This window comes from Argopecten irradians, chromosome 7, assembly GCF_041381155.1.
Source record: "Argopecten irradians isolate NY chromosome 7, Ai_NY, whole genome shotgun sequence".
Taxonomy (NCBI): Eukaryota; Metazoa; Mollusca; class Bivalvia; order Pectinida; family Pectinidae; genus Argopecten; species Argopecten irradians.
This window is the reverse complement of record NC_091140.1, coordinates 33,626,971-33,740,570: the sequence shown is the minus strand read 5'-3', so window position 1 is coordinate 33,740,570 and position 113,600 is coordinate 33,626,971. Positions and strand designations below refer to the sequence as shown.

The 113,600-nt window shown below is 32.3% G+C and overlaps 6 protein-coding genes across 7 annotated transcripts; 4 read left to right on the top strand and 2 right to left on the bottom strand.

Annotated features, from left to right (window-relative positions):
- The first annotated feature begins 347 nt into the window (after window positions 1–347).
- LOC138328225 (uncharacterized) lies at window positions 348–10,464 on the top strand. Of its 2 annotated transcripts, XM_069274926.1 has the most exons (11): window positions 348–607; window positions 2,797–2,974; window positions 3,378–3,481; window positions 4,380–4,505; window positions 4,988–5,167; window positions 6,223–6,338; window positions 7,018–7,150; window positions 7,827–7,956; window positions 8,651–8,719; window positions 10,086–10,118; window positions 10,374–10,464. In XM_069274926.1, coding segments are annotated over exons 1-10 (1,089 nt in total). In that variant the 5' UTR covers window positions 348–555; the 3' UTR covers window positions 10,087–10,118; window positions 10,374–10,464. The 2 variants fall into 2 exon arrangements, with proteins under 2 accessions (XP_069131027.1, XP_069131028.1); XM_069274927.1 differs by lacking the exon at window positions 8,651–8,719 and having other exon boundaries at window positions 350–607.
- Window positions 10,465–27,230: 16,766 nt separating this feature from the next.
- On the top strand, window positions 27,231–45,024 carry LOC138326920 (uncharacterized). Its single transcript, XM_069272896.1, has 10 exons — window positions 27,231–27,455; window positions 29,929–30,100; window positions 30,837–30,937; window positions 31,466–31,597; window positions 33,302–33,466; window positions 35,532–35,647; window positions 38,304–38,421; window positions 41,370–41,773; window positions 43,784–43,852; window positions 44,417–45,024. Exons 1-10 carry the CDS (start codon window positions 27,398–27,400, stop codon window positions 44,660–44,662), a joined length of 1,581 nt encoding a protein of 526 aa, XP_069128997.1. The 5' UTR covers window positions 27,231–27,397; the 3' UTR covers window positions 44,663–45,024.
- Window positions 45,025–45,586: 562 nt separating this feature from the next.
- On the top strand, window positions 45,587–47,809 carry LOC138328224 (histamine H3 receptor-like). Its single transcript, XM_069274925.1, has 2 exons — window positions 45,587–45,833; window positions 46,220–47,809. Exon 2 carries the CDS (start codon window positions 46,289–46,291, stop codon window positions 47,291–47,293), a length of 1,005 nt encoding a protein of 334 aa, XP_069131026.1. The 5' UTR covers window positions 45,587–45,833; window positions 46,220–46,288; the 3' UTR covers window positions 47,294–47,809.
- A 12,124-nt stretch (window positions 47,810–59,933) lies between these two features.
- On the bottom strand, window positions 59,934–81,052 carry LOC138328223 (uncharacterized). Its single transcript, XM_069274924.1, has 16 exons — window positions 80,583–81,052; window positions 75,569–75,740; window positions 74,641–74,744; window positions 73,856–73,978; window positions 73,058–73,234; window positions 72,806–72,909; window positions 72,271–72,403; window positions 71,998–72,018; window positions 66,339–66,507; window positions 65,353–65,453; window positions 64,847–64,969; window positions 64,313–64,486; window positions 63,627–63,742; window positions 63,044–63,149; window positions 61,691–61,714; window positions 59,934–60,188 (listed from the first exon to the last, which is right to left on the bottom strand). Exons 1-16 carry the CDS (start codon window positions 80,632–80,634, stop codon window positions 59,986–59,988), a joined length of 1,902 nt encoding a protein of 633 aa, XP_069131025.1. The 5' UTR covers window positions 80,635–81,052; the 3' UTR covers window positions 59,934–59,985.
- Window positions 81,053–86,394: 5,342 nt separating this feature from the next.
- Window positions 86,395–101,643, top strand: LOC138328220 (organic cation transporter protein-like). Its single transcript, XM_069274919.1, has 10 exons — window positions 86,395–86,785; window positions 92,494–92,664; window positions 92,930–93,131; window positions 94,077–94,180; window positions 94,843–94,997; window positions 95,635–95,803; window positions 96,212–96,424; window positions 97,013–97,239; window positions 98,026–98,207; window positions 98,645–101,643. Exons 2-10 carry the CDS (start codon window positions 92,522–92,524, stop codon window positions 98,900–98,902), a joined length of 1,653 nt encoding a protein of 550 aa, XP_069131020.1. The 5' UTR covers window positions 86,395–86,785; window positions 92,494–92,521; the 3' UTR covers window positions 98,903–101,643.
- On the bottom strand, window positions 88,785–91,224 carry LOC138328222 (uncharacterized). The gene is made up of 4 exons (XM_069274923.1): window positions 91,030–91,224; window positions 90,443–90,580; window positions 89,832–89,863; window positions 88,785–88,874 (listed from the first exon to the last, which is right to left on the bottom strand). Exons 1-4 carry the CDS (start codon window positions 91,103–91,105, stop codon window positions 88,845–88,847), a joined length of 276 nt encoding a protein of 91 aa, XP_069131024.1. The 5' UTR covers window positions 91,106–91,224; the 3' UTR covers window positions 88,785–88,844.
- Window positions 101,644–113,600: the final 11,957 nt, after the last annotated feature.

The following is a 113,600-nucleotide window of genomic DNA, read 5'->3' as shown; positions in this document are numbered from 1 at the left end:
ACATGCATGCAGCTGTACTAGCGCACGACATTCCAGTGAGTTATGCATAAACTATTCAATCAGGTGTGGGCCCAAACAGGTTACTCTGGTCCAGGCTTAATGCACTATTTAAATCATACCTACCCACATTGTTTAATTCCATTAATCCTCCTATAGAGATTATCGTGATCAGACGTCAAACACCACGTCTTTAAGGCCAATGGAAATCCTTTAACTATATTTTCAACATTACTAACTACTCACTACAGTATATATATTAAGATTAATTAGGCTTGGCCTTTTTTATTCGGAAGGTTTTTTGACTAGGCTTCCCCTTTTGATATTCGGAACCTCTTCAATTCGCCATTTTGAAGTTTTTTTTTGTGAAATGCCATTCATAAAATGAAATTGTGTGAAAAGAGATTGTAGTAATTGGTTGGAGTGTTTGATGATGAAGGTTTTTCAACTGTAACCAGGGACATACTGTTCACGATGGATGATTATCATTAGCAGACTTTTTTTTATGTAAAACTAGATTTAGGCTTCCTTCCCAACTACGCCATTAGGATTTTCAAAATGTATTTTACTTTTGTCTTAGCCATATTTATATCCCTATTTAGATCCATTGGTAAGTATACATTTCTTCTGTTTTTCTTGTACTAATATGTGTACTACAAATGTAGTTTGAAGAAACATTTGTTTGATACTTTGATTTGAAAGTATATTCAATAATGAAACGATATTGATGACATTTGCTACAGTGTAAGATAGGCAATGTATTCATAAACAATTTTGATTGACGGTGTTATAGGTATATGTTTAATTTCAAAATATTTTATTTAGTCAAAAGATTAAATTTTGGATCGGGCAGCAGGCAAAGCCTTCATATGCCTTCTCCACATGATTACATGCATGTATTGTATATACAATTGAGAAACATGTTTTATAGCATATCTTTAAAAGCTTATTTGCACTGGACTGGATCTATAAAATAACATTTAATCATTTTTAGAATTAACACAAATCGTACATATTTCTGAAAAAACTTCTTAAAATTGCCCCAAAAATTACCAGTATCTTGAGGGGTTTTATAAATCATTATTGCTGATTTCATGTTCAGTCCCCTTTCATCTATTTCGAATTTCCAATAATAGCGCATTAACGCATATGAAAGAAAATATTAGGGTAAGCTCAAGAAATTCATAACTTACAATCATATTTTCTAGGTAAGAGATAAAGGAAATATAGGAAATGATTCAATCTTAGACATCAAAGTTTGGCTTTTTTAAACGGACACTGATACTTTTGAAATTTAGGAAACAAACAAAAGCTAATTTCATTTGAACTATTTAGAAGAGTCCTTATCCCAAAATAATGATGTTTGTGGTTTGTGTACCGAGATACAAGGTTTAATATGACACTAAGAGCCTAAGCGATTAAATACCTGTAGTTAATATCCTAGTCAGACGGATTAATGTACATAGAGGTAAATGTGAATGATTGAAAGTCGAGACCATATACTGGAAAATTTTATATATACCCTAAACTCATCTGAGATACAGGCTTGTCGTTATATTCACCTTTAGCATTTAAGGAGGAAGACACCTGATCAGTCAAACGCCTACTATTGAAGATCCAAACCCAATACAATGTAACATTATTCGATCAACGAGTTTCTTTTGATGCAAAATGTCTATCAAAAGACCACCAAATCATGTCAGATTCTACACTCTTGTTAACCCACACATAACCTTCATTTTTTCTCACGATATAGATTTATGTGGAATGATATAAAGATAATGGCATTTACCACTGGATATCCCGTTGTCTTTTGCGTGGCTTATTTAGCCAGTGGTGAAACAAAAAATGTCATGCACTCATCTCTGTGTTTGCTTTATATTTATCTTCGCTTCGATTAAATCAAGAGAAAAAGTAACTGCCTGACCCTGGCTGGAACCCAGGACCTCCGAACACTAGCTAAAGCAAAATGCTATCGATCATTGGGTGCCTGATCACCGATGATATGCTCACTTCCATCCCGCTGTAGATTATAAATTCATCATTACAGGCCCTTTATCGCTATTCTCTGTTTTGTTGTTTATACATATAATATGTAGCATTTAATAGTGCATAGTTGTTTAGGTAAGTAAAAGCTTAAAAATGAAGATCAGAATAATAATAACTTTAAAACTAAATTCGGAAATCTTATATTTCTTGATTTCATTTTCTTGACACCACCATTTGGTCTTGAGTTTCACATTACCCCTGTAAAGATGGTTATGTATTCCTTTCTTTGGTGAAGACACAACATAGTAAAAGTGGAAGCTTCGCGCTCAGTAAAAATGGTGTGGGACGACTGGTTCGTCAGTTGTCAATATAATGTGACAGGATAATGTGCGTTGTTTAGTTCTTTGGCCACATGCTGCATTAAGATAGCACTATAATACTAGAAAAGAGCAAGAACTCCACTATAACAAAAAGACACCACATCTTTCCACAACTTACAGAGATTCACACACTCAACATATTGTATACGGGGAAGAAGTTTCGTAAAACAATCAAACATTCACCATATAAAACATCGGGCGTGGTAAAAGGGTATTTCCTTGCTTTGATCAACTTTTCTATATAGCAGGGCATTCTATTGTTGCAATGTATAAAACAATGTTTTTCATTTTTTATCAGTTTGTTTAATACAAAGTATGTTTATGAAATTCAGTCTGTATATCGTTGTATATGCAAATCACTCGTTTTATTCGAGACGTAGGAAACAAAAACAATGTATAATAATTTAATGATTTTCCCATCCGATTCCAGATTCGACTTGCACATTACCGACTGAACTTACAGGGGACTGGATCAGTGCTCATAAGGGTGAACTCAATTTCTCGAATGATAGTACACTCGTATACAACTATCCTATGTATATGTCCGCCACAGTGAATGCACTGAATTTCAGCTGTGACCAACAATCTGGACGGAGGTATTTACTCAAGTAAGTGTACCAATGTCTGCTTCTTATAACGATGCCTTCTTTGTTTACACTGTATTAATTAAATTTTATTTAGACAATTTAATCCTGTGCGGTAATCTTAATTTTAATTTAATGTTGATTATAAACGAACAAATGTATCTAAGAAACAGCAAAAATCAGTATTATACTATCGGTATGTCCCTATCACATTAATCAAATAAAGCAATGTCTTAATTTACATATAAAAATATATCAAGCTTGATACTTTGATATGCCAGTGACCAGTTAAGCGATTGTCAACTAATGATTCAATAGTTTTGGGATGAGTGATCAATAACTATGTGAGTATGTGAGTATTAAGCAAACAATTACTGCCTTGAAAATAAACCAGGTTTTGTAATTATTTCACAACATTTTATTATAGGTCGACTGGTCCCGTCTCAGCGTTCAACTCGTACATAGATGCATACATCTGTATAGAGCTGTACAGAGTATCAGCCTACAAATATTATTACTACCTAGGAACAGGTAAAAAACTTGTACACTTACCTAGTAGCAGGTACAAAATTCAACTTTTACACTAACCTAGCCACAGGTAACACTTACCTTGTACAAATACCTAGAAACAGGTGAAACTTTACCAATACAGTTACCTAGTAAAGGTAAATTTTAATATTTACAATTACCCAAGAACAGGTAAAATGTAACTTCTACAATGACCCAGGAACAGCTGAAACCAAACTTCTACAATTAACCCATGGCAGGAAAAATTTCACTTGTACAATAACCTAGTAACAGGTAAAAAATAAATGCATCTTCTACTTTTATCGTCTGTCAATCTCCAGGTTTCCTACATCCAAAGGATTTCTGTCCTACCTACTTCATTTCAAATAGAAAGAAAATTTATATTTGTTTCTTTAAACAAAAGAGACCAATTGGCAATTTTCCACGTCCTTCGAATGGAATACTGAAATATAATGTATACAGATATAACTTTTTCAGCGATTTCATATTTATTTACTAAATTTACCAATAACATATTTATTTAAAATATTTATCTATACTTTGTTTACTTTATCAATTTACCTGTATCATATTTACTTGATCAATTTACCCAAATCATATTTACTTTATCAATTTACTCCTAGCATATTTTACTTTATCAATTTACCTGCTTCATTTTTACTTTATAATTTACTGTAATTTTACCTGTTATCATATTTACTTATCATTTATCATAATTTACCTGTATCATATTTTACTTTATCATATTACAAATACCACAATTTTACCATATCATATTTACTTTATCAATTTACCCATATCATATTTACTTTATCATTTTACCCATATCTATTTACTTTACATTATCAATTTACCCATATCATATTTACTTTATCAATTTACCTGTATCATATTTCGCCAGCGGAGAGTAACACCAACAATGACCATGTGTACGGGAGAGCTGCCGGGCTAGCAGTCAATATCACAGATGCCTGTAACAGAGTGGAACCATACGAGGACAGTACATTTATCGCCCTAGTCAAATCAGGTAAGTCTACTGTTGTTCTATCGTGTGATACATATTGTAAGCGTTTAAAATTCTTGCATCGAATGGAATAAGAAAGAAATTTGGTCACATTAATTTTAAATGATAATAATAGTAAGCCGTTTTGTTTATCAATACTGTAAAAGTGCCAATGTACTTCAAGGTGAAATTACGCAAAATGTTTCGAAAGTCTGGTTTTCTATAGTAAAATTTATTCCAAGCGTTCATTTGTAATATAGGGTGTATGTAAAACGTACATGTACATTATATCCAATGGAAAGAATCGAAGGTCATGTTACGGCTAAATTAGCACCGAATTATTATATTTTTGTTAATTTTGAATGAAAACATAAACGTGAAACTCAACTTGAAACATTCTTCAAATCAGTCATTTGCATCATGATATAGAGCTAACATATTTAAAAACATATATCAGAACAAAGAATAAACTCAGTTTTACATGTGACATAACTAATTCATTTTAGGTGCTGTTGAAAGCGGATTGGCTGATGCTACATGCCCATCGGACCTTTTGGCTACATACACAGACATTACGCTTACAAGCGGCGTTTCAGCTTGTTCCGGAAACTCGGAGGACGCATGCGCAAACAAAGTTCTTATGCAATATACTTATGAAAGTTGTGCATCTGGAATGGTATTTTCAGGTAGGCAAGTTGTCATTTGTAAATAAACAAAATAATCTTACCAACAGGAATTAAACTAAAACAGAAACCAACAAAATAATCTGATGAGTATATCTATGATACATTGGAGAACCAAATAATGTCTGATAAATACATGTGATTTGATAATTTTACCGTCCACAATTAGTTATATAAAGGTTGCATAACGCGTATTTGATGAGTATGTCATTTATTTCACGTTATTGAGTTAAAAAGGCATGTTCTTTAGAGAGTGTCTTTTTGTAACTTAAAAAATAACTGACCAGTGTGAAATAAATTCAGTATCCAGTAACACCGGTTTGTGTGACCTGTTTCTACAACAACAAAATGATGTATCGTAAGGTGAGATTAATATAAACGTTATTTGCTGACATATGCATGTCAGGTGTAGTGATGTCTTCATAAGCAAAAAGTAATCCATTGGTATTCAATAATCTCAATTACATAAATAATATATCGATAAAGAATTATTTTAATGATGAGTAACTCTGCGATATATTCACACTTACTAAACGTCGTTATGGTTCTATACTTAGATGTAGTTGCTTAAAATAAGCTGGTCATTGTCAAACCATAGGCGGACATGTTATATGCAAATTGTCTTAAACTTCAAGCCAAATTCCTGTAACTAAATTCTAGCTCTACTAAGGCGCGTTAAATCTACCAAAATCACCGAAAGGATCCTCGTTCAAAATCAAACAAACAAACAAAATCATAACATTGAATACAACAATATGACGTTATTCGAGTATTGGTTATGTTAAATATTTGTGACATAACACTATGAAAAAATGGACGGGTCAAAGTTTAATATCCTGGTCAATCAAAAGACCGGAAGTTCATTCTCAACCAGTGGAATATCAATATCAATTTTTATCCATCACCCAACACATTATAAATGGTCTGAGAGTGGAGTAACGCTATGCATATGTATGATAGAAACAGTAAATCTATATCGAACATAATGTATTTATATTCAAGTGAATGAAATGATATGAATAAAAGTAAATAGAAAATATTATTTTTCATAATTTCAGCGAACGGATCATTTCATTGTATCTTCTCGGTCGAAAGTGGATCAACCACCTATCTAGCCCTTTGGAATGATGACGTCACAGTGGATGATTCATCTACGTTTAGATTCACGTGCCTGGTAAACATCTTTAGAGGTCGTTCTATTATTTCTGAAAAAATACAAGTTGATGAATCGTACCAAGATCAATGTAATTAATAGTCATCTGAAATATTTACTATGTAACATTTCTTGATAGTAAACATCCCTAACTTGAATACACGATCACGTATCTATTAAAAAATGATTGAGATATATACCCCATAGAGCCAAATTACGCTAAAATTAGATATTCCTGATTTTAAATAAAAAAAAAACGCGCACATTTCAGACCCACGTAAGTAACAGGTTAATCGGTATTATGATGAACTTAAAAGCCGGACGGGATGTATGCCGGACGGGATGTATGACGTTTACGCTTATGATAGCTTGAGACAATTCTCTAAGACTGCTTTATATGCTATTGAACCTAATTGTCGCAAAAGGAGAAAAAAAATTCGTATTTTCTCATAAAGATTTTATTTCAAATTGGAATGTTTTAATACAATGTAATTAACGTTATCTATATTTTGCTGCAGGCAGTTCATATACCTTGAGACAAATCTTTGAAACTGATTTTGATGCTTTTGAACCTAATTGTCGTAAATGTGGAAACTATCACTTTGGTATTTTGTCATAACGAATTATTATTAACGATACTTTTTCAAAATTTGGAAAGTTTTAACAACAAATTAATTACATTTTCTTAATTTCGCTGCAGGCATTTCGGAAGACAGGAAATATTGTGTATGCTACTGAATATCCCGGGTATTGTAAGAACGCATCACAAGACAGTTTAACCGTGACATCTCCTGGGATCAACGTTATCTATTCGTCGCAGTCTGCTACCTGTGGTTAGTATATCACCGATATATTTTTTTACCTCGAGGTTAAGTCGGCAACGATTCGAGTAATCCAAGTATTTGAGCTGTAGTACAGTGTTAATACGGGGGTTTCGAGATATCGAAACAAGAAGACTAAAGTAAGTAAAGGTTAACATCCGGTAGAAATCACGCAAAGAATATCATAATCGCCGTCGTTGTAGTATCTCGACATTGACGTGCTAAACATATGTTTTTCTAGTAATACCTTGCATTACTCTTTTTCAAAAGGAAATTACTCAGTGACACAATCATTGTGGTATAACATAGTGTATCTGTTATAATTACATGTTCCGCTTCTTTAAAGTATAATATCATATTGTGAGGCATACATGGTTTGGTTTTTAATTCTGATAAAAAATCTCAATTCATGGTCAGGCGTCAGTTACGCATGCCATCACAATACTTATATGATATACCAAGGTGTATAATTTGCACAACATAGACAATAGGAATCCGTAAGCATTGCTGAAATAATTGCAGAGAAAGAAATTCATAAAAATGGGGAAATTCCACATATCCTCATGCATATTATAAAGTATTATTGAAATGAAATTCTATGATATCATGAATTGGATTATTTCACCTTTTATCAAGATTCGCATAAGCATGGTACCGGTGCCTTTAAGACATTCTCATTATTTTTCAGCCACGTCAGTGACCGCCATATCCAGCGGCTGGTGGATCGCGCTGATTGTATTACTGGTACTGGTGGTTGCGGGCGGTGTGGTTGTAGGTGTCATCCTAATAAAAAAGCACAAGAACAAAATCAACATGCTGTACGTATATTATACATATCCGGATGTTATAACGCTTTACATGCCGTCAAAATTCTAACGACCTCATACTTTCCTCATAAAGTCCAAATTTGAATGAAATTGTCCTCCTCTTTCCCTGTTTAAACCAATTATATTTTTCCGGAAGCATATACGGATATTCGTATCATTCCGCTTTTCCAAATAATTGTGCATCTCTTTTCAATTTTCCTTAAAATGTCTTGATGAGTGCTCATTAAGCTGTTTCTACCCATGCTTTTATTTTGCTTTCACGATTAGAAGTGATTAAATTATAGTTTTGTAAAAGTTTTCAGTTTGATATTGGTATGGAACACAACTGAATCCTTTTGGGCTGATCTATGTAAAGCAAATAGAAATCCTTTTATGATGTTTTCCTTTTCACCAGATGACATCCGTTTTTTAAATTAATTTATGTATACGGATGCCTGGAGTTAAATAGTTATGTTGTTTATTTTATCATATTGTATTTGTTTCTCATTTGAAAAAAAACAAAAACAAACAAAAACAAAAAAACCCTGAAAACCAATAGTCTAAGTTATTGACATTAATCACCTTTTTCTTACTCTTCCGCAAATCCATTTCTGATCATGAAAGCAATTAATTTCACATGTCAGTTTTATGAGATCATCCTCTTGTGCCGTTAGTTACAATAAGCTTTTGTTTCCCCTACATTTAGTGCTAGTTATCAATTTACATCCAACATGGAGATCAAACGCCAAGAACAGGAAACTCCCGACCCAAAATGGTGAGATTCCAATTGCTTATACATTACTGCATCAGAAATCGTTCCTCACAATAATCTATTCCTGTATTTTTTTCGACCTGATATAAACCTTTCGTATAGAAACTTGCCTGCCCTCACACATTATTCCCTTCTTTGTTCTCACCTAAAACAGTGATTGTTTACTTATAGGAAAACGGAAAATTACATCAAAAGCTTAAGGAGTAGACAATTATCTATATGTATGCCAACTATTGTTAGACTTAGCCCATAAATAAAAGCAGGTAAATTCAAATGAATATACACTGAATATGGTAAGATGTTTTATTCAGTATTGTAGTTTATCGTTCAATGCTAATTTATTTCGCTTAATTAACCAACTGTTAATGTAATTATTGCCTTGACATGTCTAGCCGTTAAGTCGCATGGGGCCGCGGTGGCCTAGTGGTTCAGATATACCGATGTATTACCACAAGTCTGGGTCGCGAGTTCGTATCCAATGTGGGGCAGTTGGCAGATACTGACTGCTTTTCGGTTGTTTTCCTCCGGGAACTCCGGCTTTCCTCAACAAACAAACCTGGCACGTCCTTAAATGACCCTGGTAGTTAAGCTATGTTTCATTTCTGTCTTTAATCAATATCAGATTATGAGTTAAAACAATACATTTATTTGAGAATTCTTATCTACAACTTAAATACAAATGACTAGTCTACGCACACGATTATGTACATACTCCATCGTCTAGTATTGAAAGAAAACGTATTTTGTAGTTATTGATGCCTTGCATGCACAAGCTATTCTATATCACAATGCTTTGTTTTAATCATATCCATTCTCAGTTTAGATATATAATTTGTTTGCTTTTGAATTAATAAAGGAAAAAAATAAACACAAGCAACCGAACTTAATATCAATGGATATTATTACCAAGTTAATGACAATTTGGAAGATAATGTAATCAAATACATTACACAACATATTTTTTTCTAAACCTCGGCCTTAACCGTATTTCTATTTGCAATGAATTTTTGCCGGACGATAAGAATTCCTCACGGAAAAGACTAGAAGTGCAATACAAGATTGTTAGTGTAAATCAGATGCAATTTAAAATCAAATATACTATTAAAATCATACATTAGAGTACGACGTAATTTATTCAATTGTTCACAAGTATTGCAAAATATTTAGCAAACGCCTTGTTCGTGAACGTTGCAATGCAACGAAAAGGTATTAATATCTTAATTAAACATCTCAGCTATATGTAGGAAATAATTATGTGCAGTTCTCTAAAGAGTGATGCTGATATTGTAATGTATGGTGGCTGATTTTCCAACCTAATTTTTGTATCACATATTGTTTAATGATAAATATCCTATCTTTCATATTCCAGAGAGCTCGTCCGGATCAGTTAGCCATATATATGGTATGTTTCATTATTATATTCAGTTAATGTTATATATCATGAAAAAAGCAAAGTATCTTATTTCACTATTGTCCAATGCAATTCAAATAAAATAACAAAATGTTTCATTGTTGTATAATCGTTGAATCCAATCTTTGAATCCCAACATACACCTATGCTATTTTATTTATCACCGGCAATGTAAAATAGCAAATTTTGAGTACACATATTGTCAAGTCTTTTCAAAGAGAAAATTTACAACGATGTTTGTTACAGTTCAAGAAACGAAACAGACCTAAAGGAAATTGATTACCCACCGATCTAGAGGTACTAGACGCTGAACTGAAGAATATGTTCCTGTTCATGATCCTGTTCAAAACAGAAAAAAATCGCAACCTTATTGTTTTTTGTGTGATATTTTTATTGACGTTTGATGCTAACGTCTATATTAATGACAATTTTTGTGCGACCATTACTTGTAAAATGGGAGACTTGTCGAATTGTCTTTATAGTGCTTTAGGTGATATGGGTTAAGGTAAAATTCGTATATGAATTCTTATCACGATGCGTATATTGTTTACATGAGCAATGTTTTCATTTTATGCAGTATGTTGTTTTAAAACTGGATAAACTTTGGAAAAACATCGATTTATTTGATAATTGCATTGCTAATAAACATACTGAAATAATGTTACAATTAATAACTGCTATCATAAAGCATGTACATAATTGAGTCTGGTGTAGAGGATATGTCATCTTGTACCAGAAATCTGTCATTAAATGTCATTAAGTATTAAATGTTGTGATATTCTAAAAACAAATAAGGCCGTAATTAGGCTGAAATTGACGGATCGCCAGTTGTCAATCAAATCGCACGTGACATTTTATTTTGTATTGCGTATGTTAAGGTGTCTGCTCCGTCATTGAATGGAAACACGTCCGTGTACGAGCACGAAGCGTGGCTTCATACTACCTGGCGATCAGTCAATTATTTGCACATGAACCTTTTCTTACCCCAAATTGACAGTTTTATAGTAGAATATCATTTTGGTGACTTTTATTTATCACTACTATGGTTTTTTTTTAATTTCAAACTATATTAAAATATAAGTAATATTTTAATTGCAAACTTTAAATTATAAATTTAAGTTTTATTTAATGGAATCTTTTCAATATAGTGGTCATCGGTTGATTTGTGTTGTCTTTTTATTTCAATAACAGCAGAATGTTGTGTGTAAATAAAATAAATTTAAATACTTAAACCAAATCTTATTCGAATGCGCTTATCTTTCGCGAATTTAGCAATTGAAATTTTTTCGCAAAAGCTTATCTTTGCGTATTCATATCAACCTCGCTTATAAATATCTTTTATTCAATTAAGAATAAATCTTCGCGAACTTTCTTTGCAATGAAAATTGTGACTTTTAATTGACGCGAAAGACAGAAATCACTTGTTTCGAAAATTGGCTTATTAGTGGGAAAGTATTGTAACTTTTCTGTCTCCTGGCATATAAAAAAATTACGAGTTGCATGTTTTAATTCAAATACAATTACAACATCTTTGTAAATGTCGCCAAACACACGTATGGAAAAGTACGGCACTAACTATGCAGGTCAAAAAATAGAACCAGTCACTAACATACAAAATGTATTTTTCTCCCACACCTGGCAAAGTTATTAAAGGGTTGCTAGGGAAAAGATAAATAAATAGATAAATCTTTTTATCACACTTAACATGGTTATCTCATTGCTTCTAGAGAAAGTTAACTATTTTCATAATATAGTCCTCTGTGAGACGGTTTCGTTTCGTATGTTGATAGGAAATATATAGGGATAGTCAAGCCGAAGATCACAGCATGTAGTAAAACTTGAGGAATCACATTATTTGTTATACATGTATGCGGCACGACGTTCCAATGAGGAAAGAGTTTATAAACAATTGAAATGACTATGTAATGGTTTGGGCCCCGAAATCCGTCAAGTGTCCAAACCTTTGGATTGTTAAATTTCAAATAATGAATACACCTCTGATAAACTAACAGTTGTGTTCATCATTGCTGCTGTATATACACTAATGGTATTGATAACTATCTTAAATATGCATATATTATGCAAATGTCTCCGTGTCAACTATAGTCGAAACTCAATATTGCGGAATTTCGTCACATTATATTTTGAAATATGCTATTATATTATTTTCAGTGCAGTGATATATAAATGTTAGATACGTCCAAACCAAACTTGGTAGTAAATACCAATATAATGCTAAAAAATCTTTCCGTTGACTTATTTGAGCTGACGCATATCAATGAATTTTTCGCTGTTTGATAAAATAAACTCATTTACAATGAAGGAGCTTCATCAACCATCATGTACAACCAAAATGTCAACATGCGATGCGTGCAATAGGTCTGAAAGCAGTTGATAACCACGAAGGAAACAAACAGAGTAACGATCTTAATTAGTCCTACCGACGGAATACGGTGGCTTAATTATGAATGTATGTATTTCAAAATCATAAGTTAAAATGAAATTTTGTATAAACATGGCCTTCATACATAAATTGGCATTGTTTGCAGCAAAATAAGCACACAGATAAGCAACTGTTTCAAGAGGATGAGTTTGGATCTTTGCAAAAATAGCCTTGACATTTGACATAGTAATTAATATCAGAAAAAATGATTTTGTAAATTTTTCTCGGGATAGGGAAAAAAAGATTTTTTCCGATTCTTTGTGATTTTTTGCTTTGTATCCGCGCTTTGACCCCACGCTACTTCCCCGCAATTGTGTCAGAAATGTGGGCGAGAAAACACTGATTAATTGATTTACACCATCTGTTTACAGAGAATTGTCAAGAGTTGATTATACAAAGTTACAACAATTTACCAATTTTTAAAACGGTAATTGCTAACTTTTGCTATTGAAAACATTTTAAAATATACATTTACCTTAAGGTGCATCTTGTAAAAACATTCTGAAATTGTCCTTACATAATTAAAGTAAATTGCTGCGAGTTTAGTAGTTATTGAAATTCGCAGCATCCAAAATAAAGGTGGTCAGGTTTAAAATATTATTTTTCATACACATCCGCTGTTTTCGTCACGTGTCCTACGAAGTAATAGTTCATAACCTTCAGATTTCAAAGGATTTATGTTAAAGAAAATGTCAAACTGTGAAAACGTTATTTATACGGTCATGGACCTCAATTGACCTTACCAACGCAGCCGCTCGTGCTTCTAGTGTGATTATGAAAAGGTCAGCAGAAATAGGCCGTACGTGGTAGCATTAACGTCAAATGAAATCACATCTGAGTATATATTTGCTTTGACATTTGTATAACAGGAAGGATGAATTAACACCATAATCCATCACACTGTGTGCCTTTTTGCATTCAAATTATAATTAACGACAAATACTTCTATACCTGTTGTAGGGTAAGGTCAAATAGACCATTTGCTGGTTTCCAATAGTTTAGCAATTAGAGTGATCTCCCTTGAAACACAAAAGAGTTCCACCAGACAAAAAGTCAGCCTTTACTCATACTCAAATAAGAAAGTGACCTCAGTTGAAATTCTGTGTTCGCTAAAATTAAATTGTTTTTGCTTCTATTTGGTTGCTCCACCTCTGCATCATACATTATAGCAAGCTGAGATTTATGTTTAATGGCTGTCAAAATATTAATTTAGCGATAAATCCAAATTTTATCGTTTGCACATGCAGCCTGGTCCGGGCATAGCGAAAGGTTTTATTTATCGGATTCAGCTTACATTTACAGTACTATATATATATTTTCATGTGTATTTTTAACTCATTTTGTGACTTTGTTTTTAAGCCTATTGTATAAGAAGTCATGCTTATTCTACTTTGATTTTTGTGCAACGGATGCGGAAAGCGGTGATACAACGAAAGTAAACTCTCTTTTAAAGTACACAACTGACTATATTATGCTCACCTATAAACTTTACTGTATATGTTTCCTCTGTTTGTATTGTAATCAAAATATTTCAAGCTCTCAAATAAATGCATAAATGCACTTTTTCTGGTTACTTATTTCAAAATATCGGTCGAATGATATAAGGGGCGATATACCTATTGATAAGTATATATGTCTATTTTCATTTTTGATAACACATCAAATCAAATTGACGCAGGCTTATTTATATACATGCAAGTTGTCCTTTATATCGACTTGGATTGATAATAAAAGTTTAACTTTAAGTAATTTACTTAACACTTCCGTACTACAAGATGCATAAAACGAATAAATATACAATAAAGACAATTTGTGAAATGTCGGAAGTATGATACTAATTATGATCGTCTTGGTTTAAATTTAACTTTGCTAGCAAAGGATATTCAGTTCTTCCTGTTTCAGAAAGACTATCGTGTATTCAGATAGATCGTGCATACCGCATAAGGACATTTTTCGAAAGCAAGTTTGCATGTGTACATGTACTTGATTCGTTTCATATCAGACATAATTCCAATCACTTTAAATCTCTATTTGCATGAAAAAAGGTTCATATTCATAATAAAAATGATAAAAAAACATGATAGTGAGTCAAAATCTAAATCTTCCTATCTTGTAGATATGCATGTGCGGCGACTGAAGCACTTGTGCTATACGAACCTGCAACTGAAGATCTTGGTTTTCATTTATTCACTGTCTCGAGCTCGCTGACATTGAAATACGGTACACTATCTAGACAACAATATTTTCTCGTTAGGTGAGACCACATCGGAAAACATTTTTAGAAATAGGATTGGCAATGTGATTTTTTTTTCAATGAAAAAGATCTTCCGTGGTAGAAGTCGATCCTCCGATATGCGCGTTATAATCGGGAAATTCACAAATCGCACAACTACATTTTGTAGTTGTATCTTTTTTGCGGTTATTCATTCCCGCGAATTCAACCAATAATGAAAAAATCCACGAAACAATATTAGTATTCGTATAGGTTGTAATTGCAAAATATCCCTATCCTTCACTATCCATATGTGCCCTATAATATTATGGAGATTCGCTGCATCGCAGTAATTAAGAACCATGGGACAAGATGTAATGTGGTACATTCGTCGAAAGCAAATAAACACCACTACTGCAGAATCATTAGAATGTAGATGCATCGTTCATTCAGTGAAATGTTAAGTCCATATAGCCAGGATATCCCTTTGTAATACTTTTTCATTAAAAAATAGATTATCTACCCAGTTTACCACTTTGTAATACTTACTTTTTCATTAAGATCTAAATTATCTATCCAGTATACCACTTTGTTAAACTTACTTTCTCATTAAGATCTAAATTATCTATCCAGTATACCACTTTGTTATACTTACTTTTTCATTAAGATCTAATTTATCTATCCAGTATACCACTTTGTTATACTTACTTTTTCATTAAGATCTAAATTATCTATCCAGTATACCACTTTGTTATACTTACTTTTTCATTAAGATCTAATTTATCTATCCAGTATACCACTTTGTTATACTTACTTTTTCATTAAGATCTAAATTATCTATCCAGTATACCACTTTGTTATACTTACTTTTTCATTAAGATCTAAATTATCTATCCAGTATACCACTTTGTTATACTTACTTTTTCATTAAGATCTAACTTATCTATCCAGTATACCACTTTGTAATACTTACTTTCTCATTAAGATCTAAATTATCTATCCAGTATACCACTTTGTTATACTTACTTTTCATTAAGATCTAATTTATCTATCCAGTATACCACTTTGTTATACTTACTTTTTCATTAAGATCTAATTTATCTATCCAGTATACCACTTTGTTATACTTACTTTTTCATTAAGATCTAATTTATCTATCCAGTATACCACTTTGTAATACTTACTTTTTCATTAAGTTCTAAATTATCTATCCAGTATACCACTTTGTTATACTTACTTTTTCATTAAGATCTAATTTATCTATCCAGTATACCACTTTGTTATACTTACTTTTTCATTAAGATCTAATTTATCTATCCAGTATACCACTTTGTTATTCTTACTTTTTCATTAAGATCTAATTTATCTATCCAGTATACCACTTTGTTATACTTACTTTTTCATTAAGATCTAATTTATCTATCCAGTATACCACTTTGTTATTCTTACTTTTTCATTAAGATCTAAATTATCTATCCAGTTTACCACTTTGTTATACTTACTTTTCATTAAGATCTAATTTATCTATCCAGTATACCACTTTGTTATACTTACTTTTTCATTAAGATCTAATCTATCTATCAAGGATACCACTTTGAAATACTTACTATTTCACTAAGTTCTTAAATAACATATTTATATATCCTTTTATAATGTACAGGTATAATGATGTATGTGCGGGAGGTTCTCCATTTAAGCTGGATAGTCGTCATCATTATTTATATGCTGGTATTATTCTACTAATATGTCAGGGCTTATTATACATGTAACATACGGTTAGGTGTATGAATATCATCTACCATTAATATTTACGAAAGATGATACGTGATTTTGTTTCTCAACGAATCCAATTATTACATATACCTGTAAATAAAATATGTTGAAATCGAAAAAGTGAAACTTTATAATTATTGTTAGAGTTCTATTTAAAGTTTGACTCTGCTTATTGATTTTTAACAAAAGACCTTGAGACCCGTTTTTAACAGCCAGCTGCATTATAGACTTCTAAAATAGTGACAAACACGTGTTTTATTAAAGCGTGTAGGTTTTTTTGTTTGTTTGTTGATATGGTAACTTTTCTCGAGATAGCGAAAAACATGATAATTAAGATCATTAAGATTTAAATAATCTATCCAGTATACTACTTTGTAATACGGACTTTTTCATTAAGATCTAATTTATCTATCCAGTATACCACTTTGTAATACTCACATTTCATTAAGATCTAGATAATCTATCCAGTATACCACTTTGTAATACTGACTTTTTCATTAAAAATTAAATTATCTATCCAGTTTACCAATTTTTGTTATACTTACTTTTCATTAAGATCTAAATAATCTATCCAGTATACCACTTTGTTATACTTACTTTTCATTAAGATCTAATTTATCTATCCAGTATACCACTTTGTAATACTGACTTTTTCATTAAGATCTAATTTATCTATCCAGTATACCACTTTGTTATACTTACTTTTTCATTAAAAATTAAATTATCTATCCAGTTTACCAATTTTTGTTATACTTACTTTACATTAAGATCTAAATAATCTATCCAGTATACCACTTTGTAATACTTACTTTTTCATTAAGATCTAAATTATCTATCCAGTTTACCACTTTGTAATACTTACTTTTTCATTAAGATCTAATTTATCTATCCAGTATACCACTTTGTAATACTCACTTTTTCATTAAGATCTAATTTATCTATCCAGTATACCACTTTGTAATACTGACTTTTTCATTAAGATCTAATTTATCTATCCAGTATACCACTTTGTAATACTGACTTTTTCATTAAGATCTAATTTATCTATCCAGTATACCACTTTGTAATACTGACTTTTTCATTAAGATCTAATTTATCTATCCAGTATACCACTTTGTTATACTTACTTTTTCATTAAGATCTAATTTATCTATCCAGTATACCACTTTGTTATACTTACTTTTTCATTAAGATCTAATTTATCTATCCAGTTACCACTTTGTTATACTTACTTTTTCATTAAGATCTAATTTATCTATCCAGTATACCACTTTGTAATACTGACTTTTTCATTAAGATCTAATTTATCTATCCAGTATACCACTTTGTAATACTGACTTTTTCATTAAGATCTAAATTATCTATCCAGTATACCACTTTGTTATACTTACTTTTTCATTAAGATCTAATTTATCTATCCAGTATACCACTTTGTTATACTTACTTTTTCATTAAGATCTAAATTATCTATCCAGTATACCACTTTGTTATACTTACTTTTTCATTAAGATCTAACTTATCTATCCAGTATACCACTTTGAAATACTATAGCATATTTTTATATCCTTTTATAATGTACAGGTATAATGATGTATGTGCGGGAGGTTCGCCATTTAAGCTGGATAGTCGTCATCATTATTTATATGCTGGTATCATTCTACTAATATGTCAGGGCTTATCATACATGTAACATACGGTTAGGTGTATGAATGTCATCTACCATTAATATTTACGAAAGATGATACGTGATTATGTTTCTCAACGAATCCAATTATTACATATACCTGTAAATAAAATATGTTGAAATCGAAAAAGTGAAACTTCATTGTTAGAGTTCTATTTAAAATTGCAATGTTCGAGTTTGACTCTTCATATTGATATTTTAACAAAAGACCTTGAGACCCGTTTTTAACAGCCAGCTGCATTATTGACTTCTAAAATAGTGTCAACCACGTGTTTTATTAAAGCGTGTTGTTTATTTTAATATGGTAATTTTTCTCGAGATGCGACAAACATGCTTTTTCGTTTCTTTGTGCTTTTTGCTTTGTGTTCACGCTTTATCTTTATCAATATATTCTTAACAGTTGCTCGTCCTAATTTATAATAATATATCAATTTAACTTTTGATACTGAAAAAAAATTAATATGCTTTCCGAGTCATCGTAAGTAATCACGGCCGCACACGTTTGTCTATCACGTTCTTCTGCGTTGTCTCACGTTGTCTCGCGGTCACCACGTTTTGTCCACGGTGGGCTGAAACGGGGTTGCGGTAGGCGCCGGAAACATAATGTAAACCTAGCATTAGAATTTTTATAATACATGTTGATGGAATGCGAAAATGTAAAAAGTCGTTAATACGTTCATAAACGCCGATTGACCTTACCAACCCAGCTGCTCGTTTGTCTATCGTGATTAAAATGGTTAGCAGAATGTGGTCGTACGTGGTAGGCTTAAAGTCAGATGACATGACATTGTAGTATATAATTGTACGTTGTCAAATTTTGAAGGCTGAATTAACACCTACTCACAATTTGAAAATCCATTGTATTGCACATCAGCTTTGTTGAATTATCATTTTGTATTTATGACATATCAAAACGACAAATACTCCTATACCTACAGTATGTAGGGTATAGCCTTTGAAAACTAAATTTTCGCATTTTCATGCCTATTGACATGTTCATTTCAAAATTAATTTTGCGATTCACATGGAAAATGCTCTACTGTACTTGTAGTTTTATCAGGTTTGCGATGTACATGTAAGCTGCTCTACTGTACGTGTAGTTGTACATGTATCTTGTTTGCAATTCACATGTAAAATGCTCTTGTAGTTGTTTCTTGTTTGCGATTCACAAGTAAGCTGTTCTACTTTACTTGTAGTTGTATCTTGTTTACTGTGATTTATTTCCGTGAGTTCTAATCAAGCAATTATTAAAATCGGGACGATTTTTCAGCAAATCTAAGTTGTTCATCATCATTATATCCGTCTAAGTTGACAGAGGCTATTTTCTGCCCATTATTTATAATATGCGGTCTAGTGTATGTAAGTCCTCTACAATTGGAGGTGATAACGTTTCTCAAAGAGCCCAGTTTTGTTACGTAACTGTAAATAAAATATGTTGTAATAAGAAAATGAAATTTTAATATACTTTAAAGTTATTTTAAATGGAAATGATAAACTTGACTTCCGCAGCCATTGACATTATGATTTCTACCGTAATTAATATTCCGAAAAAACCTTGCGACTCGAAAAAGCAGCTGCAGTATATGTCTGATTTCTGAAATGTTTATGAACACGTGTTTTATTAGAACGTGTAGTTTTGTTGTTGGTATGACAGCTACGATGTATGCAACGTGTAATTTTAGCTATAGGCGAAATGTTTACCTGGAATGACAGTTTACTACAAATAACAATCGAGTGTGATTAAACAATTTATGACACTAGTAATACAAGGTATCTACTATAGAAAACCCATGAAGTAAATCACGCAGAACATTGTGTTTTTTTTAATTCAATAGATATGTTTTATCTGATTTATATTTTATTGAAGGAGTTTCCTATGGTTATGTATTTTTTGTTTCATATTTGTCATTGCCTATTTACCTTGAATCTTAAAACCCTCTTTTCTTGATCTTTATTTTATGTTTTACCTTCATTTAAAGATGCTCCACCATCGACAGAACATATATGATTATCAACATTTGAACAATGATTGGTGTTTAATCGTGTATATATATGTCTAATAAACAGAACAATAATATAAAATAAGTGAATTTATTCTGCCTTTGGTGCATGCACAATCAGTACTAGTACTTCATTCCATAGAGGATATAGTGCCAAGGAATTTTTCGGAATGCAATTAAATATTTTTCATATTGTAACTGAAGAAAAATACTTAATCGTCTGCTACTCTTTTTGATAATGAAAAAATACCATTTGTCAGCGGTGGAGCATCTTTAACATTTTCAGTGTTTCTGACTTTGTTGAAATCATCTTTGTATACAATCCATAATTTCTTTATTGCTTTTTTCTTTATTCTGTTTTATTGGGGTTTTTTTTTTTGGTTGACATTCTTTATCATTTTTCATTTTTGTCTATTTATTACAAAATGTATTTTTTGATTTTCCGATTTCCATACAACTTGTTTAGTATCTGATTTTGATTTGTTCTTTTATTTCTTTCATTTTGTTCTTATTTTTGTTTGTTTTACATTTTGCAACCTTTGTCATTATACCAATGTTTTGGGCTTTGATTGCATACTTATACATTCCTTCTATGTTCATTTTGATGTATATTTTTACACACCACACGATTTGGCCTGAAATGTATATCTATAAACGTCTGGTAAACGTTTTAAATCGCTCTAAATACAACAATGGATAACATTTCATTATTACATAGTCAGATTTGTAAGTTTTTATTGAGCAATTCGACTGTTAATCTGTATATGATAGTTTTTGAAATACAGACATTTAAAAAAAGTTCCAGATGAAGAATTGAAACGATCAGCACAATATTAAACACTTACAATCGATTAGATATCGATCGAATAATAGATTGAAACGCTTATTAATCAATACTAATTGTTATATCGATAATTATACAAATAAGCGATAAGAGTAATCCCCCTTGTACTATTTTATACCTGAGGGAAGCATTTCGATTAAATTGAATTATCATTTTGTATTTATGGCATATCAAAACGACAAATACTCCTATACCTACAGTATGTAGGGTATAGCCTTTGAAAACTAAATTTTCGCATTTTCATGCCTATTGACATGTTCATTTCAAAATTAATTTTGCGATTCACATGGAAAATGCTCTACTGTACTTGTAGTTTTATCAGGTTTGCGATGTACATGTAAGCTGCTCTACTGTACGTGTAGTTGTACATGTATCTTGTTTGCAATTCACATGTAAAATGCTCTTGTAGTTGTTTCTTGTTTGCGATTCACAAGTAAGCTGTTCTACTTTACTTGTAGTTGTATCTTGTTTACTGTGATTTATTTCCGTGAGTTCTAATCAAGCAATTATTAAAATCGGGACGATTTTTCAGCAAATCTAAGTTGTTCATCATCATTATATCCGTCTAAGTTGACAGAGGCTATTTTCTGCCCATTATTTATAATATGCGGTCTAGTGTATGTAAGTCCTCTACAATTGGAGGTGATAACGTTTCTCAAAGAGCCCAGTTTTGTTACGTAACTGTAAATAAAATATGTTTTAATAAGAAAATGAAATGTTAGTATACTTTAAAGTTATTTTAAATGGAAATGATAAACTTGACTTCCGCAGCCATTGACATTATGATTTCTACCGTAATTAATATTCCGAAAAAACCTTGCGACTCGAAAAAGCAGCTGCAGTATATGTCTGATTTCTGAAATGTTTATGAACACGTGTTTTATTAGAACGTGTAGTTTTGTTGTTGGTATGACAGCTACGATGTATGCAACGTGTAATTTTAGCTATAGGCGAAATGTTTACCTGGAATGACAGTTTACTACAAATAACAATCGAGTGTGATTAAACAATTTATCACACTAGTAATACAAGGTATCTACTATAGAAATCCCCATGAATAAATTACGCAGAACATTGTGTTTTTTTAATTCAATAGATATGTTTTATCTGATTTATATTTTATATTTTATATTTTATAGGAGTTTCCTATGGTTATGTATTTTTGTTTCATATTTGTCATTGCCTATTTACCTTGAATCTTAAAACCCTCTTTTCTTGATCTTTATTTTATGTTTTACCTTCATTTAAAGATGCTCCACCATCGACAGAACATATATGATTATCAAAATTTGAACAATGATTGGTGTTTAATCGTGTATATATGTCTAATAAACAGAACAATAATATAAAATAAGTGAATTTATTTTGCATTTGGTACATGCACAATCAGTACTAGTACTTCATTCCATAGAGGATATAGTGCCAAGGAATTTTTCGGAATGCAATTAAATATTTTTCATATTGTAACTGAAGAAAAATACTTAATTGTCTGCTACTCTTTTTGATAATGAAAAAATACCATTTGTCAGCGGTGGAGCATCTTTAACATTTTCAGTGTTTCTGACTTTGTTGAAATCATCTTTGTATACAATCCATAATTTCTTTATTGCTTTTTTCTTTATTCTGTTTTATTGGGTTTTTTTTTGGTTGACATTCTTTATCATTTTTCATTTTTGTCTATTTATTACAAAATGTATTTTTTGATTTTCCGATTTCCATACAACTTGTTTAGTATCTGATTTTGATTTGTTCTTTTATTTCTTTCATTTTGTTCTTATTTTTGTTTGTTTTACATTTTGCAACCTTTGTCATTATACCAATGTTTTGGGCTTTGATTGCATACTTATACATTCCTTCTATGTTCATTTTGATGTATATTTTTACACACCACACGATTTGGCCTGAAATGTATATCTATAAACGTCTGGTAAACGTTTTAAATCGCTCTAAATACAACAATGGATAACATTTCATTATTACATAGTCAGATTTGTAAGTTTTTATTGAGCAATTCGACTGTTAATCTGTATATGATAGTTTTTGAAATACAGACATTTAAAAAAAGTTCCAGATGAAGAATTGAAACGATCAGCACAATATTAAACACTTACAATCGATTAGATATCGATCGAATAATAGATTGAAACGCTTATTAATCAATACTAATTGTTATATCGATAATTATACAAATAAGCGATAAGAGTAATCCCCCTTGTACTATTTTATACCTGAGGGAAGCATTTCGATTAAATTGAATTATCATTTTGTATTTATGGCATATCAAAACGACAAATACTCCTATACCTACAGTATGTAGGGTATAGCCTTTGAAAACTAAATTTTCGCATTTTCATGCCTATTGACATGTTCATTTCAAAATTAATTTTGCGATTCACATGGAAAATGCTCTACTGTACTTGTAGTTTTATCAGGTTTGCGATGTACATGTAAGCTGCTCTACTGTACGTGTAGTTGTACATGTATCTTGTTTGCAATTCACATGTAAAATGCTCTTGTAGTTGTTTCTTGTTTGCGATTCACAAGTAAGCTGTTCTACTTTACTTGTAGTTGTATCTTGTTTACTGTGATTTATTTCCGTGAGTTCTAATCAAGCAATTATTAAAATCGGGACGATTTTTCAGCAAATCTAAGTTGTTCATCATCATTATATCCGTCTAAGTTGACAGAGGCTATTTTCTGCCCATTATTTATAATATGCGGTCTAGTGTATGTAAGTCCTCTACAATTGGAGGTGATAACGTTTCTCAAAGAGCCCAGTTTTGTTACGTAACTGTAAATAAAATATGTTTTAATAAGAAAATGAAATGTTAGTATACTTTAAAGTTATTTTAAATGGAAATGATAAACTTGACTTCCGCAGCCATTGACATTATGATTTCTACCGTAATTAATATTCCGAAAAAACCTTGCGACTCGAAAAAGCAGCTGCAGTATATGTCTGATTTCTGAAATGTTTATGAACACGTGTTTTATTAGAACGTGTAGTTTTGTTGTTGGTATGACAGCTACGATGTATGCAACGTGTAATTTTAGCTATAGGCGAAATGTTTACCTGGAATGACAGTTTACTACAAATAACAATCGAGTGTGATTAAACAATTTATCACACTAGTAATACAAGGTATCTACTATAGAAATCCCCATGAATAAATTACGCAGAACATTGTGTTTTTTTAATTCAATAGATATGTTTTATCTGATTTATATTTTATATTTTATATTTTATAGGAGTTTCCTATGGTTATGTATTTTTGTTTCATATTTGTCATTGCCTATTTACCTTGAATCTTAAAACCCTCTTTTCTTGATCTTTATTTTATGTTTTACCTTCATTTAAAGATGCTCCACCATCGACAGAACATATATGATTATCAAAATTTGAACAATGATTGGTGTTTAATCGTGTATATATGTCTAATAAACAGAACAATAATATAAAATAAGTGAATTTATTTTGCATTTGGTACATGCACAATCAGTACTAGTACTTCATTCCATAGAGGATATAGTGCCAAGGAATTTTTCGGAATGCAATTAAATATTTTTCATATTGTAACTGAAGAAAAATACTTAATTGTCTGCTACTCTTTTTGATAATGAAAAAATACCATTTGTCAGCGGTGGAGCATCTTTAACATTTTCAGTGTTTCTGACTTTGTTGAAATCATCTTTGTATACAATCCATAATTTCTTTATTGCTTTTTTCTGTATTCTGTTTTATTGGGTTTTTTTGGTTGACATTCTTTACTATTTTTCATTTTTGTCTTTATTTATTACAAAATGTATGTTTTGATTCTCCGATTTCCATACAACTTGTTTATTATCTGATTTTGATTTGGTCTTTTATTTCTTTCATTTTGTTCTTATTTTTGTTTGTTTTACATTTTGCAACCTTTGTCATTAAACCAATGTTTTGGGTTTTGTTTGCATACTTATACATTCCTTCTATGTTCATTTTGTTGTATATTTTTACACACCACACGATTTGGCCTGAGATGTATATCTATAAACGTCTGGTTAACGTTTTAAATCGCTCTAAATACGATAATGGATAACATTTCATTATTACATAGTAAGATTTGTAGGTTTTTATTGAGCAATTCGACTGTTAATTTATATATGATAGTTTTTGAAATAGACATTTAAAAAAAGTTCCAGATGAAGAATTGAAACGATCAGCACAATATTAAACACTTACAATCGATTAGATATCGATCGAATAATAGATTGAAACGCTTATTAATCAATACTAATTGTTATATCGATAATTATACAAATAAACGATAAGAGTAATCCCCCTTGTACTATTTTATACCTGAGGGAAGCATTTCGATTAACATCGTTTTCCGCCAAAGGATGAGCAACATAAACAGAGTACAATTTATCTTCGATTAGTCACATCTTCCGGTGATTGTGACGTCATATCTTGACGTAAATATTGTGACGTCATAATCTTAGGAAAATTCGAATAATCGACGGTATATTCAAGGATTGAATCTTGCTTTGCTCGATTTCATGGGGTGATGAATTGAGTTCCTCTTGAAACAAATTGAATGAACTGCGAAGAAATAAAATAAAAAGTGCAAATATTACAATTTGTCATACATCTATTTAGAAAAAAAAAATTCTTATCAGTGTAATCCAGATGAAAAAAAACAAGAAAAACCCATTAATATAGATTTTAAAATGACTGCAAAAACCGACCGCCAAAGCTGCGGAAAAATAATGTCTAGACTATGTTACGGTTGTCTCCCGCTTCGATTCAAAATGGAGGGTCACCGTAACGTGATGGGACCGGCATTGTTCTAGTGGTTTATGTACCCTTTAGCCTTGATGCAAGTTGAACAACTGATTGAAGGTAAATCAGTACTCGTTGACTTTAATATAGCCTTTCTTATCGTCGTTTCGCCTCCATTACTTGCTTGTTACAGAGACGTTTTAAGTTTTGACACACGTCACACAGGGACATGGTACATTTTATTCTTCTTCGGCACCGCAATTTTGCTCGCCTCGACACGATAAATATGGGTCAGTAAAACCATCAAAGGACAGAAATTGATCCAATAGACCCAATCAAATCATAAATTAACCTTAAAATGTGTATAATATACCTAATGAGTAGGCCTACCCCACCCCCTCCCAATAAAAAATAAATAGAAAATTTTAAATTGTAGAAATCTGTAATTTTTGCATTTTTTACCGCTGTTTAAATTTGGCCCTAGTAGGAAACTATGCCTTCTTAGGCAAAAGCAGGTCCAGAAAATTTTCTTGTGCGAAAACCGCTGTTAAAAGACATCAAAGTTCATTAGCAAATGGAACTAGATTTTTTAAGTAGTTTCATTGAGTTCAACTTCACTGAGAATTGAAATATTTTGCTTTACTCACGACGTATAAGACTTGCTGTATATCTTTTATATAGTATTTAATGTGTTTGCATGAATTTCTCTTGCGTTTACCTGTTTGATATCACTTTTGCGTTAAAAATTGATTGCGCCAAAAGAAGAGTGTTCATATCATCTACGCAATTTAAAGAAATAGGGCTTAACCATTTAACTGCTAAAGGATTGGAGAATTCGAACTCATAAAACACAAATATATACATATATCGTAATTTTGTATGTTTTGATATCATGAGGTGTTAAAACATTCCACTCTTAGGTTATAACAGAAGGGGATAAAACGTAACCTTAGGGAACCACATCTTTGTATACTTTAGACATACAATATCATTTTACTTTGTAAATAACTTCATAACCTAAATCTGTGACGTTGGCATTGATTGTAATCAGAAACCCAAGCCAGAATAAGAAAACATGTGGCATGCAACTTGCCATCTAATGTTAGAATGACTGTTTAACCGTCTGCAGGTACTGTATAATGTTTAAGTGAAGTGAACAACCTATGAATGTTTGTTGTTAAGATAAATTAGAAACCAAGGATAGTAATCTACTAACAATCCGAGTCAGTGTTCTTCTAACACCTTAATACACCTACGCGTAACACAACCAAACTCGCTTATCCGATATGTTTTCTTACATTTGTTAATATATTCCATTACCAAAGACAATAATACCTGACTAATCTGTTAAGTTGCAATACGGGCAAACATCCAAGTGGTTCGAATGGTAATGTTCAGTGCTAAAAATCAAAATGAAATGGCTGGCGAAATAATTTCGAGACATTTGTAAAGTTATTACATTTATTCCGAAAAAATGGAATATTTATTAGTTTGTTACGCTGGAAGAGAAGAAAAGCCGTGTAAACGATATGCTGTTTCCTAGTGTTGTGTGATTATGGAGGTTGGGCGATGGATTATTTTGCTGATTTACGGGAGATATTTACTTTCTGCAGGTACATGTAACATATATTTTAAAAGTTAATGTGTTTGTTTGTTCTTTCTCAGTATTCACTTCCCTGAATGTTACCGTTTCTGTCAAATATAAATTTTGTTAATTTTACTTTCAACGCTTTTATCATATGTGTGGTTTGAGCGAGCTTTCATTATCACTAATTATTTTTCTTACAGCAAAAATCACGCTATTAAATATAAAAATGAAAAAATATAAACATTTCTATTTTCCTACGTGGCAAAATATTTACCCTTTGTTAACGTGTTTAAAGAATCGTGCTAGTGATACCTATATAAATCCAACACCCCTAGTGACCTTCATGTCATTCAAAAATTAACGTTGATAACACATTTGACGAATTGCAACATCACTCTTATAATCCCTACAATGAGGTATAGGCAGGGGAGCAGCAGCAGATAAAACACATAATTGCATGAGCTAGGTGTTTTCTTTAGGATAATTTGTTCAAAAGCTATCTTTGATCGAATCAGGAACTTTTGGATCGCGTAATTTCAAGTCAAACGGGTATAAACATACAGCGAAGCCTTAGTCGGTATAAACTGAAATGAAATTGGGTGATAACGACGAACCTAGAAGGTATATTGAAGAGTAGTTTAATTTTCTTTAATATTGTTGTGCCGACTTTTGAATACTTAATCACATTAGAATGAATTATTAAAAAAAACACCAAAAAACAACAAAAAACGGCTTTTGCAATTTTTATAGTTAAAACCTTATTATGACCCGATCAATGAATAATCAGCAATGCATTATAACGTATCAAGTGTACGAAACAGTGTATGGAACCTTATTTAACTCTATTGGCTAAATGGCTTTGTTATTTTATACGGGCTATATAGTTTAAATCCATGCTAAAGGCTATTCGATTTAAAGTTAGCACACTATGCAGACCTCTATATCATAAACGTTAATGCTATAATACAAAATGAATTTGACCAACATATCGTTGTTTATTAGGATTCATTTCTTTATCAAGACAAAACAGCTGAATATCCAACACAATTATTATTTCCATATCTTACTTAAAGGCAAACAATCTTTCATCAAATATAAAAAGAGCAAGAAATATTTCTAGTTCTAACTGAATATTTTCTCTCCAACATGTTATATGATTACAAATGAATATAACACTCAAGCAATAGGTTAAATCAATTTTACATCAAGGAGAAGTACCATTTGACGGTCATTTGTGCCTATCGTCAATGATATAAGCACTTCAGATGCCCCAAAGATTTCAAATGGTTATGTTTGATATGGAATTAAGATAAGTTCTTTGACCATTAAAAATGAAGTTTCAAAAGCCACATTTTTTTTTCAATTTTCACAAATAAAAGATTTATTTGTAAATTATCTTTGTTACATTATGCTACACCATTTCGATAATTTAAAAAATTCGAAAAAAAACTTGTCTCCTACATTATTGAGTGACATGTATTGTATGCAAACTATCCGGAAAAAGATGATTAAATGTTGAAAGACTTTCGCTTAAATAACGAGCTTAACTGACCGTTGATGCATAATCTATTTGCTTAAGATAATACCGGTGTAGCATGGTATTTTGAATCATTTTATTCTTGAGATATGTGTTTGATAATAGCATAAGCTTTAAAGGAGAGTATATCAAAACCAGAATGCGCATCTTTAAAACTAGATCACTATGACTTTTTTTACCTGAGATCAACCTGAGTTTTAATCTATTTCATTACTTACACTAGAATATTTATTAAATTCCGTTTAGTTTGACCATTCAAATACTCTTTCATAACTAGATATAACTTCATGAAATGACCTTTGCCAATGTCCATATGGTGTTAAATGCGAAACCCGAAGTAATTATATTATATTCTACCTGGGTGCTATAACACCATATGGACCGAAATTTTACCAGGGCTTTTTAACACCGTTCGAACCGAAACAAAGGTCCTTATTTTTTATATTAGATATGTAGTTTCTTTAAGAAATGTCAAAACATTCTGTAATGTGAATATTGATTAAAAAAAAAAAAAAAAAAAAAAAAAAAAAAAAAAAAAGCGTTGACCCAAGGAAGTTACCCTGAAAAATGCAGCATTTAGGCAATGAAAAACAGAAAGAAATATAGACTCTATTGTTTCTTAAAAGGAAAAAAAAGCGGCTCAATTTTCTATATATTATATATTCAACGTCACTTGACTATATATTAGCCAATGGTAATAGTGGGAAATCATAGTATATTTAACAGAGTAACTTATGCACCTACCCGACAAACTTGACAAATTATTAGTTCTTAATCTCCGAAGGGTTTTACATTATGTAGTTTTCTGTAGATATAAAATCCTATCAGAGTCAATTTGTATGTTATCATTACCATTCATACCAAATGGATATTGTGCGTACATGAACATATGGTGTTTCACCGTTTAACAAATTTTAATCTTTCAACGATACAATAATGATCTATTTATATTTTTATGCAGATGCTGTATGTACCTACCCTACAGACATGAGAGGGGACTGGTTTTCTACCTCCAATGGCATACTAACGATCGATAACACAACAATTTACGGTTTTACAAGCAGGACAACGCTATTAGGAACACAGAACTACACGTGTGATTTCGATGGAACGGGAGACAGATATATCAGCAAGTATGTCTCTGTTAACATTTAACCTCAAATTGTTGATTTTGTTTTGTTTTGGCATTATGTGATTTTAGAAATCACCATTGCTTGCCATTTTACGGTTGAATTGGCAGGCGAGCAATTTCGGCGACTACCAATGTTCTCACCAATGCATAATTGTATGTTAACGATCAAGAAAATCGCCATGGACTAATAAGAGACACTTCTATGCAGATTTGCACACAATTAACCAAAAATTCGCTTTTGTGAGAATTGGGACTTGGAGGGAATTGGCCAAAGCACATTACCGTTATTTAGTATCATTTGTATATATTTCATTGTGTTGTATTTGCGCTAATCTCGCTGTTTTGTCCTGATTTTCATTGCCAACTAAATTTACAGTTAACCGGTTTTAGAAAATAAAATTTTGCGCAAGAGACAAATTCAAGTGAGCAGTGATATTATTGATTTCTTCCTGATTTTGTTCAATAAACAATAAAAAAACAATAAAACATAGTTCGATTCATCTCGAAACACCAGAAGTTTTATTTCGCTTACGTTTAATATCATAAGCATATGCTTTATCTTTTTCTATCTTAGAATCTTGTGTATGTTTGTTTGCTAATAACCTCAGTAATAGTTTTATACCACATCAGGTTTTGCGAATAACCTCAGTAATAGTTTTATATCACATCAGGTTTTGAGAATAAAGACAAAAATGTGGACATATCTGCTGGTGAAACTTTCGATATTTATCTTTCAGGGCAACTGTTCAGTTTTTCACCACCGTCTCCGGTGATGTATATCTATGCATGAACATGGTAAAAGAATCTTCGTACAAGTTTATTGTCCAGTACGAGTCAGGTAGGTAATCTATTTAATATTTTAAAATCAGAATTATTCAAAAGACAAAAAAACAATATACGTGAAGTAGCAAAAAAAAAACTTAAAAGAAAACAAATAAAATACGCAGTTTTTTTTACTGGAATGGCAGGACTTTGTAGGCCGTTGCCAAGACGGAAAGACCTAGCCAAAATGTTCTTTTTAAAATGTTATCGCACGAATAACTGAAATCTGAAACATAAACGACATACTATTATGTGGGGCATCAAATTCAATTCCGTATTCCTGGGCATCCAAAGTAGAATAGATTTGAATATAAATTTAATCCATAATGTTATTGATTCACCTGGATAACTGCAAAATAATATAAGAAAATATATATGATTCATATTTTATATCTTGTTGAATATCGGTATTGACATGCTGCAAATTAGTTAATTTTCGCTTACGTTAATTTTCGCAAACGAAGGAGTTGAAAACGTGGAAAATGTCGGTGTGAAAGTAACTGTTTACTGTAAGATCCTCTTATTTACTTTTCTTTTTCTACAGAAATTGACTCTACCACAGATCAGAGAGAAGTGGTTATTTTTTCTGGGACCGGTAAGGTAGCTACAGAGAGTAATATATGTAACCTTGCTAGTACCTACCCAACAGGGACACACGAAGTATTTGTGCAAACAGGTTAGTGGTATGACTAAAAATCACAAGAATCACGTGCATCACCTGGGACTGTCTAACTTATTGTACTTTCTGTTTATAGAACTACTGGAAAAGTGCTATATTGAGCATGTGAGAGTGGGCATTAAAATCATTCCTAGGAGAAACACAAATGGTGTTACTAGACAATCAAAAGGGTGGGTTTTTGGACCTCTTGGGATCGCATCTATGTTTTGGTCCGAAATTCCTGTGCATGCTCGACATGCTCGGCAGAATGTAGTCCTGAGTGCTTCTAAGCTAAAAACAATTACTGGGCATAAAATGTCAAAAACCAAAGCAGGTATGAAATGGTTTATGACGTGCCTTTGTACAAATAAATTGTCATAGAATATTTATAGCGATATTGAAATTAATTGGTCAGAAACCTATGTGGCAAGTATAAATACATTCGGTTATAATTTTTTCTAGGTTGGGGGTCTAAATTTCTGTTAGAGTTGAAATACGTTGTAAGCTTTATACAGGAAATAAACGATATATACTAAACAGTCAATATCATTTCATGTATATTGTATAAAAAAACATAAATGGAATGTATACCTAAAACAATATTATAACATGATTAAGTATACGAACACAAAAAAATACAAACTGCCTTTTATGTAGAATATCCATATACAAACTGTATCAACCGTACTAGTCATGTTGCTTATAAATACAATAGAGTTGATTCATGGCTTCTCAGCTTCTCCGATATCTGAAGTAGGCCCCTACACCATATCCCTGCGATGTGTATCCGACACACTGTCAGGGATGGGGATGGGCTATAGCTCTAATGGGGAGATCTAGGAAGGGGACAGTCTGTTAGCTTGTAGGGAGTAAAGCTAATGTCACAGCCGAATTTAATAGAGATTTTAACACACGTAGTCCACGTTTTGTTCGATTAACACTAAAAGGGAAAATGAAACAGGCAGGTGCAGAAAATAGCACCTTGTAGTTGAAATAGTCCAAAATTGGAATATCAAACGAACCCACCATAGAACTGGTGGTGATAAAAGTAATATCCGCTATTCCTTCAGTTGAAGGACATAGTCATTGATACATGTACATCTAGTGCAATCAAAATCACTAATTTCAAGAATTGTAACATCTGTTCTATTTTAGTATTTCAGTTGCCATTATCCCTTATCTGTATGATGGGGTTAGTTTTGAATCGGTTGATGTGTAGTGTAAACATGTAAGAAATCAATGACAACAAATACAGTTTATTTTTAAAATTGGACATACTAGAGAATTCTAGGATTTGACACAAGGGCATCCATTTTGTAACTAAAGGACTATTCCCATAACAATTGGTTGCCACCAAAGACACAACCCGTCTTAAAGTGTCAGTTCATCGGCGCTGTGTGTTTTGGCGTCTTGAAGGATCAATAGTTCCATTCAATTCCTTAAAATACGACTAAAGACTTTAAATTTCAAAAAACAGATCATTTCCTTATGCGCAGTTAAAGGCGTAATTGAAGGTTTTTCCGGCGAAGACAATGTTTGAATTTTCAACATATTCTTACACCTATCACACCCGAGGTAATGTTTTACATCCGAGGAGTTCCGATTGATTACATTTCTCGTAAGTATTTTGACAGAAAGCCAAACAAATCTAACAAACACCCATCCTGACAAGGTCATACATATCATATAATATTGATGTCACCTTATATTGTTTATATTTAGACTCAGTGGAAGCCGCCGCCATATCATGTCCTATAGTCCTACACAGCACTTTCGACGTGGTAGTGTCCGATCAGTCATGTTCCGGGACTACCCTAGACGTACGGACAGACACAAGTCGGATGTCATTTATATATTCCAGTTGTGCTCAGGAAATCATGTTCTCATGTACGTACATAACAGTAAAACCTGGTTTTAGTTGCGTGTTATTTATGTTCGAGAATTTAAATAAGTTTATTTCCGCAAATAAATATCATTCTCGGTTATAGAAAGACATTTTCATTCAAACAAAATTCCTCAAAAAATAATCTTCGCCAAATCATTTTGAAATTGAAATCGAAAAATCACACAGCCGTGAAATAGTATTGATTTACAAGTTTATACATTTTGCTTATCTTTTCTGCTTGGATTTCTTCAAATGTTCATAATTCAACGTTATATCTTTGCGATTAGTAAAGTGACAACCGATTAATATTATTAAAACTAAGGTTGTATTTACAGATTTAAATTGTTCTCAACAATATCTATTATGAGTGGACTATTCATTTATTGCGCTTATCTGTTTACATCTAATATATTTCATATACAATGCAGTATATATTTTACCAATGTATCCCTGAGTGATTAAGATGCATACTATATAACAAAATTGTACCTCTATTATACTGATATACATAGCCTGGCCACCAGTCTCTAGAATATTGAAAGAATTACAAAGTTGCCTTGATAATTTCTGTCTCTACTACACTGATATACATATCTGATTATCTATAACTTGTCAAAAACAAGGGGAAATACTCTATTGAAGAACTATGTTGAAAAGTCTTATCAGTAACTCAGGATCTGGTGGCCATATCTGATTATCTATAACTTGTCAAAAACAAATGTCACTTGCATGGCCCAGCATATGTGGTGTAAATAGATTTTCGAATTGTAACGTCATTGTACCCAAATTGATACTGTACCCAAATTGATACCCTAATTGAAAAAAATACCTTAAACATTTGTGTTGTTAAAGTTTACCCCATTTCTCAGTGGTGATACCAAAGATGCATCATTTATTGATAATTACGCTTCGTTTTATGTAGCTATTTCTGTTATTTTCTCTGAAAAATAACTTTGAAATTGATAACTCTGTCTGAAACGTGTTAATCCCTAGAAATGTGGCCATGCGACAATTACTATTTGAACTATAACAGTGCTTTTTTAAAGCGTAAGGCCTCCTCAAAGAAAATTTTCTTAAATAATGAAATTTAAGATATCAACACTTAACAGAAATAGATAAAATATAGTTGCCACACATTATTTTTTTATTTAGTCACGTGCAAATTGCTCTTTGTATAGCGTTATTTCTCCATCTTAATTTTTACTTAAACTGACTAGATTCAAGTATTTTGTAACTTGATTGATTTATAATTATGTTTGTAGGTTTTTTACATTGAAATTTTTTACAATCATTAAAAATAATTGATAGTGGTCTTTTGACATATACACCACATTGGAACTATATAAGCTTAGGTGAATGCCACAGAAAACTGATTTTAAATCATTGAAATATCACACAAGTCATTATGTGGTGTGACGTTGTGAAAACACTTGTACAATTTTTACAGTAATATGTATAACTGAATTCAGTATAACTTGTTATAATAAACGCAACTACGTCCCCTTTATAAAGTAAAATCACAAAAATCTATATAAATTGATTTTTCTTAATTTTATACATTTTTTCTTGCTGGGTATCAATTTGGGTACACATCATGTGACAAAACTAGAAATTTCGAGACATGATATTAATCGTTCTAACAATAAAAATAAGCACTGTAATAAGAAAAACAAAGCATCAAAATAAAGTTTGTATGCTCTTTTTGAAAACAAACCAGAAAAAAGTGAAGCATACCAAACAACAAATGTCATATAGGAGAAATCTACGTGTACTGGTATCAGTTTGGGTACAATGACGTTACAGGTTTCAAGTATCATATATTTAAAAGGTATATCCGATTCGCTTAGATGAGAATAGACAGGAATCCGGATACACAAGGATCGGATTTGACAAGTTACATACTGTATATCTCTATAAAATCTTAATGGATCTTTGTTAAAATAAAAATTAAAGAAATTTAGAGGTTCGAGGTAAACACCTACTCGAAGAACAGATAACTCTGAAACATGGAAATACAGAATAGGTGAAAGATAAATATGTTAACACGTTTCATTTGTTTGTTTTCAGCTAACGGCCAGTTTATTTGTATGCACAGTCTTACGGAAGGACCATATACGTACCTAAATGTATTAAACAATGATTCCTCCATAAGTGAACCACAAACGTACCGGTTCTCCTGCTTCGTAAGTACCACTGGGTTATGCATACTATACCTCAATTATCATAGAACTTTTCCAGAAAACTTTACATGCAAGGATTATTCACCCTTTAGATAATGTATAATGTATAAGGTTAGGTTGGTCAACATACAACATTTAACATTCAACATTCACACCTTTCATTATTCTATGATTTGTACAATTCTCGGCATACAACATACGCATAATTAATATTGTACAAATCGATAAAATGACATTTGACATAAAACAATTATCACTAGCCAACAAGAACGGACATTGAAATATTGTGCAGCTCATCATACGACATTCACACTTTGAATGTATATAATAATGATTTAACTACAATGTATCTGAAATTCATAAACATGACTTTGGATAATAAATCAATCATGTGAATATAGTTTATACCGTTATTAACCAAAATGTACTGTTTGACCTTTTATTGAGTTTTCGGTTTTCCGATATAATATACAAGGGGCATTACATCCCAAGTTACATGTGTTTACCAACAATAATTAGCTTACGTCCCTGAGAATTCATGGCAAGAAACACTTCATTGATTTCCTGGTCTACTTGAACACCATATCGCGATGCTGCTTTTATCAGCGGTGACGTAAATGGTGCAGTATTTCAAACAAGAGCTGGATATGTACTAGTGTCCATATCATATAGCAGCACACATTGAGACATTTCTATAATGGACTTTGTACTTAAGAAAACAATAAAGTTATTAAATGCATAATAGACATTGTCTCAGGCAAACAATTGAGAAATATGATACATCAAACAATCCATTTTCCTTTCACACTCTTTCATCACTCATACCCACGTCTACCTAAGTTAAAGTAGTCAGCAGGGAAGATGCACAGTATAAAATATTTTATGCAAACCTTAGAGAACTGTGATGTTTAATCCCAAATAGGCAAGAATAAACATTTGTGAGTGATAATACGCAATGTAGAATATACGATGTTTCAGGCAAATATATACGATTGTACAGCAGATATGATCAACAAAAATACTTCAATATTTCAAATGATATCTTGGATGGCGTCACAAATATATGATCATGTCTTTTTTTTCTCTATTTGTACATCAATGTAATTTATGTGCCAGAAATATAACGATTTATTAATATATATGGTTGATGTGATTCTTGTTTATTTAGTTTTTTTAATTTAAGGTTTGATTTTTTTGTATGATATCGCAGCTTGATGTGATCTTTACTAAAATATAATGAATCATCTACTTCATGTGTTATAATTTCAGTTTTAAGTATCATTAGGTTAAGTTAATGCAGTAATGTCTAAAGTCAAATCTGCACTCGAAGACCTTGCAGATTGCCGTCGATTATAAACGTCTTGAGTGTTAATATTAAGTACTCTATTCAATTGGAGATTTAGGCAAGTCACGGGGTAAATCGAATATGTATTAATAAACGAACTTAGTGGTCGTATGCCTAATAGTTTACTTTAAAGGCAAGCCGATATAAAGTGCTCGTATAATCAATAGTTTAGTTAAGGCAAGATGATAATTTTTACTGAAATGACATGCCGTAATTTGGTCGAATACATGTACCTTATAGTTGAATTTAAGGCAAACTGATATATTTTTACTGTAATGATATACCGTAATTTGGTCGTATACATGTACCTTATAGTTGAATTTAAGGTAATCTGATATATTTTTACTGTAATGATATACCGTAATTTGGTCGTATACATGTACCTTATAGTTGAATTTAAGGTAAACTGATATATTTTTACTGTAATGATAAACTGATATATTTTTACTGTAATGATATACCGTAATTTGGTCGTATACATGTACCTTATAGTTGAATTTAAGGTAAACTGATATATTTTTACTGTAATGATATACCACAAAGTGGTCGTATACCAAATAGTTTAATTCAAGACAAGCTTATACATTTTTACTGATATGAAATGCCAAAAAGTCATATTTTTTTACTGTAATGACATGCCACAAAGTGGTCGTAAACCTAATAGTTTATGTTTGATGAAATTTATCGGAGGCCACTTTTTATCTGAACTACAAAGTGTACAGTTATATTTCTGGTGTATAAGGTGAATCGAAACCTTCAGAAATCGAAATTGCAATATCCTTAAACTTGTTAATTATGGTATTATTTGCTGTGATGGGAAGATACTGCGAATCTCTATCAATTGTTTTGAGTAAAACATATACTTTCTTCACTCTATATACAAATTAATATGTCAACTATAGTAAACAATATAAAGTTATCTCGGCAATGGTTATCCTAAAAAAATGAATTAAATTATAACCCTAAAGTTAAACTAACTTGTATAAAGCAAATAGTAACTAATGAAGATTATTGTTCATTCTTTGTTTTAAATAGAATGTGTGGGCATTCAAAAGATATGTGGTGACTTTGCAGCTAAACAGTCAATTAAAGTTAATTCTTATAATGCTATTATGTTTTTGATAATATCATAACTGCGATATTCGACTTGTTTTAATCCCTTATATTATTTTCCCATACACACAAATCGCCATACCAAACGATATAGGATTAGCTTGGGTCACAATCAGTTTGGTCTTATTGTACGAAAAAAAATCCTTTAAATGTAACTAAGATATGACAACAAATTAATGCAATCTACATTGTCAATTCTAGGTTCTTCAATCAGAAGGACGGATTGTGTACCTAACACTTTATCCAGGAATATGCCAAATTGGACAAACGCCATACAATGTGTCTTCGACAGGAAGGATTCTACTATTTGTTGATAACGGTAAGTAAGTATAGTTTTTTAGTATGACGTTAGGTTAAATGTCACTTTCAAATCTGTATTACATAGTGTTCAGGTGTTAATGTAAAACAAAGCCAGATGTTGTTTTAAAATAAAGTATATTAATTCATTGCTTATTATATTAATTTTGTTATCTTAGACAGAGTATTTGTATAAATGACTTTAATCTTATTTTATGCAAAATTGCATGCTAATTGACCTAAAATAAAGAACAACACTCTCTTTTAAATAAAATAAAACACGATTATATGGAAAACTTGAGTAGCAAAATGTATCAGCGAAAAATTGTAAACAGTTATACAAACAAGTAAAATGGAAAAAAATAAAATGTTTGCTATATTTCTTTTCTTTTTATGAAAATTTTAAATTAAAGATATTTTTTATTCATTTTATCAATCAAAAATGATCCACCACCGACGAAGCATAAAGAATGTTTATTATTTGGATAATAATCGACGTTTGGAAATATGTATGTACAAAAAACACATATGATAATTTGGAAATACACAGCTATTTTTTCATTTGATAGTTGTAGTGTAAATTAATTATAATATAGATATATGCAGAAAATTACGAATTCGTGTGATTCTGTTTATAATAGACATAAATTATCATTCGTCGGCGGTTGAGCACCTTAATTTACTGATATTAGCTTTAAACGTTGGGAGTCTGAGTGGGGCTTCGGGTGGGGCTCTTAAGCACGTAATCAATATAGCAGGGACACATAAGTGGTATTGTCTCTATTAAGTGGGTACATCAGGATGTTTGGTCAGCTAATGTTAGAAAAATAATTAGGGAAGTACATATACTGCATTTTCATTGGTGCTACGGTAAATTATTGAATATTTATTTTACATTCCTGCCACATAAAAAGCACATGATATGTTATGAGTATATTCGTCCAGTCGTTTGTTGTTTTAATAGAAATTAATAATCTGAAACACAATGTATTATATTTGTATGTTAATTTAGAAAAGAAATACTCGTAACTAAAACCATAACTAAATTCATACGTCCAATAAAACAGTAGAAACTTCATATAGGTTTAAATATTGCATTTTTTAAATTGTGTGGTGTTTAAATTTCACGTTTTCGAATCTGGGACTTATTCGCACGGTCTTTAACTTTGTGCTTCACCGGTTTTCGGTATACATTCGCTCAATATGTATAAATTTCCATTGATGTTGAGACAAATCGTGAATATAGTAAACTAAATACCCAGCGATATAATAATAAAAACACTTTACAGAAGCCTTCCGTAGACAGTAAGACCACTAGTATCTTTCTGTTTAGAGTTTATATCGTGTTTACACGTTATCACAGAAATCTCAAAACACCACTTTTTGTACTTTACACTTCCGGAAAAGTTCAACGACATGTTGTTTTAATTAGGTTACTGGCTTAACAAAGGAGTGTTTTTACACACTGTTTATGAGACATGATGGAGCGTTAGCTGGCCTTCGGATGTGACACATATAACGTACAATAGTGAAGAGGTTTGGACAACTGTGTCTGGCCTAAGAGTGTGTTCGCGTGTATGTCGTCATAATGCAAGGGAACGTCCTTCATCCGTTATAGATCATATTGAAATGTGTGTCTTCTATTAATAAAACTTCAAGCACCTTATTTTAATAAAATTTTATTACAATATTTTCATAAAAAGGAGGCATTCTAAAAAAATAAATAGTGTGGCTATAATCAATAGATTTATTTACAAACTTCTACTAAAACTTTAAATACAAGAGAGAAAACTATAAAACTATTCTTATTGCTTCAATCAGTTTGATGTTTAAATGCAGGTTAGACAAAAACTATACAACCCTGTTGAATTGACTTTAAGGATTGCATATAGACGGAAGGCTTTATGTTAAAGAAATAGTTCAAAACTCTCTTCCTGTTATGATACCGTCATTAAAGATATTGTCTGCTCACACTCATACATGTACCGTATACTGTATGTGAGTCTACATATATACAAAATACATATAGAACAGCATTGACTAGTATCAGATTAGGGATTTACGCAGTAATCCGATTTAAGTACGATGGCCCGACATTAAATCTAGACAATGGAACGATTATTATTCAATACACATACACTTTATATATATAATACAGTATATACATTAACACGATACAAAAGAAACATCAGATTTACCAACACGTCGGTTTGCTAAAATATACAGTTGTTTATGTTAGAGACAAAGATGTCATAGGTCACTAGATGTTGGCATGTCTTCTGAATATCTTTTCAAAAAACGTTTTCCATTCATCTTAACACTGTTATCACTAAACTGAATTTGATTAATCCTGTGTGAGATTTGAATAAAAAACAAATATCTAAGATAATTGTGTGGAAGAACGTTTTCGTTTAAATATAGTATCTAAAAATTTGTTACGCAGGAAATCTTAAAACTTTAGCAGGTCAAGTTATTTAATGAAGAGTTCCTTGAAGTCAATAATATTTTGAATTAATTTTTCTATCAATAATTAATTAATCGAATTCAGGATATGTCAACTCATGGTCGGTCATGTTACAGTTACTGTGCACTACTTTATGTTAGCATTCAAAATTTATTTTCAACATATTCTCTTGCGAATACAAATATTCACGATCAAGGAGTCGTAAATTCATATATACATTATATAAAATACAAAACATTTTAATTTGTAATCGAACTATACGTGAAAATAGTGTTTGGTGCTTGCGAAAATAGAATAATTCACAGTAGCCAAATGCCTTCCGTTGGTACTACATGGATTCCTTGGTGTCACATGAATGTTTTGCATTTAATAAATTTATCGGATGAATTGTGAAGAATACACTATTACACGTTTTGATGTAATCTACTTATTGTTGCGTTACGAACAAAGTTAATCGGTCTATTTTGTTCATTGTGTATTACTATTATACTGTTATATACCCACAGACCCCGACGTGAACATGAGTGGTCAGATAGCCGTTGGGGTCATTGTTGCCTTAGTTATCATCCTAGTCCTGGTGTTCGGTGTCTTGTCCTTCCTACGGTGGTACCTGTACGCAAGCAAGAAACGAGTCAAACCTGTACAAGAGGAGGCAGAAGCACTGCAGGACACAGCAAGATATTACTGGCAGTTCCTAAGAAAGAGGTTTGCTGAAAAAGCAGAACCTTTCGAAAGTATTCCGAAGATCATGAAAATCAGGAAGAAAAGGATGGAACGAAAGGCCCAATTGGCAAGGAAAGAATCATTTATGGTGGAGTTAGAAGTGCACGAGGAAATCAACGAGGAGCAGGACTTCAGTGATATTGAGATGTCTGTGCCTAAATCAGCTTTAAGACGACTGCCTTCAATGGTGAGTTGATTTCACTATAATACAGGTTTATATTCTACATCTTTATCAATCTGACTTTAGGACACGACTACAGCTTAAATTTTAAATATATTATATGAATTACAACAGAGTATTGAAATCCAGTTGCTGTCATTTTTATTAAATGATAAGGAAGATGAAAGAGGGGATAACAACAATGTCTGCCATGCTGCATAAATATATATAGAAGATAAATGATATCTCGATACTTGTATAACCAAAAAGGTGGTGCATCAAAACAAACTAAAACATTAACATTGATTTGGATAAGAACACTTATTATCTATCATACACATACCGACATCATATCGCCATAAGTGACAAATGTTTTGTTTCTAGCGTCCCAGACACTGTATGATTTATTTATGCAATTATAAATAACTTTTGATTATAGTGCATAGCAAATACACTTGCTTGCGCTTGAAAATACTGATCAAAGACATGAAATATGAATACCTGTCTGTAACGTACGTAAACACAGTTGAAAATGTGAGCAGATATTTATTTAAATTTCTAAATAAGACACCGACAGTATATTTATTTGACATTTATTATTTAAAATGTTTAGTAGATATGACACCGACAGTTTACTGTAAGTATCTATAAGTAGTATCAAGTGTAATTACTACGTTAGATGTATCCTGTTTCATAGGAAAATTAATAAGGAAGTAAAATCCATCTTCATTTAATGTCATCTCTTCCTGTTAGACTTAACGTAAATTCTGCTGAATTACCACATCACAAGCATTATTTACCAACTAGTTTTTTTCTGTCCTAAATATATGTTCAGTAAAGATTTGTTTTTATTAAGATATACATATGTCGGTCAGTTTAGCGTATTACACATGATTGTTAAAACTAGTTTTCAGAAAAAAGAGGTTAACATAAATAAAAAAACAACAGCTGACGGTATATAATATACATATATAAATACCAAAAGCGTATGGTCTTATTAGTAATTGTTCATAGTTGATAATAAAAACAAAGAAAACAGAACAAAGATAATAAAAACAAAGAAAAATCGCCCATTCTACTAATGCTGATCTTCCGCATAGAGGTCAAGAGGTCAGGAGTTGCGTGAAACATTTGTTTGGTTGTTGCCTTGTGACTGATTTCCCCTCAAAACTTCTAGCTACTGACCATCCTTTATCATTGAACCCTTTCAAGTCCTTAAATTCCTTAAATAACTTTTTAAATAGCAACAGAAATAGAGCGAAAGAGAGATACTGTAAATCAACAGTCTTTCGCGGCAATTACTTTTCGTGTTTTTTTGTTTTTTTTCATTTCAAACCTAATGTGCGAAGATTTACGCTCGCGAAATAAACACAATGAAATATATATAGGATCAGCCAATGAAAATCGCTCAATGTCATATTGCACTAGTGACATATGCAAAAAAATCACACGGGCGAAATAACTGGATGTCAGGAGGATGATAAATTACAATATATTGAAGGATATATTAGTTCGAGGTATATTAATTTTAATTTTTAAATTCACAAATAGGACACTTATGTTTGAAGTATAGGGTAACTTTTAAGCAACTTATTTGTGTGTGCGATTTAATTTCGCTAACTTCGAGACTGAATAGAAATCGTGAAAATTGTTTCAAACATACATTATGTATGTACAGTAGAATCGCATGCCTCTGAATCGCGCGTAGAATTGCCATCAATCTTCAAAATATTTAAAGCGTCATTATTTGACTTCAAAATGTTTTTTTAAGACATATCTGATTGCCTAAGTTTTAAACCAAGGGAATAATTTAGTATTAGACATATATTGAGGAAATCTACAACATAGGGTCTGTTTTTTCTGTCTAAATCGCGACATTATATGGCCTAGAAAATATTTTGACATACATTGGTTTACTGACCTGGCGGTACTTTAAGGACCACCGCTTTTAATGGCTGATAGATAAAGAAGGATTTGGAATTACGGATAATTTGTTGTGCGATGTCAGATTAAACTTGTGATCATACTTTATTTTAGGATCGTAAGAAAATGGTGCAATGGATAGATCATAGAAACACTGCTGTAACGGACTTTCGGGCGACACCAGTAAGTACATATTTAATTTTAAACCAAAACAATCATAAACATATAATAAGAACATAAAACAAAAAAGAAAACAAAATAATAATCATTTCATAATTTTACAATCTGAACACTGCATGTCGCACCATCTCGATGTTGTTGTTATGTCTTTTTAAACATATATATCACGTTATGTTTAATGTGATTTATTTGTTAAAATCGTTGTTCAGCGTATTCCTGGAATAATACACCATTTGTCTCATTTATTCGCATAATATCTAATTACTATGGATCCTAAATGGTTTTCAGAATGATATCGGTTATGACACCGATGAAATATTAATAATTATCTTCAAACATATAATGTTTTTCATACGTTGTTGCTACTGCATTATTACTATACGTGTTAAAAGCTGCCTGTAATAGCGCATTTACCAGGTAACCAATTTTACTATGTGCAAGTTGGAAAGTCCTTAATCGATTTAATTTACCTTAGAAAATTTATTCCTTATATTAGCTTAATGCTGCATCGAAAAACTGTAATAAAAAAAATCTTAATATAATGTTTGTGTAACGTTTCGTTCATAGATTTGGCAGAAAGACTGGGAATCCTATCGAGATCCATTTAATATGCAGAGTATAAATAGATGTGGTACCCCAAGCACCAGCGCTTTTAGTGTTCGGACGGTAGCATCAGTAGTAGATTCTGGGGAAATATCGTGGTACGAACCAGAGCAAGAAGAAAAGGGTATTCTAAACACAATGTGGCGGAAATTCTTTAAGTTGTTGCCGATGTTAGCAAGAAAAAAAGACCCGGATTACTTTGAAAGTTAATAGATACTGTTTCATGAATAATTGTGTGTGGTCAATAAATGTAGGGCCGACTATAGATACTGTTGCATCAATAATTACTTGTGGTCAATAATATAGAGCCGATAAAAATAAAAGTGAAAGTGAAAGTAACCACAGAGGGACACGATTTTTGAATCGCCATTTCCAAAACCTATCCATGGTATCATTGATTCATGTTATATGTTTTACATCATATCAAATTCCTGTTACCTTGTCTTTTTTTAAATATTAGCTTTAATGAGTTATGTATTCAAAAGATATCAGATATTTATGATTAAGTTGAATATATTTTATGTTACGATTGTCATATGTTTGTACATAATATAGTAAAATAAATATGTGAGATTTAAAAAAATCGTATTATTGTATTTTATACATGTTTACTGGGAATTATAATTAATATCTTTAATAACTTGCTGATTTATCAAAACAACTTATTTTACTTTTATTACTGCAAAACAACTTATTTTCAAGTGTACTTTAATTTTGCCAAAAGGTTTCAAATACGGGCATAGACAATACCTTTACTTGCCCTCTCCCCAATTAAAACATTGTATATAGCGATAATTCTTATTTAAATGTTAGAACAATTGACTAGGAAATAAAATTTAACTTTTATATTACATTTTTTGGATTTTAAAGATATGTATTTTCGAAAGATCAAAGACCATAACGATCATTTTAGTTTCAATATACGTCCATTATCGACATAGTCATGACCTTTGTTTTAGAAGCAGATGACACTTACAAACAGTCAATCATCTATTGTGATTTTCAATACAATGACTAGACATCAGGTAGAAGTCGCCAGTAGCCAATGAGAAATCGGCTTCAGCTATTGATATCATTTAAATACGAACACTTTTGACGTGTATAGCACATTTTCATGGCGACCTAATAAGTGTCTTCCGGTGTAACACGACATAAGGAAATATAGGTCTAGGAGTCCAGGAAAACCGCATACAGTGTGCTGCGAGACTCAGATAACAGTCGACGTAAATAATAAGCGTATAAGACTTGGTAGATCACTGACACCGAAGAAGGATAATCTGTATTGCGCTTAAAAGGAAACACTGCGATTCTACAGCTTTTTAAAATATGGATGAGATCAAACGGTGTGTTTGTCGCCACAAAGATATTTTTAATGAGTCAGGTAAATATAATGTTTTCGTTTATGTAATTTCATAAACAACGTTCTCACAAAATATATTTAATTAATTTTGTTTACAATTATTTTTTATATATGTAAAAGTGTATCGTATATTCTCGTGTAAATTGGAATTCAAACACTTGCATTAATAATAAATCAATATCGTTTCTACGCTATGCATACAACGTTTGTGAATGTTGAAATTACGCTTCCAGCCAAATATAATGGTTGTTTCAGACACTAGATGTCTGAACATTTGAAAACTTTAATGCTCTAGCCATATCAAAAGATTTGTATATTCTAGTGAGACGTAAAGAATATATGTTAAGCAAGGATCATAGTTAATAATTTTAATAAATTTTAAGAAATTTAAATGTTTTCTTTTACAGATTAAGACCGTCGATGTAAGAATATTTCCAGCGTTGTGAAAACCTCGACAGAATTTCTAAACACCCAAAATGACAATGATCTACTCCGAGTTTCCCACATACGCGCTTGTGTTCGCTGGGTTAGTCATCACCTGCATTGTGGTCGGTGCCATACTTGGCAATTCCTTCGTCATTTTAGCCTTTATTAGAGATGAAAAGTTAAGGACAGTGTACAATATGTATCTGTTCAACTTGGCCTTGACTGACTTACTGCTAGGCTGCATTAGTATGCCACTCTTCGCTGTGTATACATTAAACTCATACCGATGGATCATGCACAGATACGTATGCACGTTATTTATGACGGTGAACGAAATCCTGTGCTGTGAGGTGGTCATAATGATGGTCATCCTGAGTTGGGATCGTCTTAAACTTTTGACACAAAAACTGGAATATATGCAGCAACAGACTGTCCGCAGAGCTGTAATAAAGATATGTATTTCTTGGATTCTATCATTCCTTGTTCATGGACCTGTACATTTTGTTTTCCATTCATCCGACCATGAACACATGGAACACAAATGTAGTGCCGTATATCATGAGCATAAACTTTACAGTTCGATACTGACCGTTATACAGTTTACAGTGCCTTTTGCATGCCTGTGTGTTATCAATTCATTGATATTCAAAAAGGTTCGAACCCGGATCAAGAGACGAGAGACTGCGCGCAATAGGATGAACGGTTATCACGGAGTTCCATCATCGAACAACTTAACTGCTCTAACGGCTGTTGTTGATGAATTGACAAACACGAGAAGTCTAACAAAAGCATCCGGTGCTAAGCGGGCATTAAGAACCGCCAAGAATTTAGCACTTCTAGTTTTCGTGTTCTTCGTAACATGGGCACCATACTCGATTACTTATTTTGTGGACACTGTGTGTACAACATGTGTCAACGAACATGTCACAACAGTAATGTTGTGGGTTCTGTGGTCCAAATCTGCAATGAATCCATTTCTTTATAATTACATGTCGCCAGGATTCAAAGAGAACTTCAAAGCCATGGTAAAGTGTCATTGTAAGAGGAAACCGTAGCAATGTTGTAACTTCTGACTTTGTGTTACGTTTATTTGCAACACTTGTATAGAAGCAGTGTGTATGCGATAAAACTATCATCATGGGATTTGATCTCGATTTAATCCATTGACTTACACGTACAGTAAAGATGCTCCATGGCCGACAGAACATACACGATACTCATAATTTGAGCAATAATTGTGTATATATAGGTCTAATTAACACACACACACATACACACCCTCTTTCATACACACACACACAAATAAAACAATTCATTTTGCTTTTGGTGCATGCGGAATCAGTAGTTTTCAAATGGTGCATTTTGTCGGGACGCACTTAATAATTTTTGATATTGTTATCTTGAGGTAAAATCAGAATCTCAAGCTTTTCAATGACGGTAATGGTGTAAAGTAAAGTTTTGTAATTGAAGAAAAATGACATTATTTATTTGTATAAAGTATGCATGTATTCTAAATATCGTGTTGTTAGCAAATTGTTTTGTTGTTTAATAAAGACGAAAATTACACTTTATTGTTTTCTTCTTTTGTTTATCTTTACAAAAGTCTTTAGATAAGGTAATCCATACGTAATACATTAACCACAATTTTGAAGATACAGCACTTAAGAATGTATTCCTCCGAGGTTTCTGTCTCGCTGACGTCACGTTTAGACATAGATCAAAGGCGTTTTGAGATTTTCAAATTCAATTTATCAATATCTGTAGCAACTTGCCAGTTGCAAATTTTGTCAAAAATTACATTTCTTTTCTTACTAGATTTTTTTTTATACTGGAACTTTAAGAAATAGCCCATTTGTCTTTTTTACCATTTTTAATTCCATTGTTTTTACTTAAATCATCACTGCTCCTGCATTTTAATCTGTATAGACCTAAATTTTGCTATTACTCTTTGCTAGATTAGCCTTATAAAATATACTCTAGATATAAAGTGACAAACGTACTTCTTCAAAAATGTAGACAATTTACTCAAATTTAAAAATCCTTGAGATATTTTCTCATATTTCATGAAATAGTGAAAAATGCTCATCGATTTATTTACATTGTATTATTTCATCATAGGGAACAAATTGTTCTGGATAAGACACCTCGCAAGACGCCTCGGCCTCATAGGAATTTGGGGCCGACATTCTATATAGTTTGATATAAAATATCTCAGGTTTTTTTTGCAAGACACAAGCAATAGACGATTTTATCCAGGATATTTCAGACTGCATCATGTGATACCGGCATCTCGGGTAGATAATTCAAAGTATTCATACAGTTAATTGACATTAGCAAGCATTATCGATTTTGTTAAAAAAAGGAAAACTTTTTCTTTCATACCTACGGGTGTAATACTGGCTGGTCTTGGGCAATACACTCATGTCGACTGAGGCTGTATTGCATGGCTACCCATGCAATAAAGCCTCGTGACGTCACGACGTCAACAAAATCTCTATTTCCTCGGTAAAATCTTAACATTTTTTTCCACAGATATGACTGCTTTTACTATAAAAGGTGCAAACAACGGAATTTGTGTTGAAAATATCACGCATTTTTTCATGTATGGGAAATTGACTTCCAGTCGTGGATTTCCAATTTTCATGAAAATTTTTCTATTTCAAAATGCCGGGATACCATAGTTGTAAAATTGCAATAAAACGTCGGGGTATGAAAGAAAAATACTCTTTCATAAGTGAATATGAAGGATAGGGATATTCTATCCTCGGGATCACAAAATGTAGCAAAATCCTCGGCAAACCTCGGGTTTTATTACATTTTGTGACCCTCGGGTAGAATAACCCTATCCTTCATATCCACATATGAAAGAGTCTTTTAGTATAACACCATAAGTCACAGTTTGTGTATAGGATAGCGAATGATATGTTTTCAAGTGTTTGTCTGTGTGACCTGATAATGAAATCTGCAATAAACACAAAAACCTACATCGATCGATAAATAAAAATAAAACCTAGTTGCTATTTACAAATTATGAATATCGGCCAGGCAATGCATTTTTCTCCGTTAAAGATTGGACAAAATGTTAGCAAAGGTTTCTTTTCTTCAATTGGTAGAGGCCTAATGCCTCTTGTCACATAAAATATCTATTCGAATCCATCCATGTCAAAACGTCTTTTTTTATCAAGATACAAAATGACCGCAATTATTAGGTATCAATTTCTGGTATAATCGTAGTATTGGAACCAAATGATATAGAAACACGTCTAGGTGTTCATTTTAACTAATTTGGAGATGATCGATTGGCAATATTTTTTAAATATCCTCCATGGAAAAACCTATTTTATTTATATTGTCTAATCTAAGTTGCTCATTGCTGGCATCGATAACTTTGATTTTATAAAAACAAATCATTGTAATTTTGATATTATAGCTTATCCTAAAATATTTAGCAAAATATGAAATATAATTTTAATGTGTGTTACACATGTGTACAATACTATCAAATGCATACGTGACAAACTGATGATTACTACCGGGTAGATTTATATGGATATAAATATTTACCTGACATTCTGATTAATTTGAAAACAAAGTACAAAAAAATCTAATGATATACATATTCACTTGTTTTACTTTTCCTTAGATTTCCATAACATGTAAACCTGTCAAACTCACAAAATTGAAGAATCGTTCACTTTAACTTATAATAACTGAAAAAGACACTATTAATTCAAAAATTGTAAATGCTCCTTCCAGCTGCGAGTTAACGAGGTTCGAGCACCTTTATATTGTTCAAAATATACATAGTAATAACATCTAAATGCAATAACGTCAGTAAGATCTATTTTTTTTATTTTGGAATAGATCTGATTTTAAGCACTGATGATTACGTTTCTTTCACAACTACTCTATAAGAAAATTCCAGGAAAAGATATCTGTAAATGTATATACCACTGTCGTGTTGAGATGCGGATTCTGTTAGAAACAAATTAACGATACGATAATAATGGATGTACGCAATGTTTAATCATTATACGCCATAGAGTATTATTGTCCCGAATAAAATCATGTGATCAATTAATGTATGAGTCCCTTGACAGTAGTTAAAATTCTACCCAATTTTAGGATCTCTTCAAACATAACTTTTATATACGGTTCTCAATTTTTATAAATGGTTAACTCATTCAAAGTCAAGCAAACAAATATATGTCTTTGTTATTAAAATTAGGTATTGACAAATGTGTCATCGTGATGTTTTTTTTATTATCTTATTTTTAATTTTTGTTTGTTATGTTTACTTTGAGTGTTTTTGTTTGTAATTATGAATAAATGTAGCATTTCGTTTTGCATTTAAATTTCATAATCAATTGACGGATCAAAATCTTTACGCTGAGTATTCCCTAAAACCATGATAAAACAAAATAAGAGACATAGACATTGCACAGAAGAGGCGCTCAGACACAAACATTATCATGAAAAACAAACCAGTATTGTTTTAGATGCTAAATTTATTTACTTGAATACCCTTTGTCATGGTAGTAATTACGTTTACTGCCGTAATAATCGAGTTCAAAGCAGTGACACTCAAAACAAATGTTGTCTAGGAAGAAAGTTTGTTTTAATCACTACCCTTATGTATGATCATTACCTTTTATCTCTTAACAAAGTACGGAAAAAGATTTATGCATTTACCCGATAGATATACCCTTAAACATCTTTTAAGTTGGTTGTTACCTGAACGTGCTGCCAGGAGACGACACGTTAATACTGAACATTCACTGTATCTACATGCTATGGAAGCATATTTAGGCCATCGTGTTATTTTAGGTCATGGTACGGTAACTTGACTTGCCGAGATATTTTGTTGCCCAATCGAGTTATAACATGAGTTATCGTTATCATCATCGTGAAAAATTATATTTTCATTGTCTGTCTACCAGGAACCTCTCCTATGCTGAAAGACCCATAAATATTTAAAACACATCAAATTATATTTCCCTAGATTATCACATTTTTTCGATCTTTTAAAACACACATAATTACGAATTGAATCATCTATCTATTCATTTTATCATTAACCGATTTACTTATATCAGTTGATATATAATTAATGGCCAAACGAAATGAAACGTAAACAAAATCGTTCCCTTTTCTGTCCAGCTTTGAAAAGCCAGATGGATATCGTAAAAACATTTGAATACAATTTCGTTTCAATGTAATCATCTTTTGAAATGCCATCCGAATATTACTCGTTGTCCAGTCTACAAGAACGTACAGTTTTCATTTACGTTCTTTCAAGTATCAGTTCCCGATGTGTTTATAGCATTAAAGATATCAAACTGTTGTTGTAGTCCTTAGATATTCCAATCCTGTCTAACAGACACACGACAAAGTCAGCCCATAGGGAGATCAGTACAAGTTTTCCAATGCTTATGTGAATAATTTTCTGTCCGAATATAACGTTTCGCTGGCGCCTCTCAACCATAACTACTATAAAGATAGTGTCACTAACGAGCAAAGATATGTAAGGGTTAGGTACGAGAAACACAGTTTGGAGCAAAGTTGAAATCATCCGTTTGATGGCGAAGCCTACTAAATATCAGATACAATTAAATGTACATAATGTAAGTAAGGTTGCCTTAAGTCAGTCGACTAATGAAACTCGTCATACAGCATAGCATCCGGGAGTTAACATAGTTTCCGAGGACATCTTGATCGATTTTCAATTAGATGCCGTGCTGAGCTGTTGCAGTTGTCCGTGCAGTTTAAAGTGAATAGTCGGGCAAAGAATAATAATAACAACAAAAACTGCTTTTAATAAGACACGTTCCTTGTTTCATTTAAGTGCATTTAATTCTCTAAAGTGTTCTTATATAAAATGTATGTTTCGCACTTTCCTTTATACAAAAGTGAGTTAGTAATTATGTTTTTTTTTTCCTTTTGGGATAGTTGTAATATTGTAACTTGTAAAAGCATTTGTAGCAAAGAAAAAAGTAGCAAAAATACTTTGAATAAAATATCATAGATAAGTTTTATGAATGAACAAAAATCGACAGGATATAGAATCGTACAGACTCGTGTTTACGCTAAGTGTGGCAAAGAAAGTGACATTAAAAGTGAAGTTTAAATTCTTACGTCATTAAAACTAATTAATTCTATCCCAGCGTCATTTGTTAATTTTGTCATGACTAAAGGGTTTATGTAACTTCATTTATGTCATTTCTTCATCAATTTGCAGTGTTGTGTTTTACACACATCATACAATATATTGTTATGAAATAGACAAAGACAGCAACACCGATTGTTTTCGAATCTGAAAGGCCAATGAAATGAAAGGGGATAAGATACCACGCTGTGAATGACGTAATTTCTTTGTATTTGAAAATACGGCAGATGTAAGCAAGACCTGTTATATAAAAGTTTTAACATAATTGTTGTAGGTGTTTATTGATCGTGTTAGACACAAATTTGCAAAAAATAGATTAATGTAATCTTATGTAACTCGGGATTGAAATTGACATGCGTTATCATATTGTTTTAATTATTAAAATTTTCGAATTCAAACTTAAAACGTAAAACGTAGGCGTTAGATGCAGTCTGGAATATAACTACGATAACTTGCTGAATTATTATATTTTATTAGTTTTAACTTCACCCCAGGTTAACCCAAGTTACATTCGACTATAAAACAATGTACTACAGTACAGCACACACGCAATACCATCAGAATGCACAACTTTCAATTATCCATAATATATCTGTACATTTTTCTGCATCTGCATATATTTATTAAATAAATAGCAATTTTAATTATATAAAGAACCTAACCACATGATAATTTTAAGACGAGTACCAAACATGCCCACTACATTCATTTCACAGTTAAATAATCCAAAACTTTAACAATATAAAGAACATTTATGTTAAAATGAAATACTGTTTCCTAATACCCTTTTTTGTTAAACTAATAAATAAATAAATATAAATACACTGTATAAATCCTTATTTTTCATTAAGATTTCGAGTAACCTGTACACTTTTATACTATATATATCATGTCAAAAAATATCATTGATATAGAAGAGTTGTTACAGTCGTACATAATATGTAGTGTCTTAAATGAGATGAAATTTTGAAAATGTATATTTATTCTGGTGTTTCCTCTTTCCATCAGTCTAGCCTTCAAAGATAAGGAAATTCATGTCTATATTTCGCCGTCAGAAAACAACTCCTTGTTCAGCCCCAAAGTTAGACTTCTGGCCCCGTTTTCTCGACACAAAAGTGCATACTTAAGTCAAAACTAAAGTTTTTCACCTTATGTAACTCATATGAAAATTTATGACTTAAGTCAGTTTTTGACTTAAGTTTGTTTCGAGAAATCGGGGCCTGGTCATATAGCTAGCATAAATAATACGGGATGACAAACACATTTTCCAGCTGGCACCAAAACGATATATTTCAGGCACCAGATGCACTTCATACGTTATATCCCCAATCACGAATATCGATTACAATTATTGCAATATTTTTTAGAAAATTTCGAAACTAGGTGAAGCATGCCTGTGAGTTATATTTCCATTCATTTGCCACTTCTATTATATACTAACCAAACCAAAGCGAGGCCCATGAGAGTATAACTAACTCTGTCAACTGATCACCGTCAAAATGGTTGTTCCATCTTGTGGAATATTTTGTCGTTGATAAACGGTTTCTATTGTCTAACATAAAAACGGTTTATGCAGAGACACCCAAAAAGAGTTGATAGTAACGTAACTAGGTTTCACTATGACAAAAAGAGCAAAAATTATAGACCAAAAAACTTTAAACAGTTTTCACTATGACAAAAAGATCGAAAGTTATAGACCATTCAATTTTAAACAGTTTCCACTATGACAAAAAAGAGCAAAGGTTATAGATCATACAACTTTAAAGATGCTCCACCGCCGACAAATGGTATATTTTCACTATCAAAAAAGGAGAAGACGATTAGTATTTTTCTTCAGTTACAAAAGTTACTTACTTTACTCCTTTACCACCATTAAAAAGTTTGAGCTTCTAATTTTACTTAAAGTTAAAAATATGAAAAATAATTAATTGCATCCCGAAAAAAATTCCGTGGCATTATATCCTATATGGAATGAAATACAGATTGCGCATGCACAAAAACCAAAATCAATTATTTTTAATCTATTTTTTCTTAATTAGACATTCATATACTGAATTAAACACCAATTATTGTTCAAATTGATATCATTTATGCTCTGTCGGCGGTGGAGTTTAAACAGTTTTCACTATTACAAAAAAGAGCGAAAGTTATAGACCATACAGCTTTAATCAAGCTTCTGGGTTGCTTTATTAAGACGGTCGCTACAGGTATGACTTCGGACGAAACCGTTTTTCGTGTACAGTAACTATAAATAAATATATTGTTTTTATGTTTATAGTTCTAAAACTAAAACATATCGGTTTTAATGGTAAGTCTATAAACCAGTTTCTTTTTTTTTCACTAGTGTAATTGTTTTGTATTGGCGATACTTATCAAACAAAGATTAAACCTTGTAAAATAACATGAGTGTAATTTACAAAAAATCGACACTAACACAGGATGTTAAAACTATCTAGATTTCCTCACAAGGTAGTCAAGGCCAAAAAGTTTTTGAATTTTTCTCAGTGAAATAGTTTTCCTTCATGAACCCTATTAGCAAAAATATAGTATATATATACAAATAATTCTCAAACATGTCTTTATACGCTGTTCTGTATTATCTTTATCATAAACTATATTGGAATGAACAAACGTTGATTCCCTACAGCAGAAACCGATTTGATACTAGCAGATGGTATGTTTTTACTTAGCAGTCTATATTTCCGCCCTCCATCTTTACGGCAACTAGACTTCACCACGAAATTTAATTATAATGTTTGTCCGTTGTGATTATAACTTAAAAAAAGAAAACAGTTAGTATTTTAGTAGTTTCTAATAACACTGATTACGTTATTCGATGACAAAATGATATTTCAAATATCAATTTATTGAAAATTGTTTATAAATCTGCAGAAATAAAACATTGACTTTTAAGTATTTTTGAGTACGAATCTTTAGGTCTATGAAAAACAAACAGATGAATAAACAGACAAAATTGAATATCATTGATTGTATCCGTTGTAATTGAAGAATATCGAGCTTACATTTTTGATGATATCAATAAATAAAGTGACTTTGATTTTTTTAAGATATATTTTATGGAATAAAAGTATATAAATAAAGTATAAAGCATAATGCAATTAACCTTACTCCTAAATATTGCCCATACCAATACAGGGTTTAGACTCACAGAGACACACCTTTACATTAAATGTCGCAAAGAAACTGAGCTGTCACGCGATTTTGATACATTTGACGTATTACTTATTACGTATTTTTCACATAATCAATCATAACTTATGAAAACATAACTGTATTAATCACACCTATTTGATATCGTTATGAAATAGTTTAAACTACAATATTGCTTTGTTTTAAAGTCATAAAAATTAGCCATAAAAGGGAAGTTGATAATAATACTGTATATTGGAAAATTATTAAATAATGTTTGATTGCCCGGTCGATTTGAACAAAACTGTAAATGACGTCATTGATTTATTTTTGTTAACATGTTGATCGGAAATGTCTCCTGAAACTGTTATTCTTCGATACATTTCACTAGAGTACGTATGTACCTTTCTGGTGAAAATGCAAAGGACTTGTAAGATTCCATATTATGCAAGACTGTTTAAACAACAGATTTGCTGATTTATCAAAAAATTGTAAATAAATAGAAATCAATGGAACTCAGTAAATAAATGGATAAGTAAATAAATAAAAATGAATAAATAAATAAATGAAATACTTCAAAAGAAATATTAACCTTGTTGTTGCTCATATTTTAAACGCTAGCTGTAGGGTAACAATGGGTCTATATAGCCATATATTACTGAACTATATTATCATTGAATTTAATTCTTAAACGAGGAAAATTAATTTTTAAAAAATGTTTCGTATATATCTATATTGAATCGGCAGGTGGCGTGTACGTAGAGCAAAACATGAGAGCCATCTTATTTGCTGCATGGTAAAAGGACACGCGAACCACGCTTGAACAAGGGCAAACGTGATGTTAGGACTCGTCACCAGAATGTTTTCCTACATTAGCCCAGACGTGTTTCAAACCATCCACAAAACTGTGATAAAACATCTTGCTACGTGTCATAACATCGTTAGTATTAAGAACTTCAAAAAAAAAGGGGGGGGGGTAATATCGAAAATGTTGAAAGAGAAGCCACAAAAAGAATACCAGCTTTGAAAAAAAAGTTATCTAAACAAGTGTAGACACAGAAATTGATTTGTAGGTACATGTATCGCGTATTAGTTATGCTAGCATTTTCACAAGAAATCTTTATTTGCATATTTTACACAATCAACTGAGCCGCTTATACGCACTGATATTATTTTCTGATGGTTGCATGTAGGAGTTATCGCCCCTCTCTTTAAACACTAGCTAGAAGGCGGGACAAAAGCAGCATAGTAAAAAAATGAAGACTAAGTATTGGTCAACACGTTATATCTCATATAGTACACTACATACTATGTACGATATCTCGACATTGCCACAAGCCCTCCACCGCGAACTCGAATCATATGCAGGACAGCTGCCAGGTACTGACTGCTGGTCGGGGGTTTTTCTCCGGGTATTCTGGCTTTTCTCTACAACAAAACTGGCACATCCTTACGTGACCCTGTCTGTTGATAGACCTAATATAATTAGAAACTAATACAACTCAAACCCACGCGACGGTAATGACACGTGATTATCAATGATGATTATGACATTCTATACATGGAATTAACGTATATATATACAATGCAGACTACAGATACCTTTATGAAATATATATATTTATATATATATATACAACGCATACTATCGATAAATGTATCTATATAATATTGCTTGATTCTACCGAACAACTTATATTTAAGGATATTTTCAAATGAAATAGGAGAAGAAAGTAAAGATAATGGAAAACAAGTGATAAAAAAGGTTAACCGTGACTATGAGCTTAGGCAAAGGAGTGTATTAGTGATGTCTTCACCAAAAATGCAAACGAGGTAGGAAATTGATAAAACAGTTGTACTAGGTTACTCAATGGCGAATTAATGTCCGTATGGAAAGCCACTGTTTGCGTAATGATTAAAATGACAAGATCTAACTCCAAAAGTGTGGTAAAGAAATCGGTTTATCAATGGCAATAAAAATGTCGGCCACCAACTTATTGCGACTAGTATTCAATAAAGTTCCATTTATTAACCAAGTTGTTTTTTGTAATGCACATGCTGTCGTCATAAACGTGGTGAAAAAAATAAAAAATGATATTCATCAGTTGAACAATAATTTGTGTTTGATCATGTATATATGTCTAATTAACACAAAAAATATTTAAACTAATTTACTTCGACTTTGGTGCATGCGCAATCAGTACTTCCTTCCATATAGGATATAGTGACACGGAATTTTTTCTGGATGCAAATTAATTATTTTTCATTCTTTAACTTGAAGTAAAATTAGAAGCTCAGACTTTTTAATGGTGGTAATGGTGTAAAATAAGTAACTTTTGTAACTGAAGAAACCCTAAATCGTCTGCTCCTGTGGTTGATAGTAAAAATACCATTTGTCAGCGGTGAAGCATCTTTAAAGTAAACGTAAAACTATTCATTATATACCGTATTCAGTTTTTATTGTGTTCTATATCGATTTTCATATTTTGCATGAAAAAAAGAAGAAAAAACAACGCCATACAATAGAATTACACTTATTTTTCAATCGATCATTCAATTGCAAATATTTTTAATACTAGCAAATAGTAAAGTCTAAGTTTCTTCAATTTATAGCAAAGGTACTTTTATACCAACTGTATGACATTCGCTTTAAGTGACTTTATATTTTTTTAATAACATATATACAAAATACTATAAACATAGTGCCTTTATATTTTTGCATTGTCCCTAACAATACAAAAAAGTTAAACAACTAGACATGATCTATTTTTTTCAAAAAGAGAAATTAAATAAGAATTGAAAAGAAATGTATTTTCATGAGCAACCCAAAGTACAAAGTACAAATGTAATTGTCTTTCCCGCTGATGTAGACAAAATTATTTGAAATCTATAAAAAAGATATAAGAGCGATAAAGAATTTCATTTGAATTTCAACCTACAAAAAATACAACACAACAAAAGGCCAAAATCTTAATATGCACGACCTTCGTTATAATGGCAACAATTTAAAGTACTGCACTATCGTATTCGACATACCTCATAACCCAATTTTCACTTATATAACAATATATTTCAATTTCAACCAATCAGAGACCCCGTTCTGTTACTAGGCAACCAATTATGTAAACAAAAAGAAAACGTAGTATATTAAGCAAAGGATATCCCATTTTCGCATATTTTTACAGGAAGATTTAATGAATATGAACACGGAAATTTTTATAAAAATAATATTTTCTAATTGTAAAATTATTATAAAAACCCCGATGTACGAAAAAAAATTATTTCATATGTAGATATGAAGGATACGGGTGACAAAATGTTCAAGTGTGTATTTTACAACTCTATGATACTAAAGACTCTGGGATCAAAGCTTTCATTGCTGTTCATTTAACGTCTTTTAGTAAAAACCTTTATTCAGTGAAAGACCAACTGATCAATAGACCACAAAACTTTTATATCTATACTAGTCCAATTGTGTCTACGTCTTCAGTCGATAATTTTTCTTTGGTCAATAACACATGTATCGACCTCATAAAAAATATATATTTTCATAGCATAGTCGAACAGATATGTGATCTGTAACTCCGACATGAACGTTTTCTTCAAATGCATTCGCATTGCATTTACTCGAAATGGTGTCCATTAAAGTGAAACATTTACTTGATAGGCCGATTGTAATTTTATCAAATTCAGCAACATTTTTGCAACCATGGCTACAACCCCTTGACTAAAGTGGTATATTTGAAATATAATATATATTAACCAAATTTAAACTAGTTTGTCTAAGACTCAAATATACATGCGATGTCGGGTGTTTGCGGAATAAAATTGACATTTAATATATTATCTTTTTTATATTGCGACCTCCTCATAGCATATTTTTTATGTTATATTTCATTTATAGAAATATTGGATTGGCAGTTTTCTTTTCATTTTCGTTTCTTTAAGACCAGAGCGGAAATATAACATGCTGTGCACCGTGATATATACCCAAACCGTGACGATCATTACGTCTATAATGTTGACATGGAAACGTCAATTTATCGCCATCAAAATGTCTGTTTCATCTTGTGGAGTATACCGTCGTTGATAATTTTCCACGCTTTCCAAACGTAAACAATTATAATTATATTTTAATAATTATTCTTATATTCATATTTACCTGTACAGTTTACATATCAATCAATGTAAACTGATGCAAGTGTTGTTTGTCCGTTTGATAGACATCAATAATTCATACATTTTCATATTACTCGTAATTGCGTTAACTTATACTTTCCGGTTGTCGCCGAAATTAAAATAAATGTAAAACTGATCAAACTTGGACTGATCGGTTTTACTATAGTATTTGTTTACAAAATAAAAATTAAATGAATAAGAACGGTGCGACGTACTTGGATATTGTCCAATAATTTATTTCGTCATCATTCTCTACAGGTTAATATCCGTAAATTGTTGACCAGAATCTGGAACCTGTGGTTGTAAACGACATTGGAAACACATTTTCTGTCTCGATATGATGATCATGACGATAACCCCAATGGCAATACACAGAACGATAACTCCACCAATTATAAAATAAGTCGTGAACGATGAATCTGCTGGGAGAGTAGACGAAGGTGTTGTTGCCGCATCTGTCGAAAATTAAATGATAACAATTAAGGATGTTCCTTTTTTTTAGTTTTTTTTTTTTTTAATTTAAACGTATTTTATTGCAAACAAATTTACAAAGGGATCAGGCACAAGTTATTGCAACTTATCAAAGCCCTCTTCCATTGATTGCCTATATAACATAAAGAACATTTATCATTTGGACATTAATTTATGTTTAACTGTAAAATAATAGGCAGTGTTGAGGATTTTATTCGGGATACAAATAAGTATTTAAAATACTTTGATATTGTAACATAATAAGCTCAAACTTTTCAATGACGATGAACGTAACTTTTGATTCTGTGGACACCTGCTCCTCTTTTTAATGTATACAAATTACCTTTCGTCGACAGTGTAGCATGTTTGAATGAATGAATGTAACAAAACATTATTCTATAGATAAAACGATCCTTTTAGTATTAGAAGATTGGTTGTACAGATATGAAGTAGTCATGCATTTATTAATTGATAAATCATACGACTTTTAAATTTATTGTCTTGTATTGCTTGTGTTTTCTTATTGCGTAAAATGGACAAATTATCTTATATCAAAAGTTTGTAAGATCCCTATTACATATACATTGTAAGCATTATAATTTTGTAAATACAGAATACTATATATATGACTGTGATGACAAATCTAGAGTACCAACAAAATGATTCAGTGAGATGTTGACACTCCTAGATAAATTATTCCAGATTGAACATCACAGATATATTTTTCTCACCTATTTACCACAGTAGCCAAACTAACAAAACAGGCCCCGAACAGTGCGATAACATTTATATAATTATATTTTGATATAATTAATGCGCGTTTACCTAACCACACTGTTTTTAACAATATATAATTATAGGTTCGGATTTGTAATATATTAACACTTAACTCCCACAGATTGCCGTTATGAAAGTATATTGTCACGAACAATCCAGTTTCTGTCATCTTCGAAAATTATATCTAGAAAATCAAAATGTCAACCCTACATCATTTCACCTACAGGTCTGTTCTAAGTAGATATTATGGGTCATCAATTTGTCCCAGTGTTATTTTTAAAGGTGCTCCACCGCTGACAAATGGTATTTTTTCTCTATCAAAACAGGAGCAGACGATTTCGTATTTTTCTTCAGTTACAAAAGTTACTTACTTAACACAATTACCACCATTGAAAAGTTTGTGATTCTTATTTTACTTCAAGATAGAAACATTTAAAATGATTAAGTGCATCGCGAAAAAAATCCCTGGCACTATTCACTATATTGAATGGAAAACAGCAAAATAAATTATTTTATAATATTTTTTTTATTTATTAGACATATTCATACATGATAAGTCACCAATTATTGTTAAAATGGTGAGTACCGTTTATGCTTTATCGGCGGTGGAGCATCTTTAAAAAATCATGTCATGTCAAGCTTCATATACAAATAAACAAAAAGCATATTAATATAACCTTTGTTCACCTATTGATATATCAATACTTACCTGTTAAATGCGATTGACAGTTTTCTGTAAACAAAAGACAACTGTGATAATGATTATTTATCATTTATTACAAGTGAACCATTAACGATTTGTTTTCATATGTTTTCCCAATTTTTAAGTGCAACTTTTTCATTTATTACAAGTGATTTATATTGCAATATAAGCGGTTGGCAACATATTAGAGAAACATTGATACATTACCTTAATCATTTTTTTCTATGTATACATCTATAAATTGTGAAAATACACAATCTAATAAATCATAAAAAACTTCTAATAGACTTAACAGCTCTTTGCCCTTCTTTAGACGTTCAACTAAATCCAATAAAGTAATGTTACTTCGTTTGAAACGGATTTGGGTGCCAAAATAAAACTTAACTGGATATAAGTGTTCTCCCCTTCCCAAGCAGTGAAAAGAATACGTTTACGCAAATAATATAATGTTAAATTCATGTTTAAAGTAAAACAACCTCAAAATTTACACTATCTCTAATTACGCAAAACGACTAACAAATATCTACCTATTCTGCATGTATTATGTTATAAATATATTCGGTGATGTTTCTATATCTGTTATGCTAGTTGTATGGATTTCAGTATTTTCTTGGTATCAAAACAAAATAGTGTCCAGAAGTGAATCAGAACAGATAAAACCAATAATATGGAGAGTGAACTTGATGACTATTCAAATACTCTTATATCCTTTTTCGTAATTCATATTTTTTAATTTCGATATTGAACACCAATACAAATTGTATATTCTGAACTGATGATACTATACATTGTTGACTGGCAAGATGTTAAAGCAACTCTCGAGGACTCTACGATAAAATGGCATATATCGTGTATAATGAAATGATCATAAGACAGCGCAATGATTCAAACTTGAAATGTACAATTTGAGTTTTTTCCATGTAAAACCAATTTTCATGATGTAATACTTACCATAACTTTAGTATGCAAATACGCTACCTACACCAATCTTTGTAGCCCCAACAAACATAAGATTTGAGAATCCCGTCTCCCTACCGTACCTCATTTCGTACTCGACGAGAGTAACATAGAGTGGTCTCCCTTCCTCAAACAACCTTAATGGAGCCACAGGGGCAATATGGCTGAGGAAGAAAGGGTAAGAAAAAAAAGGGTGGGACTCCATAAAGTTATGATGGTAAGCATTACATCATGAAAGTTGGTTTTACATTGAAAAACCTCAATTTCATTTCAGTAATACGCTGCCATAATTTGAGGTAGCGTATTTGCATACTAAAGTTATGGTTACGTATTACTGAAATGAAAATCATAGTTATCATGTTTGTATTCAACATTGAGGACTGAAGGAGTTATCGACCTTACCTGCAGAAGATAACCTGAGGAATAGGATAGGGTCGGTATTCATTAAATCACTGCAGTATTCTTTATAAATCGTCATAACTAGTCCACCAGAAACATTAAACAGCTCCTGTTGATCAAACAACATTTTGGTTAGAATATAATTTTGATATTTATTTCATGATAAATGAAGACATTGGGCTTAAATCTGCAATTTATATTATGAACATAATGCATAACTTGTACATACACAAACATGGGATGTTGCATATTGAAAGATAATTTATTAATTAGCAAATAAATCCATTTATCTCATTTTACTCCTTAGATAAAATTAAATTTTTTGGGAATCTTTTAACATATATTGCTAATTACTATGATTGTTATATCTAGAAGACATAATCAGTGCATAATACATTATTGGTATGATTTTATTTCCACTTCCGGATCCTTGCAATGTCTTGCAATACTATGTTCACTCCATGCAAAATTCTTCTGGCCAAATACAAAGGATTTGATTAGACTCATGCACCCCTGCAGATATAATTAAACACTGCTAAGACAAAGGTTAGAACAGTCCATTCTGGATTTCCAGGGCAGAACTTACGGCACAGATGATATTATGGTCAACAAGTGACATCATGTTACTATCGTTTGTGTCCATGTAGAGATATGTTGTGTTATAACTCTCCTCGTAGTATAAACAGGAAAATTCAACAGTGGCTACAGCAGATAGAAAACAGCATTTTATAGAGAACAAAATCATAACGCACAGCACATTTTAAGTAGGAAGACATAATTGACAATATTATACAATTTCTGAAGGGATCGAATTTAGTTAAACATATATATTTGCTTTGTAGTGATGCACAGAGGGTGGGAACATAAATGTGGAAAAAAAGGTAATGATAAAAGTTTTTCTTAAGCACGATGCATTTTAACATATTTATATAATTAAATATAAATTTAAACAAGAATTGGCTTGAATTTATGTTTACACTGTATAAGATATTTAAAAAATAGTTCCTCAAGAAATCTTAGAGTTAACAGTACTTTTTTGTACATGTACTGTATTTAAAAATTAACTTCAATATATTTTAATGTTATGAGATTATAACACAAAAAGTCTGAGCTCGTTATAAACCGCTCTGGAGTTCATTTAAAGTACAATCAGATCCCGTAAATAATATATTCAAGATGCTCCATTTTAACGATACAATATATTTCTCAAATAAAGTTGTTCTAATGAAGATTTTCGTTCATTAACAAAATTATAAGATCATTTTTAATTACTTGCTAAGGCAGTCCCACATGTGTCGTTAATTTTAATGCGCATGCGTGTAGTGTCTTCACAGACGTCCAGTTGACTCCGATTACAATACGTGATATTCGTCCCATTCACAACAGACAGTGATCTGTACATGAAACGTGTGCTCTGTGGACAAGGAATCCCCTGCACTGATGATGCTGTAAATTGAATCGACAAAACTAGATTAGATAACTTCATTTTTGTATATCAAATGCAATGAACCAATGAAAAATATACATTTTATTTATATATAGATATAACTAGAAATGGACTAAAAGTTTAAATTAAATAAACAAGTTGCGCTTATTTCTGGAGAGCGTGCTTTCGCTCCTTTACACCTTTAAATTCGTATTAGAGTATGTGAATGAACACCCAGGTAACATTTATATACCTTACATAATTGATGAAGCCTTATTTTCATTTATAGGTTCTTCATGGCTTTATATAACAATAAAATGTACATATGTATGTCGTTTCTATGGATACATCACACAATAGCGGAGTGCCTGGTAACTCACCATTTTTAACCAACATAACAGCTGAATCGACATCGTATGGCTCAGGACGATTGCATACTTCATCGAATGTCACTGTCGAATTGATACTGCCAAGTAAGGCATCGTTTAGGAAACTCTCAAAGTCTGTAAAAGACAGAAGGTCAATTCAGTTCGATGTCAATATAAAGTCTCCGCCGACCTTCCCTATACATGTACATAAAATGACAAGGTTTATTAAACGTTGTTCTAAGCAGACTTTGTGAGTACCAATTACATCGAATATTTGCTACAATGTACATAAGGTATTGTTAAACTTTCAAGTTTTGTTTTGCTATTATGTATGTTTATCCAAAATCAACCCTTTTAATTTTCAATACATCGACATCATTCCTAAAGCCCTCCTGAGTTTTATGTCAAAATAGCTGTTTTCGGCCGGCAATCTAGTATCTAGTATTATTTTTTCAAAATATTTTTCATTTGCGATATAGACGCACGACTTCAATACCTGAATAGGACATGAAAATTACCTGTTCCTACATAATACAAGTAGTTATCTTGACTCGGCCGAATATCCATACACAAAAACATATTTACTGTCAGGCCGAACACAAGTGTTTGCTGAATGGACCTGGAATAATAATAAAAGATGCATGGTCGTAAATGATATGAGAATATGAGAATATCAATTTTAGTGATTTCAGAAGAAAAAAAAAACTCGAGTACATCAATTTAGTTTGAACCAGTTGTTTTATATTGTATTATATCATGTCACGCCATTTGTACAAGAAGCTTTTGTACGGCCTGAATCAGGGACATAATAATACCTTATATGTGAAGGAAGCAGAAGTATATCGTAGTCGGCAAATGATACCTAACCTTTACCTCTCCTCAGTGTCTACGGAAATCACTGAGTGAAAAAAAAGAAATTAATTTAAAAGGCTGGTGACAATGTGTTCCGTTACTTTTAAATAACTTAAATATATGTTTATGATGTGGAAATATAATACAAACATCTGATTGTCCTTTTCATTAACTGCGATTTATGATGATGGTAAAATATGATTTTCATGTTTCAGTTCAATATATGAGTTGTATGTATATATTCAAGTATTTCCTTTAATCCAATTCAATAAGGTAAAATTCCAAATTTCGTAGCAGCCAAAAGGATGCCACGTTTCAAATAGCGACGCCATTTTACATTCGGAACATATTTGCAGCTAATGGAGATCATCGATAAAAGCTAGCAGTATAACATTATAATTATTAAACCAAACAAAGCATTCGTATATCACTTCATAGCAGAAAAGGAAAACAATAAAAACATGCCGACTATTTCGTTAGATCTTTATTTTGGTTACGTAGTAGTAGACTTTCTCACTTCTGCCAAATGCCAAATACAAGCCGATTCGGATTTATGGAAACTTATCTAGGCAAAATGTCCTTTCTTTATTATCAATATATGTCGCTTAAATAACGTATGAAATGAACAGAGCATTTTGTAATAAATACATACCTCAATTTATATTTAGTTTGATTAACCTCCTCACATGTTAAATCTATCGTACGGTATCCTGGAATGTTGACAGGATAGCCATGTAGCGTTGTGGAATTGATTCGAAATATGGTTGAATCTGATGTGATCCAGACTCCTTTCAATCGCTCTGGGAAAGTGCATGATGTAGCTTCAACGAAAACATGACCAATTTTATCTTCATGGAATAATAAACACACACGAAATAGCCTTTACTACACACCAATATGTGTTCATATCACTTAACATATCAGCGCGGCATCCTGAAGTGGGGGACTATCTAAGAGATATGTATCTATCACATATGATGCACGTGTTATTGTGCATTGATAGTACTATAATTACTACTTTCAACTCAGCAAATATGTGATACATGTAATATAGAGAAAAGATATTATTTTTACATTATAATCAATATGTTAAGTTGATGAGTAAATACAAACACTATTAATAATATGATACATCTGTATAATGATTCTTGCGATATAAAGTACATAATTTATCTATATAACAGGGACATTATTATAAATAAACTTTGACTTTCAAAGTTCTTGACATACCTGTTATAGCGTGAAGATCAACGGTAAAAGCAATTAACATCAGTAGCGAAACACACTTAACTCCACTACGTCTATGCTTCGCCATATTTAATTTTAATACAAGAAAATTAATGTTAAAGTTTAAAGGCTAGGTACACTTCAGTGCAATGCCTACCTATTCCACGCTAAGTGAGTAACGTTTTCCGGCAGCACGCCCCATAGGTGTATCAAATAACTCCAGTCAATCGGATTTAAAATGTATGAAGAAATGAAAGGCTGTAAAAAACTTAAAACCTAGACTGGACAAAGGGTCGGTTAAGGTAAAACAACTCTATTTTATACCCACTGTGCTATATAGACGTTTATTGTAGACTGTTAAATGATTATTACAAAATAAAGTTCTGTTCTTCTTTAATGAGCCATAGTTTTAAAATGATTTTTAAAATTCCATTGTCGGTTCAACAAATTTGATGACGTAGATACACCAGTCTGTATGAAAGACAAACATATGGTTTAAACTTGTAGAAATTATATTTCTGTCACAGATATTGTTTGAGTGTTGCTACCACATGCTACACCAGCTCAGTATGATCATTATTTCATTATTATTTTTTGTTTTCACTAAAAAAGACATATTAGTCCACATCCACCACTTTTTTATCGTGTAGAATCTTACCAAATATGTGAATATGTGTAATGCAGACGTTAAGCAAGATTCAATGCCAGTATAGGTAAAATTATTGACTAAAAAATGGTTGTAGACGATGATAAAGAAAATGATAAAGATGATACCTGCCAATCAACATTCATGGGTGCGTTTACATAATTATTAATGTAACATTTGAAGTTGCATTTGCCCAATTACTAAAGAAATAGTAATTTTATCGACAATAAATTAGTTTACAGTAAAGGTGCTATCCTATATTAACAAGGTCAGAATGGGTTCAGTATAAAATACATTTAGCAGACATTAGGTATGACAAATTATAAGGATACTTTCCCTTTGTACGATTTGATGTAAGCAACACAGACAGATTTACGACAGATTCGTATTCGTAGACGGGATTATTAAGAAGTAAACCAATAACCTAGATTACAAAATGGATATATGTTCATGACTAGAGCAACACAATCTTATATATACATTGTCATTTACATGTAGCTACTATAGGTTTAGTTCCAAATATAGAATATTTTCTTACCAAACATAAATCTAAGTGCACATGTTCATGACAAAACTACTTATAATTAACACATGTACATTCAAACTTTTAATACATGCAGAAATAAAATGCATTGAATGTTGGTATTGAACGAAACACTAAGAAAGTAATGTTTACAGCTTTAGTATTGTTCATTTTTTCCTAAATAAGCTGGTATTTATCGTCGAATTACCCAACTCTAAAATTTAAAAAGCATGGCGTATGGAGAATTTTACATGTTTAGTTGCAATGGTCATTGGCTTTTATATGGGGCGATTCTTAGTCGATGCAAAGCAGGTCAAATTACATACCTCTAAAATGTAAATTGTATGGTGTATGGAGAAGTTTACATGTGTAGTTACACTGTGTGTATGGCAAAAATATTTGATATTACGCGATATTGATAGTTTATTCGTTGTTTCTTTTATTGTTTTGTTTCTGGGTTTTTTCTTGGCTCTTAATGCTTTCTTTTGCTATTATTATTTTGTGTGTGTTACTTTGTTAAAGCTAATGTACTTTAAAAAAATAATTTTTTGTAACCAAAATAATCCCGATAACAATAAGTCGCAAACTCATCATTACGCTATTCTGAATTTGCATATTATAGAGTTATCTGCACTTGCGGGTAGGTATTGACTGTTACGTCATGTGTTTGTGAACGTAACGCCATACGTTTCGGAGAAAACGACATGAATTGCGTTCACAAAATAATTACATAACAATGGATCCCTATACGCAAGGGAGCTAACTCTGTAATATGGAAAGACGGAATACATTGATGTGTATTACTATTAGACATTTTATTCAAAAGAAATATTGTTTAACCACTAATGAGCTCCATCAGTACGCTGTCATTTCATCTTACAAATGCAACATTAAGTGTTCAGGCTTATAATGCTTAACAATGCACACTGGATAAACTTCATTGGAAACTAGGTAACTGTAATGGTGTGACAACGAAACCATAACCTAAGGGGTAATTCAGGCACGCCCAACCCGGACTTTGCCAAGGGTTGGGTATTACTAAATTCTCTCGAAGGTTGTGATTCCGTTGTCACACCCTCAGGGTAAGGAATTATGTTGTTACTCTAGCACACAAAAGACAAGGATGAATTAGTAGAGACATGGGTCCCTCGACTGAAATGACACTATGGATGACATCATCAATAATGCAAGCCACAATAACGCCGCATGTATTCATTAATCATTTAATCGGTTTTTGGAATTGCTTGTTCGAATGGTTTGCGCGTACAATCTGTCATACACTATGTGTTGACAGAAAAATCTCTCATGGCTAAACCAGTGACAAATCAGTGAACTGTAGTGGAAAGGAACATTTCAAACCAAGTGTAATGTTTTGGTTAGACAACAAAACTCATTCCAAAATCATATATGATGATTGAGGTATCTCTGTCTACTTGACATAACCATGTTCGGTTATTTGTCTTTCATGACTTCCATGAAAAATGACGTTTTGTGAAATAATTGTCATTATTATACCTAACTTTCATGCGTAATGTCCTGATTGGATTAAACTTGATCACATTGGAATTTGGAAAGGAAGGTAATTGAACACAGCGAAATAATACTTGAAACTAACCCCGAAGGAAATAACCTATTGGAAGCTTTGCATGTAAACGAATGTTCACATTGTCTGCAACTTAAAAAAACAACACACACACAAATTATAAAAAAAGCTATATGTATTAGGGAGTCGGACGTGATGTTGATCTCATTAGTTGATCTCATTGACTACAACCCGGTTGGTTCAGCACTGTGCTTGGCACCTGTTTAAATCTCTCTTATAGGGATTTTTTATTGTTACATATTTATAGATTTTTGTTTATTTTTAAGTTGTGTTCGGTATCATAAATAAGTATGATACTATGTGTTAGGATACTTTTAGTATTGTCTTCTGGAAATATTTGTTTTTTTCTCAGAACATATCTCTTTCCAGATGTATCCACCATAAAGCGCCATGCTCGTAAATTATCACGGACACCACACACCGCATGTTTTGATGACATCAGGTATTATAATAGTGTCTAGGACGTTGTTTGTCTTGCACCATTCTGAGTAAGGTTAAGTTTTTTTCCTTAGCAACTACGGTATATCAAACAAAACTTGCGAGACAATCATTTTGCTGGGTTAGCTACCCTTACAAAACTACACTCGACAACTGTTAGAAGAATAATATTTATTTCACACAGGCAAGTATTTGCATAACAACGGCAGATGAGAATAATTTAAAGGAATATATATGGAATCTTAAAGTGTTCAGTACATACATATCTCTTCTCTAAGAAAGTGCATTTAAGCTAGTTCCACACATAGTTCCAATACGGAAGATTATCCTTGCGTCTGGATGATATGATGATTATGACACTACTTTGATGATGATACCTATGCATCCCCCGTCTTGTCACACAAACAACTGGGAATAATACACCATGTAGTCTTCTGATAAGTCATCTTTGTAAAATACTTTAGCGATTTTCTAACTATCCAGATATTCTCCGTGTTACATTTAATACTCTCGTCTGTTTATCCAATAACGAAATAGTTAAATGGTAGAAAATGCATTGTCACCGGTATTTATATTCAAAGTAACAGTTACTTGAATATCTCACAAAACATGATGGCAAACCCGATTGTTATACCCCTATACAATCGTTTTTATATAAACTCTCTTGACAAAAATGCCAATAAATGAACTGTTCCGTCGAGCGGTCCAAAGAACTGTTGAAATAGAATGTTAAAATGTGCTGTTGGACCGGAGTGACGTCACACCTTTAATTCGTGACGTCACTGCATTGTTTTGAGTCGATGGGTATAACGAAACAGTTATCGACTGGGTTTTCGGGAAGCAGATGATCTGTTACACCCTCAAACAAACTTATGCCCTCGGCCTTCGGCCTCGATCAACACTTTGTCTTCGGGTCCAACAAATCATATGTTGCCCTCAGTCCCAGCCAACAACTGTATATTATTACATTGTCCACTATATTTAATCCACACTTCAGAATTATCACAGTTTCACAAATATATATTGTTGTTGAAAAAGTTTAAAAGATCAAACACTACTTTTGCTTAATCAAAGAAGCTATTGGCCCATCATGTCTTCGACTGCATCGAAGCTGTATAACCCTCCAATCCCAGGGGAGGGTGGCGGTTTAAGGGTTCTGAGGGGTTCTAACGGTCTGTTTGACGATGCTGGAGGGTCATCGAGAAGGAAAGGGTCTTTGTAGATAGGTTCCACGCGTGGTAGAGGCAAAACACAAGGCAGGAACGTGGGATGACTGGGTATCACAAGAGATTTTTTGGGTCGAAATAATCCGGAGTGGCCGCGTTTCATGTATAGCTCACTGCGCATGCCGAAACGCAAATTACTTGTTTCCGGTTTTGAAACCACGATAATTGGTGATTCAGGGCGAGGTTTCTCTGATGTCGTTTTCTTCTTTCCACACTTTCCACATAAACAGAGCATCAGTAGGAGAAGAAGAGAAAGTAGAATATACAGAGGGATCAAAAGAAGGGCATATAATCCAGTCTGACTTGATGCAATTGCGACCCCCTGATTCGTTACGGAAGTTGCCGTTCCTTAAAACATCATAAAATGCAAAGAGGATAAAATATATAAAAATGTGTAAAATTTCATATATGCCTTTAAAAAGGACATTTCAATTGCAAAATATTTCCGTTCTCGAGAAGAACAGTTCATTCAATATTATATATTGCAAATATCTACTTTTATTTGTCCTTAATGACGTCGTGCCGTATTATTTGTATGATTACAGAAACGGGCATGTCAAACTGGGGAAAGTATTTTCATTTATTTGAGAAAATAGCGTTTGCCAAATTCTAAGACCAAGTATACTTTAGATCGGCGATTTAACTTACCTCCTAATGTAACGCATTTCTCTGAAAGTAAAAAATGAGGCAGAATATAAATATGGAACATATACTGCTTTTGAACATATCATTTTTTTTATATTCTTAATAGCTCGGTTTTGATATGCAAATTCTAATGCTTTATTTGATCGTGTTTTAAACCCATTTTACGTCATTTATATAAATATTCTGTTTTTTATTGATTTAAAAAAAAACTTTTGAGTTTTATTTCGGAAAGGCATTTGACATTTATATCTATATAATGCAACATAACTCAGTTACCTGATGGATCCTGCGCGACGATTGTTTTTCCGACGATGGTATCACGTGTACCAGGTGTCACGTGGTCTGTAGTGGCAGTGCAGTACTTGATAGTCTCGGTGGCTGTTACGACGTCGCCTACTACCTCAAACGCCTGTAATGTCATTATTAATTGATTTATTAAATTTTCTTTTAATTATCATCCTACAAATCGTTAATCTAGTGACGATTTGATACTGATTCTATAACACATTTATCTCCTTAAGAAGTACAATACTCGAGACAATACTCTGCCAATGAGTAATTTATAATTACTCCTTATACTATGATATATTTTGGTCAATGTGAGAAATTTGCCTGCTTTAAATATCCCTACATCATATGAAAATAAACAAATACACCAAACAAAACAAATCAAATCAAAACAAAACAAAAACAAACAAACAAACAAAAATAAACAAAAAGAATCGCGACCCTGTAAAATAAAGATTTACTTTCACACCCTTAAACTAAATATTCGTTCTATAATTTAAGGTCCCTGTTGTTTTATACTTACAAAACATGAGAATTGATAAGTTGGTGAGGCATCATTGTTCCACAGAGAAAGATAGGTGGTCTGACCGGAAGTCACGTGATGTAGACAGGAATATTGACCACCAGCTAAAAACAACGAATAATTAAAATACTACAGAATTTATTTTGGTGACATCTTACACTGTTTGTTCTTAATTACAGCAGTTGTCTTTGCGCGAAGCGTTTGAAAAATATGTGAATTATATGATTTTTATAATGGCATACGCGGTCATACCAGAAAAGGTTAGTTCCGTAGCACAAGGTGTATCCATGGTAAAATTCATCTGGGTCCGGTTCGAGCAGACGTCTAGGACACTGTTGGCGCAGGTTTGGCCTGATATAGCTACAGAAGTAAAAACTGCCAAAAGACCATCCGGGCACTGAATTGGAGCTGAGCCATCCGCCACTGACCCTGTTTACCAGATTGATATATCAGTCGAATAAAAAGTAATGTCTGCATGATAAAGATGGTAAGATTTGGCAGTTTCCTATAGCGTGTGATAGTTAAAAAGTATTTAATCATAACATAAACTAGCAATTTAGATATATCAAATACAGCTTGTGTTTTTTTTCCATAATTTCTATATTAACTAACAAGAGTTCAGTTGGACAAGGGTACATAACACTCAAGCGTTGGGTAAATCATTTATCCCATAACTTTATCTATTATCTTTATACAGTGTCTATCAGTTGTTTCTCGTCTACATTCAAAGATGCCGACCTACACCTATTACGTCATCTATTACGGACATAATATATTTCCTCCATAAAACATTGTGCCTAAATATAAAGCTAATAATTTGTTGTTTACACTTAAAAAATGCAACTACCTGTTACCTATGGTAACTGCAATGAAATATGTTTACCTACTAAGGTGTATAAACATAAGCGATAACCAACTACTATGGATTTTATCACATTTTCCCCATAACTCAACATGCGTGACGATGTGATAAAAATATTTCACACGTATTCTATACCATCTATCTGATGTCCACATGTTACAAGGTAATAAAATTTAAGTTTAACCTACCGCTTTTTACAAGTGTAATATATGTTTGTGGTTCATACGGAGTGGCCCTATTACAGGCTTGTGCTAGTGCCGCTATGGCGTCGGCCAGAGGGAATATGAAATCCTTCACGAATACGTCGTATTCTGTAACAAAAAAAACAACACTATGATACGTCCACCTTCAACATACATACTACTCTAAAAGGCGTGAAAATTATTATCGCGAAAATATGAGTGGAAACAAATATGTCTCCATCACGAAAAAGAAACGTCGTGAGAACGTTTCAAAAAGAGGGTAAGCAGAATTAAATATGTCGCGAAATTGAATCGTCGTGGAAACGTCGTTATGTGTGAAAACGCGAAATTATGTCTTTGCGAACATCTGTTGGATTATAGTATTAAGGTTATCAAGGTCTCGTGAAATCTCGTACATAAGTGAGATTCTGTTAAAGGACGACATTATAAGTCATACAATTCAAGTTTGCATCAGATTTTTACAAAGAATTATGATGTAGAATACATACGTGAGTTTGAGATACTCATCATACCTGAATATCGACCTTCTCATTTCTAGTCCCTTATTTAAGGTAAAATTAACGCCGCCTGATTAAAAGTTATAAGGAGTTATTATTCTATTTAAACATGACAAGGGTATCAGTTTTATTAGTAAATCTAGAAATATCACACGTTATTGAGCGTAGATGGCTTATATTACTTTCATGAAGAAAGATAGTAACCTTGCTCTTATAGCCCAATGACTTTTTGTTGTCTATAACGAATGATCATAAATCTGAATATGTATTTACCTGTTCCCACGAAATACTTCAATACGTTTCCATTGATCTCCTGAATGTCCAGACACAGGAAGAACCGTGTGATGACACCGAACACATTCTGAAATTCCACTGCCCTAAATAAACAAATAAATAAATTAGTGATAATAAAGTAGTCGTGTACAAAATATGAAGAGACCGAATCCAAGATAGATTGTAGATATTTTTAAGGTAACCAATAACTCGCCTAGGCTAACTATGACACCAAAGGAGTGCATGTACAGAACATCGAACTCCTATCCAGGTAAAGACATGGTATACAAAGAGTATTTCTTTTAGATAATGGTGTAAGCTAAAGATTAAAATTATATGACTATGTGACAATGGATACAACGTCATTTGGGAGAGAACCTGTTGTTAGCTCCCCTATAATATTTTCATGAAATAAAATTTGTTGAAATTGATAAAACGTTATTAATGCCATTATTTATATCATCTACGGAAAGATTATGTTATCGAAATTAAGTATGAGCATATCTATATTTGAACCCAGTTTAGTATTATAATTAAATTGGATCATTTGTTCGCACTCTTGATTTAGTATAGGTTACTCCAATTTACTCTAGTTGACCCAGTTTTTCGTGCCACATATTTGACTTAATTAACGTGTGTTGGACAGATCAAAATTACCTAAATACTTCTTTTCTTTTTTGTAGATAATGATATGTACTTTCATAGACACATGCAGTTGATAAAAAACAAACAAAAACTTAATTTTTTTTCAGCACAGTTCTGTCACTTGTATATTTGGTATATCATAATAACTAGGAAATGCATTTCGAATTATTTCATGGAAGTGATAAATACGATTGGTAATCAATATGACCTTATTAACATGATTTATTTCTCATTGCCATCAAAAAAGTCAATTTATACTTATGAAGTGTAAACGCCATCTTACTGGAAGAGAAACGTAGTTCCTGATTGGTCGATACAGTTGAAGTCAAAGGTCGACACCCCGGTTATCAGAACCGGATAGCTTAATATCGATGTTCCCGATAATACAAGATCTCCTTTCTCGGCGCTGACCCATGTTCCGTCGGTAAGTGTTGACGGAAAGTTGCAAGTTCCATCTGTAAATATAAGGTATTTGTAGTTAACGGGTCTCTGACCCATAATCTCAACATTATCTGTTGATAATGATTAACGTTATTACGATGAATTAATGATTTAATTTTCATATGTTAGACTCATTTTTATTGGTTAGATCTTAGAGTTTTTTTTCCCATAGACCGAAAGAATTGTACGTCAAGTATTATGACGTCATATATACATAACGTTTTCACGGGATATCTTAAAAGCGGCAGTCATCGACCAGAATGAACTTTTCGCTAAAGATATCAATGCGCCACCATTTAATTTGAATAATTGGAAAAGTGAGTCAAATCACGGAAATTGATGGCTAATTTGTATCTGATTAAGTTATCTAATTAAATTGTAATAATTATCCCAATATATTTTGGGTTTATGAAGTAGTAGACAAAAAAGAAAGGAACATTCTTTTTTATTTCTATTTCAAGAATGTCCATTTTGGCTATGACTTCATCTTCATAAGCCCGAAGGATATTGAGAACAATACTTAAACGTCTTCCATAATTTCCGGTTTATGAGTATTTCTACAGATGTTACCAAAATGGCTTAGGCTTCTACTTAGACTAAAAACAGCTCTGCTGAAAGATAAACATCTGTGTTGACCATAACATATTAGATTGATTGCATCAATTTCTTGCGTCAAGTTTCGGTAAGTATATTCTATGGATTCAATATTAAAAAAGACAATAAAAATGTATCCAATTTTTCATGCATATGTCGATAATTTTCAAAAGATATAGCGATGAAATTCTATGAAGTATTTTGTAATTTTCATTTTCGTCTCCATGGTATTTGATTTTTAAATTAATTTATATATGTATGCATTGTTAATGAAAATCTGTAAATTGAATCAAAAGAAGTTTATATTTAATATATTATAATAGCATCATCAATGTATAGACTTGTAAATATTGAACTCCATATGGACGTGTACTTTTTTTCTTGACATGAGATGTATATTTTTCAAATCTCTTAATTCATTTCTGCTTTGTGACTTCACTGCAGTTAAGACGAACAATATTTTTTCTCTAACCATCCGATTCCATGTTCCTCATTCTGTTCAGGAGATACGGACTATCCATCGTATAAGTCTTCTACGTTTTATTGGAGAAATAAATTTGGATTTAATCGACTCATACAATAAACACTTTCACAGCATCATTGACCAAAACCTGCCAAATCAGTTATTGGTAAGGTAAATTGTCGTCTGTCAGGATATAAAACATATCAGTAGATAATGACTGTGGACATATTTTCCAATGTTTGAATTGTGACACACATGCTCAATGAGCAAATTAGTTGAGATTTGTTTTTTATTCATTATATCCTAATATTTCCAAAACATTTTAATCATTCATCGCTTCCTTTTCTCATTTAATTTAAACATTCAAATTTAGTTGCCTCGCATCGTCCTCATCGTTGAACCTTTATATCACAGACGAATCCATAAAGGACAAAGAAACTACATCGTGTGTTAAACAGGTACAATCCAAAGACATATTTTTTTAAAATCTGTAAGGGAATGTCTTTTTCAGCTGCGATTGTTCATAAAAACTTTTACTAATTGATTTCTTGTTACGAGTGAATGAAATACACAGTCCAAAAATCTAGATTAAATCAGCACATTTGATATCAGAAACGGAATCAACAAAGCAGTCTGTATTCGCTGAATCATGTTATAGAAGTTTTCAAATCATTTAATCAGTGTGACATTACTTTCAATTGATTACCTACATTATAACATATAAATGACCCATAATTGACAGCCGATTTAACCGATTCTGGGTAACGAACAAATCTTAACACGTCTTAGTCGGCTAAATTATTTAATGGTTCCGCTCTGATTAACGAGTAGGTGGTCAAGGAATAATAAATTGAATGTATTAATTAATACGTGTTCCATAAATGCAGATTAATTTCGTTCTTTTGTGTTTGATTTATCCCTTTTCCGTCTTTTTTTCGGCGAAAAGAAGATAATACAGAGTTGAAAATTTTCCTATATTCGTGTCGAAAAGACAAAACATAAAAATGTATGTTTTGGATTGTCGACATTTCGAAAAGCAGAACGACATGGCATAAGTCAGGCTTGTTATTTTCTCAAGGGTTAGATTTAGAAGAACATATATTGTTTTTTATTTGTTCTTAATATCAGTGAATAACATTTGGCACAAAAAACAATACAAATGGGGAAACATGGCGAATTGACATTTTTATCGTATCAGGCATACATGTATTTAGGAAATATAGGTCAATAAAAATATTATATTTTTTGCCTGTGTTGCTTGTGCGGAATCCATTTATATGAAGCAGAAATTTCTCTGATTACATGTTTATGAAACTCAAACCAAAATCAGCATTCTGTTTTCGGCAATACGATCAGGGTGGGACGTTTTATGTTCATGACCCTATGATCTCAAATCAAATAGTTTTTTTGCCATTTAATCATTTCACAGTAATGTCTTTGTAGTATTGTATTAGGAATTTGGGTTCAACATATTTTATTTACTTACTTTCAAGGTTAATGTGAAGTTTAGAAATGTATTTTTTTCAAATAATATAACATACAATACAGTTACCTAAGAATGGCGAAATCAAGTAATTAAATGTAACGAAATCGTAAACAAAATACAAATATAAAGAAAACAGAAAGCTGAGCTGGTCAGGTTTGTTAAAAAGGGGCAGGGTGAGTTTCTAACATCTTGTGAATCCTTTATAGTAATGCCACTTAATGACAAAAACGCGCGGAGAACGGTTTGTTTTATTTCATATATGTCTGTCAAATGCACTGATGCTACCGTACAATTGTCATAATCATGTTGTTCTCGGTTATTTGTAGATCGATATCAAGGTACGTAGTCGATATGGCAAATATATAATAAAATTAATTAAACGAAACTGTTTTCGTTATTAATACGTTGACACTTTTGTTACACTCGATTGACAAGACATTGCTCACTAAAAACGCACAAAACTAGGTATCCTGATTGAAATGGTTCACCTTATCTTTCAGAAGATTACTTAATGGGGATCTAAGGAACGTCACTATCATTCCAACTGTGTGCCTCAAATGATTGACCCCTGTGTTTATTAGTTGGTAAAGCTTAACGTTCTATATACAGTTAAGATCATTAAAGCACGGCCGTTTACCGTATGCAGTTTGTTTCATGCATTAATATATGTAAGCTTTAAGAGGCTTCAGTGCATTAGAGTTTGGCCACTTTGCGATAGCGAAAGTCTTGAAAAGTGGTTTACCAAAATGCATAAAGATGCCGGCTTTTGGGATATTATTGGAAGAATATTCGACAGTGATACCACTGATCTACCAGATGTCTATCAAATGCACGGTTATAGTGACATTAACGTTTCTAAATCATATCAAACAGAAAAAGTTGCTTTTCTCAGGAAAATCAGGAACCATTGTGAATTTCTAAGATAACACTAATATGTCACAAGTAAAGGAACATCTCTCTTACTTTCGTTGTTGATATAAACAGTGCATCTCTTTTTCACTAGTGTTAGCGTACATGAAGAAAAGACTAAGTTCAAAAGATACATAATGGATAGGAAAGCGATGTAGAGGTATAATTCTTTTGTTATTAATCATCAATTTGTAATTATCTGTAGACCTCACACAACACAACACAGTGCTTGTGTTCTCTCTGGGGTTATTGACTTCCTAATATTACAGATAAATGGAAGGAATAATACTGTTTCTTTGTTGTTGGTTAATGTTCGTCCTAGTCAGTTTGATATGACCTGACAGCAAAATCGCCATTTAAATTGTGACGAGGATTCATTATAAAACAATGAATAAAGTAAAGAATAGAAAATATATTAGTTAAGATATAATTTCAATATTAACTAGAATATGATCATTGTGCTACATTGTTTATGGCTATATCCGGTTGCGTTCATATTACCGTTAACGCATTAGCAATCCCTGTTCAATCCCTGTATTATCTAGAATATATATCCATTGTTGAATTGAATATACGCTTTAGAATGCTTAACATAAATATGTTAAAAGGTGGTTAATGAAAAATTATTCAAATGAAATTTGTTTAAGAGATTAATATGAATATCAGAATGTAAATACATATATATTTCTGTTAATGAAATAATTATTTTACAAATATATTATTCTAGTGATCTGAATCCTATCGACATACATTTCTCGGGATTCAGCAATTTGCCAAAAAATTGACATGCATTTATTCCTTAAACAATCGTCTTAGTGATTAATTTATCTATCAGTAACAGAGGTATTTCCGACATCCTCTAGATCTAGATTGCTTGAACATTATTATTACTTGCTTCAAATCCGTGGCTATTCGGTCAATAATTAGTATACGAGATTCAAACATAGGACTGCAGTTTAATGTTCTGTAGATATATTTCTAGTATTTTGTTAATTGTTGCTTACCCTAGTAACATACCAATATACAGCGCAAAAAAGTAGCATGGTTCATTAATATCGAAATCGTTATAATCGTCAAAGGTAAAAGTAACGTCATTTAAACGTCAGCTGGATAATATGAAACATTGCATTATGTAGCATATTAAGAACAATGTTATGCAGAAGTAACAGTGATACGCACACTTCAGCTAAATCGGTGGGTATGTTCGTCTGAAAGTTTGTTTTCGGCTTTTTAAACCAAAACTATTACGTCAAATTTATTCTGTATCACCGTTAATTAAGAAAATCAATGTTTAAATAATTAAAACGGCATAATGTATTATTAAATATCTAATTACTAAAATTCGAGGTAAAAACCAAAAGATAACTACGGACATATGAAAACTGTTATTATAAAGGTACTTACCTGCAAAATCGCTTGATAGCCCAAAAAGTATGACGACCAAAACGTAAAACATCCTTAACTTAAATCCCGGTTCACGTTTGACAATGTTTTGTTTTCAACACGAATTGTTTAAATTTAATATATTAAGCTTTGAATACGTGAAGAATGTTCTTACAAGTTTCAATAAGACAGTGTCAAACATTTCATATCTTTAAGTTTGTTCTTTATATAATTAAACATTTGAAACTATCCGGCACACTTTTGGTGGTCCTGTCGAACTGCATTTAGAAGAATAGAAATGGAAGTATAAATAAAAATATTATTTTTACCAACAATAGTTCGAAGACTATTACGGTATTTTTCTCAGAACAATGTGTCATTATGTGCCTGACATTTCAGTATAAAATTGTATCGAACCCGAAGGGCGGAACACTGTTTGTTAAGATACGATCTCATTTATTATCGGTCCACTTCATTTGTAGGCTGTTCCTAACCAGACAGCCATCTTTTAAATGTATTGACAAAGTACCAGTAAAACCGCAACCGGACCACAAATTAATGTGTTTTAGCAACATACGGATGTCTCTGCTTTAAATTGCGAGATCGATTACATCGTAAAATGTCCATACAGGTTGTGATACCCTAATTTATTGGTGGCTATTGTTGTTAAATTTAAAATACAACATAGGTATCCTTATACTGTCCTGTTTCGCACTTAGTAGGAAATATATCAACATATTTGACACACCTCGTTTGTCAGTCGACGTGTTTATATTGTATTAAATATGATATGTTCTTTATTACAACATTTTCCGATAAGTTATTTTCTTGCTTAACGAGTACCTGTAGCCTTTAAATGACCTAATTATCGACGACGTATTTATTCGACATACGAAAGGGAAGGGTATCTCAGTACTTTTAACCTTTGTCTCATGTTAGTATACATCGAATTTTCAATTACTTAAATGAACTTCTTGAAATACATTCAACTAAAGAACTTAAAAAAAACCCACCAAGCTTGTTCAATACATGGTTATAAAGGCAATGATACGTAAAGACAAGGAAAACATTTAAACATGAACAAAACAACTGATAATTAACATACATTGTATGATCAAGAATTGCTTGTAAAGGAAACTGACTGCAACTGTATGGGTGGATATTAGTATTATAAGAACTATCAATGCAACGTTTATAATTAGATAAAAAGTAATCAAATTGCAACAGGCCAATATCAATCCGTGCATCTTCATTGACATAAGATGCAAGCAAATCTATTAAATACAAATACCCGTATTTTTGTTGCACTTCAAGACACCGGTATACTGTAAATTGATGTATTTAAAAAAAGAACAGGAAATGTAATGCAAGCCTATTGCCTATTGTAAACAAATAAAAACTACAGAAATCTTACCTAATGCATGTTGTGTGGCAAGAATGCACCATTTGCACTTTAGGTTAAAATGCTTTTAAAAGATTTGATAATTCGCTCGAATGGGTTATTATAGAGATACATTTGATCACTCTCCGTGGCATTTTAATCACGATGTATATATATTTTCATTACCTACAAGATTTTTCTTACGTCATGCTGGGTTTAGAATTCGTTATCACGCAATAAATATCAAACACATTGTTTACTGGTGATGTTGGTGTTGCTAAGCCTGAAGTAAACACATTAACATAATGACAGAAAGTCTCATGTTTACAGTCTAGAGATTTTTTGATATTAAATTGATTTGGAATTTTTTTTATTAAACAATACAATAACTGATGTTGCATGCAGATGTGTGTATAAACTTAATAAAGCTTATTTTTCTCAAGTGATTCATTTCGCTATATTAACTAAAATCTGCGACATGCTAATTTGTGTATAAACTTTATAACTGTTTCAAAAGGACTTTTAAATTTATCCTCTTTCTAAATTTTCTTTCTTCTTTATGTCATTGTGTGTGTACGTGAGTGCATGCTATTGTAAGATTGACTGTATATACATGGTTTATACTTTGGTGTTTAAATTTTATAAATTAGGAGTGTATGCAAGCTGTCTTATTTGTCCGTTATTTGTTCATATAATTGTGTAATAATAAGATTTGTTAAAGGGTATGTGTGTGATACAATTAATAGATGTATATATAAGAAAAAAAATATGATGTATGTGTCAGTGAATGTAAGAACCTGTGTGATTTGATTGTATTTATTAATAAATTATCTGCTTAAAAAATAAAACAATTAAAAAAAAAAAAAAATTGCTTAAAAAATAAAACAATTAAAAAAAACGCTTAAATTTCTCAGATGGTTCATTTCGCTATATTCACTTAAATCTGCGAGTTCCTAACACCATCATAATATAGGCTGCGAAATATTCAGAAATTCAATCTCGGCGAATACAAAATGTATGACCCGTAAAGCAAACCGCGAATTGATAGGTACTGCGACTATATAGCGCCATAAAATAATACAGTAGTTGCCATCTAACATTTACATGTGTTATACTGTTTTATCCTTTGTGTTACGTACAATATGGGCCTAGTTTCACTATCACTCTTTGAAATTAAGAAATACCTTAAAGACACTCCACCGCTGACAAATAGTATTTTTCTCAATAAAAAACGAAAGCAGACGAACTAGTATTTTTCCTCAGCTACAAAAGTAACTTACTTTACACCATTACCACCATTGAAAAGTTTGAGCTTCTAATTTTATTTCAAGAAAAAAAAAATCACAAATAGTTAATTGCATTCCGAGAAATTTCGTGGCGTTATGTTCTATATGGAATGAATTACTGAATACGCCTGCGCCATAAGGAACAAAACAAATATTCTATATCATTTGTTTGTGTTGATTAGCCATACACATGATTAAACACCAATTCATGTTAAATGTTTAAATGATGGGTATCATTCATGCTCTCTCGCGGTGGAGCATCTTTAACTTAAAATTCTCCATAGGAAAACATTACAGATGTTAAAGTAAGTTCCTTCACTTCAGGTTATTTTCTTAACTTTTGTAATGCTTTTCTATGGGGAAATTAAGGTTAAGGAATTCCTTGAAGTTAAGGGATGTCATGAAACTTGGCCCAGGTCAGTTAGACTACAACGAAACAGATGCATTCGCAATAAAACAAATGAAACTGCGTGATCTAAGTAATGATATCTTTATGTAGAAATATATTTGAAAGTCAATTTCTAACATAAAAGGTGGTACAGAGCGAGTGTGTTAAACACTATTCCAATCGAGAACTCCTCTAAATATGCTAATGCTGACGTTAAAATTATATTTGCCGTACACTGTAATTGTCATGGAGAATACCCATGGAGAAGTTCTAATATGCTGTCCATCATCACAAATTACCACCATTTTGGAGAATTACAATACTGAAAATGCAAATGCATAGATTTTAATTCTTAAAAGCCAACAATACTTTAAATGATTACATTTATGTTACAGTCCAGTGAAATGAAATCATATGGTCAGACCACAAAGCCAAGCTGTGGTCAATAATTTCATTCCACATTTATACAGTGATATTAGCAATTGTAAACAGAGGGTCTGTCATCCGTTTCCCTTCGTATTAAATTTATGTTAATCGATTGGAATTTCATAATTCGAAATGATTATAATAAATCGAACATGAATTGAAATGAATGGGAGATTATATTGATGATATGACAAATGTTTGCATTTGTCTCTTTTCGTTTGGAGTTTCCCGCCAGTTGATCAATCAGTCGATCAAGTGACATATGATACTGTTACCTTTTCATGATTTCACAGGTTGACATTGCAAATAAACATTCCCGGATGTCGGCATGTAGGACTGCCGGATGTCACATTTTCTCCTCTAGGTTTTACTCTGGTTCACCTTTTTTGTTTTGCAAAAGTAGAAGATTTGCGAAATGGTTTATCGATTATCACGTTTAAATTAAATTGACTCAAAGATGAGTGTTGATACTTACAGATTTGTACGTACCACTATGAATATACTTGTGTCCGGTTATGTCTCAGCCATCTGCTTCTTGGATGCGAGTTCGAGTCCCATGTGGTGGGGCAGTTACCAGGTACTTACCGCTGATCTACTGTTTTTCTCAGGATACTCCGGCTTTCCTCCACAAACCCGTCACGTCCTTAAATGACTGCTAAAATGACGCTAAACTGATAAAACCAAATTCGAACTGAACACCATCCGTCTTTAAAACGTATGAAATCGTGTTTAAGTTAAGATTGTTGGAGTTACCGTTCATGTTTTAGAGTATATGCAATATAACTGATCGATTTAATTATAGTTATAAATTTATATATATATAAATATAGTTATAAAAGTTAATGATAAAATTTGAATTTCTTTTCGAGAATGAAGTGTTTCTGTAATGCGTACACAATCGTGTTGAAGATAAAGCCATATGAGTTACCGTTCATATTTAAGAATATACCACCGGCGGAACAATACTACAAAGGCCGATTTAAATGTTATCAAACATAGTTAAGTGTTGAAGTGCATGTAAAACGCAGATTCCGGAGTCCGATTTATGTGAACATTAGTTGGTTGTAACGGTAACACTCTTGAAAACGGTCATCACACCAATCTACTTTCAAAGCGGTGTTGGTAAGTCTATAATCAGAGCAACTATGCATTTTGAAACTCATTAATAACGGGCCAATCACAGGCCGCCAATGTATCATCTACACAGTTGGGTATTTCAAAGGTTTTAATGAGTTTTTTAAGGTTATGACTTACATAAGTGCATATGTAGCTTTATCGACGTGATTTTGTTGGTTAACTTCCTCATGCGTGTTATCTAGCAGGTGTCCGACTTAAAGATACATAGTAAAGGCCCATTATCCGTGATCATGGAAAGTAATCAAAAATGTAATTCAACAATATTACCACCTGAACAACTAAGTTTTTAGAATGAGCCCAAGTATACATACTGTATGATTCACACACCTATAAAGAATTAACCAAATTTATAACCATATCATTTACTCAAACATTATCATAAATGGTTCAATGGATTAAGAGACATGCACATCTTCGTATTTTTAAGATATATCAATGTATAGTCATATCGCGATAGACTGGTGATAAGCTATTTCACTTAAAAAAAAATTCTGACTTGTTGTAGTGTAATCCCGTCTTCACGGCTTCATTTCGCAAGTTATGATTAACGGTCACTGTGTTAAAGAAGTTAAGGAAATAGTTGCCATCTTTCTCACGGTTTAATTTAAGTCACGGTGAATGTCATTGTTGCTAATTTAGAAAAAAAACATTGTTAATATTCAAATTGTCTCAAGTCTTCATAGTTTAATAAAACGTCAATGTAAAATGTATGAATAGAGAAATGAAATATCGTTTATGAGTCCTTATTTCAATGTCATTGGGCTAAGTTCCCTGTTACGATATTCAGTTTTATAAAAGGATATTTTCGGCGCTTTAAGAGCTTTCCCCGCAATTATCACCAAAACTTCATGTATAAATATGATGGATATTGAGCTCCATGCCTTTTTGAAGATATCGATTTTATTTAAAAAAATCTTATTATTTATTATATAAATAACATAATAGTTCCCTCTATAATAAAACGGACTGGGAAACGGCAGAGAACGCGGCGTTTATTGCTTCGGTACTTGTTACCATGCTCTGAAAAGAAATTGGCTAGGTTCTTGTATCTCGCAACGGATTCATACAAACGACTGAATTTGTACAAAATTGTACATTTCATTTTAATACGTCCACAGGGTTCGGTACATATTTCTGTCACCAAATAGCCATACCATTATGTTTACTAGTGTTATAGTATGTACTAGTAGCGCTGGTTTGACCGGATAGGACGTTACAAAGGCGGACTCATCAAGTCCATCTTGACCTCTACAAACAACACAACAATCTACGAGTCAACAATGATATGTAAGCTTCATACGCATGCATAAACACTTTTTAGCAACTAAGATATGTTCAAGTACATTTAATTAGGGATACAAGGGTCTTAAACCTCACATGCTTTTGAGAGTGACAGCTGTTTGCCGGACATCACTGTCATTCGTGGCGAAGGCGTAGTGAAACTGATTGGTGCAGAGTTTACAAATAACCATAGTGAATGGATTAATACTGATGATCCATGCATATCGAAAAGTCACAGCTAGAGAGAATACCGACATTACAGACCACGGAAGTCTAGGAATACGTGACGCCGTCAAAGGCAAAAGGAGCACTAAATATTTGTCAGGTAATTTATGCTTTATTTTGTCTTAAATAAGATTTATTATGCTTCAATATTACATATCTAGTGGTGAAAATATAGTGATAGTTATCCCTTAAAGATACTACACCGCTGAGGAATGGCAATTTTCGCTAAGAAAAACATGACCAGACAAAAGAGTATTCGGTTACAAAAGTAACTTACTTTAAAACATTACTATTTTTGAAAAGTTTGAGCTTCTGATACTTTAAGATAAAATTATTAAAAATAATTGGTTGTGTCCCAAAATAATTCCTGTCACTATGTCGTATGTAGAATAATGCATTGATAGCGCATGTATCTAGAACTAAATCGATTATTTCATATGTATTTTTGTGTTAATAAGACTCATATACACACGATTAAACATCAGTTGTTGTTCATATGATTAGAAGCATTTATTCATTCTCGGCGGTGGAGCATCTTTAAAATTCTGATATCATTTTTGAGAAGGAGAATGTATTGCTTTCCTACCTAGAAGCTACTGTTATCTGTAATTGTGCTTCATTAGTACAATCATGCGTGATCATACAATTAAATCAAGTAAATATGCTTCCATCTAATTACAGGAAATAGAAAAGACTACTCATATTTACATTTGATAACTACGGTTTTCTAATAACATTTCAAACAAGTCCCATTTTAGGCATCATAAGAGCGGCGAACATATTGATAAAAAGTGTACTGGACAAAAGAAATAAACGATAAAATTCAGGAAGGAGATAATTAGATACATTTTCGTCGTTAATTTTGGATTTTTGCATTTTCATAATTTGGATAATATATGCATTCAAGTGAATCCTAATGAGATAAAAATGGTATATTAATAATCCGAAATACAAGGTCAAAATAACTAAGTAGAATAAAAAAAATCATTTATATGGAATATATTTTCAGCCACTTCAATGCCTTCTTCAGTCAAAAATAACACTAACACAACGTGTTCGTATACATGCCTGTTCACAAGTGAATACTAAATATCAACATGTTACTAGTCAGCAAAGTGGCAATGCGACCATCCAGGATATTTCGGGGTTACTATCACTGTCGTTGTATCCACTGACGGGATATGTCATAGCAAAAAGCAAGGCTCTGGGTGCGACATTCTTGGATTTGCTTTCCATAGCAAAAAAGAGTCGATCAATCAGAAAGCCAGATTTAGTATAAAAAACAAACAAACAAAATGATTACATCATGGTTAGATATTACCATTTTTTCTTACTCAAACGGACATGCGGGCGTGGTTTTATGGTTTTCTCTTACGATCAATTTACCGAATTCGAATGAGAAGAGAACTCTAATATGGTTATGATCACTGAACTGTCTAAACATGACACATGTAAAACATAATATTTATATTTCAGTTTTGTCTTTGCTATGAAACCTTACTAACTGCGAAATCTTTTACACTTGTGTAAACGCAGTGGTTGCCGCGCAAGAATACACACACCGCAAGTAGTGTGAATGCCCATCCGATTAGGCATATTGTATCTGCATGAAAAGTCTTCAATATACTACATGTAAGAATGTTATGTAAATCTTAAATCATACATCAGCAAATAAAATATGTAATAAATAATGTATCAATAGGATGGAAAAAGATGATAAAGTTTATGTGGAACTATATTTTGTATACTCTCTGAATTTGACAACATTTCCCGCCAAATTGAAGCCAGCTGCTCCGGGATTCCATCAATTGACCGGCTGTTCCAACAGTCTTATAAAATTGAAAAAAACAGGGTTTTATTTTATTTGAACACTTATTTTTTAATGAAATGGTCGGTCGAAATGTAATAATAAGGAATGATTGTTATTGTTTGTTGTTTACTGGTGTGTAAACTGCATTTTTGCACAGATATTTCAAGATAACGCGCTAACGCGTGTCATTTAAAATATCTGTACAAAAATGCAGTTTACACACCAGTAAACAACAAACAATAAAAATCATTCCTTACATAAACATAACAAATAATGAAAATACACAAGATTTATTATGTGGAGTTTTTTTGTTTATTCAAATTGATCTACCCTTTGCTCTCACTGATTTTCACTTCTTTCGTCCGAGTAGGCAACTCAACTGGAATTAGTAAATATAATGTATATATATTCAGTGAATTATGAAAGTTATAGATGATAAGATAAATAATAGATGTAGATGTAGAAAAAGGTTTCTTTAAGTCTTATTTACATGTAAATGTTTTCAGTTTACTTTCATTTTATATAGCAGTTTTTCATATTTGTAAACTTTTTGCTCAAAGGTTTTACGATGATTTTAGGAAAATAAGATGGAAACCAAATGACATCAAAAAGACAATATGATAAATATATGCCACAATTGAATGATGTAAAATATTTTACTGTTAATGACAATAAAATCTATTCATAATTTATAAAAGAAATAAATGATCGCTCTATTCACTTTGCGCCACATTTAGATAATATTAGTTATATAAATATCCTGTGTCGTCATTTTAAAAACAGGAATACAAGATTCGTGTCTGGCGGAACAGAATAATTTCTCTTAACAAACATTCATAGATAACGGCGCTAACATACTGCATGTCGATTTAAATGAATGCAGTAATGACTGATGATTTATCATAAATGATTTATTTTTTTCGCATTTATATGCCAAACAACAATGTGCTCTGACTATTGTCCGTTTTTTGCGATATCTTATACCAGTTATACTAGTCAATAATAAAATGATGATACTAATAGTGTTTAGTAACAAAATGATATCTACTTAATCCGAAAAAAGGTGCTTACATGCGGAGTAACATTGATCCGTACGTCATGTATTATGTATGAATAAAACATAAAATCGAATTTTTGTGTTTGAAACATAAATGCACATTGTTGTATTGGCATGATATCAAACATAAGTATTATAACATAACACAGAAAAACTAAATCAGCACAACCATATTAAAAAAAATTATGTGAAGATTTTATAAGCCTGCTGCTAATTTATGTTGGCAAAATGGAGATTTTTGCAGTCATTAATATGTAACAGTCAAACTTAGGCACTTACAGTGTGACAATCTGGTGAATGGGTAACAGGAACTGAAACAACAATAATAACAACATTATGAACATTTGAAAGACTGTTTGATTAAGATGATAAGACTATTTCAGATGTTGACGTTCTACACGATCACCAAATGTTGTAAAACCCGAGGCTGCAGAAGGTTTGCAACGCGACAGCAAGTTAATTTTCCATACATGATAATTGCGTGATATTTGCAACGCATATCCCGTTGGTTCTTTTATACCTTTTTAAGTAAATCTAGCCTAGTTAAAAAAATAGAATTGTACAGAGAATATATCAATTTTATCAGGAGACTTACCATGCAATACATCTTCAGGCAACATGAGTGTATTGCCCTAGACCAGCCAGTATTACACTTGTAGGATTAAGAGAATATTAAATTTCCTCTCACATTTATTTTAACAATGGTAAAAGAATGGGATTGTTTGCGCTATGCTACCATTTTGAGTCACACTATTATTATAGATCATAGATGCAATACTTGAAGTAGATGCGAAAATTACAGGCAAATCTTAATGCATTGCCTTTGTTAACTTATATATTGTAGTAATCAAAGAATTTACTGTGCCTTTTTTGCCTATATGAATACAAACCAATAGAAGTGTCATGACAAAAGTCGCCACATATGTGGGGACAACAAATGTGTCCACTTCCACATCCGCTGTCGCTGAAACAATGAGGTTGATAGGCACATCCCCAGGCAATACCGGTTTGTTGTGGGGGACAACCAGCTGATATGGAAAACAATTTTGTGAATAAAACACATATTCCAATCATTTCTATTTGATTCCGATTCGGTTATTTTTTTTTTTATTTATATCGATTCGGACAAAAATAATCTTGAAAAATAATGGAGCATACGCGTGTATGAACACCAAACGTTCATGTTAACTGAATATATTTCATATGAATCCATTCATAAAATTCTTTTTTATAATCACATATGACAATATTGCTTCAACTGGATCTTGCGTTTTATATTGAAATTGATAATTATTATACTGTGCATAGCTGTGCGTTTATGCAAATATTCACTTTCACTGTGACACAGACATTGGGAAAATCCTGATATAAAATTATTTAATTTGCTTTGATAAAAAGATATTATAACAAATAGTATAGAGGTGATAAAAAAGCAAGGCGGTTTTAAAGGATCATCTTATATAAAAAAAATGCTTACATTTCCCCGACACTAGCTGCACGGAAACACAAAATATCATCGATATAACCAAAAGACAAAGAGAAAATTTAGCCATGTTGTTTTACTGTCCTTGGACTTTCCTGTGTAGCACGTTTAAACCAAACCTGAAGCCGATAAGCTTATATCTATAAAACCGACATTCTTATCGAAGTGGGTCACGTAAACTAATACAAATGTGAAATTTTAGTATTAGTTGGACACGACAGTCTGAAATTGCTTACACATTTGAATTTCGGAAGGGAAATATGGGAATTAATTATTACTGCCAACGGCCAACGAGAAAACACTTTAACGTATTTGCAAACCTTTTCTGAGGCACTACATACTAATGTTAGTGAAAATATACGAAAAAATACAATTCATGATCAAATTTCAATCCTACATAATTACAGCTTCAGTTTTCATCTGTCATTTTTTTATACATATGGGAATCATGGGTAATCACCATGGATATGATGCTTTAAAGTTAGCTCACTATAAAACCAAGCGGTTCAAATGCTCTTCTGATCCGGCAACCTTAATCTGCACCGGCAGAAGCTCAGTGCTATCGCTCTTAGTTTGCAAGCGTTCACGTGATTTGGATTTTACCACTTTCCAATATAATCAGCTGACCAAACACGGAATATATGTTACGGAAATAAAATTTCCTCCTACTCGAATTGGCGTTTCCTTCTCAAATGGGGATTTTGGGACAAAAATAGAATGTTATTATACGATTACGATTAAATAAAACCCAGAAAACTCGGCCCCGTTATTTCCATAAATTGCGCTTTTTAACATTGCATAATAAATGGTTACAGAAACATTTGGCTGCCTCTTTAAGGCTTTGCCTTAAGTCATATTACAACATTATAATTCTGCCACAATATTTGTTTCAACTAAAAGATTTTTTTTTATTTTGTCAAAATTAAATTCGTGATATTTTAAAGATATTTTATATTTGATTTACTTGTCACATTACGTCCCAAAATTAGGCCATGGGTTAGCTGATGCAGTAAAATCAAAATGTTCACACTGCATAAGTTTGGGCGAACTTCCGGAAATGACATCTAAATATTTCGCTAAAAATAAGAAATAGTCATAATATTGTCATTTTTCAACCGAATTGGAAAAATGAGGCATCGAAATGACCAAAATAGAACAACAAATACATATCAGGGCCAACTTAACCAATATATGACAGTTCGGTCACGGACCAACGCCCATGGTTCGAACCAAAAGTGATACATGTGTGCACCTGGACCTTACCCAATACGCATGCAGTAATCGTCAGATTTTTTTCAAAATGGTTTACTTCAAAAAGGTGTTCTCAGTATATCAAATACACTTTGTATTGGTGATCCGAAGGTTTGAATTTGGAAGTTCTGTTGAAAATTATATTCCGTTACAGACATATTTTCCATTGGATATACCAATGCATTCTACGATATTTTATTTTTCCAGATATTGCAAACGCGAAACGACAGACAAAATGCTGTTTGACGATATTGTGAAGGAGATTGGAGGGTTTGGAAGGTATCAGAAGTTACTAATTATGTTAGTGATGTTTCAACAGATTTTGATATCTATGCAGGCATTGTTTCCAGTGTTCTTCCTATCAAGACACGACCACAGGTAAGACATTTTTGAAAATTTGTGAACACCAACGTAACGTCTACCTTTCGGTATAAAATTGATCCTGGTGATTTCCACTAAAGATCTGAAATGCAGATATCAATCCTTTTTTCTATGTATTTTTTCAAACCGGTCGACGGTTGCCATTTCTGTTAAAAATGGAAAATAAAAATACAATGCATATTGCTTTTTTGTGTTGTATGCGTTGGAAATTAATAAGCGTATTTTTATTGCTTTTTTATTGCTTTTGTTATGTATTTTTAAGGTGTATGGCAAAGATGGAAAACAGTATTTTCAAACGAGAGAATATTTCAAGTTCGGAATATGAATCAATAGCACATATAAAGCTGAATGCGTCTCAGTGCTCAATACAGGCCTTCGTCAATAGTACAAATACCACAAAAATGTATCCTTGTACTTCATGGACATTCGACGAAAGTGAACTGTCCAGGTCTCCAATATCTGATGTAAGTATATAATACGTACAATATTTGAAACAATATTCAAACAAGTGTAGATATAAGTAGTTTATAATTATAAACACAAACAAAAACATTAAGAAACAACAAATAAACAGAAAAATAAACGTACAAATAAGCTTGATCAATCGATCCTTATGTATTGTCGGTGAATCATCGAATCGATGTACATTGATAATCTTCATAACTGGGTTCACGGTAATGGTTATTTTCATTTAATTTGATATCACTGTATTTTAATTTCATCGGGGTATGAACGAAATTCCGTTGGCAGACTGTTTGAATCCGCGTAATGCTTATGATAAATCTGTCAGACTACTTGACAAAATACTTTAAAAGTACGATTCCATTAATTCCCTTAGGGGATTTTTTTTTCAAATCAATACACAACGTCAATTTGTCTTTATGTTATGCCGAGTTTCGCGCCATTTTCAGATTTATTATCATAGAAGTATGAAAAATAATGTCGGCCAATCAGAAAGTTGTATTTAGTATGAAAGCAACAAAAATATTATATATTAAAGATGCTCCAACGCCGACAGAGCATAAATGATATTCATCATTTGAAAAATAATTGCCGTTTAATCAAGTATATATATGCCTAACTAGCACAAAAAATAACATAAAATAATTTAGTTCGCCTTTGGTGCATGCACAATCATTACTTCATTTCATATAGGATATACTACCACGGAATTTTTTCGGGATGCAATTAATCATTTTTCATATTTCTAACTTGAAGTAAAATAAGAAGTTCAAACTTTTCAATGGTGGTAATGGTGTAAAGTAAGTAACTTTTGTGACTGAAGAAAAATATTAAATCGTTTGTTCCTGTTTTTTTGATAGTGAAAAATACCATTTGTCAGCGGTGGAGCCTCTTTAACATATGCGTAACATATACATATTGAACATTCTGTCTTTCATTTTCTATAGTTTAACCTTGTGTGTGACGATGCCGTTCTAAAAGAGCATGCCAGCATGGCCTTCATGGGCGGTAACCTGGTCGGTTCACTCATCCTTGGCTTCGTCGGAGACAGGTATAGTCATAACATGATGTAGTGCTCTTATACGTTAAATCAGCGGAATTTGTATTTTTAACATCCTCGATGTTCCAGGGGCAGCTATCAATGTTATTATATCCAGCAATTAGTAACGTAATACCAAAACATGAAGGCTTAGTATGCGACGATAGCAAAATCAAGTAGTTTAGTCCTCAGATGCACACCGAAAGCACCCAGTAACGGTATACGTTATGTTTTTATATTCATTAAAGATAGTTGCTGTAGTCATGTAATTGGTAAGTTTTTTTCGCTTGAAATGTTTCAGTTTATATCAACCATGGCAGTTATTAACCCCTAAAATATCCTAGGGATGCCTTGTAAAATTATTGCTGTGACTGATATATATAAGAATACTTTGAGACAAAATCATTTTTGTTTAAGCTTGAGTATTTCTAAAAGTAAGATATCGTTTTCAGCATTATAATTTTGTATTGAATCAACAGCGGTATTCCAAAATTTAATCCGAAGATATAAATCTAGGAATATAGTATCTTTCATTATTAAGTATTTGTTGATTAGAGGGATAGCCCGAAGATATAATTATATTTGAAGGAATTAGCAAAAATCATTTTAAGGTTTCACGTTATTTTCTAACATATTTGCCTGTGACTTCAAAACTGTTATTTAACTCCTTTAAGATGGGGACGGAAGATCGTAATGTATCTCGGGGCAGTGCTACTATTCCTATCATCTCTAGTGTCAGCATGGTCTGTTGATTTTATCATGTTCATCATTCTTCGGTTTCTGGCGGGATTGGCTACTGTTACGTGTATATCATCTGCACTTATAATAGGTAAGCTATATTTTACAGACGTAGTACCACTTAATCTTGTCCAATAGACAATAAAATACTCATGTATTACGTGACCTCTCTAGACTGGATTACCTGCCTTAGTACCGTTATATTGCGCACATAATTATTTTCGGAGCAAAACTACGACCCACGTAATTCAACCGTCACGGGGTCACTAAGGTGGCGGTCCTCTTGATAACATGAAACGTTGGAGTCATAGTCTAGGTAAGAGTACTTGCAAAGTACGCAAACATAACGTTTGGTGGTTTTAAAGATGTCCTGAATTTCCATACATGGAACAGTATGTGTGTATTAATGCCAATAAAGGTATAATGTAGATATATTCGTCTACCTGCGAAATCTTAATATGCTATAAAACTTTCAGACATTTAGCGTCCCTTGGTCAGACTTTATGTGTCGCACGGATTAAATATGTAAAAAGCTTGGCAACCTTCAAACATTGAATTATCTTTTTTTATAGGATACGTCTATCCTGTATATCCAAATATGAACAACATCGTATCCTTTTTCACTAATCAGTTATACAGATTTGAATCGAAACTTGTAATGCTCGCTGAATTTCGGTGTTTTTAGAGCTGATGTTATAACTATGAACTAATATAATTTATTGTTGTAGCGTTCGAAATAGTGGATCCGGGTCATAGGTCACACGTCGCAGTTATTGTTGATCTGTCATGGTGTGTAGGTGAAATGTTGCTCACTGGCGCCGCCTACTTCCTGCGGGACTGGAGACACTTCCAGATAGCGGTATCGAGTCCCGGGATCATACTTTTCCTTTACTGGTTGTAAGCATTATATTACTACATATCTCTTGATAGTGTTACTTTAGGTGGAAAATATGAATTTCAGACAATTTCCATAACACGTGTGACTTAATACATATCTTTGTTTATTTAAATATAGGACATTTGATCTTCGTCATTTATTATAGTATGTTATATATTATATATTTACATATTAATTAAGGATCACCTGTTTTAATAATATTTCTAATCACTGTAAATCAACTCTCATTCGTGTGCTGTTTACTTTCGCAAATTTTGCAATCCTAGTAAATTCTCGATAGTTTGCATCCGCAAATTAATATCTACATATGTACACGATCTATATTAATATGAAATAACATTCAATATTGTTAAATTTACGAATAGTAATTTACGCATTTGTATAATTATATCTAAACTCAATTTTAGTTTTATGCCAGAATCAGCAAGATGGCTGATCGCAAACGGACGAAGTGAAGAGGCACTTGCAATACTCACTCGCGCTTCACGAATAAACAAGAAACGAATCCAAATCGACATTTCTAAAATAAAACTTGATCATCAAAAAGTCCGGAATGAGGTCATGCCTGTCTTTACATCATGCAGACTATTGTTTCGGTTTGCTATGGTATTATTCCTTTGGTACGTAACATATGAAAGTGTAAAACAAACAATAAATAAGCTTGTTTTTATACGTTTTTGCTTTTTTGGTTTGTTTTTGTAGATTTTGGATGCTTACATATTTAAGGTAGACTAACTTTATCTCCATACTTGATGCAAAATCCATTACTTCGAGAACATTATTTGACTGCTTTGCCTACTGCTTATTTTAATCATATAACAGACTATGATTTCACAAGTACCACATGACTATTCATAAAATTCAAAAAGTGCAATATTAAACAACATCATACTGACTTCAGCCTTAATGTCAATGCTAGTTATCTCACTTTAGTAGTTTCAAGCCCATAGTAGAACACTGACTTGAACCTTGATGTCAATGCTAGTCATCTCTATTTAGTAGATTTAAACCCAGAGTGGAATTTGTTATATCTTGAAAACACCACAATAGCATTTCTTAAAATGATAACGGCAAAAAGCAAAATGCCTTCTTCGAATATCTATCACATACAAATTTCATTTATTGGTCCAAGATAAAAACAATATTATCAGTACAAAGACGAACTCAATTTCTGATTTTACAATTTCATTCTTATCCTTTTTTGCCAGGTTCGTTCTTGCTTTGACGTATTACGGACTGACGTACAATGTAGGTCAAATCAGTCACAAGATTTACTTTGACTTCCTCATCTATGCTGTGTTGGAAATGGTCGCCTATGTTACGTGTCTATACGTCAATACTAGGTTTGGACGCAAACCGCTTAACATCGGTGCCTTTTTTTTCTCCGGAATCGCCTGTCTTTCATCTACCCTTGTATCATTGTACGCAGATAGAGGTATGAAGACATGTTAGAGGAAAACAATTGTTGCATATGCAGTCAAATTATCCATAACGACCACCCAGGGAACCTTGGAAACGATCTTTACGACCCATTGAATCTTTTACACAATTTGGGACCCGAATAATGTTGTTTTATTAAACAGGTGAATTATATAATAGGTGGTCGCTAAGGCAGGTTTGACTTTGCAATTATATTGGTGTACAATTCATTACAGTGTTGATATGTATCAGCATCTTATGCCACTGCAATATATGCTAATGTAGAGGTCAATAACTGATAAGAAATAATAGTTTGCTGTTTGGAAACGTTTTTGCTGCGTAAAGCTAAATATAAAAAAAAAATGCTTACAAAAAACCCGTTTTTGAGCTTAAAATCCGTTTTTTCATTTCCTGCATAGAAACTACTACATAAATTGGATTATTTGGTCCTGATATGTATTTGCTGGTCTATTGTGGTCATTTTGATACCTCATTTGTCTATTTGAAAAATGTCAATATGTTATTGAAATATTTTTCAATTTTTAGTAAAATTCGAGATGATGGCCATCTTGATGATGTCACAACCGGAAGTTCATCCCAACAATGTTAACATTTTGATTTGTGATCAGTGGGTCATAAGGGTTCAGAAAATTATTGGTTCGGAGGTTGTTTTGCATGTGGGACCCTTCTAGCCAATGGCCTATATCATCTCAGTGAATTTTGACGTTATTTCCATAATGTATGTGGCTATTATCAATTTGCATATATTTTTCTTGACATATTGGTTTTTTGTTCATTTCAGGATTAGGTTGGCTGGTTATTGTCCTATCAGCAGTAGGCAGGATGACTATTTCCGCCGTGTTTACTAATGTTTTTATTTATACCGGAGAATTATTTCCGACAACGATTCGAAGCTTTATCCTTGCTTCCGTCGGCATTGCAGCCAGGATGGGCGCAGTGTTTGCCCCGTATATTGCTGCATCGGTAATGAGCCTTTTAACTTGTAGTGACCTTATAGAATATCTCAGTTTTCTTTAAGATAATTACATATTTAAAACAAAAAATCTTATGAAATATAAAATCAGTTTTTATTATCTATTCATTCCTATGTTTCAAACGCAAACAGTGTATAATATATTTATCGCAGTTTTTATTATTATTTTTTTTTACTTATACCAAAGATAATAGATAAAATGCTTTTTCAACGACAGCTAATTGATAAACTATGCGTACGGGAACTTCATTGGCTCAAAAGAATTATAAGTACTATCCTACTGTTTTATTTTCATTTGTGATTCTAGATTATACTATTTGATGCTGATATTGTTTTTTGATATTTTGAAATGGAGTGGCAATTATTAAATTAAATATAAAAGCAAGTATGCACGTCTGTATACGATCACATTTGTCTTTGTTTCCAGGGTTCTAACGGTGAGGTTAGTAGCGCGTCCCTTATATTTGGCGTCCTGTCTCTAGCTGGAGGACTTGTATCGTGTCTTCTTCCGGAGACTGTAAACACATGTTTGCCTGATAAAATGGCCGACATAAAGAGTGGACATTTACATTACAAACACAGCCCAATCCGTTCCCAGGACATTGGTCCAAAAACGGAGGAAAGCATAGATGGAACAATCGAGGATAAAAGACGAGATATTTCTTCTACTGTGGCGACCATTTAGATATTTTTCCTGGTATTTTGGCTTGTTTTGAACGTCCTTTAATGCTCCTGGCTGTTGATAGGACGTTGTTCAATATAGCTATAATATATAAATATGATAATGAATTATTATTGAGTAATTAATGTTGATGAATTTATATCATTTAATTAATGTATGTTTGGTTGTGGGTTCTTTTTTTGTGTATTATTTGTTGTAACAGTTTTTAACAGACAGAAGACTATTTATTTCAATACAACAGCGTTATCAAATATCATTGCGTTAAATGGATTTCAATTATGGGGTTTAGAAAAGAGCTGCGGTTCGTCTATCTCAATAAATATATATTAATAATGAAATGAAATATATTTTCAATGTCATATTTCACACATCAATAGTATTATTTAACATTTACATGATATGTGATTCAAGTTGTACTGAATATCGTCTTATTTTGGATAATGAAAAGATATTCAGCAAAATTTGCAGCAAGAATAGGACCGAAATTCGGATCGCAAATTCACTCACCAATTTTACTTTATAGGATAATTTATTTTGAAAAAAATCATGTATGTAAAATGAGCAGCTCACGTACACATTTCACACATCCATCTACAAAGGATTACCCAAATTAAAAACCATATGATTTATTCAAACACTTACGATATATGTTTCAATTTATTTAAAGACACAGACATCTCCGTGCTCTTAAGATATGGTGTATAGTCACATGGCGATAGACTGGTGATTATACTTGCGAAATCATGTGTTTCATGACTTGTTACAGAGTAACCGTATGTGCACAAGTCTCCCATTGCTTCATTTCGCGGATAATGATCACGTTCACAATCACTGATACTGTGTTATGGAAATATTTGTCAGCGTTCTCACGTTGTCATTTGGGTAGGTTTGAAATTACTGTTTTTGAATTTAACAATACTCAAAATGCTCCGTTTCATCAAAGGTTGTCATCAACCTTCACTTACAATCTTCATTTTGATTTCAGGGTCATTGAGGCAAGGTCAGTCATTGTTATGAGTTTTTGTTTTATAAAAAAATACATTGTTGGCTTACTAACAGTATTATTTTCCAATACATTACCACCAAAATTCTACACGTAAATATCATCGATATCGAGAGCAAAGCCTTTTCAGCTATTTCGAAATCAGTCATCAATAATATTTTGGCTTTATTTCATCAAGTTTATTTACAAACTTCTTATTGCTTACTAAATAAATAATTTGTTGGTTCCCCATGGATAGGAGAACATCAAAAACTGTGGAATAGGCAATATAATGAATTGTTCGCGGCCCGTAAGGGTCGAGAACTATTCAATATCTTGACTATTCCACAGTTTGAGGTGTTTCTCATACTTAAAACATGGCATCGCATGTCACTGGTACTCTCCGTTATTAGACTGGATATTGTTTAACTAATCCACAGCTCCAGGTAAACCCTTTACAATATATTAAGACCTTGAGATCTATCAGGATGCATTTCAATGCCTCACTAAGTGACCATGCATCACGATTTGCATGATTTTTTTTTGAGAGATTCATGCACAGGTACTATATGGTACTCAAGCCAAAACATTTACTCAGTTTATAGGTTTCACTGTTCAACATAGAGGACCATACATATGTAGCTCTACATTCAGTTTTGAACCCAGTAGTGGTGAATTTTGGATATATAAAGTTCAAGTGATTTGGGCCAAAACCTTTTAAATGCAGCACAGAGAGCTGATCAAGATTTAAAAAAAATGTTCACCAAGATTTCTTATAATAAGATTACATGTACGCAGAAAAGTGAAAGCATGTGACAGAAGAATATGTGTTTTATGAAAGCATTCCTGGGAATTCTTATCTTCATGAAAAATGTTGGGATGTAAATGTATCCAATAGATGCCATTTTTACAAAATATGAAGTGATTTGGATAAAAAAAAGATATGAAAAAATAGGACAATGGAAATAAAAGAAAGAAACACGTCAAGCATCTGTAATGTCTTTTCGATGGAGCATTAAGCTGTGGTTTTATGGAATTCCATTTAAACATCTCTTTTCTTGATTTATAAAAGTGAATTCATTTATGGGTTATCGATATATTGGTTGTGAAAGAAATGATGAAATTCATTTTGGAATGAAGTGATGACAATTGCATACATATAAAAATACGTGTTCAAATACATCATGACAGGTACCTGGGATTTATCTTTAATAAGAAATGGTTGTTGTTGCTTGCAATTCTGGATTTTTGTGTCGCTTCTCCTATTACTATTGTTCCATATCTCCCTGGATTTAATGAATGTAAATTACCTAAAGGAATATGGATATAATGTTGATTATGTGCTTAGTAATGTTCACTGGTACCAGTCAATAATTTCACCGTTAACTGTGGAATAGTCTAGTTACCCTTTACCGTGGAATAGTTCACAAACTATTCCACAGGGACCAGGTATCTATTCCACAGTAGTAGGTGATAATAGTAGACTTTGCTCCGACTATACCTAAAGCTATAACAATAGATGACAGCATAGCCATGTTTTAAATCATAAAAAAAGTTATGGAAAACGGCAAGGGATGTGTATTATTTGAGCGTTTATTATCTTTTCTCTGAAAATAAGTCTGCTAAGTATTTTGCAATGGATAGAGACAAACTACATAAATGATGTTACAACTGTTCAGTTACTGAACAGTCTGTGAAACCTCTGCTAAAACAACCTACATTATATATCTTAATCTATGGAATCATCCACGTATAGGTTTTCACGGATGGCGTGTACATTAAATCAAGATTGATAATGAAAACATTTGGCATGTCAAAAAGTTTTACTGTAATCTTCGAAATCCTACTAGTGTCACATTTTTCATGTTTATCTTAACCAACGCTTTGAAATCTGAACTAATACGCCATCGCCACGAGTGAGAATAAAACAGACAAACAGCTGCCACCCTCTAAAGCATGTAAATTAAGGATTTTATAGTCAGAAATGCAATAACAGAAATATATGCGTACGAAATCCTTAGTTTACATGCTTTAGTTTCTCATGTCATTTTCAGTAAACGAATTTCTGAATTTATCATTTTTAATTTACATGACTTAGTTTAACATGCTATTCTCTGTAAATTAATCTCCACCATATTAAATTAATTCTACATATACTGTAATATGTCTATATGTGTGCATCATTTAAAGTAAAATCGAGAGAATAGTAATTTTGTTGCCGCAGTGACGACACGATGCATTGGTAGCAATATACAATGTAATGATAATTAAGTCACAGACGAACAAATGTATTGTATGGAATAAACCATTTAGGCCATGGGCTAGGAGGGTCCCACATGCACCCCCCCCCCCCCCAAACCTCCGAACCAATATTTTTCTGAACCCTTATGACCCACTGATCACAAATCCAAATGTTAACATTGCATAAGTTGGGATGAACTTCCGGTTATGACGTCATCAAGATGGCCGCCATCTCGAATTTCACTAAAAATTGAAAAATAGTCATAACATTAACATTTTTCAACCGAAGTAGACAAATGAGGTATCAAAATGACCACAATAGAACAACAAATACATATCAGGACCAAAAAATCCAATATATGTAGTGATTTCTACGCAGGAAATGAAAAAATCGGATTTAAAGCTCAAAAATGGTGATTTTTCAGCAAATTTTTCATATTTTGTTTGACGCAGCAAAAATGTTTCCCAACAGCAATCTATTATTTCTAATAAGTTTTTGACCACTTGTCAATCAGTTTAAGCAACAAAAACAACCAAAACCAATGTTAACATCGTATAAGTTCCGGTTATGACGTCATCAAGATGGCCACCATCTCGAATTTCACTGAAAAATGAAAAATAGTCATAACATTGGCATTTTTCAACTGAAGTAGACAAATGAGGTATCAAAATGACCACAATAGAACAACAAATACATGTCGTGACCAAATAAGCCAATATATGTAGTGATTTGAACGCAGGAAATGAAAAAAAAAATATTTTAAGCTCAAAAATGGTAATTTTTCAGCATTTTTTCATATTTGGCTTGACGCAGCAAAATTGTTTCCCAACAACAAATTGTTATTCACAATCAGTTATTTGACCTCTTATCAATCTGTTAAAACAACAACATCAAAAATATATAGAAATGCAAAAAAAGAATTATTGTTATACCCTCAATTTTATAGATTAGCAGCGTCTCAAAAATAACACAACACCTACTGATAGCGTAACAAATGTAACCTAAGCTAAGCCTGTGTTTCCGTTAATATCATTAACAGTTCCCAAAGCGTTTGTGTCTTTGAAAATGAGCACATTCATTGTTTATTTCCTATGCATAGCATAAGCAAAATGTCATATGGTTACTACAATGTCACTAATATGTCTTTCACTGGTTCTCAATGATAACCATTATCATTGTGCGTGCTTTCTCGCCTCACTGACCTATCCACTGAAGAGACTCGGCATATCTGGTAGCTGGTACATGCAGTCCGAATCAGAGTACTCGAGAAATCAGTATCCAATTCGTCGAAAGCCAGATCGACGTCTTCGATGTCGATGAGCTCATGTGACACTGCATTACCAGTGTTGTTCTAGCCTTTTATGACCCATCCATGACCAGAGTTCATATCAGGAACAACAGGTTCAGGGATGTGGGATCTCTTTCAGATTATAACATATCGTACGTATATGCTGTTTCAGACTTCTCCGGCATAATGGAGATTACACCAGATGCACATTCTTTCAATGGTGGAATTGGTTCTCTTAAGCACATAACTCCATAATTCGTATGAAGTACTATGCATCAATCTTGTGGACCTCGTGCAACCATAAATGGCACTGGTGATATCATCGAGGTCATTAATGAGGGCATAAATGTTAAATGTTTTTCATTGGTCTGACTTTTCCCACTCCCTTGAAGGTGCTGGTTGTGTCACATCTGGTGTATGCGCAAAGAGACCATTGAAGACTCTCCAGTAAAAAGTTCTCTAAAGTGCTTTCCAGGCTTGGCAAAGAGTGAAACTTCACTGCAGACCTCATTTATGACCTCAAAGAATCCACCTGTGCCACCTATGGTCACTGAGGTTCACAAGAATTAGGAATTGTGCTTCATACGAATTAAGGAGAACCAACTCAACCCTCCGCAGAATGTTGATCTGGTGTCTTTTCCATCATGCCGGGGAAGTCTGGAACATCATATACGATATGTGAATCTAGGTGAAACTAGGTTGGAAACAGGAAGAGCTTCCACATCCCTGAAGCCGATGTTTCTGATCTTAACTCTGACCATGGACAGTTGACAAGTTAGAACCACGATGGTAACCCGGTAATGTAATGTCACATCAGGTCACCGAGGTCGAAGACGACACTCTGGCGAGAAAGCACGCACAACGAAAATGATTAGCATTAAGAACTAGTGAAAGAAATATGTGACACTGTAGTAACCATCTTATATCTTGCGTTATACACAGGAAATAAACAATGGATGTGCTCATTCTAAAAGACACAATATGTTTCGAAAAGTGTCATGGTATTTACGGAACTTTAATTTGATACCCTATAGCTATTAGTTAGCGTTTTGCTGTAATAATTCAGTTTGAGAGGCTACTAGTCTAAAAAATTTCGAGCATGAAAATGGATTATTTTGAAGTCCCACTTAGATATTCAGCCAACTTTAAATTCAAATTTGTTAAGATATAAATCGTCAATAGCCAATGTTATATTCAGGAAATTCCAAGACACCAGGAAACTGTACGTAGTGTTAGCGGTTTGGAAAAAATAACAATCATATGCCGCATCCGGTGATGTTTTGTAAACCAAATGATGGTATAACAAATCTCTGTTGCATTTCTATATATTTTTGTTGTTGTTGTTTTAACAGATTGATAAGAGGTCAAATAACTGATTGTGAATAACAATTTTGCTGCGTCAAGCCAAATATGAAAAAATGCTGAAAAATTACCATTTTTGAGCTTAAAATATTATTTTTTTCATTTCCTGCGTTCAAATCACTACATATATTGGCTTATTTGGTCACGACATGTATTTGTTGTTCTATTGTGGTCATTTTAATACCTCATTTGTCTACTTCAGTTGAAAAATGCCAATGTTATGACTATTTTTCATTTTTCAGTGAAATTCGAGATGGTGGCCATCTTGATGACGTCATAACCGGAACTTATACGATGTTAACATTGGTTTTGGTTGTTTTTGTTGCTTAAACTGATTGACAAGTGGTCAAAAACTTATTAGAAATAATAGATTGCTGTTGGGAAACATTTTTGCTGCGTCAAACAAAATATGAAAAATTTGCTGAAAAATCACCATTTTTGAGCTTTAAATCCGATTTTTTCATTTCCTGCGTAGAAATCACTACATATATTGGATTTTTTGGTCCTGATATGTATTTGTTGTTCTATTGTGGTCATTTTGATACCTCATTTGTCTACTTCGGTTGAAAAATGTTAATGTTATGACTATTTTTCAATTTTTAGTGAAATTCGAGATGGCGGCCATCTTGATGACGTCATAACCGGAAGTTCATCCCAACTTATGCAATGTTAACATTTGGATTTGTGATCAATGGGTCATTAGGGTTCAGAAAAATATTGGTTCGGAGGTTTGGGGGGGTGCATGTGGGACCCTCCTAGCCCATGGCCTAATTATTTTCTCGGTAAATTGTTTTTTTTTTCAGAATTTATGCTGACATTCTATGAATGTATGGGAGAAAACAAAACTCTTTCATTTGTATATTTGAAGGAGAGGATATTCTGCCATCAGAATTTCAAAATATTGTAAACCCCTTGGTTTTTAAGCCTTTTGTGACCCTCGGGTTGAATATCCTTATCCTTCATATCCAAATATGAAAGATACTTATAATCTATTGGATTGATTTAAATAGCGTTGTATCGTTCGTGTAATTTATAGATGAATGAGGTTTAAATACAATCTTCCCAACATGCCTAATTGTATCCACAAATTTACACAGTTTGCATGTCTCTGTAGCAACAGTTTATAATTCGCGCAAACAATATCAGTTACAGTTTGTTAATTAGTGACCTAATACGGAAAAAATTGGGTTTAAAAGAAAATATTATTCACTCGCCTAATTTTAGACCCAATATTTATCCGTATTAGAATACTATCCAGCAGTGTAACGAATTTGTCCCGTCGAAGCCCCTTTCAATTAAATAACTGCAAAATGTAATACCGTATTACCGGGCACAGCCCGCGGGAAGGAAAATCAGATATTTTTCTATGATTTTGTAAAATAGATTACAGATAACCCGCACGCGCAGATTGACTGGGATGTGTTGACTGTATATGTATTGAAAGCCAAAATGACAATTGTCATCTAATTGGGTGACTCGTGTACGTTGTCGTTGTCCACTTCTGTTGGATAAATCTCTTCCCATAAACCTTACGTCCCAAAGAAGCCATATGCAAAGTTTCATGGTTTCCTCAGACTTTGAACGATTTTTGCCGAAAAAATGACCTTAGTCGCTCCACTAAATGAGCACATCCATTGTTTATTTCCTGTGTATAACGTAAGAAAATGTCAGATGGGTACTACAGTGTCACATATTTCTTTCACTGGTACTCAAAGATAACCATTATCATTCTGCGTGCTTTCTCGCTAGAGTTACGTCTTCCATGTCGATCATCTTATGAACTTATGTGACAATACATTACCAGTTTACCACCGTCTTTCTTACTTGTCAACCGCCCATGTCCAGAGTTAACGTCATGAACATCGGGTTCAGGAATGTGGGAGCTCATCCAGTGTCCAAGCTAGAGATTCACATATCGTATATGATGTTCTTCGAGGGGTTGAGTTGGTTCTCCTTAATTCTTGTGAACCCCCAGCGACCATAAACGGCACAGGTGAATTTTTAAGGTCATATATGAGGTCTACAGCGAAGTTCTGGAATGATTATTCACATAGGATTAAACTCAAGAGCACAGTTTACAAAGAAACGTATGAATACAAACCAGCACATATATCAAAGCAGTAAATGTGTCCACTGCTGCATTCGCTGAAACAACGAGGCTTAATGTCACACATCCAGGTAACACCGTGTTCTAATGAGGGACAACCAACTAGTAAGGAAACGCATTTCTGTAAAATAAAATGCAGATGAAGTTATTCCTATTTGATCTTGATTCAGTGAAGTATTTCAATTTGATACCGATTTCGACATTTGTAAAATACTTTTTGGAATTTTGTAAAAATATTGTGATGTAACTTTCATGACTGCATGTACAGTACTTAATGCATGCAACATTCCCTCAAACCCGTTTGGGTTTCGTTTGCGTTCCTTTCGTTTAGTTTCGTTTGCGTTTCCTTTCGTTTATCGTTTTTCAATTGCGTTTGCGCTTCCGTATTCGATTTCGTTCGCTCGCGTTCGTTAGCGTTCGTTTGCGTTCGAACTTTTATTTGAATTCGTTTTCGTTCGTTTGCGTGCGTTTGCGTTTCGTCAACCGGATGTACTTCTTTTCGTTTTGATTGGGAATTGTTAGTTGCGCATGTGCAAGTAAAAACTAAAAATGGAGTCAAATACCGGTGTAGCACTAAACCTATTTCACTGTATGTTCCAAAACATTTGAAACTTTAATTATATAGAATATGTAACAGGGTGCAGGATTTCTAATAATTTTAATCACGGACTCGGGACCCAGAAGTTACTGTACGTTTAATTTGAACATGTACATGTACTGTAACTATAGTCTGACGCTTGACCGATCGAGCTGTAGGTATATGTCATCTTTTCCTAAAAATACGTGTTTATCAAATATCACATTTACACTAGTACAAATGTAAAACAAATTTTACGGATATCTTTTACTTGGATTATATATCAAGGACGTATGTATCTACTTATAAATCCTTAGATACTCCATTACATTAAAATACGATCCGATCAATTGAAACTAACTAATATATAACGATCTAAATTTAATTTCTACACAGAAATACCAACTACCCGTTACGGTACCGTGAGTCAGGTAACATCTGGGCCGTAACTCAGGTAAGACACGTGTTTGCAGAGCTGCGGTCTAGCCGTTGCCGCGGTGTCTTCCAACTCAGCCAACATATCCTATTTTAACATTAGGAGGGCAATAGGGGCTAATTACAGGTAAGTTATAGTCTGTTTTAGAAAATGACTAACCTGTATTTACCCGTGCAACACCTGTATCATAAGGTCACAGTAAGTACTTTTAAATTAGTACTCTTCTTTTATTCTTACAGCTGTATATAATTTTTTGTAAAATAAAAATCACATTTTACATGTAAAGATCTATAATTTTACACAAAACTTATAACAGATAGTTAATTTTCCACCTCTTGATGCAATCTAACAATCATTTTGTAGATCTATATATATTTGCTTTCTGAGCATTTAGATATAAAATTATAGTTAAATTAACAAATGCAACTTTTCTTCCTTTAATTAGATGATAGAAACTGTTTTATAATACTGCTGTAATATAGTTTTTTTTTTGTTGGCCAATTCTTAAATGAAGGTTTTCATGTATATGCAGATACTGAGAAATTGTATGTTGAATACTAGTAAAACAACGATTATCTTATACAGAATTATATATTTTAGCCTATTACCAAAATATGACAGAGATGAATGCCAAATGGTTAACAAAACGAGGAACATATAGATACGGCACTTTACATGTTCATAAAGTGTCTAGATTACATATGGGAAACAACTAAGTACATAGTTTGATAACACCACACTGACAGTAAAAATATAATTTTCTGAATTGTTTTTGTTTGATCATCTGAAATCATAGAAGAACCTCTTAGATGTCATAATACCATTGAAACTATTAATGTCATTTTTCCTGAGGTGAATGATATCCCTTTGGTATCGATTTATATACTACTAGTAATGAGATGTAAAGAAATCTCTGTTAAGCCTGTGTTATTTCAATGATTATCTCATTTATCCCTCAGTTGGTGTAGATTCCTTAAATCTGCTGTATGTTAGAATATTGTTACACCATTATTGACTTAAATGAATTCTCAAAATTTGAAACAAATATAACAAATTAAAGTCAACTACTGCCTTCAAAATAACTGAAAATTGAGGCAAATCAGCATATATATAGTCGGAGTGACGTTGGGATATACATGTTTAGATATCCGAAAACTGATAAGCTAAATAGTGTACATTTGTTTGCAAATATACATTGTAAATGTGATATGCAATATATCCGAAACTGACAACAGGTTTCATAACTTGAATACATTAAAACCAAAAATCTGTCCTAAATAGGAAACAGAAGAAAGCACATATGCTCAAATATATTTGGGATTAATTGAAAATTAAATTAATTGTTATTAAAATAACAAAAAAAAAAAAAAAAAAAAAATGTAAATTACCGATTAATTCAATAACACAGATTTCTTTTATAATCATGAAAAAATATATCATTATACAATGTACAATAACCTGCATCCTTATTTTGAGACATAGATTTAAACAAATCTTTTTATTTTAACAAAACATATCACTTATATATCATAAGTAATTAAAATATTATAAAAAAGGTAAATTACCGATTAATTTTGCAAAAAATCTATCATTATGCAATGCACATTAACTTGCATCCCTATTTTGAGACATAGATTTAAACAAATCTTTTTATTTTAACAAAACATATTACTTACATATCATAAAGTTTATATTTGGTACAGCCAAATTCACACACCATTTTTTTTTTTTTTTTTAATTGATGATTTCATAAGAAATATATTTTAATTTGATACAGCTCAATTCTGCTTCCCTTCTTACTTTTACACCTGGCATTAATCGACATAATTGATACAGACTATAGCCAACTTTTACACAGGTAAACCCAGGTAAAGTTTATGTAGCAAAAATAACATGTTGGTTGAGTGGCAATGAACCGTTGCCGCTGGATGTGATCAGGTGACACTAATTAATTAACATATACAGTACTTAATGCGTGTAACGTTCCCCCGACACGCACGCGAAACGAAAAACGAAAACGAAAAAACCAAACGCAAACGAACGAAAACGCAAACGAAAAACGAAGAACGAAGAACGAAAAACGCGTTTCGCTAAACGAAAAACGAAAAAAACGAAAAACGCAAGATATCGAAGATGAACGCAAACGAAAAACGAAAAACGAAATAAATACGCAAACGAAAAACGAAAAAACGAAATGTAAAAATCGCCGAGACCGGAAATTAAACGTGATCATAGTAATCGATCCGCACAACGTTTGTATAGTGATCCGGATTAGTCTATATATAGTTGGTACTTGTTAACCTCGGCAAGCAATATCACGCGTACGGCCCAGGGCACAACTACAAAAGCTTTGGTCACGTGCACGGGTGTACTAAACACAGAACGCGTGTGTTCATAACAGAACGCGTGTGTTCATAAATGTACGTCCTTGCTGTACCGGCTTGCAAATACAATATTTTTTAAAATATACATAAATGATAAAATTGTAAGTGTAATAACATAAACAACACTGAAAACGATTGGCATTCAACAGTAGGCATCCCGAGGAAAAATGCACTAATATGTTTCTTTCGAATAAAATTGTTGTATACGTATGGCACGTGGTATATACACGTCGAAAATCACTAGTCTTTCGTAAAGGTCTTTCGTAATTACTGTATCCCAATAATGGATATAAAGTTCACCATACGGTTTACAGGCATTGACGGTAATTTTAAGAAGAGGTCTTCAAATATTTGAACAAATTATATGAGACATTCAATGTAAAAATACGTGAACATTTATGAAATTTAAGTCAACAATATAAATTTTGAACCACAAAATGTGTAAAATTAGTGAAAACAGTCTTGGGCGATTCTTTTATAATTCATTGTCATTTATTCTTTATTTCATATTACTATTATTCTGCAAATATGTTTCTGTCATTATTTAGGTAATTACATGTACGTGGTACATGTATGTTATCGTACATATTCAAACACTATTTGTGAAGGAATATGGTATCCAAATAACGCTGACTGTTACAGTACACATTTCAAATTATTCAGAATAGAATTAATGAGGCATATAGACAAGAGGTCATTAACAATGTATTGACTGTAATACAACACATGGTATACTGCACAAACATTTAATTGACATTTGTTTTATAATTTCATTTTATAAATTAACCTATAGTACATGTTGTGATTTAAATGAACTTACTTGATGATGAATATCACTTTCTATTACAATGTCCATTTTATGATGTTTTATGCCAAAAGTACATTGAGAAATAGTAATACAGAAGACCAAGATTTTTTTTTAAAGTTAAATTGTTAAGTGTTAACAACGTTAAAGAATTACAAAATTTTGGTAAATTTACATTTACATGTACATTTAAATTTACATTTACAAGGATTTACATGTAACAACACCAAGGACTTATAGATGACCACACTCATAAATCCTTGTGATTTATCTATTTTGCTTTTAAGATAAGGTGAGAAAAGTGAAAAAGATGAGACATTTGCTGAAAATTTAATATCCATGGTGTATGTATCACTTTCCGTCTCTTTTGTAATATAAATTGTATATTTGACATGTTGTAATTTGCTTTTATGGACCGTGAATGGTATAAAATGAATTGAAATAACTCCCCTTTCAGAAGTCCGTCGGACCATGACCGAGACTGGGCGATTATACAGCACTTAATGCGTGCAACATTCCCTCAAACGCGTTTGGGTTACGTTTGCGTTCCTTTCGTTTAGTTTCGTTTGCGTTTCCTTTCGTTTATCGTTTTTCGTTTGCGTTTGCGCTTCCGGATTCGTTTTCGTTCGCTCGCGTACGTTTGCGTTCGTTTGCGTTCGTTTTCGTTCATTTGTATTACAGTCAATACATTGTTAATAACCTCTTGTCTATATGCCTCATCAATTCTATTCTGAATAATTTGAAATGTGTACTGTAACAGTCAGCGTTATTTGAATACCATATTCCTTCACAAATCGTGTTTGAATATGTACGATAACATACATGTACCACGTACATGTAATTACCCAAATAACGACAAAAAACATATTTGCAGAATAATAGTAATATGAAATTAAGAATAAAGAATAAATGATAATGAATTATAAAAGAATCGCCCAAGACTGTTTTCGCTAATTTTACACATTTTGTGGTTCAACATTTATATTGTTGACTTAAATTTCATAAATGTTCACGTATTTTTACATTGAATGTCTCATATAATTTGTTCAAATATTTGAAGACCTCTTCTTAAAATTACCGTCAATGCTTGTAAACCGTATGGTGAACTTTATATCCATTATTGGGATACAGTAATTACGAAAGACCTTTACGAAAGACTAGTGGTTTTCGTCGTGTATATACCACGTGCCATACGTATACAACAATTTTATTCGAAAGAAACATATTAGTTCGTTTTTCCTCGTGAAAATGATTGTCAATCTTTAAATGATATACAAGTATTTAAAAAAAATATTTGTATCTATTATAGTTATATAACTTTCAAGTGTGTTTTTATATTATAAGATACTGATAAAATGCCTATTGTTGAATGCCAATCGTTTTCAGTGTTGTTCATGTTATTACACTTACAATTTTATTATTTATGTATATTTGAAAAACTATTGTATTTGCAAGCCGGTACAGCAAGGACGTACATTTATGAACACATGCGTTCTTTGTTTAGTACACCCGTGACCAAAGCTTTTGTAATTGTGCCCTGGGCCGTGACATTGCTTGCCGAGGTGAACAAGTACCAACTATATATATATAGACTAATCCGGATCACTATACAAACGTTGTGCGGATCGATTACTATGATCACGTTTAATTTCCGGTCTCGGCGATTTTTACATTTCGTTTTTTTGTTTTTTCGTTTGCGTATTTCATTTTGCGTTTTTCGTTTTTCGTTTATCGTTTGCGTTCATCTTCGATAGCTTGCGTTTTTCATTTTGCGTTTTTCGTTTAGCGAAACGCGTTTTTCGTTCTTCGTTTTTCGTTTGCGTTTTCGTTCGTTTGCGTTTGGTTTTTTGTTTTCGTTTTTCGTTTCGCGTGCGTCGAGGGAACGTTACACGCATTAAGCACTGTATCAACATCTTGGAACTGGATGTTGTTATTAGATCATCTGACCCGAATGGTCAGTATGACCTATTGTCATCATGCACCGTCCGTCGTCGGGTGCCGTGCGCCGTACGCCGACCGACGTGCGTAAACTTTTTATTCAAACGACTTCTTCCCAATAACTGAAAGGCATAGGGCAGTAATATTGACCCGTCGCATGCTGGATTAAACGGCTACCAAGTTTGAACAGAATGACCTTGACCTTCATTCAATATCACAGGGGTCAAATTGGCTAACATCTTTAAATGACTTCTTGTGATTAAATAGGGGGCCTAGAGACCTGATATTGGGCCCGTGGCATATTGAGATGAAGGGTATCAAGTTTGTTCAAATGAATCACCATGAACTTGACTTCTTCTAAAGAACCAGAAGGCCCAGGGTACTGATATTGGGCCTGTAACATGCTGGGATGAAAGGTTTCCAAGTTTGTTCAAGTGAATGACCTTGATCTTCGTTCAAGGTCACAGGGATCAAATAGACTAAAATCTTAAAACAACTTCTTGAGAATAACTAAGAGTCCTAGAAACCTGTCATTGGACATGTAACATGATGGGATGAAGGTTTCCCACTTTGTTCAAGT

Coding starts and splice junctions, on each gene's coding strand:
- LOC138328225 (XM_069274926.1), top strand. CDS start 556: ATGTATTTTACTTTTGTCTTAGCCATATTTATATCCCTATTTAGATCC. Junction 4,506..4,987: donor TATCGCCCTAGTCAAATCAG/GTAAGTCTACTG, acceptor AATTCATTTTAG/GTGCTGTTGAAAGCGGATTG. Junction 7,957..8,650: donor AAGAACAAAATCAACATGCT/GTACGTATATTA, acceptor CCCTACATTTAG/TGCTAGTTATCAATTTACAT.
- LOC138326920 (XM_069272896.1), top strand. CDS start 27,398: ATGGAGGTTGGGCGATGGATTATTTTGCTGATTTACGGGAGATATTTA. Junction 30,101..30,836: donor GGAGACAGATATATCAGCAA/GTATGTCTCTGT, acceptor TTTATCTTTCAG/GGCAACTGTTCAGTTTTTCA. Junction 33,467..35,531: donor TCAGGAAATCATGTTCTCAT/GTACGTACATAA, acceptor GTTTGTTTTCAG/CTAACGGCCAGTTTATTTGT.
- LOC138328224 (XM_069274925.1), top strand. CDS start 46,289: ATGACAATGATCTACTCCGAGTTTCCCACATACGCGCTTGTGTTCGCT.
- LOC138328223 (XM_069274924.1), bottom strand. CDS start 80,634: ATGTTTTACGTTTTGGTCGTCATACTTTTTGGGCTATCAAGCGATTTT. Junction 73,235..73,855: donor TATTACACTTGTAAAAAGCG/GTAGGTTAAACT, acceptor TCTGGTAAACAG/GGTCAGTGGCGGATGGCTCA. Junction 66,508..71,997: donor GAAATGCGTTACATTAGGAG/GTAAGTTAAATC, acceptor TTTTCGTTGAAG/CTACATCATGCACTTTCCCA.
- LOC138328222 (XM_069274923.1), bottom strand. CDS start 91,105: ATGGCTAAATTTTCTCTTTGTCTTTTGGTTATATCGATGATATTTTGT. Junction 90,581..91,029: donor GCAGCTAGTGTCGGGGAAAT/GTAAGCATTTTT, acceptor TTTCCATATCAG/CTGGTTGTCCCCCACAACAA. Junction 88,875..89,831: donor ATTCACCAGATTGTCACACT/GTAAGTGCCTAA, acceptor TACTAATTCCAG/TTGAGTTGCCTACTCGGACG.
- LOC138328220 (XM_069274919.1), top strand. CDS start 92,522: ATGCTGTTTGACGATATTGTGAAGGAGATTGGAGGGTTTGGAAGGTAT. Junction 92,665..92,929: donor CTATCAAGACACGACCACAG/GTAAGACATTTT, acceptor TGTATTTTTAAG/GTGTATGGCAAAGATGGAAA. Junction 94,998..95,634: donor ATCATCTGCACTTATAATAG/GTAAGCTATATT, acceptor TTATTGTTGTAG/CGTTCGAAATAGTGGATCCG.